The 144,179-nt window shown below is 43.5% G+C and overlaps 3 protein-coding genes across 3 annotated transcripts in view; all 3 read right to left on the bottom strand.

Moving 5' to 3' along the window:
- Positions 1-23,802, bottom strand: part of arid1b (AT-rich interactive domain 1B) — a 118,808-nt gene extending 95,006 nt beyond the window's left edge. Inside the window, exons 1-2 of the mRNA XM_061242354.1 lie at positions 22,195-23,802; positions 4,818-5,012 (exon numbers count right to left, since the gene is read on the bottom strand). Of these exons, the coding sequence (XP_061098338.1) occupies positions 4,818-5,012; positions 22,195-23,508 (1,509 nt within the window). The 5' untranslated portion in view covers positions 23,509-23,802. The remainder of the gene's footprint in view (positions 1-4,817; positions 5,013-22,194) is intronic.
- Positions 23,803-73,952: 50,150 nt separating this feature from the next.
- On the bottom strand, positions 73,953-74,759 carry LOC133128307 (claudin-20). Its single transcript, XM_061241697.1, has 2 exons — positions 74,170-74,759; positions 73,953-74,097 (listed from the first exon to the last, which is right to left on the bottom strand). The coding sequence occupies exons 1-2, from the start codon at positions 74,757-74,759 to the stop codon at positions 73,953-73,955; spliced, it is 735 nt and encodes a 244-aa protein (XP_061097681.1).
- An 8,354-nt stretch (positions 74,760-83,113) lies between these two features.
- Positions 83,114-142,874, bottom strand: LOC133129565 (rho guanine nucleotide exchange factor TIAM2). Its single transcript, XM_061243738.1, has 27 exons — positions 142,587-142,874; positions 121,421-121,490; positions 119,677-120,903; positions 118,114-118,561; positions 115,732-115,904; positions 113,541-113,765; positions 110,819-111,004; positions 109,548-109,694; positions 105,662-105,718; positions 102,823-102,990; positions 101,421-101,525; positions 101,231-101,309; positions 100,923-101,012; positions 100,014-100,256; positions 96,343-96,446; positions 93,211-93,378; positions 92,191-92,259; positions 91,405-91,530; positions 90,816-90,924; positions 89,619-89,798; positions 88,803-88,921; positions 88,262-88,370; positions 87,414-87,472; positions 87,141-87,243; positions 86,701-86,788; positions 84,993-85,135; positions 83,114-84,393 (listed from the first exon to the last, which is right to left on the bottom strand). Exons 3-27 carry the CDS (start codon positions 120,895-120,897, stop codon positions 83,948-83,950), a joined length of 4,965 nt encoding a protein of 1,654 aa, XP_061099722.1. The 5' UTR covers positions 120,898-120,903; positions 121,421-121,490; positions 142,587-142,874; the 3' UTR covers positions 83,114-83,947.
- Between the last annotated feature and the right edge of the window lie 1,305 nt (positions 142,875-144,179).

The following is a 144,179-nucleotide window of genomic DNA, read 5'->3' as shown; positions in this document are numbered from 1 at the left end:
CTTTTTGATTATTAAACTAGTACTTTTTTAGTACTGAAAAGTTGAATCAAATTTAGTGGTTCAATGTTCTTTCTACAAGAAATGCACCGAACAACACACACACACACTCCAGCTGGATGCGACTGCATGTGAGGAAAGAGGGAGATGGAGAGAGACAATTTGCTGGAATATAAGTTCATTAATAACGTTATTTTCAACATTTGTTACTGGACAATGTTGCTCAAGTCAAATTATTAGCAGTTCATTAGCAAGTAAAACGCACAAGCCAGATGGGCTGTAGAAAATATTACCACAACTCCAACAGCAACCTGACAGCTAGCTTAAATTGCTTTTTCTGTTATAAAAAATATATACTGGGTTTGAACATAAACATATTTTTTGCTTCATGAAAATCTATTTTGAAAATTTGGATAAAAACTAATTAAAAGGGATACGTGATAATCGCATTGTCAATATGCATAACTGCAATAAACCCTTCCCACCAAGCTAACAATATCAGTTCTCAATGGCCACTAGAGTCTGAATACTTTACCAGGATTGTATTTACAAAGAGTCTGCTCAATTGAAAAGACAATAAACAAATTCTTATGATTAAACTAAGATGAAGATTCTCTCACATACTATAAATGTCATTACCCACACTTTTTCCGGACGAAAATCTAATTTCAACATTTAATATTAGCCCTGAAAGAACACGAGAATTTTCTATATTTTTTGGTTCATTTGTTGACGTATACATGCCATGTTGAGTGTACTGTCACTTCAATCTCATTTCTTCCCCATTCTGACAAAATTAACAGGCAACACAGTCACACAGGATATGAACGAGGAATAAGAAATCAGTTATATTAAGACTTGCTTATCTGTGGACAAGGTTTGTGAGTTTTGGACATTGACGTCCTTCCATCATAAAAATCAGTTACTATCCATATGCCAGGCTAATCCCATATTAACAGTCACACAGGCTAAGAATGAGGAATAAGAAATCAGTTGAATTAAAACTGACGCAGTATTGACCGGGTATTCAGTAGACAAGCAGAAATAAGTTGATGACAACACATGGCAACACATATCTATTGAAATGGATTGACATTTTTTGTTTGTTTGTTTGTTTTTTAAGGAGATCTTAAAAAGGTATGCCCTCCTTTTATATCTCGAGTTTTAGTGAGACGGGTAGAAAGCAGAGAGGGTAACAGAGGCAGAAGGCATTACACCTCAGAGGGCACCGCCGTGGGCTTTGAGCCCCGCCTGCACAGGGCTATTTTCTGTTAGAGTGCAGGCAGTTTTTATTTGAAGCACATAATGAAAGTGCTGTAAGCAGCACTTGTTGGCCCTGTTAGGCAAGCTGAATCTCTAAACTGGACGTCTTGGGAGAAAGATAGTCAAAAAAAATACTGCTTTTCACTGCACTGTATCACTGTCAAAGAGGAAAAACCCTATTTTGAAGAAGAAAAAAAAAGAGGAAGTAAATCTGCTCCCACTCAAGCCGCATGGAACAGTTTTAATAATTGCACCTCTACATGCCTTAGGATACATTACTCTCCAAGCAGAAAACATTTTAAAAAAGAAAGGTTCTGTGTATAAAAAAAATGAGACGCGTAGCTATAAGCAGCACTTTTTTTGACGTGATTTTCTTCCTACAGTGGAAGGCTTGCCAAAAATGAACAAGAGTAGTAATTAAAGTAACAAATGAGATGGGGCCACAGGAACCATCAATGCTTGTTCCGTTTCTTACTAAATAATCGATTCTGGAACTTCATCTATTCTGCAACAGGAAGAGACTTAATTAATCAGCCACCATATCAAGGCTGTGTCCATTTTTTTCTCTTTCGTCTTTGTCTTTCGAAATCCTAACGTCTGCCGTTTCAATTGTCATTCGGAAAAGGCTTGAAGCTTTTTTTTGGGAAAGCGTGGAACATGCAAGAACCGCGCCTATTATTTATCAGCAGGACCTAGAGATTTTAGGAAGTCACTTATATTTGGGGAATAAATATCTTTTTTAAATATCACGAAATATACAAGATGGCTCAATCTTATTTTTAATCTTATTACCCAGAAATAGCTGCAGAGACATTAGTTCTTTTTTAGTATAAATTACAATCATCGTGTACAGTATGTGTCTGCTTAAAACAGTGGCTCTGTTGCAGAGATTTTCAAAGTAATTTGTGAGGTTCCTATCACCTTCTCGCTTAAAATATGAAGTTCAAGAAGAAAATTCCAGATCTTTGAAGGTCCTCCAAGATTAGATCACAGTCCTCCCTGCTATGAAGTCAACGGCAGCCAGCACATCATGCATCCCACGACTCAAAATCACATTCAAAAACTGCACCTCTTACGACAATATGCTAATTAACATGAAATATTTCACTGGTTGTTTTGACCTGTATGTTAATGTACTGTGAATAATACGACAACAAAAGGCTTACACTGATTGATGCTATATTGATTACCTACCGATGTGCGGAAGAAATGCTACCGCCAAAATGTCAACTTGGGACAACCGGGTTTTGGTTCCGATCTGATGGCGCACACTTACAGACGTTGGAAAAGAGGAAAACCGGGGGAACATGCTGTACATGTAGCACCCCTCCTAAATTCTGCCTGTTTCGTTGCTATTCAGGCGAATGAGCGATTCACCGACGAAGCAACTATGACCCTTATAGGTGTGAAAATATGACAAATGGGTTTTAAGGACACTATGCAAAATATGCCACCAATTGCAAAAAAAGGGAGCTCCTATTATAAAAAGATAAAACTATATTTAAGCAATAACTCACAACAGGCAGTGGTATATTGTAATTATCACAGCGAAGGGGTGTGGTTCGGCCCGAGTGTCAAACCTTTAAGTGGATAGGCTATAGCAGCAGAAGACTTAAGTTTAAAAAATAAGTCTAATAAAGTGCTCATATTCTTGATATTATAGACACAATCCAATTAAAAGCATTTTTATTAACAATGTCATTCCCTACTGTTGGTAGGCAGTGCCAACTGGTTCCTTTGCAACATTAGTAAACTCTAACATTGTTCTGCCAAACTCGCTAGCTAGTTAGCAAGCTACCATGAATGAACAAACAAGAGTTTGCCTTATTGATATTTATTTGTATGTTCCCAATGTGCAAACACTGAACAGTTGCCCAACATCATCATATGCATAGATCTACTCATTTTATTATTTGGAGAAGGCGCATTGCTCAGTGTGGCAACTGCTGTTCTCTTCCTCTGGTCCACAAGTTTTGGTCACCAAAGAGCTCTCAATTCTGCCCGCTAACGGACATAAATCTCTCTCACCTCAAGACCCACATCTGATAGCTTCTGAATCATGCGGAAGCTGAGGCAGTGTTGGTGTAACCCTGAGTCTCCACTTGCTTGCAAATCCTGGGCAACATTGTCACAAAATGATTGATGTCCATCGTGCATAACGTTTGAACGACTGCTTAGGGATAATTGAAATAGAACTGTAAACAAGCATTAGAAGTCATAGCAGTGGTAGATCTCTATTTTATCACTGCTATGAACCAATCAGGTTGCAAAATTTGTCCTTCTAGTTTTATAACTTGATTTATTAACAGACCCTGGCCCTCAGGTAATGCTTGGGACATTTTTTATTTTTTTATTTTTTTAAACTGTGCATATTCCACTGTATTGCTTGCTTGTACCCTGGCCATATAAAGAAAACATTTCAGAGTTTTGCTGGAATATATGTGGGCCTGTGAGGAGACTGGCCCGGTGAAATATGTCTTCCACAGCCATGGCCGTTTCTGGGGCTCCTTCAGGAATCAGCCCCGGCTTCGGAATCGCTGCGGCGTGGAGCGCCTCGCTCCGCAGACGGGATTTATGAGCGAGCGAGGCTACGTCAGCGGCCCTGCCTCGTGAATGCCAGCAACTCTCTAGAGATGCATTAGACTGAAGCCAACAGCCCCGGCTAAATATAGCAATGTGGCATGGAGGCAGTCTACACCCAGAATAGCTTGCCCTGCCGGCAATGTGCAGAGATTTACAGCGCATTCGACTGACCGTGTCAGAGTCTTAGCTTTCAGACGGCAATGTTGATCTGAGGAAAAGAAAAAAAAAAAAAAAAAAAAAAAGAAAGAAAGAAAAAAAAAAAAAAAAGGATGCCATTGGGAGATGGGGCTGTCAAGCCATCATTTTAAAAATCGCTGAACAATTAAGACTCAGTACTGCAACTCTCATAGTGCTCCGCTCTCTGTAGGTAATTGAGTTCCTTTCACCAGCGATTGCAAATGCATATATTAAAAAACGGAACGGAATATATTAAAAAACGTCTCATTCCCGCGTGAACCTACAGGGAGGGTATTGACAAATGCAACTGACACATCCAGATGCCAGAGACGGAAACGTGAATCATTCTCCTTGGCACTCAGGCAAAGCCTGAAATTAAAAACACAACTTGCAGGAAAATATCCCTCTTCTAAATGTCATTCATTTGCGACTGTTCTCAAAAACGTTAAGAGTGCTAAGACACTCGTTAACTTGCAGCAATGAGGGACACATAGAGCCATGTAGTTTTTTTTTTTTTTTTTTTTTTTTTTACTTCAGGACACATGTAGAGAAAAATACCTAACTTTCTCTCCAGCAGGGAACCGTTTTTCTCAAAGCCCTTAGGAAATAGCTCTTATATAACAGAACAGCAGACTTCTCATTTCTGTATATTGGAAAACTCTGTTGCATGCCAGCTGTCTGCGTTGTGCTGAATAGAAAAATGGTTTTGTAATTTTCCTGGGCTTTGTCAACACTGCAATGTCATTTAAATGTAGAACGAGTTAAGAGATTTATCAAAAGATAAAGAAACAACATACCTGCTGTTGGGGGTACTGCATTGCACCCATTCCGACCTGACCCCTCCCCTGCATGCCCATTGGATAACGATGTGTGGCGGGTGATCCGTATGGTTGGCCAGGGTAAGCCCCGCCCTGTTGCTGCTGGGAGTAGGGGCTGTTACTCATCCCGTACATCTGAGAGCGCTTCATCGCCATGGCGTCCATGGAGGCAATCTGAGAAACAGGGAGATGGTCAGGGCTAGCATACTTCAGGAAGCACTGCCGGAAAGAAGCACTACAACTAATGTTGTCGGCCATGTTTCAAATCAGGTACATTCAAAGACTTTTCCATTAATAAGTCATCACAACAAGAGATGATGCTCATAGATGGCAAACGGCAAGGAAATCAAAAAGAGCTGAATATATACCACATGGATAAAGACATGGTAAAAGACATTGCATGGGATTCGCACATACAAAAAATGTCCATAATTGATTATCATGGAGTTTTTATGCTTCTTTAGGCATGTATCAAAACAAGTCGAATGCATCATGCAGCAAAGTCAAGCGTGTGTTCATAAACCGCACAAGAGCAGGTACATCCACTATGAGCAGCCACACACCTCAAGCACAGCCAGCCCAATCGCTACAAAGCCTGCACTTTAGCCCCACCCACATCTCCCAACCTGCTCTTCAACCCCACCCACATCTCCCCAGCCTGCTCTTAAACCCCACCCACATCTCTCCCTGCCTCGCTCTTCAACCCCACCCACATCTTCCCCTACCTTGCTCTTCAACCCCACCCACATCTTCCCCTGCCTTGCTCTTCAACCCCACCCACATCTCCCACCCTGCTCTTCAACCCCACCCACATCTCCCCAGCCTGCTCTTAAACCCCACCCACATCTCCCCAGCCTGCTCTTAAACCCCACCCACATCTCTCCCTGCCTTGCTCTTCAACCCCACCCACATCTCCCCCTGCCTTGCTCTTCAACCCCACCCACATCTCCCCCTGCCTTGCTCTTCAACCCCACCCACATCTCTCCCTGCCTTGCTCTTCAACCCCACCCACATCTCCCCCTGCCTTGCTCTTCAACCCCACCCACATCTTCCCCTGCCTTGCTCTTCAACCCCACCCACATCTCCCCCTGCCTTGCTCTTCAACCCCACCCACATCTCTCAGCCTATGGGGCTCAGGTGGGCCGGGCTGGACTCAGGTGCAGCTGGCAGGCTCTCTCCACAGGGGCCGGAGAGAAAGACAAAACTCTTTCACTGGAAAATCATAGCGGACGGCGGACAGAAGGAGAGTGGACCGATGCTCTGATTCCAGCTACCCTCCCCCCCCCCCAGATTAAACATGATTTACAGTAAATAACTCCCCCATTGAGCGAGAAAAAGCCCCATCATCTCTCCACTTTGCCTTAATTGGACAAATCTCCAGCGCCGTGTAGGGGGAGCCCCGAAGGCCTGCCGAATCCTGCGCCCCACAGGCCCCATTACTCTGCCGTCCCGGGCCGTTCCCCCACAGCCGGCCATTACAGAGAGCCGCGGGGAAGGGCCCGGAAACCGCTCCAGCAGGGGCTTCCATTACGGCTCAGACCATCGCTCCGGCACACTCCGACACGTTTATTACAAAGTCCCGAGCTCTCGCTAGCGTGCCAGGCCAGACGCGCAGAGGACCGACGGCAAAACCTTGTCTTCTCGTACGGTGTCGTGCAAGTTTCTCAGAATTAGGCCGCATGGTTAGCAGGAGCGTGGTTAGCAGGAGCGCTCTCATAGGAGCGCTCTCATAATACCTGCATTAAGACGGCCGCGGACTGCAGATGTCAAATCTCACGAGGCCTATCACATCGCAGCCTGGAGGCAAGTGGGGAAATCCACCTCTAGTTCTGAGACAATGTCTCTTTGATTTCTTTTTAATCACCCTTTCCGAATATTCCCCCGGCGAGAGCTTCGCTCACCAAAGGGAGCCTTTCGCTTCTTGTTAAGTTAAATAAATAAAAAACCCAAACAAAAACAAATCCGGAGCCTGAAATTAATTACGGCCTTGCTCAACGGTTCTACACCTGTGACATCTCCTGTAACCCGCTTCCACTCATTTTTAATAACCGCCGCAACTGGCAAACTAGTTTTTTTTTTTTCCAGCAGAGGAAATCATTAAGTCAAAAATAGCAACATCGCGACAGTTTCCGCTGCTATTGGACTTCCAAGGAGTCTGCATGTTCTCAGCCAGAACAGGTTCTGAAACGGCACATTGACCATTTCATTCTGTGATGACATCAGCCTTCCTTTTTGGATCTGTTATTCAGAAATACATGCAGGGCTCGGTACGACGTTTTTTGCTTTTTTTGTTTGTTTAATGGAACTGAAGCTGCAGACTTGAGGTATGGCATTCAGTGTAACCACATGCTAATAGTCACACAAATTACAGATATTTTAGCTGGAAGAGATGCCCAATTTGTGGCACTGTTCAATCCTCACAATCTCCCCAATCTAACCCAAGTAGCTTAGTAGCCTATGATGTGCTCCCCCCAAAACAACAACCTCTCATTTGAATCTGGCCTTGCATTCATGAAGTGTCTGAGAGTAGGCCAGCTGAACCAGAACCAGGCCTCCCATTCCATAACTTTAGTTAATCCATTGAGCAAAAAGGCCAAACTGATCCTAGATCAGTTATTCTACTTTGATATGTTTCATGAAAACAAGCCATTACATGATTTTCTTTTGGATAAGTGTCGACCAAATCACACATTCTAGGCAGCGAGATTTTCATATGCACACACCCGCAACTCACAATTAATGCAGCGAAATGTTCTAGTGGAGGAAAACAAATAAAACATGCCCATGAATACACATTTCTAAATGTTTTGCCTTGCCATACCTTGAGATAACAAAAAACAAATTTGACAAAAATAATTTCCTAGTAAATAAAGCATAATAGAGACATTAGGTTTAAGCACAAAATAAATTGGTATTTGCGGATATTAAATTGTTAATATTGCAGCATTACGGACTCCTGGGGGATTTCCGCACACACTTAACAAAAGCTTTATTCCTAATGCAAGTATTTACTTGAGCAAATGCAACCAACCAAACAAACAATTAAAGGCATAATACAGTTAATGTTGTAGAAAAACATTGCCTTTTTCTACCACGCTTGTTATTTTCCATCAAACCCATATAACTAGCTTAAGTAACAGTGAAAATATCCCCCGGGGAGACTCCTTGGTCTGGGGACAGCTGGACAGCCTGACTGTAAATCAGCCAGTTCAAAGAGCTCTGTATCCACAGAGGCGATGAAACGGCACAACAGTTAGTTAAATTGTTATTCTCAGTTGTGAGAATAAGCGCAGGTTTGCGTACCTATCGAACACAACAGGCTGACTCATTAGGTCTGAGTAAGCGGAGCCTCAATCTTACGCTAACATGGGTTTACGTTTTGCCAAGTCGAAGTCAAGCTCAATTTAATGTTATTTGGTGGTTGTCAAGTCAGAGTGTAATGTCACTGGGGAAAAACATGTGGGGGGGATATTTTTTTTCTACCTGGAGTGACAATTTTTCACGGAGAAAATAGAAGTCTAGAATGTCAAGAAAAACAGGCAGGATATGCCAGGAAGAATGATCTCTCGCCACCTTACTCTGTTGTGGAGGACACAGGATTTAAGACTACCGCTAGCACCGCTTTTTTTTGAGTGCAAAATCCCATCCTGCCATTTCTCCTTTGACAAGAGTGTATGTACAGAGAACAAGGCCATAATGACGTGCCAAATGGAATCCCTTGACAAATTGACCACATTAGCAATTAAATGTAACATATGGGTCTATGCGCATATACCGGATTACATTTGTCCAACTTCGTAATGGATTGATAAAGATTACAACCGCAGAAGCGTCATTTCACCGAGAGGGGCTTTTGACGGCAGGTGCACAGCAATACACATTGCATAACAGAGAATAATGGAAAATATCCAGGTGAAAGTCAGAGAAATTTTAGCAACAAAAAAAAAAAAAACATGATTGGGCCAAATTGCGTGTACATTCCTATCTAGAAACTTAAGTGTTTGTAGGCAAGGTATACAGGAGTGAGCATAAATACCTCAGTCACAGGACTGCATTAATGAGAGCAGCATGTTAACCCCCGAGGGCTCCAGCCAGAGTAGGAGATGCAGGGCACTATGTCACCCTGTAGCGTGAGACACCGTTCGGGTGACTCGTTCTACTTATTCTTCTCAACCGAGAGCTCTCTGCCAAGAACGAGGAGAGGAGCCTTGCGCGTGCCCTTCGCGCCCAACGCAGACCAGTTTTAGGCCTTTCCGGAAACACGCAGAATCGGGGGGGGCTCGGGACGTCGAGAAGAGACGAGTGCCTCTGCCAGCAGACTTGGGCACGGGTTCAACCTTTAACTGGGAGCTTAATAATTCACGCTCATGGCAGGCGCACACACACACACACACGGCTCCATTTGAAGGGATAAATATAGCCTCAGAAAAGTGAACAAAGGCCATTATTAGGTTTCACATAGATTAACTGACAGAAATAACATTAACCTGCACCGCGGCCAGTGACAAATAATTACCCTTCATCCAGAAGCAAAATTAGCGGGGGTGCTGCGGGTGCACTCATAAGAGCAGCCATGGGGGGTGCCCTGAGTAGGCTAAACATAGACACCAACATAGACCGAATTCATCAAAAAACATTGTTTAATGGTTGGTTGACAAGTAACAGAGTGTATAGATTCTGGGGGGTGAGGAGGGGGGCATCTCTCTACCCATATGATGGATCCACCCCTGCCTTTATTGTATTTAGGCCACCTAGCAATCAAACTTAGACCTATAATTTACATAGGCATTAATCACAATATTATGTTGTTCAGCAAACTAGTTCATATAACATGAAATGCCAGCTTTAGATATTGGTGCAGCAAATTTCCTTTTTACGACCACAGTCTACTTAGGCACACAAAGGGTTCAATAACTGTTGTGAGTTTACACCTATTCCTGTTGTAATTCAATGCGTACATGCTGAAGTCCTACATTGGCTTACAGCCATTGATCGTGTACTGTGTCAGGTGTTCAAGAGTGATGGTAATTGCTCTCATGAAGCTAAGCCAAGTTACATCAGCAGTGAAAACAAAACCATTTTAGCGTATAGGCAATTGCGTGTGAAAACCGTATTGCAAATCAGACCGGATGGATTGTACAAGCATCCAGCAAGGTAGAAGACATTGGACACTGAGGCAGGGGATACATAGTAGTCACAGCCTCCGGATTCATAAGCAATCTTCAAGCCACTGCTGGGTGGAGCTGCCCTACGAGGTTATAAAAACCGGACGTCACTCCTAGACAGCAAAATCGGTGACCGTTTCAATCAGGCCGCCTGGGCAGCTTTTGACATGTTCTGTGTTTGCGGTTCAATTGAATAAACAGGTCAATAAATTCTTCATCTTCGGCCCAGCATTTAGGTCTTCTGAATTATGCCGCTTCGTCTTGCTGGCACTATGTGCACCTGACCGTGCCTCTGCAGGAAACGGCTTACGGAAAACAGCTGCTTCTTGCTGGCACATTACGCTCTCGAGCGCTTTATTTTTCTCTGCTTTTGTCTCTCCTGGCATGACCCTCGGCAGAAATGCGCAGCACGCTAGAAATTTCACTTGCAGGTCACAGACACTCGCAAGAGCAATTAACATGGCTACACATGGCCCATTTTCAGAAGAGTTTCGCAAAACCTGCTTAACCCTCCTACGGACCTAGACAGAGTGAATTCTGTGGTGATTTTGCTGTGCCCACACAGAATTGAAAAAAGAATGGTAGTTAACTCAGAAAGGCTATTAAAATCTTTCAAAATTAGTGTGTGTACTGGGCTGAAGGTCAAAGGAAATTTCCTGTTAGCAACACAAAAAACTTTTCACTCGCATATCAGTTGTAGCCAAATAAGTTGGTAATGAGGATACTACTTGCTCACCACAGAGAGACAGAGAGACCTTGATGTGCCACTATAACTCTCTCTCCATATAGTTATTTATATTCCACCATGATAGCCTGACATGTTCATTAAATCCGCTCCTACAACGAAGGGTTAACATCACAGTAATCTTTAAACAATTTCAATGCGTTTCACTACATAGTCAGGCAATACATAGTAGTTAGGCAATGTACATTCTGATTATAGTGTTGATTTATAGTTTTTATATATTAGAATATTTTATGTTTTAAATACTATCAATCCATTAGTCAAGTGAAAGAATATGCAGTTGAGAACTGACAAAATATAGACAAGGATCAGTTTACAAAACTTTCACTCTTCCAAAGAGAAAATGGCAAGCGGAACATGTGGTACAATTTCAGGTAATCTTTATGGTTACAACTGCACCATAATTCCACCAATCACAGCCACGCACCTTCTCTTCTGACCTTGGTTACAAATCTTAGCCATGTGGTAAATTGTTCAACCCTGCTTTTATAAGGTCATTTTATAGTACTTCACCAGGTCCAGTAGAACCAAAAACACACTGCCAAACGGGTACTATGGGGAGGTAGATTAGCACTCTGTTCTTAGAGCAGTCTTGGTAAGAGAAGAATGTGTTCCCATTGTACATTAGTACCAAGATCCTGAACAGTGCTGTATGCTAATTTTTAAAAGTGACCAAACTGAATAAATGTTAATGCCTTGAGGGTAAGTGGGAAGAGATGTTAATCTGAGAAAATGCGTTTTCTATTGTTTGTTCGGCGAAAGACCAACACAAATAATCGGAAAATCCATTTGATTTCCCCTTTCCAGGGAAATTACCCTAGCTAATGGAATGATCTCACTTTGTACTTCACAGCGGCTATAACTATAAATGAAACCATATTACCAAGAGTGTTTATACATTTAAGAAATACCCATTTACTGTAATAAATTCAGATAAAATAAGAAAATACCTATGTACTAATCATAGCGAGAAAGCTTTAAAGCCATAATACTCCTCCAGGGAAAGATTGGTCGTTCTATCATTCTTCATCCTTTCCTATAATCCAATACAAGACGTTCAGCCTTTTCGCCAAAGCTTTTGCTCAATTCCCTGTCTGGCTGTGAAAGAGAATGGGGAGGAAGAAACAGAGGGAAGAGAGAGACAGATAGGAAGAAATATTCAGAAGGACAATGACCAAAAAAAAACAAAAAAACACACATATGGTCTGTACAGAAACGGCCAGCTGTGGATATAACAAGACCATTCACCCAGGATAAGTAAGCCAGCCTGTTGGCCCTGGAAGGAGTGTCCCAAGGATGTACTTGGAAGAACATTGGTCACTGATCACAGAACGCTGGAGTGTCCATCAAATACAGCAAATGTCAGGTTCCAGGATGCTGTGGCTTTGTAGACCACTTAAGCACCCTTGTGAGGTAAACATTACAGCGGACACAAGACAGAGGCAACCATTTCAGAATTCATTATTCATGTTAAATGGAAAGGAAATGCACTCCAATTTCAGCCTTTGGGTTAAAAACAGAGGAGCTCAGATCAAAAGAAAGCAGTAACTACATTCCTAAAAAAACAATTCCACACTCAACATTTTATCATTAAAGAAAAGGTTGCATAAGGTTGTTACCGGTGTATAGCACCATTTCACTGATTAAGGCAGAAGCATTTGAATCTTTAGCCTCTTCTTTAATGGAAAAAGTGAGTGGTGATATTTCATGAATGTGTTTTTTAAATTTTTTTTTTATTCATCATTCAAAAAATTAAAAGAAGCAAGGCTGAATAAAAAAAGAATCCATCAAAGTAATGGTAAAGTTGTGAGGCTTGTGTACAGATGCTCAAATGAGAAGTGCGTAGGCCTCGAAGCAAAATTCTAAAAGATGTCTGCTGTACCACCTTATCCTCATCAATGGCCATTGCTATGACTGGTCGTTTGTCATGGAAGTTGAGGGTCTCTCAACTCAACAAGTTTGCCGTGAATGCTCCGCAACTTCAGCCAATATTTTCCATGACAAACACCCAGCCTTACCCACTGCAAATGTTGCTGGCAAAGGTGTATTACTATAATAGCCCTGGGGAGGGCCCGAGGTTTGGCCAACAGAGGCCAAATGATAGCTTGTCAATGATCTTTTTCCCTCCCTAACCTTTTAACAAAAGTTCTGTGTGTTCTCCCTCCACTAATCTTCTGCCGGGCGCTTTTCAGGAACATCGATCGACCGTTCCCTCACCGTTTTACGACACTGACTTTATTCCTTCCTTGTGTTTGGTCTCCTTTGTACTCCCATCTGGAAAGCAGGGGTCTGCTTAGAAAAGGCACACTGCGCCTACCGTTGCACGCCACCACAGACAAAGGGCAGCAGACCCACGGCGAGCCACGAAGCAGACGCCAGAGCTGGGGCGTGCGTTTTACTGGGGGGGGGGCTCTTCTTCGGTTCTGGCTGCAGAGCTCTGAGGAACCGGAGCCGCCCGTGGCCGCTGCTGCCGTTGCTGCGGGTGGCCATTTTCCAGTGTTCCTTCCACTCCCGTTGTTCTAGTCTCGCCAAGATTCACACTTTCCCCCGCTAGAATGCCAGCGAGCCAATCGCAAAACAGGACGTGTCCTCTTTTCCGGGCCTAAATTAGGATTCAATTACCATGCTCCCGTAAATCCGTCAAGTTGGAAAATTAATCATTTCGAGATTATCCTGACGGTGACAGGCATCCCACCAGCATCCTACCGAGGAGAGCGGAATGAGCAGCGTGCTCTTGAGGATGTTCTAATAAATCTGTTCACCCCCCCCCCCCCACACTCCCACCCCTTTTTAGCTTCCACGTTTTTGTGTCTCATTTAGCATTAAAAAGTCTGAACACCTGTTTGTTTGATGGCGTATTTGCATAGCTTAGCATTTTACAAGCAGCCTCTGTAATCTTGTGTGACAATGCGTTTAGGTAAGGGTTAAGGTGAAAACACAAGTGGCAAGTCATACCAAATAAGGATGGAGCTGTACGTTATGTTCATGTAATAAACATACTGTATAATTTAAATGGTACTGGGACCTCCTGGTGAGAAACAAGGCCGGGAGCAGTTATCGCTCTCAGGTTTGATCGAGACTATGTTCATGAGACACCTGGGTTCACGGTTCCAAGATTAGGAGACTCGCTGACTTTTCGGTGCTGGCGGAGATGTGAGCTCAGCTGGAGACAGGCAAAGTCAGATTTTTCACCTCTGGAATCGTGCTTTAGTTCCAACGTACTCAGGTTCTTTCAAAAGGCAAGAGAAACAATGGTCTTTAATATCCTCCCGAGACCTGACAGAATCTAATATTTTTTATTTATAAAATATATTTTTTTTTAAAAATTAGAATTTCATAATATCTTGGATGACAAAATCGCAGTACTGAAGCTTCTAAGACTGACCACATTTGAGAAAGTTTCCATTTCTTATCATTCAACAGCCCCCACCTGTACCAACTAACAAAATGGAAAAAATGGGCAGTATATACTAAAGCTACTTAATTTCATTTTTTTGTACAATTTAATCAAACTGTTTGAATTTAGTGAGTGAATGTTAAAGACTGTTCTAGGACAGTATAGTCCAGAATCCCAACTATGCTCCAAAATGTGCTGATCAGATAAGAACATAGAACATAACATCAGTCTGATATTTTTCAGTTTCATTTAGAAATGATTTTGTCCAATGACCATTTTGGAAACCTATTGACAGCACTGTATTGACTGCAAATATCTGCAATCATTTCATACACGTTTCTAAGCCAAAGATATCCACATTTTTGATATTGGGAGGTAGAACCCAACAGCTTCCAAGTCATGAATTGCAAGACTGCCAACACACCAGGGCTGTCCAACCCTGTTCCTGGAGATCTACCATCCTGCAGGTTTTCATTTCTACTCTAATTTGGCACACCTTTCCCTTTGCTTCAACTAATTAGCAGCTAATTGACATCTCTAGCTGTTGAATGGGGTGTGCTTTGTTAGGGTTGGAGTGAAACCCAACAGGACTATAGGAACAGGGTTGGGCAGCCCTGCTCTATACCATCTTTACATCAAAGATGTAGTAAATCCAGTCAATTATAAATCTGGCACAGTGGGAACAGGAACTAGGTAGGTCAGCTCCTTGACTACACTGTGTGAACCTGTGGGCGGGGGATGGTGGTGGTGGGGGCTTCTAGTATGTTGATCACAGAGACGATGGCAGGACAGCATGGAACAGTTACAGAGGCACCTCAGCTCCATTTCACCACCTCTGACCATAGGCAAGAATATAAAGTGAAACCCTAGGATAAGTGCTTCATCAGACAAAGACATGTCCAAAATGTATGCAACTGTAAGAATCTTCCTAGCTGCAGAACCACGTTTGTTGCACGGCACTTTACAGGGCAAGGCGGTAACACACATGGAAGCCATCGCAAAAAACAGTTTGAGTTTTCATGGAGCGCCCACCAATATGACTGTAAATAATACTGTATAAATAGGCCACTGAGGTCACATGCTCAAAGCACAGGGTCAAAGGCCGTATTAGTTTGCCTGACGAGTGGAAAATAGACTGCATGTGTGCACCGAGCATTTTCCTCTTTAGCCACCTTTAACCTGCCTGCAACCACTGTGACTCAATTCGGTCAAGGGGCAAAGTTAGGCTCTTAATTTTAAGAATAGAGCAAATAACACAGATGCGTGTGAACGGGTGGAAATGCAGTGTAGCTGGACGGTAAAGCAGGAAGGCAAACGCGCGTATGAATCATCACGAGGCCTCGAACGGCGTAGAGCCCAGATGTTTGGGGAGCGCGCCACAGACGGCCATTTGCACTTCCCCGCCCGGACCGGAGATTAACTGGCGTCCGTCCCTTTCCTCCGCCTCCCGCGCGATCCCTTCTCAACCGTTTCAGGTTATGGCAGAGGGCGGGGGGTGAGTTCACAAATTCCCAGGCAGCGGAGTGGAGCCGGGCAGCGTCGGCGCGAGCCCATTCAGCCAGCACGTGGCTAATCTACATGTGTGAAGGTCACGGATCCACTGTCACCGAGGTGAGGCAGCCGCTGGCTCACTGCCACGCTGCGTGAGCGCCGAGGAAACAAGATATCCCTGGGCGTGCGAGCAAGGGAGGGAGAGGGAGAGAGAGAGCGATTGTCGTTGCGCGATTCCTAAAGCCTTTTTTTTCTGGAAAGAGGAAGCATAGTGAGAAGGTAGGGGGGGGGGGGGGGGGGGTTACAAATATTTCATGGCATTCCAGGGTTGAAAAGTCCACATTACATGTTCCATTGCCTCCCGTGTTGGTACACACAACGGTTTCAAAGCCGGCGTTCTTTCCGAGCTCTTTGAAATTTCACCACCCAGCAGTCTCAACGACAGGAAAAATAAGGAATTTTGTTGCCGATGGGTACAGCGAACTTTCACGCCGCTAAAGTGTTTCGGAATTTAAATGCTAAAGAGGAAGCGTTTATTGAAACAAACACCTCAGCAGAACAGAGGTAGAAACCAAATAAGGCTGCAGCTAGCTCAGCACGCCACGAAGCTTGCAGGGATGAAGGGTTTGAGCATTTATAGGTACTTCAGTACACAAAAACAAATGTTTTTTCACCCGCAAATGTCTACTGCAACTAGATGCAATTACTTTCTGGACATATAATAATATACTAAATCTAACACACAATTTACCAGTGAAGGTCAAAACCTTAAACAGAAAAGTGCCTTCCCTCAGAAATCACCATTGAGTGGCATCATAACGGTTCAAAGCAATGCTCATGGGTCAGTTCTCATAAGAATCTGCTAGGTAAAAACATGTAGTGAAAGTGGTAAAACAATGGATGGCAACAAGCGGGGGCCAACCACACCAAAAAGACAAAGTGACGAAATGATAAACCGAGATGGCCCACTTACTGAAAACAATTGCCACACTTCATTAAATGCATATGTTGCCACTTGTGAGCCAATGATGTAAATAATAAGCTTGAATTGTTTCTTTAAGTTAGAAAACACAGCTTTAATTCTTTTTATTTCTTTATTTTAATCCAAATTTGCAATGTGAAACAATTCCTATCCCGTTTCAGCAAAATCTCTCAGATATTAAAGAGAGAGATTCTGCACAGATGTATAGGAACTTGAGGCAAGGGAAACAAAAATGGCTGCATTCACTGCATTCTTTGAAGATAGTTCAAAGTTCTTTGTAAATAAGTTTAAAAGATTTGTAGACAATATTGACAAGCCAACAAGAAGTCACTGAAGGGTGAATCACATTGGACATCTACAGTATTAACTAGGAAGTAGTTCATCCTGACTAAGGAATCTGGACCAATTTCATTTCAAGGAGCACCGTCTTATAAAGCAGGATGACACAGCTGCTAGCTTCATTACCGGCCCAAAGTAAGCACCCCCCCCCCCCCCCATTCTTGGATAAATATTTTGTAACCCCATCTAGAAAACACCTGGATTAATTCATACTAGTTCGATCCATTAAATGTCTGATTTAGGAGTGCTATTCCTTCCTTGGTCCTTTAATGAAGAAAGTTCCTTTAGAATTAAATTTAAGCTATGGCAGAGAATGGACAGGAAAGGACTGGTTTAGTTATTAAACTATGTTAACATCTCTAAGCTCATAAATTACTGACAAGAAACAAAATATATTTGCTATTATGAATACAAATAATATTAATAAGGGAAACTTGAAAATACAGCCATGAGCTTATGTGCAAATTAATCACGCAATCAAATCAGAATTTATGCATTATTGCTAGCAAGAATGCTAGTATGTTAATAAAGCAAACTGATATTCTGATGTTGGCATACATGCCAATAAGCAAAGTACGTCAACATTAATATCTGCCATTTCATCACAAGTATGCTAATATGTTAATAATGCTCCAATTACTCAGCTGAAATAAGCAAACATGCAAACATATAACACATAATTATACCAACATATTTATCACGGACCGCTTGCATTTGAATATGCACAGTAATTTAGAAAACAAACAGCGACTGTTCTATACACTAGACAAATATTTAACAGAAAAACAAAATTCACTTTACAATATTATGTGAACTACTTAAATGTAGTTCATGAGAGTTTTTCAATGAAACATATTTCCACCAGTGTAAATAAATAAAATACTGTTTATTCAAGCGGGTACTGTAGTACTGTTCTCATTATTAAAAACATAATAAGCTACTGCTTCATGGTCAAGTACATCTATGCAGAATTCAATAAGACACATGGCAACTCAACAGTCCATATTATGGATTTAGTGCAAAGACCAACATTGGTCTGGATCATGACACCTATATTTTTAGCACAAGAATAAAAATATCAAAATTTTATTTCAACTGCCCAAGCAATATCAAATAGTGAATTGACTAGTGGCTTGGAATGTCACTCGAAAAAAAATTATATCAATTTATATCGGCCTAATCACAGTTTTGTATTGATTTTTGTGTCGAGTCATTTTCATAACCACATAATATCTGTTTTCAGTGCTCCACACCCGCAAACTGATGTGTAGTAATGGGAAAATGCCAAGTAAAATGCACAATTTCACAACACATCTGAATGGACAGGCATTTTGGAAGTGGAAGAAAAAAAACTATTTCCAAAACATTCTGAATAAGAAGCACCCCGTGTTTTGGACCCCATTTACCCGATAAGAGCACAATGCTGCATTTGATCAGTCAACGTCATCGTTTTTAGAAGAACGAGCCAGATAGCATGATTAAAACACATGACGCACTGATTGGACTGATAAAACAGTCTTCCCATGCTCTTCTCTGTGGCACCCCGGGCAATCGATATGCAGCCCTATAGTCCGACCGCTGCAGTCTGAGTGCAGTGCAGTCTGCCCACACGTGAAAGACAATGGGGCTTTGGGCTTAGGACGTGGTCATGTTGTCGAAGTGGATCAGCCCTGTAAAACGTTTGGATGTGAAGAACTAGCATACAGTAGATGGGTTTCACTCACCCACCTCACTTCTCAGAATTACCCTAAACTGCATTTACACCACATGAAGGCAGCGGAGATAACGTCGCTCACATTCTTACCGCAAAATTAACTCCAAACAGCAACTCTTTTTGTTTTCCTAAATGCTTAACATGCACGGTTTATTTTCTATTACAAAGGAGATGGCTTGAAGCATCTCATTTCAGTGAATGAATGCACTCCTGTGACTTAATGCCCACGCTACCAAACCATCTACCATGCAAGCTTGTAAAAAATGCATGAGGTTAAGAGGCACTTCCTTTTGATAAACTTTATTGTCGCATTACACTGGTTTATAATAGTAAATGTTTGTCTAAATGGGCAGATATAACAATTTATTTTCTGTTCTGGTCCATTTAATCAGCATCTCTCAAGCAGCATTTCAATGGTTGATCACTTGCCTCTTTTTTCTGCTATCATATTTAAGTACACCTGCATACCTGTATTCTTCTGCACACCAGAATTTTTCAAGATTACCTGTGTATCACTCAGCGTTTCCCCAGTCCAGGTGACTGCAGTAATAAAAATCTTGGCAACTAGACAGACAAGAGCAAACGAACGCAAGCAGGAGACCATCACTTCCTTGTGCCTTTCCACCAGCATTACAGAAGAGGAGGAAAGATTTTAACTGCTGACATTTCTTTGCCCCTGGTCTCTGGTAACTAACCAGGAAGGAGAGGATAGGATTCGTAATTGAAGAGCAACACACACCACTTGATTTTGCAGAGCGAGAGGCTGAAAACAGAAGGACACTGAATTCCAGTAACAGATGAAACGCTAGTTTGGTAAAGCAAAGGTTAATGCACAGGCACAAAATTCGGCATTTAAACCAAAGTAAATTATTGACTTTTTTTTCCCCCTTTACACCCAACTTCCTTTTACAATGGTTTATACATTACATAATGTATGCATTTTGCTGATACCCTTGTAGTGCTCAACTCTTAACCATGTCTGAGAGGATAAGAGCTTGGGATTCAGACACACAACCCTCTGGGAGCAAGGCAAGTGCTTAATGAGGATGTACATCAGTAAAGAACCAAGCTGAGTTCTTGTGAATGAAAAAGGAATTCAACTACATTTTTGCCAAATGTATTTACTCCTATATGAGAAGCTGGAACACCAGGCCATAATGCACACAGCTCATACGCAGTGTTTCCACTGCACATCAGAAATCCATATGAAACACGAGCCTCCAAATGCATTCATACTCTTGCTGAATTTTAACAAAAAGATAATTTAACAGAAGCAATGCCATGTACACAAAGCAGTGTAGTTGACATTTTGTGAAAGGAAAATGGTTTAAATTTCTGAATTGTCCTAGAGGTGGACCAATGCAATGGTACTTTTTTTTTGCGATGTGTGACAGCTATGGTATTCAGCATATTTTATTTGTACCAAAGTATAATCATGTAAAACAATCGGTCTACAAAATCTATTTCACTGTAAATCTACCTGGACTTTAATGGATACATCTTCGAGCAGAGTTTGGGAATTAAAGAAACATTAATAACATAATTTGTCTTTTTCAAATACCACCGGTTGGTTATAGATGTTTGACCAACTCTAATCTCAACTACGGTTTAAAAACAATTTGGCAAGGTATGGTCTGGTACAACAATTCTAGCCTATTACAGCCTATCATTTGTTTTTAAAAAAGCTATATTTTTATGTAGGCTTGGTGCATCACCAACAATAATCAGTAGAAAGTAGTTTGGTTGCCAAATATTTCACACCCCAATTTATGTACTACTCCAAGAAAAAGTATTACTCAGAAGACACTCTCCTGCTTTAAAAACCCACCATTCTATTCAGTCAGTTCAAGGCAAGGTACACTACTTGGATTTCAGTGGCAAAGTATGCACCCTAACATCCGATTAATTTACATTTAAGTCACACTAACCATTGGTCATTGCAAAGACTTGAGACCGTCTCAGTGAACTTCAAATGGTCTGAATTTAAAATGCTTTTTCAAAAGGGGATCCAGTACCAAGATCATGCATGCGTCTCAAAAGTATTTTTACATTTTATAACTGTATTACTGTAAATACATATTGAATATGCAAAGAAAATCAAAACATATACAAGCAATAATTAAGACGCATAATTCTGAATTATAAAAAAATATTTTAAGACTAAAAATACTGCATTAATTATTTCAATTCTTTGAAAAAAAAAATTTTTTATGACTTTGAGATGATTACCTCCTGTAGCAAGTGGGCTATTTTGCATTTAGGTGTGTATTCCATATCTTTTTTTTTTTTTTCGGCCATTGTGCTCTTCAGCACTTCTGTTTACATCAGTGGTGCCGAATGCCCAGCAGAGAGGTGGAGAGCCAATCAGATGGCAGATTAGATGTCAACTTGGAAGCAGCTGTCTGGAGAGTTTAATACAGTCAGTTTACCTCCACAATTCAAATTCGAAACCTAGAAAAGGAGATCGAGTCGGTTTCAAATACAGCCTTTTGGCTTCAAGAACAAATCTGCAGCGTAAATTCTACGTTGAAAGCCAGTAACGTGTCGCTACATATATATTAAATAAAGGCATTTAGCCCTAAAATTATCGATTTTTTTTTTCATTAAACTGTTTAGATTGCGAAATGCATGACTATTGGTGTTACAAGCAGACGTGAGTACAATCACGTATCTAAAGCAACGCGTCGAACCTTTATTTTCATATCACAAAGCTAACAACCTTTAGCTAACGTTAGCTAATTGCAGTTTTCGATGTTCTGACGGGTTCTTCTCGCTTGGTTAAGGAACACCCGTTGTCTTTCTTCAAACTATATCGAAAAGGACTGGTTGTCCAATAATTCCAGGCTAATGATTTTGGAAAAAAGATTTAAAATAAAAACAAACAGCTCTACCAATGTAGCTTATGAATATTCATCACGTCACATTTTATTCCTTCATTTGCAGTTTAGCTAGCAAGCTACTGCAGTCTAAATGCGAGAATGTTCCACGGTTTCGCAAACGGGATTTTCATGTTTGCCAGACTAGCGAGCTAGTCAGTTAACGAGGGCTCTCTCACTATTCGTTAACTTCCAAAATAACACTTTAAACGATAGGTAAAAAAATATATACACCGTGTTATGTTGCTATACATAGGACAGTTAGTTTAACGTTAGGCTTTTGTTTTCGGTCTCGCGAGCTAGCGTTGGCTAGCTAAGGTTAGCTACATATCCCATGCACACGAGTCACCTTGGATAGAACTTCCAACTTTACATTCGAATAAAACGGAAATAGTGTCCAGAAAATTAAGCATCTGACTACAAATAACTAAGCCGACATCTTAATATTGACAGCTGAGCAATAACAAGATGGACAAAGTTTTATTTTGTATCAAATAACGTCCATCCTAAAATTATGCTGAGTAGTCAATGCAACGGACCCACAAGTAGAGTACTAAAGTAGCTAACGTTATAGCTAGCAACGTAAAAGATGACGGGTAACTTAAAGGGAACATATAAAATACATTTTAAAACGTGTTGCAATTTACCTGAGGTCTGTTGATACCTTGTCCATTGTTTCCAGGACTCATCGCCGGGTGACTTCTTTGTTGTCCTCCCCAGCCATGAGCCGCAGATCCATATTGGGAGCTCATTTCTTTGACTAGTCCCATGCTTGCTTGTTGTTGTTGTTGAGCTGATGGATTATTGTAATCTTGGTAGCCAGTGCCATAACCTCGCATCATAGGACTCGGAGACGTCAGTAACTGGTTTAAAGTTGGGGTAGCCCCTGAAGGGTGCTGCTGATTTTGCCCAGGAAATCTCTGGAACCCCCCAACATTACCACTACCAGAAGCTGAAGCAGCAGCCATAGCAGCTTTACCATGGCTAGTAGCAGTATTGCTGCTGCCTGGGCCCGTCAACGTGCTATTCCCCTGCCTCGAGGGACTCATCATACCGTATCCCGCGCCACTGTACCCGGGTCGGTAGTTCGGGTAGAGGTTATATTGACTGTTGTGGTACCCTTCATTCGAGTTTTGTACTGGATCCATATTGTTGGGTCCCGAAGAATGCATTATTCCCATTCCTGGGCTTTGTTGTCCGCCATGTTGATCAAAGCAAGGCCCTCCTCTAGCATTACCGTAATAATTATTAAACTCAGAAACAGTGCCGTTTCCCCCTGCGCCAAGGGGCTGGTTGTTGATGTTGTTGTTGTTCGTTGGTCCCACGCTGGCGGGGTCGTACCTGCTACCCATCCGGTCCCCCGATTTGCAAAGGTGGTCCTCCTCCTCTTCACTTTTATTTAGCAATGGCTGATGGCGTTCGAATTGGTTCCCCAAAATATTCTCTTTCCCTCCATGTTGCCGATTCCCAGTCTCTCCTTGTGCTGATTGTTGTGTGTTGTTGATGTTATTTTGAATTTGACGTTGGTGATGCTGTTGAAATTGATTGAATGGTTGCTGTTGCTGCTGTGGCGCCGTGTGATGATGGTGAGACGAAGGAGGGGGATCTCCGCCGCCAGCATTTTTCAGTTTATGATTCGTTATCAAACCCGTCTCCATGCTCGAAGACATACTCGCATTTGAGGAGGATAAAGATGTAGACTTACTTCCCTCTACCTTTTCACGCGTATCCGAATTTGTGCTAGCAGAAGCACGAGCAATGTTAGCCATGTTCATCTGGTGATGGCGATCTACATTATTCATAGCGTTAACGCCAGTCCCATCTCCAGCCCCAAGCATTGCTCCGGATCCATGTACAGTTCCTCCGGATTTCCCAGAGCTTAAATCTTGATTCAGACTGCTTGATAAATTCGAATTTTTGTTCTTAGTTGTTGCTGGAGCTGGTGCCACTTGCGCGGCCATGATCACGTCAACATTTCATGCAAGAATCAGGGCAGGCTAGCTAGCTAGCTAGCTCACTGAAGAAAAAAAAATCTGAAAAGAAAGAAAGGACGAAGGCAACCGAGCTCAGTTTAAATTGGCAAAAAAAAATAAAGAAAACGTTATGTTCTGGTCGGAGTTGGGCAAAGCCCACTAACAACGACAGCCTTAGTGGTCCGATTTCACGTTTACAGATTTTGTCCAGGTTTAAATGAAACTTTTTCTCCCTTCCTCTCTAACCCGGATATGGGTAAATGCATGTCTCCTGGAGCCTCTCTGGCCCAGCATGGCATTAGAGACAGAGCTCCAACAACTATTATCCACTTCGGTCTCGCAAGTCATATGGAAAATACGGACTGGATTTTCAGGTCATCGTATACGTGGTTGATGGTCTACCTTACTATTGTTCTCTGTTAACTTACACTCGCCTGTCCCTTCTATTCGCAACATTTATTTGTAATTCATTTGAAATGCAGTACTATCTCACAGCATTGTTCAGCATCTTATGTACTACGACAACGTAGCATATAGTTGTGATTCTGGCTGTCAGCACGTTCACTAACCTTACTGTCAAATTAACCCAGCCCTCAGTGGCTTGGCCTTTTCGCTATATGGTAATGTTTTTTGTGGTCTGGACTGGCTCAGGCAAATTGGCCACTATACTCCTTAAACCTGCTATATTGGTATGAACAGTATACTATGCTAATCAGGTATGATGATGTCAGGAGCAAGAACATGGTAACAATACCTTCCAGCCTCATTGTTTTTGCAAGGTGGTAATGTCGTCATAGTAAAGAGTAAGCAACTAAATTGTTCAGAAAAATTATATGCACAGTGAGTGTGACACTCAGTTAAAGAGGCAGGGCAGTGTAGCAGTCACACCTGCCAGGCAGGGTGACATCACTGGGAATAACTTGCTTGTACCCAGGTGATGTCACCACAAAGAGCCACATTCATGACTCACCAAAGGGCTTTTAGTGATGTAATAATGTTGCTATAGAGTAAAGTTGGAAACTGCAGAGTGGGGAGAAAGTAGGCTACTGTATTTTAAATCACTAATTGTGAGTCAGTTTCAGCCAGTGTTCTTGAGTCTATATAGAGCTGCTGAATAAACTTGCAGACACTGTGAAATCACATTAGGATTATTCAGTTTCCTATACAAACATATTGGCATTGGAAACAAGATAAAGTGGTCACTGTAGACTTGTCTCATGCTGATCCACTGCTAGATCCAGAGCTCATGTTGATCCGCCATATGTAACAATACCCTTGTTCCATGCATTATGTTTCAGTTCAGCATGAGATGGCAAATGACTGCCTTTGATGAAATGACTGGCTGCTCATGTGGTAACATCCAAATTAAAAAGGATGGGCAAGGTAAAATTCAATTTCTAAAATGCTAATCCTACAGATTTCAGTGAGCATGGAGACGTTTGCCTTTTTAAAGAGATTATTTGGTTGATTCGCGCTGCTGTATGCACATTTGTCCTGTAATCCATATCTGATTTTCTCTTTTACCCTAGCACAGTGCTCAATCCATTTTACTGCAACCCGACCAGTCAGACAGAAAACATTGAAGACGCCTCTGCATTCACATTGTACCTTGCAATAAAAGATCATTCGTAACCATAATGTTGCGTTGCATTTTAGACAGAAATGTATGAGTTAGACATTTTTTAAAGAAAGCGTTTGCGAGTAATCTGGTGTCGTCGATTTATCATGCTAACCAACGTCCTTCATGGCGGTTTCATAAACAACATTGCTTGCTCGCCGTTCGACACACCACTTAAAGGGGCCAACAGAAAAAAAATCAGTTGACATCAGCAGGAAACGCATTAATTATTATTTTTGTAAACTTTAAGAGCAAAAGTTTCTGCATCTTACTCGTTCTGTTTCAGCACAGGCATTCGCAGGCGTTGTTTTTAACTGCACACAGTTGACATTGTAGTCTCGGTGACGTCATTCTCAAGTAGACAACATCTTTTGTTCTCAGATTCCATCCTTTCTATTCCCACACACACTGTAAAATTAATTGTTGTTTTGTGAAATAAAGGAAACGGTTGAATAGTTGATTAATTCAAATAAAGCAACCTCAATGTGCGTTTCTATTAGGTGGAAGGAAAGGTTACATGGATGTATTGGTTAAGATTTGATTCGATTTACAGATGTACCATGTCAAAGGAGTAGATTATCAGAACGATTAGTGGATTATGTCATTTTCAGATTTGCCTTGGTAAATTACTTAGGGGTGTGTATGTATTTATTTTGAAAATGTTACAATTAGGTGTATTTATGGTACTTTAAGATTAAAATTCACATCCACTAATAAGTGTTAGAAAACTTACATTTCCAAGTTTAATCAACCTTTAGAAAACTTACATTTCCAAGTTTAATCAACCTTTATATATGAAGTCAATGTAATATGATGTATGATGTAAAATGAAGTAATTCATACATATATTTATATACAAGTAGTATTTGCAATAATGGATTTGAATAATTCAACCTTTTAAACATGTGCAGTGAGAATAAATGCCTGTAAATTGTGTCTGGAGGTAACCTGAATGTTGACATAATCCAATATTGAAAATGGGAAGCAATTCCAACCTTTTGATCTTAAATATGAAACCACAATTAATTCTTTTATATGGCAGAATCTGTGTTTTTTGTGCAATTGCATTTATACTTTTTCCTTCTCTGTTCAATAGCATAACTGAAAAATATTTTGGGCTAGTTTGGATGGAACCATGGAACCTGGCAAACTGATTCGTTTTTGGAAAAGAAAGAAATTACTTAATTTTATGGAGGCTTTGTGAATGTATAAGGGAAGCAGATGTTAAGTTACTATTTGGCAAGGTGAGCCCCCAAGCTTTCAGGTCGAGCGCCCAGATCCAAATGAAATAGTTGGCCTACATTGGTCATCATTTTTCCAAATCTTTCAAAAAGAGATTACAGGAAGAAAAATTCAAGAACACATTTAATAACATTAATTTTGAAAGGAAGCACAGGATCGAACAGCACTACAGACAGTGAAATGGTTATTGGCAAATGCATATTTTGCAGACATTGTGGGTATGACCCAATATAAAAAATCATTTCACACATGTCTAGACTCAGAAGACAGCAAATGAACTTGAGCCTGATCAAGCAGTGCTGTGAAGGGTTGCAAAAACATGTTTTGCAGCTATCCTGGGTATGTCAAGAGACCAAAGGAATGGTAGGCCTAGATATTGCATCATTTTGCAAGATGGTGTAGTCAGGCTGTTGCATCCTGAACATCTCCAGCCATCTTCATTGCAAGAGGAGTAAAGTTACCAAAATGTATTATACTGTAAATATTGTCTGACTATGTCCTTGCAGGTACAGCACAAAGAAAGAAACTGATGGAGAAAAATCTAAATAAGGAAATAGGGCTTGTATTTTAGCTGGGAAGGCTAGCCTAAATAAAGAACAAAAAACAAGCAGAATAGGATTAAGCTATTTTTGAAACCTTGAACCCATCATAAATATTTTTACACGTCAAAATGCTTAAAATAAACATCAAAAGTACACTGCTCTATTGTTATTATTAAATTAGTCATTGTCAGATTGTTACATATCTGTACTGTGTATTATTGGTCTAAACTATTAACTGTATGTTGAGACAAAATAGAATAACTGTATTGTAGAAGCCTTTTCCTGGGCATTTTACATGCAAGCCCTTATATGCTGGACAGAAACGTGTTTCTCCACTGATGGGTAAGAGAAAGCCATGTCTCTGAACTCCTGCTGATACATACTGAGAGCTAGTGAATGTCACAGTGGTTGTCAGCTTTAATCATCATCATCATCCTCCTCCTCATCATCAGGAGAGATGGTGAACCCCCTGGTGGATTCTGAGTGAAGTACAGAAAAACTGAAGGAGGTGGTTGGTTGTCTCAAAGGAGCCATTTAAAGACCTATTGTAGACTATTTTAGACCTCAAGCATTTTAAAATTTGGAATTTCAATTTTGTACAATAACAAATAGGCTACACATGCTTGAAATAAACATGCTTTTCCTGCTTACAACATTTGTTATATTTTTATTGTGTTGATCTGTATCTCAGAAAGGCAGTCTGAATATTTTAATTGGTACTTGTGGCTGCTAAGGATTGTTTTTTGAAGTTTGAAGTTTGATCTGAGTTTTGAGAATGGTCAACTGTCACAGGGACCCACATGTGAAGATTTGATTTTCCAAGTTGCATCATATAACGATATGGGAGTGTATTTGCAGGACGACATTGTGGCAACCCTGAGCACAGCCTGCACTAAACACTCTCCCTATCCACCTTCCTATCACACAAATGCATTGTACAATATGCGTCTCATCTTCATTGTAGTTTATTCATCGAACCAGTACAAGGGATGCACACACCGAGTTAGCCCCCTTGATCGCTGTCCAATCTGATCCTTATCCACCTGTTTCTCCCTGACAACCTCACCATTACTGGTTGCCTCTTTCCACATGTCCTATCTTCTGAAATCTCCAAGATCATCTCCAACTCTGGGAATGATATTGTTCTCCCTCTCTTGTCTTTCTCCTCTTCAATTTTGCCCTGTTCTTCTTGCCGGAACCTTCTAAATTGAATATGTCGATTGAATTATACTGTATAAGTGTGTGTTATTCCTCAGTCTCAGTATAGTAGGAATCCACACTTAAGAGCCCCTGGTTTTTATTAAGCAATAAAACAAGCTAATTTGAAATTCTTGTGTGGTTGTGTAATAAACTCAACTGCAATCAAAGTCTCAGACAAAGCCCTGAATGCATTTTGCCATCTCTCTCTAGATGGAAGCACCACCCTGGAGGAGGTTTATGGGTATTACATTTATGACACGCGTGCCTCTGTTTTTCCGTATCATTCAATGATTTACAAATGACATCAATGTTCATATTTGGAGAGCTGTCAGGGGATACATAAGACGTTCAAAGCAAATGTGATAATAGTACAAAAAAGACATGAGCTCCTGTTTAGCTGCACCACTTGTTATTTGACATACCTCTTTGGATATGAGGTAGTTGTCGATCGGTTGAAATATAAAAACTAATTGTCTTAATAAAAGCAGTTTTTAAATCCTGAACCCCCCCCCCACTTATTGGAAATATTGTATTCAGGTCCCAGTACTAGCAGCAATTTACAAGAACATACTAAATGACTGCAATACTAGGGAGAGTTCAGATTCATATCATAATTGACATGGGTAGCATAGTAGCACTGATGCTAAATCCAAGCAGGCTCTCTCAGCAGTTAGTAGAGCCCATGGAGTTGTATTGTTGTCTCTAAAACATGAAAGGGCATCCGCTGGCATGCCTGTGTTGCCTGGTAGCCTTCACTCACCCACCTCGCCTAATAATTCACCCTGCTGTTCATAACCCACCATCAAAACACAGGAGCATTGAAACACAAGAACAATGTACCGCCACATTTGCATTTATGTATAATTTATAACTTCAAGGGTGTCCCAATGTGCTGAACATCATCTAAGCAAAAAACAAACAAGCCACAGAACTGGCTGTATTAGAAAGCCAGGGACTTGAATATGCAGCCAACGTCTGCACGCGCGGCTGTGAGATTTAATATTCGTTTGCCTGTTTGCCTGCATTTCTGCTGTTGTGCACACTTGTGTTTGGTTGTACATACATGTGTGCAAACGCGTGAATGTACTGTACCAGAGAGTAACTTGTGCTTGTGTGTGTGTATGCATTCCGCTCTCCCTGTGTGTTGGAGGGCCTCTGCTGGGTTGTGTTTGTGTGTGTGTGTACGCATTCCGCTCTCCCTGTGTGTTGGAGGGCCTCTGCTGGGTTGTGTTTGTGTGTGTGTACGCATTCCGCTCTCCCTGTGTGTTGGAGGGCCTCTGCTGGGTTGTGCTTGTGTGTGTGTACGCATTCCACTCTCCCTGTGTGTTGGAGGGCCTCTGCTGGGTTGTGCTTGTGTGTGTGTACGCATTCCGCTCTCCCTGTGTGTTGGAGGGCCTCTGCTGGGTTGTGTTTGTGTGTGCGTCTGTAGGGAATATCCGCAGCAGCAGTAGCAGCAGCAGCAGCCGCAGTCTGCTGGAGCTGAGCGTGTGCTGTGAAAATGGGTCAGGGTGAGACAGCTCCGACTGCAGCTTCATTCCACACCAGCACATCCACACACACAACAGCCTTCCCCCCCCTCCGGCATGGGACGAGAAAACGGCGCCACCTTTTCACACAAACGGCGTGTGAAAACGCTCTCCTCGATCGCACGTCCGCCTTTCCCTCCACGGCCAGTTAACCAGAGAGCAGGGAAGAAGAGACGGTTTCGCTTCGCTTTCTTCCTTTCTCTCGTTCTCTCGCGGCGTATATGTGCAATGGCGAACCGCTGCCCACAAGCACACCTTTCTGTGGATGTGCGCCGGATTGATCCATAGGCTTTTAATTTCAGGGTTGGATAAATACCAGCATTAACATTGATCAGCAGACAGAAAGGACGGACAGAGGTTCCTTAAACCTGGTGGTCTGACATCAGGGCTACGTGTATCTACAGACAACATGGCTTATCCCCCTAAACATGCACACACACATGCACACATACACATGTCAAGAAAATCTAGACTAGATTTTTAAGTGTATTCTGTTTAATAACATAGAAATAATAAAACTAGAAAAACCGGCATTTCATAGAGCATATACATGCCATTAAGTATTTATTTCCATAGCAAATGAAATGGTGTGAACCTCTTTGTTTTCAGCGTGGGACATTGTGTAGAGAGAAAGTACTATTCACAAGGAGAGCCTTTGCCTTGTTCCCCTGAGTATGGGCACGACTGGATCAATGTCTTGTGTGTTCTTCTTCAATGGGAAATTTGTTTGACAGAGAAGTGTGAAAACGGTGCCTGGGAGATAGAGCTGCACTTATAGGATTCACGGCAAAGGCTGCGGAGTATTCAGGCCAAGCTTCCCTTATTGATGACCATGGCCTAAAATCGTTCACGACTTCCAAATAGCATTATCACCCTGCGCACCTGTTAGCGGTTCTTCATCTCTGGTTCTGAAGGGCTTGGAAGCTTTTAGGTTATCATTCCACCTCAGCCCTAAACTAACTCACTGATTCAGTGAATTGGTTGTTTCATTGCGCAAGCTCAGCATTTTCCCTGGCTCTGACAGTCTATAGATATAAAGAGCCTTAAATGTCTACAACTGTGGTCCTACAGCTTTGTTCACAGGCTCAGCCAAAAGGTGGTATTGACAGGATTTGTATGTCTTTCTCTCATTGCATCCCACTGGAATGCATAACATCGCAGGAGATCGGATCTCTTTTAATCTCTTTGCATAATCTCTTTGCGCCTGTCTTATTACTTCTCGGCACCACATTTCATCTGTGAGGGGGTTGTCGGCACAATAAGTTAAATAAAAAATTCATACTATGCACAATGAAGGCACAAAGCATGAATGCAGTTCTGCAGATGTGTTAGCACAGTCTCAGAACAGCATCTGTGGTCTGTGGACCTACTGGGTGGATCACTTAAGGCACTTCCTGTCCATGGATGGGCCCCACAATCTGATATTGAATCCTGTCCATGCCTCTGCCAACTGTGGCTGGCATCCCCGAAGGATAACACATACTTGGCTCAACAGTCACCCAGGGATGAGAGGATTTCAATCAACCTTACAGCATCCCATTGCACACTATTTCCCCTGCCAGTCTATTGGGTGCCCGCGAGGTTGTCTCTTGACCTGCACATAAAGCGACTCACGTTTGTGTGAGCTGGACTTATAAATGGTGGATTGATAAGAAGTGCAACCAATTGCCCATTTCAGAGGAGAGCACTCCTGAATCAGCAATGGAGGCAGTAATGAGCTTTACAGCGTGAGCATGAGTGGAAATTATAATTTTGGTAGAAAAAGGGGGAAACACTATCTGCTCACGTTTGAAAGTTTCTCTGACTCAGGGAGGGAAATTCACATTAAATAAAATGCACTTAACACTTCCAGGTTCTTGGCTCAAAGCCACTCAGGAATTCAGATTGGTCTGCTCTTAGACTGCATCCAGGCAGACACATTATGGGAATTCTCTATCAGTAGAAAAGTCTCAAAATGCCACGAGAAGTCAATATCTTCCACGAGAGGGATGTGACTGTGGGTCAAAAAGTGTAGTAACAGTCAAGGGAACAGTGTCGTACATAGGGGGCGCCAACATTAAAAATATTTAAACTCTTGTCACATGGCTCTGGATGTGCCTACGCACAGCACTGGTGTCCATTTTGTGTTGTGGTTTTTAATGAAGCAGGCTCCCGCTGCAGTTCACTTCCTCCTGGTATTATATTTAGTTGAGCTGATTGAAATAGAAAGTGACATTAAACATAGCGGCCTTTTTGCATTTAGCAGTGTTTAAGTTTGATTGCCTTCACAGATTAGGCTTGCAGAAGTCATGTGACAAAACAAATTGGACAATAAAACTTGCATATATACACTGTATTATAATAGAGAAGGGGGAAGAAATGTCTACTGCTACAAATATCAAAGGTGAGGCTTCAGATGATCAAAACCTATGGCTTTTTTTGCTTGTTTTTACTAGCACAAGATAATATGTACGCTGCAACCTGTACAGCTTTAAATACCTTTTTTACAGACTTTAATAAATAGTGTCCTTTTTATGATACATTGCATATATTACATGTAATTGTAACATTCATCATTGTTAGGCATTATGTCAATGTTCATAGTCAGATGTGGGGCCAGATATAATGATTTAAAATTTTTAAAGGCTAACCATAAACAATGTGGTGTATGACAGTTTTGGGGCGGTGAGTTTAGCGATCTAATCAATCCTCTTTCACATCAGAAACACGACTTGGTATTGCACTTTTGTCAGCCTTTACACCAAACACTGGTGGCACCAAAACTTCACTAAATTGCTGCCGTGCTGCCATTCACATTCAATAAAATTTGATTGGGGATTGTCTGCATCTCCATTTGACCTTTTGACTATGTGTGGTACCCCCTCACTACTTTGATTAGACTTTGATTATAACACAGTATTTTGACATTTCTCGTGTTTGTGAGCTTTTCATATCATCCTGGAGTTTTTGATTTGTGTTCCATACTCAAGTAAAACAATTTGCAATTTTGGTAGAAGCATACACATTTTAGGGTCTAACTGGTATTTTTCAGAGCGGTTTGTAAAACGATTTCCCACGTGACGTCAGAATGTCCCTGTGGGTACTTCTGGCTGTATCTATCCGACCTTCCTATGACATTTTGCATCTAGTACATTATTATCTAATAAAGCATGACTGGTAATAGCTATTTTCTCTACAGAGATGAGCTATTGGCACTGTGAGGGATGGAAACCTTACCTTGTTCCATTCAACAGGCTGAGGGAAACTCCAAGAGGTGAAGATTGCAGCAGTATCTGCTTCGTAGTTGTGTTTTTTATTTTTTACCAAGAAAATAGGAGGTGTTGGTCTGAGTCTGGCAAAGCTGACCGGAGTTTATGACAGCTGGGTAGGATCCGAGTGCTTTTCATCCCGATGCGCCGATATCCAGGCAGAGCTGGCAATAAGGCGGCTTTTGTAGCAGCATGAAAGTGGTTTCAAATCTGGAAATGCCTCTCTCTAAAAGTCAAGTGTTATTCAGGTAATTTCCCGACAGTGGCCAGGGGGGTCCTGGGTCTTTTCCCTCAGAAATAAATGTGGGACAGATGCTGGTATTACGCCAGCGTAATACGAGTGACATCGAGAGCACTGAGGATCATTTCATGCTGTTATGTTCAAGGGTTTTTTGTGTGATCGAGCCATTGGTTATAGGCCACCCGGAATAAGGCCTTCTTACGAGGCAAACGAATCGGGGAAACAGCCGTGACAAGACAAAACGTAAGTGTAGGTATCAGACTGTTTGTGCGACACTTAAACCAGACAAAATGCAATTTTATGCATGGAATTCACCAGTGAATTAAAATGTGTTTGAAAAAAGTAAAAGATGAAAGCAAAAGCCCAGCTCATGTCTCCATTCCTGACATCCTTTTCTGTAATCCTGGACTGCTAAGCAGTTTGTCTTGGTATAGACACAAGCAAATAGAATATTTAAAGGCAGGTTCAGGCACATTAAAGAGGTAGGGGGCCAGGGAGGGTTTTCTTACGGTCTGTGTGTCATTGTTGTTATCTATTATTCTCCTCACGCTACTCGGTTATGCCTCTAAATCATTCCCAGCCAGCAGGCAACACCGCCAGCAGGTACAAATGAGTCTTTTCTCCCAAAGAGGGTAACCTGACTCATCTTGAGGTCAATGCTCCAGGTGCACATGAAGTATTGTACACTAACATGATGACTGTGCAGCTCAGATGGTGGATCGTAGTGTAAAAAGCAGCAACAGCTGGCAGCACACAATTCGAAAAACATCTGTGTGCTACTTTGGCCGACAGACGTGATAGGACATTCCAAAAAGTGAAGCCTGAATTTCAGCGAATCAAAAAGCACATCCATAAATCTGCAGATTTAGATTAAAAGCTACATTACACAATTAACCCCTTAAGTGTCACTGGCCCAGGGCTGGGCCGATGATGATTTTTTGGCATTCGTTCCTTTTTTCAGCCTGCAATTTTCAATCACTATGGTAACAGGATATAAAACGTTTGAAAGTGTTAACCTATTTTAACATTCATTGTTTTAGCGACAACAGTTCCCTATTTCCTCACAGTTTCTGGATTTTGGAAATCCACATACTACAGGAAATACTGTAATGTCAGTGTCATTTTCACGACAAGTGTACAGTGGACCAAATGCACAAGAGTTTCTCATTCTAAAAATGTGCTAACTTGATAGAATGTCCATTGTTTACTTTTTCATTATCATTGTCCGTTTCGCCTTTGTATACTTCTACAAAAGTACTTGTACATAGAAATGCTATTTTCTGTTTTGTATAGGCTCTCTCGAACATGATGAGCCCAAGTACAACCGTCTCTGAACAGTATTTCCAATTTAGTTGCAGAGAAAATGCGTTACCCCCATCCGTGTGTAAGAAGATTCAGTATAACTTCAGCTAATCAAAGAACCGACTATGGGCATGTTATTGAAGTGACAATTAAAAAGCATTTTAGCTAATGACATTAGGCTTGCATAAAACACAGCATTTTTTTGCCTTTGTAACACGCATTTTCAAAACGCAAGCGGAGTCTCTTGCACTTCGGCAAAAACAGTTCTTGACATAGATTAGAAAAAACTATGCAGAATACTAATTTTTGATGACATTGTCGTCAAATTTGAAAGGGGATTTGTCCAGTGTTTTGACTTGGCTTCATTGTATTTCTAAGTGTACAAGCCACAATTACAATTATCTGTATCCAGTTAAAAACAGAAAATATTTTCAGTGAGAAAAAAACATCCACTTTCACTGTGTTTGAGCTTCTGTAACTTTGTTTCAGTAATACTTGGAGAAATTCTGACTATTGAAACACAAATCACAAAGGTTTACCTTTCAGAAGAGACCAGGATTATGCCTGTAGTCAAAAGGGTTCAAGAATAGTAACTATTTTATTTTGGGTATGCCATTTTTAAGCTTGTCTCAAGAAAAGGGGCGATACTGTGTTGCTTAGCCCCTTTAGTATCAACTACATCAGAACTGACAATGGTCACTGGTATGAAATATCCCACTGGATCCACTGAACAAAGGGATTTGTTATAGGCTGAAATGTAATGCGAGTAAGGACGGAGAAAATCCTCGGAGATCCCGAAAGCAAGAGGCTTGCAGATGGGGACAGGAGGCGAGAAGAGGTGGCAAAGAATTCCAATTTTACTGGACGGACTGAGGTGAGCGAAAAGGTGACAGGCAGCAGACAGCACAGGTGGTGGAGAATAGGAAAGGCCAGAAGTCATTCTTCTCATCTAAAAATGGATGTAGGAGCAGGAGCCCTCCGGGAACATAGATATAGAAGAAACATTGTTCATATACCAAACAGCACATCTGTTCAAATTGACCCTTCACCTTTACATTCTTCCTCAAAGTTTATGTTTTGAATGTAAAACACAAATGCATGAATGTTTGTCAAACTATATTTCCTCCGTTTAAAAAAATCAGTGCAACCATTTTCACATGTAAATGTGATGGTTTGGTAGTATATGTTTTAAAATGATATACTGATATCGCATTATATGGTTTAAAAATAAAAATACATAAATATTGTTGTAGCAACTTTGCCATTCATATACAGTATAGACACACACCAAGCACTTTATTAGGAACATTTTTACTATTACTACTACTTATTCATGCGATTATTCATGCGGTTATCTAATCAGCCAATTGTGTGGCAGAAGTGCAATTAATAAAATCATGTAGATACGAGTCAAGAACTCCAGGTAATCTTCACATCAACCATCAGATTGGGGAAAAAATGTGATCTAAGTGGCCTTGACCGTGGAATGATTGTTGGTGGCAGACGGGGTGGTTTGAGTATCTCAGAAACTTCTGATCTCCTGGGATTGTCATGCACACTAATCTCTAGAGTTTGCAGAGAATGGTGCAAAAAAATTCAAAACAAAATCTAGGGAGCAGCAGTTTTGCAGACAGATACACCTTGTTAATGAGAGATGTCAGAGGAGAATGGTCAGACTGGTCAAAGCTGACAGGAAGGTGACAGTAATGCAAATAAGCACAATTACAACAGTGGTATGCTCTAAACACACAAGGTATCATAATTCTAAGTGAATAGGCTACAGCAGTAGTCTAAAAAATAAGTTTAATATATACCTAATAAAGTGCTCATTGAGCGTATATTTGAATGTACTGTTTTTTATGTTTGAATGTAATGTTTTTTCATTGCCCATCTGGGGTCAATAGAGGAAATAATGTAATTTTCTTATAGGGAACAAAATTAATATCCCTTTATAAATGTAGCAAACAAATGAGATGGATGAGATATTCCAATTATTTGCCTCCTCTGATAAAGTATCTTTGTTCTCAAAACAGGAAATGTACAGTTAGCATGTGCAATACAGTTTCATTTAATTTAATTTTCTCTCTTCCTCTAGGAAGAAAAGAGGAAAATAATTCAAAAATATATAGTATAATTATTCAACACTTAAGGATTTATTAGTCAAAAGAAGTCCATCAAAAGGTATTTACTCCAGTGGATTACTGTCATCAATGAGCTGGACTTATTTTGAGGTATTCTTTCATAACACACAAAGGTCAATCAAATAAAAGACACTTGTCACTCCCATTAAACACACTGGGGATAAGGTTTCATTTGTCATGATTTTAGAAAATCTTGTCCAGAAAAACCCTGGCTTTGAAATTGATGACATTGTGCTTTTGTGAAAAGAAACACAATTATATGGGTCAATAAAATCCTGTGCAACCATTGCTGAAAAATGACATTAATCCTTGTTAAGCCGCTCTTTTTATTTCCGGTAACATGCAACAAGGGCATGTTTATTGTATAATTCTGCTAACAGGATTTATGGCTGCTTTTATCAGTAGTACTTTAATGGTCATTTTTAATGCTTCATTTTTTTAGCTGATGTGAAAGAAAAAAAGGAATAGCAGTAAAAGGCAATCATTTTTCTGTTTTCCGTGACTATTTCTAAAAATCAATTACATTCGTAATCCATTGACATAGACTCAAATTTCACTGAGGGAGAGATTTCATGAGATTTTTGTGAAGCATTAAGACATATTTTTGCACCCTGTAATGTGCCAGACAACTGTAGCGTCTGAACGATTGGCCATAAATATTTGAAAGTAATGACAGAAATGTTTTCCAGCAGTATTCTCATGCGTTCACTTAAAATACAGAGAAAGTGAAATATGGGCACTGCATCCACTTCTCCCTCCTTCCACATCTTTTTTTTTCCTTTGAAATTAAATGCTTTCAGTATTATAAATGTAAATTTGCTTTAATGAGCTCAAATAGCTTCAGCAATGCTCGGAAAATAGTCCATTTCGCAGGCTTAATCCAGAGAATGAAATGTCTAATCTCTTCAAAAATGGAGAGAAGTTTTTCAAAGCCAACCCTAAATTACCTACAGCCATGAATTAGCACATCTCATGCTACAGAAAATTTTAATTAAATACAAAAGAAAGCTTTGTTCAAAACAAAGTACTGGCCAGTAATTAAATTATTATTTATTAGTGAAACCCAGCTTTGTTGAAGTAAAGAGGGAGATAGCATTGTCTTTTGGAACAGTAACATGTTTGTATGTTTAAAAGTAAAGACTGGTCTGGTCATTGGTCTGTGAGCCTGCTTACCAAGACACCAAATACAAACCTTCCCTTTAGCCGTTCAGCCTATGATACCATTTTATTACACACCATGCCATGGTATGCTTCATTTTAAAATACATTTGTATATATCAACCCTGCCTGGCACCAATACAGTCAAATTCACATTTCTTCCCCCATTCTGATATTTGTTCTGAAAAACAGCTGAACCTCTTGACCATGTCTGCATGCTGTTATGCATTTAATTGCTGCCACACAGTTGGCTGATTCAATATTTGTGTTAACAAGCTGGTGTACCGGCCTACGTAATAAAGTGCTTACATTAGTATAGGGATGTCTGTAAACAAAAGCAATTGATTGACATACAGTATAGCCTCTTATCTCAATTATCCACTTCTCCCACAATCCCCTTTGCACATAGTCCATTATACTACTTACATTACCGACACTGTCACATGGTGTCATTCTTTTCCCATTAAGGGGCACAGTTTATGTGTTTTTCAGAACATCATATGTCCTAAAGCTGCAAAACAACCCACAACTTCTATTTCATATCCCTGCTGATTACAGCATTACAACATTTTCTGTGCTTTTCTAACAGTGCATGTGTGGAGCAGGCACGCTCAGCTCAATAACACAATCTGGAAAAAATATCCTCTTTGCGAAATATCAGTGACGTGAAAATGGAGAGTCGATTGTGGTATAACAGTGTAGGACACACAGAGGAGAATGTCAATAATGATCTGCTAAAACATATTCAATTCATTTGCAGCCGCATCACCAGAGAGCACTATACGAGCCGGAGGTGGGGTAAAATTGCAGGTCTGACAGAAAAATCATGCGCTCTCCCCCCCCCCCCCCCCCCCCGTGTCCAACGTAGCAGTCGAACAGGGGGTTATGGGAGGCTGGGAGAGTGGAGGGGGCACACTCAGCAAAGTCCATTACCTCTGAGTGTTACAGCACCTCTTAGTGTTATCTCTGAGAGGAGCTGGCTTGATAGAAATGGAGCACACTTCGCCCACTGCGGTCTGCCTTTCGCTGTTGACACCCAGGCTTGATACACACTTTCCCATCTCTAAATCCACCAAATTCACCTATGGGGGAAACTCAACCAGTCCCGTTAAGGGACCGTGAGCTTTTATAAGATCTATATTTGTCTGGTTTTCAGAGAGTGTTGTGTTGGATTACAGCTTCTTTGATAGACTGCGGTATGTATGTGTCTGGCCATAGAACTTTTAGGGGAAAAGTGCTACTATGATGAAATTACCATTTTGTTAAATTACCATTAGCAATTGATAACATGGCCTACAAGTCTATTACTAATGTGAGGTCTGTCAGTCTCTCAGCTGCTCTTCACTGCTATTTTGCTAGTAAGCTACATACAGTGCAGTCTGTAAGTATTTGGACAGTGGTACAATTTATTTTGGTTCTGTACTCCAGCACACTGGATTTGAAATGTAACAATGAATATGAGGTTAAATTGCTGTCACCTTTAATTTGAGGTTATTTAAATCCATATTGAGTGATCCCTGTTGGAATTGCATCCCTTTTTATACATGGTCCAAAAGTAGCAAAGGCTGAGAAGCCAACTTTCCAATTACATTTGGTGCCCAAAAATATGATTCAAAAGAGATGGAGCACTTGGATATGGATGCCCTCAAAGGTCAAATCCAAAGGATTTCAAATCCAATGAGCTGGAGTATAGAGCCAGAAGAACAGAAATTGTACCGCTGTCCAAATACTTATGGATTACACTGTATAAGGGGTTGGTAAGCTAAGCAGTAGCTACGCAGGAAACGTAATGGAGGCTCTAGCATAAAAATGAACATCTCAACAAAGCATTTCTGCAAATAAACCACAGGTGCTTTGCAATGTCTACAGCGCTGAGATGAAGAAGCAACTACACAAATATGGTACTATAGGAACCAGTTTCATAATATGGCCATTTTCCACCATAGTGAACATAAGCATTTGTTTACCGGCATTACATTCACTTATATGCAAAACGTACAACATACATACACATCAGTACTTTTGCCAGAGGGGCAAACAATACACAAACCACAAGCTTGTCTTTGATAACGGTAGTTTGATTTTGGTAGTTGTAAAAGTGTCGCTACCACTGAGCATCTATCAAAGGCACCGTGGTCACTGATGAGACCCAAAGCCACATAAGAACAGCAGACCACAGCCGAGGGACGCAAGCTGGGGAGCTGCCTCTGGTATACTCACCAGACCTTTGCACATGACAGGCAACCCAGTGCCTACATGACCATCCTTACAATACACCCTTAGTTTGTTGCCAAGTTAAACCAAATGGTGCAAATTCCTTACTTTAGAAAAAGGGAACTAAAATGTAAATGAAATGTGTGATTCTGTGCATGTGTTTTCTTGAACTTGCCAGACCCTGAGAGAGCATGACGGTGACTCAAACAATGAGCGTGTATTTGCAGATGGTGTCACCGTGTTCACATGCTAGTGGGTTAGCTATGAAACGTGTTGTGCTGGGACTGTGTGGTGATCAATATGGGGGTTGCAGGACTGGGTCTGGCTGTCTGGGAGGACTGCTGTTTTTACAGGCCCCCTAACCCCCCCACTGAGCGCTGCCAGTGATGGTGGATAATGAGGCAGAAACTGCCTGAGTGCAGAAGGGACTTTTCTCCCACAGCAAACTCTGGGGCTGCTGGCTGCGCTCCCCTAGCGCTGCTCATCACTTGCAGTCTGTCAAACACACACTGTCGCTCAAACCTACACACACACACACACACACGCAAGCACACACACGCAAGCACACGCAGACACACACACACGCACACACTGCCGCTCAAACCTACACACACACACAGGCACACACACACACACACACACACGCACGCACGCACGCAAGCACACGCAGACACACACACACACACATGCACACACTGTCGCTCAAACCTACACACACACACAGGCACACACACACACACTGTCACTCAAACCTACACACACACACACACACAGGCACACACACATACACACGCAAGCACACGCAGACACACATACGCAAGCACATGCAGACACACACACACATACGCAAGCACACACTGTCGCTCAAACGTACACACACACACACGCGCAAGCACACACACACAGAAGCATACACATACACACACATACAGACACACAGACGCACACACACACACACACACGTACACAGACGCACACTATCACTCAAACCTACACACACACGCACACATGCACACAGACACACACACATGCACACACTGTAGCTCAAACCTACACACACACACAAGCACATATGCACACACAGACGCACACACACGCGCACGTACACACACACACTGTTGCTCAAATTTACACACACGCACACACGCGCGTGCAAGCACACAAACAGATGTGTGCGTGTGCACAAATACACCCACACAAACATACATGCACATGCAAGCAGACACACATACTGTAAATACGCTCACACATAGTATTCACAAGCAGAAACATATGTATATTATGTGTACGCTGTCATGAAACCCAATGTGTACATTTTGAATGTTCAGTCAAACCTCTAAATCTGCCAAATCTTCAGCAGTCAGACGTGTTTCCCAAATCTGAAGCCCTCATTTCTTTACACCCATTCCCATTCACAGCAGGGAAGAGAACCATATTTAAAAGGGAAATTAAAGAAAAATACATTCTTCGTAAAACAAAACAAAGAAAATAAACTACATGAATTTCTACTGTTTAAGAAAAAAGAGTGATTTGAAATGTGTAAAAGTTAAATAATTACAGGGAATTTTCAACATTTTTGAATGAAATTTGAAATAGCTTTCTTTTAGCACGTCCAACATCTGTGGGAAATCAGTCTGACAGCAGCGTTAACTAGCAGAGTAGCTTCTCGACGTTAAAGTCCTTCAGGTCTCCTAGCAAGTTGCTATTAGCAACACTCCCTCCTTCAAGTCCCCCAACTGCCATTCCCACCAGTTTTCTCCCCGTTCTTCCAGGAAGTACATTCCCATGGGCTCCCGAGTGACTCATGTTGCAGTCCCAAGAGTCTGTCTTTGGTGTAGCAATAGAAGGCAGCAAGAATTGCAGGAGAGGCATAGTGAGATAGCTCACAGCACCCAAAGATGGTGAAGTGTACGCAAACATGCAGACTTCCAAATGTAGCTCGTTTCTCAATGGATATTGACCACACAGATTAAATGTTGTTTTTGTGTGGATATCAAAACATATTTTTATAACAACAACGGCTGCAAGAAATAGTTTTATTGATCCTACCTGATGTCTGAGACCATTTGTATTTATTTTCATAACTATCCCTTTTCAGGGATAGCTTTGTTTCCATGGTTGTGGGAACATCTTTTTATACAGCTAATATTACTGCTATGTTAGGCTTTTACAAAAGCAATTAGTAATGTGTAGTCAATGTTGCTTTTGCTACCCTGGTGTATGCACACATAAAGCACAGTACATGTATGCATGTACTGTGCTTTATATGGTACACTGAAGAAGTGGCTGCCAAATGAGTTTAATGTACGTTCATTTTATTAGGAACGCCTGTATACCTACATATTCATGCAATTATTTAATCAGCCAATCGTGTGGCAGCAGTGCAATGCATAAAATCATGCAGATAAGGGTCAGGAGCTTCAGTTAATGTTCACATGAACAATCACAATGGGGAAAAAATGTGATCTCAACTGTGGCATGATTGTTGGTGCCAGATGGGCTGGTTTGAGTATAGAGTTGGAGTTTACTCAGAATGGTACTGAAAACAAAAAACATCCAGTGAGCAGCAGCGGCAGGATGGAAATGGCTTGTTGATGAGAGAGGTCAATGGAGAATGGCCAGACTGGTCAAAGCTGACAGGAAGGTGACAGTATTGCAAATAACCACACATTATGCAGAAGAGCACCTCTGAACACACAATGCATCAAAGTGGATAGGCTACAGCAGGAGAAGACCAATAAGTCTAAAAATTAAGTCTAATAAATACCTAATGAAATGCTCACTGAGTGTATATATATTCTTTTGATAATGCTGTCAAATAGTGTTAAAGGAAGCCTATATCCGAAATTCACCCTAGCCTGGACCTGCTGTGGTAGCAGGCAGTTTGCAATTCTAGGCCTGAAAGCTGGATGTAAGTGGTCACAAATAATATAGATTTTGCTGCGGGTACTTGCTCAGAGCCATCTCAAGAGAAACTAGAAACACTGGAGTTGACAAAAATCTTGACAGAAGAGGGGAGCAGGGCGCCTATTAAACAAACAGGCAATCCATGGCAGAAAAGGCCCCACTTTGCAAAATAGTGAACCTTTATAGATGGCTCTTTTCGGAATGAAGAGAAGCGAAATACTGTCAGGAAAAAAAGATTCAGTTTCTGTTTTCTGCTGAAAAAAAAAAAAAAGGCTGAATAGCTGGGATGTCATGCCTGGGCCTGAGCCAACTGCAGGTATATTCCAACTATTCCCTGGATTGACATGCTCTGGGAAAACTGGAGCGCGTACACGCTCAACTTCCCCCAGCGCTCTCATTTTCCCCTCCTTGGGGCGGATGCGGTATTCTCAGTGAGCATGCTGTCAGCATGTTTGAGTGTGCGGGGTCGATACGGCACGGTTCTGCTGGAGCTGCTGTTCGTTTGCCGGCTGTTGTTTTCAGAACCACTCTGAGCATTTATAGAACTCCGGCCAGAAGATCCGTGTGAGTCAATAGGTGATAATAACGGTAATGATGATGGGAAAAACAGCGGTGATGATGACGATAATGGTGATAGCGAATGGGAGGAAGAGGGCGTAATGTGTCCCGTAGGCCGTGGTTTTCATTAAGAGGCCCGACCCAGATTGACTCAGACTCTGTGGAGGCATAGCGAACCTAAATCAATACCAAACAAATCCCCTGCTTTGATATTTTGGTCAGCACCTTGCAAGACCTTCCAAGCAAAGAGGAAACACAAGAACGATGCAGATTGGTAAAGGCGAGCAAAAGGAGATCCATTTTCTTCTTAATTCCCCTGTTTTCTTTTCTCTCTTTTCTAGGAATAAGGTGATTGTTGGTATATCCAAATGTCATTCAGCATTGTTGTAAATTAATCAGAGATGTTGGATGTGATAGAAAGCAGGAATAAGCAAGGTGTGACAGGCCAATAGCTAAAAAGAAAATTACAGTCCAATTGCATTGGTCTTATTCTTAACAAACAAGGCCTTTCCTCTGGCAGACAGCTCCTAGATTGGATTGGACTCCATTCGAAGAGATGCATTAGCCCACCAATCTTCACATTATAAACCTGTCCACAGCGTGGCCTTGGATAATAAGGGGCCCTTATTTAGGACTCAGAGGACAATTGAGGTTTTCCACATGGTACAATGGGTCTGCTCATCTCCCTCTGCCGGAGACACATTTTGCAAGAGGTGAAGAACTGGCAAGACATTCTCCTATTCGAGCCCAAGCAGCAAAACCTCTAATTAATTTAGCATTCTATACATTAATACAAGTATGGCATATCCATATGAACACATTGCTCTAGTACGCCTTTGTGGTGTGCACTGGGTAGGCAGCCGACCAATTATTTTCCCTGATTCCGTGTTGAAGGACCATGCAACTGTCACTGCTGGTTGAGGAAAACTTCAGGTGCTTGACCTTTCAGGGAAGATGCTGGTTAACTATTAGGTGTTGGTTGCCTTTTGAACAATGTAATGAGCAATAATTATGGGGAGCGACAGCTACAGTTGCTATTTGCATGATCCAGATTGAACCTTGGCCACAGATCTGACGATGAGAATAATAATTTGTGACCGTTTCAATTAAGAATAAAGGAAACAAGTATTGGAAGAGGTTCTCACTGTATACATGAATACAACTGGATGTCTGTTGAATGACTGTGGCAATGCTGTTCTCAAGCTCAATTTTCCAACCCGGATCAGGCTACGACCAGCCTCAACCGACCTTGTGTTCCTATACGTTGTAGCCCTTGCTCTTCAACCTTGACTCTAGAAGAAAACTTAAAGCCTAAAGGCCCATCCACACCAATAACTATAATTATAATGATAACTATAACGATAACAATGTGAGCATCTGATGAATGATAACGTTCTGTAAATATCCTCTTGGCTATGACATCTGCCATTTTGCACGTAGCGCCCTGTAAATTCGGATGGATTTTGATTGGCTGTCGGAGTTTTATCGTCCTTGCAACAGGAAAAAAATCGATCAGAAAGCGATCCCAACGATATCGTTCGTCACTGTCGTTGTTGTTATAGTCACGGTGTGGACTCCACTTGAGTTTGAACGATTTTACGATATAACATGTTTATAGCTATCGTTCCAGTTATCGTTCTTGGTGTGGATTCACTTCCTCCAACAGTGACCGTAAAAAGGTAAAGGCTTTTAACGGAAACATTAATTCAGGCACACATGTACCTGCATCTGGCTCAGGCCCAGGCCGGAGCCTGGGAAGGAGGTGGTGGTGATTGTGTTTCTCCTAATTAAACCCCGCCTGACCTTGGTGTAGCGACATCATTAGTTTCCAGTTGTAATCACCACATGGCGGCAATTACCTTTTATTGGGCTCCATTTGCATTTCGAATTTTCTCAGCCTGAGCAAAAAAAATAAATAAAAGGGGAAAAAAAAGTCTGAATTTTGGAACGCAATCTCTTATTCAATCAGGAGATGCACTGGGGGGAGGGGGGTGGATGTGTGTGAATCACGTACCTATTTGTGGTGAGCAATAGTAAACCTCTCTGTGCCCAAGAGCGGTATTTCAACTGGATGACTATTTCCCTGGAGAGACACAAACGCTCCAACTGTTCAACATCAAGCTAATGCCTGTGAGGACAAAATGTTTCGAAAGTCAGAGTGGAATACAATCATGGGACAATGTGCAGGTAAAAGACAACAGCAGAATGTAGCTATTTAAAAAGTAAACACGATATTGATGATCGCTGATAAATAATAGACATTTAGAATGACACATAGGTACTTTCACAACTGTTTCAGTTTTCAGTTTTGCAGCTTTGCATTTACTTCCAAAAGAGGTAGCTATATGATAAGTATTTCTTCTTTATGAAAATTATTCACATTACACAGATTGTGTCAGCATTGATTAGGAAACGGCGTTGTGTTAAATGATAATATGCTTTTTGAATTTGTTCAGGCTCTGGAGAACAGCTGTTATCTGTGAGAATATGTAGGGAACTCATGCAGGTAGTCTGAGACTAATGGTAATACTAATTGATAAAATGATTTTTGAATATGCCATCTGAAGGAAATTTGAAATTGACATTTTGATTACCATTGAACTCTAGCAAGCATATTAGAACAAATACCCTGTATTTCTGAAGGCAGTCCATCGAAATGAAACTGAACGTGGCCTGAAATGTGCTTGCAGCCAGAGCAGTGCCTCTCAGTATTCAGAAGGCATGGCACCTGAACCCATCCGTAGCTTTTTCCACTGTGTCCCTGTTTCGCTTCTATCTCTGAGGGAGCACATCCATTTAGAACAAATTAAAGTGACTTATATTGCTCAGTTTCCAAGCCCTATTCACCCTACATACAAACACTGCTTTATACCCTGCCGAGAAAAAAAAAAGCGAAGTTTTGAAATGCCTGGTAGCTGTTGACCAGTTTAGGCCATCTTCCAGCTTGACATGGTTTGACCAGCTCAAGCTATGTTGTGAAATAGCTGGTAATTGACTGACTAGCTACCAGCTCAGAGAAGCTACCAGCACTAGCTGGTTGACCAGCTCATACTCAACAAGACCAGTTTATTGCCAGCTTCACCATCTCAAATTTGAATCCATCCCTGGATTTTACAGCAGTGTAGCCACCATCCTCCAACACCAAGAACCACCACTGTAAAAAATCAGCTGCTCCCCTGAAGTCAGGTCATCACAACATGATGTAGACATGTCCCTGCTCTCCAATCACTTCAGTCAGAAGACTCAGCTGTTCACCGTGGGATCCACATCATTATATTCTTATCCGTTGTTATCCTGGATGTAGTGTGTCTATTTCCTGTGCTTGCCAAGGGCCCAGTGTCTCCTGGAAAGACACTGCAGTACTTTGCAGTTATTATCATACTAGTTTTTCTGCACAGTAATGTATGCTGCACAATTGTCCCCTTGCTTTCTTTCAAAAAATATTTTGCTAAATTGATAAACCCACCTAAAATACATTCTTATACACTTGATTTACTGGAAAATATTTTTGCGACAAAATGTGGCCAAAAAATACAATTTTGTTGTCAAACCATTTGACCAATAGGTACCTAAGGGAAAGGGGAAATTATAGTTGCTTAGCATTGAGTGCACAACCTCTAATTACTAGTAAAGCAAAAGTTCTGCTGCTTTGGACCAAAGTGCTGAAGTAAAAGTAAAAGTATTAATCTTGAGAGCTCTTTGAGTTAAATGACACAGCATAATAAGTGCACTCATTCACTCACAGACATTTGCTGCTAAATGTTCAAGAATATCATGCAATATATAGAAGTGAAATCATTAGATTTTCTCTCTCCGGCAATGAAACAAAGATACAATCCTTTATAGTTTGGTTCTGCCTGAAAAAAGATTAGGATTCTAATGTCTCATTGTTTTATTTTTATTTCAGCTCCTCGCTGACTTCGACATGGATATTCCCAGACAACTGCTATGCATTTAAGCTGGCATATTTGTAGAAGCATACCAAAATAAAAATGATGAGTAATAGGCTTGTTGTAAACTTTTGGAGCCACCGCAGTTCAGGAAGTAAGCGAGTGCAGACATAGGACCCTCAGGCAGAGCATCAGCTGCAGCACAGAAGAGAGCAGTCCTGACCAAGTGCCAAAACAATGGTCTCTTTCCAATCGCTTATTTTTCCACCCCATCCTGTTTTCCTTGCTCCTTTTCCTACTCCTAGCTTGACCCATTGGCAGAGGCTAGAAAAGGAAGTGAAGAAAATGCTCCTTCTCTGCTCCTTCAAACGTCAGTTCGAAGCCATGTCAGCTACATACTTCTGCAAAGGATGCATTCTTGTTTTTTGGCTCAAAGGAAAGTTTTTGAGCCTCCTAACTCCTACTTCTAGCTCCTAGAAGGAACATTTAACAGGTTGGAATATCCTTAAAGATGGCGGACCTCAATCAATTTCTAGGTCAGGCTCAGGAAAACGTCATAGAAGGGGAAAAAGAAGCGATTGGAAAGAGCCCAGTATGTGACTATTTATTTTTCTTTTTAATTTCAGAAAGCCTGGAAGCAGCCAAGCAGCTGGAGAGAGGCTGGGGCCAGGCAGAAGGCTCTTAGATACAGCCCGTGAGATAAAAGACAGACAGGGGAGGAGGAAGGGTGAGCAAATGCCTGATGCAAACACAGGCAGTTAATACAAGTTTTCTTTCGCTGGTTAGGATTGCTTGGGGAGAGCTGATGTGAATACGGGAATTCCTTGTTCTCCCGAACTTCGGTTTTTCGAATTCAATGTTTTGTCTCCTTTCCCTCAATTTTTTCCCTTTCTACCCCATCTTCTCTCTCTCTCTCCTGACCCTGTCACCGCAAGAGCTCCCTGCATAAATATTCTGCTTTGCGCCCCGCTGTTCTTCATCCCCCTCCATGTTGTGTTGCTCTGCTCCGCTCCACAACACTGTTCACTGTTCACACAAGACTAGTATTCCTGACATCCCCCAGGTGATCGAACTGATATCACAAACTTGGTAACCTCCTGCTGGTGGGTGAAGTTTTTTCCCCTACTGTGAGTGTTCCTCTGACAGGAGTTTCAGCATGCCAATGTCTTCACGTGATACTTTAACCTCCTGAGAACTTATGAATTTGTTTGACATAATAACAAGCGTCTTCAATGACAAAAAACACATTGCAGTGAAAACATTTTCAAAAATATAATCTATTATATTGTCTGTTTTAGCATAGTAGAATGTACTGTTTTTGAGATTAAGACCCCTGCAAGGGGCAAAAATGTATCGTTAGGTCTTAGAAGGTTAACCCCTTAACTATCGCCCCTTTTCTTGTCATAAGCTTAAAAATGACATACCCAAAATAAAATGGTTCCTATTCTTGAAGCTTTTTGATTTAGCATAGTTTTTTTCTAATCTATGTCTAGGCAGTTTTCCAAAAAGGACACTTGGAGACTCCAAAAGGACACATAGAAATGAAATGATATTGTGGGTCTTATGAGGTGTAAAACACTGCATTTTGCTTACTAAACTATACAACATCTTTTATCCTGAAAAAGTGTTTGCACTTCCCCCTGCCTGTCACATAATTCACTTCCCCCCTACCTCTTTCCCAAACTCCCTCTCCTTGCAGCTATCAACACATTCCATAATTTCACATGATATTTATTATTCAAAATCAGGCGGACTCCTTATTTATAAGCATACTGAATAAAAATAAAATATTTCGAGAATGTATTTAGATGTTCACTGATATAAAATAGGGTCACATCACTGAAAATGCCCTCTATTGTGTTGTCAACGGTGTTACCACTGTCTTCCCACTGTATTTACTCAGACGAGAGATTCCTTTGAACTCCTCCAGAGGAAGTCCTCTATTTAGATGTAGGCATATGAGGGTGAAACATGTTTGTTGACTAGTTTCTGCACTGCCATTATATCAGCCTTTATCTTTTCTTCTTAACCTAGTTTACTCTAGCCTCTTCAGCTGCAGAAATAGATATTTGTATATATACTCCCAATACGTAAATGGGATAATGTTTGTACTTTATTGTCTGACATCTGACATTATAGTAATGTGGTACGGCTGTAGAAGCCAACAAAATGAATGCAACACAACTTTTAAAACATACTGAAGGTGAAAGTGTGCCTTAATTAAATCCCACAGAAATTCTTTAAACAAAAAAAGAAAAATTCTTACTTCCTGCCACTGAAATCACAGGTACATAGAAACTATGGTTAAGAAATACACACTATAATCACTGAATGGCATTCGTGAATAGCAGTTATGTGCTGTCGAATAGCATTTTCTTTTAATGAATGGTTCCCTGGCAATATCTGTTACATACTGAGTGACATCATGCATGGTATAATCCAGATTCTCATTATAATAATTAAATGTGACATCATTTTCATTTTACCATAAGGCCAATTAACTGTGTCAAAAGTGCATGAAATACAACAAAAAACAATGTTGACAACCAAGAGGACTCAGGAATTCATAGATGGTGCAGAAGTATGAGCTACTGAGCATATGTGTGCACACCTTTGCACATGCCCCTCATGTACAAAGGTGGAAAGTCCAGGATTCAGAAAGTAAAAGCCCTGCCACATGTTTCTTCCACCCAAAACTCAACCAGCTGAGCTCACTAATTAGTTCTACCTACCTGGCTGAAGAATTGTGCTAATGAGTAAATCCAGGTGACAGGAACAAAATACTGTGGAGGACTTTCACTTTCTGAACCTGGATTTTCCACCTCTGTTCGTGAGTAATTTGTCCTACACTGAGGATTATCAGTTAATCACCAGTCATTACTTGCAACATTGAAGTGTACCTGTTCATAATGTTTTAGTTTTTGATGTGCACTTGAATGCCTCCTGCTACTCCTGATTTAGGATCCATTCCATAATTTTCAACTATCCTTCACTTGACCATATATATATGCCACCAGTTACGATTTACAGTTGTGCATGTGGAAGCTATCAGTAGCTTGCACGCTACAGAAACCTAGAAAATATGTAAATATCAATAAATTAAAATAAATAACTGAAATGACTAAGTTGCTTTTCTGCATCATTCTGCGCAAACCTTTGACAGACTTTTATTTTTATTGATTACTGCTGCTACACTTGAGCTGTACTTAATTCTAGTTAAGTTAGCAGCAATTACATTACAAGTATATAGCACTTCAGTGTTGGCAGACAGTAGATAGTCTGTTATGGGTATAAATCTTCTCATTTGAGGAAATCATGGTTTTATAATGTTGACTGATTGCTTATCTACATCAATATCTCCGAAGAGGTCAATGGCATTTTTAGCGATGATACATAAAACAAAAAAACATTTCATGCCATGCCATGCGGAGGTATATTTGATTCAATGTTCTCATTTTACACCCACAGAACAAGCACATTTTCTAGCATTCTGCTTGCGTGTGGCGTCACGGAAAACATAACAAAAACCCCAACCCGCATTGAGGTTTAACCAAACCCTAACACACGCTAAATGGTCTTACTACTTTATAGCCTAATTTGACAAGATTAATTATGCAATTAAATTTAAAAAGAGACTGTCTTCTTACTGACCATTAACCTCTTGGTAGAATTATATACTTGACATACAGTAATTCAGCTGAAGGGAATCCACTGTATAAGTGATTTCCTTTCAAGCCTGCTTTAAGGACTCCACTTTCAGTCTCATTACCTTTTATCATGAAAAATAAACAAGCGTCTGCTCACGAGACCGACAATCAATAAACAAGCCAACAAAACCAACAAGCAGTCGGTGATTGAATGAGTGCATTTTTTGTTCATTCTGCATCTTCCTGTTTCCCTCCCATTTTCACTCTACGGTCTCCATTTTGAGAGTAATCAGTAATAATTTCGTGTCTTTCGTTATAACACTAAGGGACCTACTGTATGATAGTTGCCCTCATGTCCTGCCTTGTGTTCTATCCTGGTGGAAGATCCAGCTAAGAAACACTTTAAATTGCCAGCTACCACCTGTTTCAAAACCCAGCTTGAGCTGTTTCTTCAGCAGGGTATGCTTTTTGGGGTTGAACTCTGATGTGTTTAAAAAAACCTCAATGTTCTTAAGAAGACTTACGTCATAGTGACTGACAGGGTGCAGTAAACTACATTCATACACAAACTCTAACACTGAATAGACAGAAATTTCCTGATCCATATTAAACCAGGGTGGAATGCAACTATGAATGAAAGTACGTCCGGAGAGCCGGCACAATTCATCATGGAATCACAAGTTATTGAATTATTTGTTACAAGCGTTGTAAGCATTTCAAATTTTTCCCCAAGCATGACGTTTTAAGTCTTCTTTTAGTTGTAATGTTTGGAATTGTGTTTTAATTGATTCCTTGGGCGTCACGCCTGGCATGGGTAATAACAGCCACCGTGTCTCTTTGAAGCAGGAGCTCCTTGTCCTTGGGAGGGGAACTCCAGGTCTGACTGTCGCAGCAAGGCCTGGTGTATTACCTTCCCCCCCCCAACCCGCCCGCTTAACCCCCTCATCAGCCCAATCTCTGTAGACAGCAACTCTCAACCTATGTTTTTTAATCCATTAGGGATCAACATTAATCATTTAACCACCGCAAAGGCTGGTTGAGACGGAGTTAAATTGCCCTGATACGCAGTGAAAATGGGCTTTCTCTTCGTCCGCCTGAGATGAATTATTTATGAAGCTACATGTTGTTGATATGCCAGACAACTCAACTCCCGGTACACAGATATAAATATGACTAAACGTTTTGGGGGGGTTGGGGGGTAAGGTAACAGAGCGATGGATTTCATGCATCTACTGTAGGACATACTGTGGTGTGCAGGTTCCTCAAGCACCTATTTTGCCTGGGTGAGGGATACATCCCAGTTATTTTACACATTAACCCTTGAACAAATGGAAACCCTGCTGTAAAATCCAGCTATGCCAGCTTGACAACTGAGCTGGAGCAGCATGGCCAAGCTGGTCATAAAGCTGGTCAAGCTGGGTATGAACTGGTCAACCAGCTAGTGCCGTTTCAAAAAATAGCCTGAGCTGGTCAAACCATGTCAAGCTGGGAGGTGGTCTGAACTGGTCCACTACCTGCCAGCTTTTAAAACCTTGAGCTGTTTTATCTCACCCCTGATTTGAAGTGTAAGAACTCTGGTCCTAAGAAGTGTTTTCTAAGTGGGTCATACTTTTCATCGCCAGACACCTGAAACTACTGACCATTCTTTGTTTTTCCCTTGTATTCCCATGACTGCCAGAGTTAAGTGCAAATTTATAGGTCATATAATTTGTACTCCACTTGGAAAACTAATAACAAAGTCTTAGGGTTCCAGGGTATATTGAGACATTTACAATTCCACTGGGGCAACAAAATTGGCTAATATGATTTAGCACAACCTATCATCTAAACACTCTACAATAGAACTGTGTGTTTCTCTGGCGTCTCCCTTCAAGCAACACTGAAGAATCCCGGTGTTAAATCCAGGTATGCCAGCTTGACCAGCTTGAAAATTTAACTGGTCCTGAGCTGGTCTAGCTGGGTATGAGCGGGTCAACCAAATAGTGCTGGTAGCTTGTTTGAGCTGGTAGCTGCTCAACCAGTTACAGTACCAGCTGTTTCAAAGCATAGCTTGAGCTGGTCAAACCATGTCATGCTAGGAACTGGTCTTAAATAGTCAACCAGCTAGACCATGTTGAGCAGGGTCCCGGTCTCAACAGCTACTTGCTGTTTCAAAACCCAGCTTGAACTGTTTTTATCAGCAGGGAACACTTTCGCAATGCTACCCTCCGGGTGCTACACCACCTTCAGCTGTCTTATGCACGAAAGAAAGCGCCTCTATTTACCCTGTCGGTTTGGTCAAAGCGTTTCCTTTTGTCTTTGGGCTGTCGGGCGCTCCGTGACAGGTTGCGCGTCTCGCAGCGGGGCCGGTGAACCGTGCAGCCGGTCGCGGGAGCAGTCCTCCGTGGCACGGCCGCGGTGTGATTCCCCCGGGCCTCCTCCTCTGGCCTCATTCTGCGCGCGGCGTCGGAGAGGTGACCCGCGGAGCGCGGCCGGGCCACAGCTGCCTCTCAAATTGAGCTCTCCCTGACACCGGCTCCGCCAGGAAGAGAGGTGCCACGCCCTGGAGGACACGCCGGGTCTCTCTTCAAGAGACCGGAGCTCATCGGACCATGTTTTATTCATGGCTTTCAGCGCAGATCGGCTCCAGATACCCTTGTTAAATATAATCCTTGGAAATGGATGCTTTTGAATGTCATTCTTAAGCTGTTTTCTTGATTCTGGTTTAATATTCAGCATTATTATTTCAAAATACTACTTCTACTAATAATAATATTGTCAAATGTATTATTATTAGCAGCAGTAGTAGTAGTAGCAGCAGTATCAGTAGTAGTAGTATTAGTAATAGTAGTGGCAGCAGTGGTAGTAATGTGTTTAACAGCCAGTTGCAGAGCATAATGTACCATACTAATTTATTTATTTATTTATTTTAATTTTACTTTATGTCAGTCACATAGGTCCATATCAATAAAAACAAAACACAATAACATACAAAACAAGGACAAACAATGCAGAGATATGTACGAGATCATGGCAGCTCATACTGTATTTATAAAGCAAATCTGGAAGTCTCTTTGCTGAAAAAAGCAGCTTGAGTGTTTTGCTCATTGTTACTTAAACAGCAGGGCTTCATCTAGGTTTGCAGCCCCTGGTGCACAGTGCACAGCTCTCCAGATTTTTATTTGAAAAGAAAAGAGACCAAAAGATAGCAATTTTAATGGGGCACCATTTTACCAAAGCTGTATAATCAAATACTCTCAGAAAGTACTTTAAGCTCTTTAATGTGCCTTGCCAAACATTTATTCTCTCCTTTGTCACAACATAGGCTGAGAAATAATAACTCCCAGAAGTAATAAATTATTTAAATTATTTGACTGCATAATGATTATTTTACCCATTTATATAGTTAAAAATGCCTACTGACACCACTGAGCAAAACGGCATGTACTCGACCAGAGATATGAAACCAGTCATTTCCCTGTTCACTGTAGACCACACACTGACCCCTGTGGACCCAGTGTGTGCAGAAGACCTCTCTCTGACCTCCCCAAAGCACTCTGTATCAGTCTCATCATCCATATCAACCCTTCACCAACCGACAAATGAGAAATGGAAGGGAAATTCAGAAAATATAAACGAGTGCTTTAAAGCGTCAGCTGATAACAAATAATCAGCAGTTGCGCTTGCATTGCAAATTCTGGCGATATTTAATTGAACTGGAAAATAAAACTAAACTACGATGACAGTGAATGTTATTGAAATGTTATCGCAAGACTCGTTGAGGGGCAAAATGACTAGAAAGAAAATATCTGTAGTTCTAAAATTAATGAATTCAAGACACCAAAGGCTTATGAGATGCCCTTGAGTGCGAGAGCTTTGAGGAAAAATACAAGCTCAAAACACAAACTTCGTACCTGGTCTGTGCAGACATGCACCAATACAGCATTCCTGCTTGTAATACATCATGGACCTAATTTGTCACAACTGTCAGTTTTACAAACAACCATTAGCTTGAACTTTGCTGGATTTCATTGTTGGTCTTGGTGAGGACTCCAGGCTGCAGTAAGCTACACCGTCATAGACCTGGACAGAGTGGCTATGCTAACTGCAGGAGGTCGCCTCTCGTACGCTGACCATCTGCTTTGCATTGGTCACCAGACACGGCTCTGACAGTCCAAAACATTTCTAAGAGGGGTCATGCCAGGAAAACTGTTATGCACTATAAAGCCTATATCTGGACGTTGACAAGATCGCTGTGTCAATTTCACAAAAAGAATACACTTTCGACAAACATATTCAGCATACACAGTAGTGTATCAGCATAATTTACTGCTGAATCTAGTCCCACCCCCCAATTCCCATAGAGATCTATTCAAATGCAGAGAGTTTTAGTATCGTTTGTAGGACAACCTGAAAATAAGATATCCCGACTGGTGATGTTGCTAGGTCACAAACATCAGGAAGTCATTTTATGCAACCAAATACAAAATATGACTATTTTATTTGACATTATGTGTTAATTTGTCTAAAACACTGAAATGGGGGGGGGGGGTATGAATAAAATGTGCTGTAATTACTACACAATGAAACATTCAGTACATACGGTATATTCCACAATACCTCACTTTCAGCATGACTATTACAAGACGACGTGTCATTTCATAGCTTGGTTCTAATATACTGTATATCATTTAATCAATGAACCTTAATTTCACCAAAGCATCAATCCTGCGAGTGTGCATTTAGTTTTGGCCCATAATTGCTATTTCAAATCAATTATGATATAGCATGGAAAACAATTATTTTGTTACTAGTTTTTTGTTATAATAACACATGTACTGTATAGTACTTTTTTTTGTGTACTACATGAATAGCCTTTCCCCTTTAATTCTGGTTAACTGTGTTTTTGCACATTAACATGTCAAAGGCATTATGGCTATTTTACCATTAAAATGGAAATATTTATGAATCAATGTACTCATTTGCATGACAGTTCTAGTTCTCTAGTTCTCTTGTCATTCTTACTATTCAAAACACAGGACAGCTTTACATTAGAAAGGCCCCAGGGTCTTTGTCATGACATCAAATATTAATGTAATCAAATATGGGACCAATAATCAGAATATGTTTCAATGATAAATGTTTCAGAAGAAAGCTCTTATGTTTGTATTTAGAAATGTACTTCAGTACAATACACACAGTAGCACTTCTGAAATAAGACCCACAAGGTTATTAAAAACTGAAGTGTTTATGAATGTGAAGGTGAGGTCAAATTACACCAATTTTATAATGAGTCTTTCATTGATTGGAATCACTACATTACTGTCACCTTATATTACAAAATAAGCGAGAACCCCATGTCAATTAATTGATCATCAAACCAGTTATATTCAGCAGAACATTATGTTTCTACATCAGTTTTCTGGTTGATAACTTAAAAGAGCATACCCTTTACAATACAGTAAGAGATCTACTGTCTTTGGCTTCTTTGAAAGATCTATTTCATCTTGTTCTGGCCCTTCTTATCAGACATTTATTTGCAACAGTGCTAAGACATTCACCATCTCAGTTTCTATAGTACTTCCAGTTGTGAACTGTGCTTCATAATACAAGCTCATTATTACCATGGCGACATGGATGTGTACTACCTCAAAGTTCTATCAGTCTATAACTCTATCAGTCTATAACTTCGCACCTCTGAAGTTATACTGCATTTAATGACATGCCACGCTGTCAGATACACACAGATCCTTGTTCCCTCTTTATGAAGCAGCAGTGCAAAAAAAAGGGCGAGGATATTATTATGGAAACAAAAAAGGAAAGAGAAGGGCAACAAGACTGGTTCTGGTTATCAAGATTAAAAGGACCTGAGGAAAGCCCTAAAGTATTTATCCCTGCAGGTTTAGAAAAGGAGACCACAGTGGATACGATTTTTATTTTCTTTGTGGATTAATGAGGTGGATTAGAGAAGCTATCTGAGGTTGAGCTCTGGTCATAGAGAGAGCAGTATGGGTGGAAATTAAAATCAGCATCAGATTGCGCTGCAGCCTACTAGGAATTATTTTTTTCACAGGGTTATTAATGCATGAAATAATTTACTGGGACATATAGCAGAAGTGGGACCCCTGAGGTATTGAAGAACAGGCATGATGTATTCCTGGACAACGTCCAATGGGCCGAAATGGGCTTGTCCTCTTCCTCAGACTTTCTCATGTTTGCCTGGCTCCTCTTTTGTTTAAAGGTCCCATATTGTACAGTTTTCCAGTGTTTGTTTTAGGTCCTGATATCGATAAGACACCATTTGTGTGGGTTTTAAGTACCAAAAACAAACTCTATCCAGTTTGTTACATGTTATTCTCTAGTACCTCTCATGAGATTTACCATGACGAGGCTGTTTTAGTAACTGTATCTTTAAAGCTCATTGAAATCAATGAACCTCTGTTCTGATTGGCTGGCTTGCTCAAATGAACTGAATGCCGTCTGTGCCGAGCACTTGGATTTGGAAGCAAACGAGCATATCGTTATATGGGTCAGAACTTCACAGAAGTCCAAACTTTAACTTTAAAACTTTAAAGACGACCATAATATATTATCTATGCCTTAGCTACAGAATCAGATAACACAGCCTCCAAATCAGTGTGTGCATCTCAACAGTATTCACTGGAAAAAAATATATTATTCACCAAAAAAGTTAAAGAAATAATATTTTAAGTCTATAATATAAGATTAAAATACTTGTTAAGATCCACTTATCTTTTGTCAGACACTGTACAGAAACAAGATGTTGAGTGGCCCTAGCACAGCCTGAAGTGCATGGAGACACAAGGCTTTACTGGTGAAAGTAGTCAGGTAAGAGGCAAGAAGAAAGCAAGGGCACCATTGCTAATGTTTGCTTTATTCCATGAGTCTGTCTGTGCCCAATTGCTTGTTGGCTCCAACCTTCAGGAAGATGAATTGATTAATTCCCCTCTCTGGACGGAATTAATTTGCAATTTATCTATAAAGCAGGCAGTCAGAGTGCTCTGCCATATAATCGCTGGTTCCTGGCACAATATTTTCTGCTTTTCAAGGGCACCCCAGATTACTCCCAGGAAACTTTAACCCAGCAAACCTTTGGCCAGATGTACAATCCCAGTACAATACAGCATTATATAATAATATCTTGAAAATACAATTGCAATATACGCTCCATAAAAAAAAACTGAATGTGGTTTGGAAAAAAGAAAAAACTGTTTAAAAACCTGTCTAGCTGCTTGTTAACATTATCATCCTATTATTATCTTGAATCCTCAAAGAATATCATGTCAAAATACATTGCTTATCACATCAGGGTAAACCACATATCTAAATTCAGCAACACTGTCAAATAAGGTAATTATTCTCAAATTCACTGGAATGTTTTCTCAGATTATAAAGGATTAAATAGCCATGCAATTCCATAAAAGATCCAATCCAATAAGAACCATAGACCCAATCTAATTCCACTGAAATGGCTGCTTTCTGAGTTTGATGCTCCCCAATGTCAGTTCCCATTTTCAAAAGCAGAGGACAAAACATTTCTTGCTACACCCAGTAAACATGTGTTAATCATTTTATCCATTTCATCTGTTCAAATATCAAAACATTGCATTCATTATAAATGGCTGGGGATTCCAATCTGTAAAAATCTGTTATTTCGTTATTAAGTATAATTTCTAATAGATGAAACTGATCGAGCTTGAATGCAGAACACTGCGCCTACATGAATAACGATACAAATATTTTTCTGCAATTTCCACAACTTCAGCATGCGGCAGGCTATTTCCAGTGTGTTCCTCTTTCCTTAAAATTAAAGGAGAGAGAGAAAAAAGTGGTGGCGGAGCTTCAGGGGAAAAGATGATGAGCTTTCATTTGACCTTCTTTTGCATGCAAATCATATTGGAATTTCTCATTAGCACAAATGCATGAGCACCTCTAAATGCTTTTAATTTCCAATCTCTGCCAAAGGAGGAGTAATTTGTCACTGTCTGAAAGTCTGAAAGGAGGAGGAAGACGGGGCAGGGAGGACTCCGCGCTAAATGCGAATCACAGGAATCGTTTCTGATTTGCTAATGGACTGTTTCTGTTCAGCCGGGGCCGTCTTGGAGTAAACGCTTTAATGTACCATTTAGGAATGGAAATGCAGGGGCACGAATGAGCATAGCATGCAGTAACAGACATTTATAAATTTGGCTTCTTCCCGAACCGCGGCAAAATATTTATTTATTTTCCCTTTCCCCCCGTTGCAGCTGTGCAATTTCTCTTTTGGTACGGCACCACAACAAATACAGCATTAATTATATCTCAATTTGATTTGATTACAGTTATGGCCTTCGCCCAACGGTCTTGGGAAGAAACCAGGTTTTCGGCAATATGGCCGCCCCGACCGAAACGGGCTGTGGGTGAAAATAAACAGCGTTTCGAGAATGTTATCTGCGGCGTGTTTGTGTTTTCAGTTTTATGCAAAGCAGACTTTCCTCAAAGGGTTAGATTATGATGCAAGGCATAAGTTAGGAAGACATTTTGTAAGTTTCTGCCAGTATTCCTCCTGTGGTTCTCTCTGCCTCTAATTACGGGAAACCTTTCAGAAGGTGGTTTGTAAGGAGAAACATGCCCCCCCCCACCTTTCATGGCAGCATGACGAGCACCATTCCTCTGGGTGACAAAGCCATCCACTGCCCCAAGCAGGAGTGTCCTCCCCACCACTTCTGGACTGAGGCCTGGGTATCTGCCTGGACAGGACCACCAAGGTTCTGCCCATGTGTCCCTAAAGATTAAAAGACAATGGTCCAATTGGCAACAAAGAGGGACAAAAATGACAGGCTGTCAATGCTCAGAGAGGGCCTGGATGCATCATGAATGTGGTTATGCTCTCTAGCTACGGTCAATGGCAGCGAACCTCACTCCTGGTTCTGGAGAGCCATAGGGTGTGCTTTGGCCTTAATATCAGCAACCAACGCAGACCCAAGAAACCAGGTGAGGTGAGTCAACTGTATACTTAACTGCTTTATTTGATTAAAAACAAAACCCAGCACACCCTACACCTCTCCAGAACCAGGAGTAAGGACCACTGGTCTATGATCTAATAAATAAATCTCATGGAAACCTGGCAGCCTGTTATGCATATAAACCATGTATATGTTCTCTTTACAAATTCAGTTAATGGAAGAAAAATGATGCCAACCTGAATACATCTTTAACATTCAAAAGTAACTTGTCACAGCCCTTTACAATTGTGCTTCATTGCAGACATAGTGTTTAGCAGTTGGTCCATTGCAGTCTATCGATCCCCTTACTGCTTTTAGGCATGTAATTATAAATGTGTAATTGTGTTGTGGCTGATTTTCCGACATTTATGGAGTGGAAGTGGTGCAATAATGGATGACCACAAAATATTTCAGAAGGCAACTGATTTTAAGGTATTTGATGGTTGGTTAATACTGCCCTCTAATGGGTGCAATATGTAATGACAACACTCATAGTGAAAATCTATCCAAATTGATTTTCATCATTGAATTCATTTGAATGCCTAGTTACCAAAATACAGTCATCGAAACATAGCATTGATGTTTTTGTGGTTAACGAGAAGAAATTATAAAAAACAAGGTTGTATGTTTCAGAGGCCACACATTTCAGGCAGCCTGTAGCCTAGTGGGTATGGTACATGACTGGGAACCCAAAGGTTGGTGGTTCAAGCCCTGGTGTAGAAGATCTGCACAGCTGTTGCGCCCTTGAGCAAGGGCCTTAACCCCGCATTGCTCCAGGGGGATAGACTAACCTTGCTTAGTCTAATCAACTGTAAGTCGCCTTGGATAAAAGTGTCAGAAAAGTAACAAAATATTATAAATTATATATTTATTATCATAAGCCTGAGTTTGAGGCTGGGCAGTTTGCCCCCCTCACGCCAGAATATATTGTCAAAAAGACACTGCATTGTTTACTCTCTTATTAGTGGACTAGCTACTAAGTATGGCTGACTTTGAAAGAGGTGACGAGCATGATGTTGCAGAAGTTGAATGCCTTTTCACCATCTGAGGGTGTCACTGACTAGTCTAAAGATGTTTGATTCTTTGGGATGTTGATGGCAGGAATAAGATCGAAACGATACAACCGGATAGGTATTTAATGAATTTGATTTATTCTGACACCTCTATAATCAACTCCACTGTCAATTCTGATATCAGAAGATCACAAATTTAAATGTCACACACACTCTATGCCGTTATTTGTACAAAATGTGCCATTGGAAACGTGAACCGCATCTTAACAATGTAGGTGGTTGAAGATAAAACATCTAAATTGTATAGTTAGTTAGCTTGCTGTAGGGATATTCTTGAGTTAACTTAACTTAAAACTAAAATTGTATGGCCAACATCAGCTGCTTAAATTTGAATGCAAAATTAAAATGTAGATTTGGTCATTTTAATTGTATCGTTTTAATAAGGGCAACTGAAATGGGTTTGAGGCTAGAAGTAGTTCACGCCTGTAGAGTAGCATAGTCCAGTGGTTCCCAAACCTCTCCTTGGGTACCCACAGGTACAGTATTTGGCAGAGGTGGGCAGTAACCAAATTTTACTTTTGGGTACCCTCAGGTACAGTATTTGGCAGAGGTGGGCAGTAGCCAAATTTTACTCAAGTAAAAGTATTGTTACATTAAAATAATAATGACTGAAGTAAAAATAAAAGTACTACTTTTAACTACTTCAGAAAGAGTAAGAAAGTATAGACTGAAAAACTACTCAAGTAGGTTACTTCCTAGGATCTGATTTAATATTCATAACGATTCATAATAACATTTCTAATAATATTGAATAATATACAACCCGTAACTGCAGAATCACAGCCTGACATAGCCTACATACAGCAAGATCCACATAAATATGACATTTAAAAACGCACTTCAAAAAATACTAATAAACTAAATATAAAGTAGCCATGTGCAAAATAAAACAGGGCCTATATCCAAAACCATTATTATAAAACGATACACAATAATACAACAGATCTTTATCAAACCACATTAGGCCATTTCAGCCACAAGATCATGGCTAAACCTTATTTTTAACATTAACGTTATACCTGGTATTCTTTGCTTACTAGCAAACACTGTAGACGATAGTCAGAAACATTTGTAATGAGTCATGGCTAAAGCTAACATAGTTTTTAACATTAACGTTAGGCATGACATTATTTGCCTGATGTGATAGCAAATTATGGCTAACAACCCGTAACTGCAGAATCTGTTATCACGCGCGCCACAACAAAAACTTACCACCACGTTTTCTCAAGTTGGATGTTCTTGTAGGCTGAAATGTCTACATTTTAGCCAGGCAAACGCATCACATGTTGTTTGTGGTAGACTGTAAGGGAAACATAGCTAGAATGATTTCCGGAGGGCTTTGTGCTATAGCTGCACCTGCTTACAAGTGATTCCTAATTTTGTGCGCGTCTTTATGCGTCTCTATCATAGACTGTAGAAAATATCCTGCAGAACTTTCCGAATTTTACCCAGACACCAGGCAAACTCAAGAGAACAAATTTAACAGAACTTGCATTGCATAAAAAGATGAATAAAAAAATGTAGCGAGATATATTAAATACAATATATTAAAAAACGTATATAAATGTTACGGAGTTAATCTAGCGCCTTACTGGTTACTACCAGCATCTGGAAATCTGTGGTAGGCCTCCTCTCAAGCAATGGTAGGCAGCCAGTTTTCTCATTTAAAACAAAATAATTCAAGCAGGCCGACTGGAAGGCAGAATACTGTTTCTGTAAAGAAGTGGCTACCACAGGAAATGATGAGCGATTTCTAAGCAAAAACAGAAAACGCAGTTGTGTGTATGGCATATCGTTAGCAGAAGCACAATAAATATTGTATTTGTCTGTGAAATAAGAACAGCAATTGCACTGGGGTGTGTGATCGTCTTTTCAATAAATTCTATTGAAATATATGACCACAGAGCTACACAGATAGCCTACAGTTGGTTATAATCAATGCAAAAATAAATGAAGACCCCCAAACATTTTAGTGGTTATGGTTCTTTTGGGGTTAGTCTCACTCGTCCCCATCATTTGACTGCGATTCCGTCTTGATATTGATTTATGGCTGCCAGCCTGCAAAAATTCGAAATGATTTCCCTCGTTGGCCTACTTCGATACCTTCATACACCACTGGATGGCGCCTGAGGTCAGTTTTAAAAGCCAGCACACTGCAGCGACGCTGTAGGCAATGTGCACTGCAGTCACTTAGATCAAAATCAAGTGCTTTGTAACCCTCCTCTGGGAGTGCTTGATATTTCTCGTTCTGTTGCAGGGAATTTATAGGAATTAGAAAATTTAAATGAAAAAACAGACCACTGAAAATGTCCCCACAGTAATCAGCAAAATATAATAATTTTGTGTGTGTTTTATATTACAGTTGTGAGCTGGGCCTGGACTGTTCTCGAGTTATCATAGGAGCCCACTCATTGTCCTAACACACATTCTCTCTTTAAAAACGAACTCTTTCTTGGATATAATTTCAAACACACTGAAACACACATAATCAAAAACACATTTTGAACGGAAAAAGTTGTGTACTGAACTTGAACATCGAAACCATTGCAATGAAAATTATTGTGAGATCAGTAACTCTGAACAGGGAAGACTTGTTGGCTCTGATCAGTAAATATTGAATCCAGGAAGAGGGCCAGAGATCATTTTAGAGGCTTGATTCAGAGAAGTGTGGAAGTATGGGTCTCTCATTCATAAATATTTCATCAGAAGAGCCAAAAGAGAGCTAGGCTGATTTTCTAATTCCCTCTATAATAGCTTATTTCACTGTTCACATAAAAGCTCCCTACATTGAGGGCTTGTCATTGGTGTTTGTGATGTGTGTGTATGTGTGTGTGTGTGTGTGTGTGTGTGTGTGTGTGTATGTGTTTGTGTGTATGTCTTTATACGAACATACCTGCACCCATACACAAGATACACATGAAAGGTCCCATTCAAAACTACAACAGCCATAACAAGATAATGGTGTTTTGACTTAGACTGATTATTTTCTTTCACATGCTTGGGGACTGCTGATATTTGGAGTGAACACAAACAAACCTATACCTGGTTATTAATGCCCTCATTATTGCTTGCATTTTGTCAGGGCAAAGGCTTTTTCCCAGGAATGGTATGGTTAGTACATTTTTGTGTCATTTGTAGACATTAATGAGTGCATTCAAGCCATATGTTGGGAGTTGGGACCCTTTTTGCTCTGGATTTCCATCAGATGGTCAGTTATAGCATAATTTCCTGAATACAATGGTGTCACGGAACATCAAAGTCTATTGTATCTGACGAATGGTATTCAATTTTAATGTGTGATTAAATAAAATGTTATTGACTTACTGCAACCAGAATCTAATAATCATGTATCCCAGTTTGTTCAATTGCTAGATAAGCATTAATTATGACATTTGTTTAAAAAGATAACTCAATTTATTTTGCAATATTGACCTGGGGAGTCAATGTGAGTAGGAATTCTAAGTGAGTGAGCAAGTGACCTTGTAGGTGATTACTTGAAATGCAGAAAGTACACGCACATCCTAAAAATCAGTTGAAAAATGAACAAAGTAAAAAGGAAGAGTCTTTACACTGTCGGCTCCAGTATAACATTAATTTTTTAACACCCCAAAATAAAAGCTTTGAGCATAATGACACTGTATCAGACTTCAATTTTCTTGATAAGCCTTGATTAGCTGGCCAGATAGCCAGTTTTGGAGGAATCTGACCACCGGAATTAAACCCCTGCTTTTTTGGAAAGCCTTTACTCAGTGAGTCAGGACCTTGGTTTACTGTCTCATCCAAAGGACAGGAACAAAAAACTATTTGTCTTCAAAAATAAATGTCTGATATTGTGTGCAACTTCGTTGTTGTTCAATGACCTTTGCTAGCGCGTTGCTTCAGTTGAGCAAAGAAAGGAGAATGCTAATTTCTGTTAGCTGCTCTCAGAGCCAATGCAGGCTGACCACACACATAGAACGAAGTAATTCTGAAATTATTACTATTTTAGCAGTGCCGCACCAGTAATTGTTGTTTATTGTTTTTATAAAATAGAAGAAAGTGTCCTGACAAATGGACATTCTTTGTCGTTAGTCTTCTGCTTGTTCTCCTTGAAGCCTCAGTACAGTAATTATGGTGTATTGCAGTAAATCTTTTGAACATGAAAATACAAGTAAAGGTTTTCATGATAATTCACAGCTGTCTCAAGCTCTCAGGAAAAATGAGTGAAACACAGTATGGCAGTGTACACTTTAATACAGGGTATTCTTGTTCATATCATATCATATCATATCATATCATTGTTTAGCTCTCACGCTCTCACACACATCACCCCCGTGAGATTTCTGTGAGATGATAGCATAATAAGTGTTTGCTAAACACATACAGTTATGAGTAGTTTATAGCTGGAATCACTCTATAGTTAGCAAAATGGGAGGTCTCGGAAGTATTGTTTTGGGTACATCATATGAATAGATTTGCTGGCAATATAATTGTACTTCACAGGAGCTGCTGACAGATCAGGCAGGAATCACACTTTGTAATTTGCCAAAGCACTTCTGCCTCAACCTCAAGTGAACACGATTTGGTCAAAATCAACAGTAAGACAAGGGCAAATCTAAAAAAAGAATGCTTCTCTTTTAATATCAAACCCATACAATGTTTTGAGTCTCTGTTGTCATAGACACAGTAAACCCCAAAGCGGAAAAAAAAGGAATAAAGAAAAGAAACCCATGAATTGAGGCCGTTCTGAAGTTCATGTCATTTGTCAGTGGTTTTATTGTGAGAGTGCTTCTGGTCCTCGGCGGTGACAGTGATTGGCTCCGAAGGGCTCTGTCCTCAGCGATTATTCACACTGCCTATTGTGTCACCCTGAAGACATCTTCCCAAATAACCAGAATAAAGACCTGCCAGTTTACACTTTCAACCTGCACATTTAATGCATAAGAGGGGAAATCACATTTAAAACACATACAAAACTGCCTGTGGGAAAATAAATGTATTGACATGCAACAATTTGCAATGAGGCATTTCTAGTTTCTGGTCTCTTTGTGCTGCATATTGTTGCATGGTGTCTGTTTTGAATAATATTGAGATTTTACCCAATAGCAAATTATTATGAGCCTTTATTTATACAGGGTAAGTTGGCTGAGCACACATGCTCTTTTGCAGCAATGCCCTGTTAATGTCCCCTCAAGTTGCCTAACAAATATATCACAACATTTGTCTTTAAATGTGTTTTTAGAGAAGTCACTGGATTTGCTGCTTAATTCCTTCAAGAAGACTGGATCGGACCCTGGGATCTATAATTAGGAAAATGCAGTCTCCTTTTGATTCGATTTTGGACTCTGAAGTCAAAAGGGCTTCGTAATTGGATCCAAGAGGATGATTTGTACTGTAGGGGTTAAATACTCGGCATATAATCAGGGGCCATCCCAATCTTGGGTTTCAGAAAATTACTGTTTACTCTGTGAAGGTTATGAACAGTATGGCAGTTCTGAATACCCCAAATGGCACCTTGTTTCGGTGTATGGGTGAAAGTTAAAGTTAAAGCCAGATCTGTCCTCTTTTTTGAGTGTTTATCTCTCAATCATCTGCACATATTCAGTAGGTGCACACTTTTCAACTGTTTATGGGTGATTTACCTCATCTTGGTGGATGTTAGTATATATCAGGGGCACAGAAATGACTTCACCCATATCTAAATATGCCAGCAGCACCATTGTATGTTACAGTCTCACGAGGAAAAAGCATTGAGATATTAATGAAAACATGAACAAATAATAACTTCATCCTGACAATAGGAATGTGACAGAAAACCCTCCAGTATCCAGTATACTGCTTTAAATGACTGGCCTTTTGGTGAAGGCCAACCCAAAGGTTCCCACAAAATTAATGTACTGCAACACCACAGTGACTCTGACAGCTCGCCACTGTGCTTATCTGCTGGTCTGTCTCCTCTCCTCAAAGTGCACATTGAGGGGGAAATTATTTAACAAATGAAAGTTGAAGTCCGTTGAAAATTTTGTCTTAAATAAGAAGGAACAAAATTAAACCAGGCTTCGACTCTTCTAGTGAGGCAGTCTATATATTTCTAATGTCATCTAAAGCAGTGGTAACCAACCCTGTTCCTGGAGATCTACTATCCTGGAGGTTTTCACTCTAACCCTAATAAAGCACACCTCATTCAACAGCTAGCGATCTTGTCAAGCTACTAATTAGTACAATTGAATGCGCCAAATTAGGGTTGAAATGAAAAGCTACAGATGGATGGTAGATCTCCAGGAACGGGGTTGGTTACCACTGATCTAAAGGAATGCTTTACTCGTTGTTTCTGTATTGACTTCCCACCTTGCCCCTCTGTGTATTTTACAGCTTGTTGGCTCAGTGCCTGAGAGTTTCTTGCGTATGCAGGCCAGCAGAACCTGGCACAATAACCACCAACCGCCACACAGCTCCAACCCCAAATTATTACACTGAGACTGGTTAAGACAGGGGTCACCAACCCTGATCCTGGAGATCTACTGTCCTGTTGGCTTTCACTCCAACCTCAGCAAAGCACAAGCTAAAGATCCTGTTGAGCTGCTAATTAGTAGAATCAGGTGTGCCAAATTTGGGTTGCAATGAAAACCTACAGGACAGTAGATCTCCAGGAATGGGGTTTGGTGACCACTGTGTTAAGAGGACCTTCAAGGGGAATGGCACGGAGTTGAGAAACAGACACAGCGGTAAAGCAATTAAATATCGCATAGAATTACCTTCAGCGAGATTTGGCCTGGGAACGTGGTGGGATTTTTTAACACGACCCCAGGTATGGGGAAGCCATGACAACGTTGCTTTTTTTTGTGTGGCCTGAAGCCACGTACGTGACATTCAAGGAAAAGCCTGGTGTCGTGCCAGGCAGGAAGGAACTGCCAGACCCTTCCTGCGCATTCTTGGTACAAATGCATCTGTAAGGGCCTCATTAATCCAAAACGCATGGTTAATCACGTCTAATGACTCGCCTGCATTTGCTTCCATTAGCGTCTACCATTAGTTCTGCACAATAGTCAGTCTTTATGGCAGGGAGCTGCCAGTGTTTTATGAATCCTGCTGACAGTCTCTGTGTATTTGCTGATGGTGTAACAAGATGCTGTATGCTTGCTGTGTAGTGGAAAAATCATACCGCAACAATGCAGGTTTGATGGTGACGTGTGTAGTACTGATGTTGTAGGCCGGTATAGGTTTGAATGAAAACCTGCATATTCCATAGCAGCGGTCAGCAACCTTGCTCCTGGAGACCTGTAGGTTTTCACTCCGACCATAACACAGTGCACCTCATTGAACAGCTAGAGAACTCATCAAGCTGCTAATTAGTAGAATCAGGTGGGCCAAATTCAGGTTGGAGTGAAACCTACAGGATGGTAGATCTCCAGCTACAGGGTTGGTGAGCCCTGCTCTATAGTGATAGGTTGAAATATCCCTATATAGTGATCACCTATAGTGATAGGTTGGAATGAACTCTTGGCCCTCCGTGGCATATGATTGACCACCCCTAGTTTAGACGTTACAGTAATCGCATCTCAGGGTAAGGCAAATTGCAATGTAATGAAATTGATTTTCTATAGCAATGAATCGGCTGCAGTTTATTGAATTGAATCATATGTGTGTATTGATAGTGGAGTGCACTGGCTTGCATTAAATCATGCAAACTGAGTTTGCAGTGTGAGTTCATTGATTGGAAGTGAAAGTAAGAGTGAACAAAGAGGAGACCCAGTGAGAGATGATTCATAATTTATAATGAGTGTACAGAATGTATAATGAGTAGCTTACATGCTACCCTTGTTACAGTATTTTCTCATGACTTTATTGCGATATACTGAGTATCCCATATGCGTACATATGATATAAGTCCCATATGCATATCTTTTTATTGTATTTGGGCCTGTCTTACTGGCATTATTACAAGACAAATAATTTTCCATTCTATGTGCTCAAGAGCTTAATTATATAGTTATATTTTATAGTTTATAGTTATATATATGCTCTTTCTCGTGATCTTTTGCTTTACTACAGGATAAATGCTTGAAAGTAGGCTAGTTTAATTTGCAATACAAAACACACATGTGTATACAGAATAATGTGTTGAAATAGAATAAAGAAAAGTTTGAATTCTCGAAACTGCTATCTGTCTTGCAAATACAAGCGGTTAGGAATAAATACAAATACAAATATTGTTTATTTGTTAAAAAAAATCATTTTCATGATCCTATGAGAATGGATGTAATTCTTTTGAAAGGGAAGAAAATAAAATAGCAGTTGCTCTGTTAGCTTGAACTGATTTATCTTGCCGAATGACGTATGCTACGATTGCCCAGGTAGTAGCCAACAGCGCAATCAAATCATTTAAAGCAGTGTAAGTTGAGTGACACTCGCGTTTGTGTGATTCTGTCACCTTCGTATGTCCGAGCTTTCCTGTGAGAGCACCTGGCTAATCTGAGGCATCTACAGGACGCAGGTTCCCAAAACTAACCTCCTGACCGGCTGCTGCTGTCGCACTGACGCCTATTATAGCTGTGCATTACCAGTCTGATCTTAGATACTGAGAAGGAAGCACGAAAACCGAATGTGTTATCGTGCATGTCGCTGTATTATTTATGTCGCGTTCTGTGCAGAACGGAGAACAACAGTTACAGAATGTTTATTGGACTGCTCGTTCAATGACGGGGATTAAATAAAAAATTCGACTCCGATGTTTCCCCATTTCATTATTGAATAATTTATATTTTCTTATTCCTCACTGGTGTATCTTGGTTTCATCATGTTTCATACAGATTGTAGTATAATATATTGTAAACAGTAGCTATTACAGGCTCTTGTAGCGCTTCTGTCTGCAAATACCCATCTCTGTAACAGGAGACAATATTGACACAAAAACCTGAGGCGTGTTTCAATACCTGCTGCATAGAGGCTCATTTCCACAAAATATTTTTATTGATAGTAAAAATATAACAACTTGCAACAAGCATACTGAAATGACAGGAACACGTGTAACTGCTCATAAATTCTCTGCAAATGAAATAAACCAAAATCAATCAGATGCAAAAGCCATACTGTGCGTAAGCCACTTCACAAAGGTAACAATTCCTACCGTTCATTGTGCTCTGCCCACTTGTTTGTATTAAATTCCACAGGTTTACCTCATTCACTGTAATGTAATGGGGAGATATACAGTATATCCACATGCAGCACCGGTATTCCAGTACTGTGTACGATGTAGATAACAGATTAAGGCTGTTCACACAATTTAGCCAGGAGCCTTCTATGGTTCTCATATCCTTGAGACAAACTGTTCTTGAGCAAATGTTACACTACTTAAAAGTGTAAATGACTTGTCTTCTTATAAAGAAGAGTTGCATGTTGAGTATGTATATTGAAATGAGACTCGGAATGCATTGTCCCTCCACAAAACCTAAAGGAGAATGGAACTGGCACAAAATAATGAAGATGCACTTTGGTAGAACGGCTTTGAATGGAAAAAAGACCAAAGCATAATTTATACATTCCAGAAATCCTCAGAAGGCACACTCACTTCACTTGGATGTTCCCAGAATCCCGCTGAAGCTAAATTGTTTATGTGCCTTGTGCAGCAGTTGGCTTTGAAGAGATGAAAGTAGGGAGATTGTCGCAAAAATGAACATCTCTGAAGTTGGCGGGATGAGGGGAAAAAAACGATACAATTGTGTTATTCAAGTTGAGTCTGCTTTTGGTCCGTATTCAATATTATTTGATATTTAGATGCTGTTTTGTTCGGAGGCCACCGTCGCCCTGTCATGTGACCACCCGGGGTTTTCCCATGGTTCCCGGCCCCTTGTCTTGTCTCGTTGGGCAGCCTGGGCCCTGGCAGTGCTCTCTCGCTGGGCGGGGCCGGGGCTGGCTGGGGCCGGGGCTGGCTGGTACCATCTGGCCGTGCGTGGGAAGAATCCGCACAGGGGGCAAAGGGCAGCCTGTGTGACAGGCCGCCACCTAGCCGTGCCAAGGCTGGCTCTGTTCTCACACTCCTGAGCCCAGAGTCAGTGCACACCACAATGCCACAGGAGAGAATGCTTGCGTGTGTGTGTGAGTGTGAGTGTGTATCTGTGTGTGTAACTGTGCCTGTATACGGGCCAGAACAGGGTCAAATATATAATTGTTAGATTCAAATACTTTTCTGTGCTTGATTGATCTTGCCTGGTGCAATTGAGCCAACCAAGAGGATCAGAAGATGAGGTGTGCACTTTCTGAGAGTATTTCATAGGTTCCCCTGCTGAAAAAAACAGCTGAAACTTGGTTTTGAAACAGATGGTAGCTGGTTGACCAGATCAGACCAGCTCCATACTCAACATGGTTTGACCAGCCCAAGCTATATTTTGAAATTTTGAAATTTCAAGCTGGTCATAGATTTTGCACCAGGGCCAATACACCAATAAAGAAAGTACTTGAATCCAAAATTTTGTATTTGACCAAGCTCTGGACCATGTGTGTGTGAGAGTGTGAAAGAGACAGTGTACATACATGCAAGTGCATATTATTTCAAGTACAACATCCAAGCTAATATTGCATTGTGAAGGATTTTCCACATTTTCTTTTGCATTATTATCAACATTTCCCATGCTATTATGATTCATCATAGACATGAGAATGGAGACTGAAATGGATAGGAAGGCATCTAGGATGAATAGGTTTTGAAAATTAAACTGACATTAAAGGGCTCCCAATAGATGTACATTATTTAATAATTTTTTTGAGACCAGCAAGAGGTGCAATCTTAGTTCTGTTGTCTCCGGCAGTGAGAAAAAGCAGCACATATGCTGACAAACGGGATATTACCTGTGACATATGTGACCCGTTCTATCATAATCAATCGTTAAATCGCGACGGCCAATTTCACATAAATCGATGCTTATGTAAAAAAAAAGAAAAGATTTTTTGCTGTTTTAGGCTTTCATCTTCATTTTGCAGAACAATATCTTGACTTTAATAATTTAATCTGCACGTCTTAATGCCAAATTCAGAGCACGAATATAATTATTAAGCTTTTAAACGCAAGATGTCAAAGTGAAAGTATACTGTAAGCGTGAGTTAGAGACGACCACATCCGCTGTTGGCACATTGGCAACATGTTAATGTATTTGCTTTCATGGTTTGTATGTCTTAATGTCAAGAGCAAATGTTCACAGTAAAAATATAGTTTTAAAAGTGTTTATACATAAGATAATTTATTGCCCGGCAGTTTCGTTAGTCCAGTGTATGTAATCTCCCAGCCTCACGTAACTCTCGCGACGAAACGTTGAAGCCGTGGATATCTGGAGTAGCCAGATAACTTTGGCATCGTTAGAAAGCTTACATTCTCCTCATGTTATTATTTTATAAAACTCAAAATACGTTTTGGGGTCAATACGACTCATTTTGATAGAGCAGGTCACATATGAGCAGGCAGTGATGTCACATAACACCATATACATCTTTGGCAAGTATTACTATTGAAATAAGTGCAAAGCTACGGCCAAGTCCAACTCATGTTTAACAATCATCCAAAAATAAATAATTTGCCTTACATTTAAAAATCCTCTGTGGCTTCTTACAGCTAGCTGTTAATATGATAATGGTTGCTTCCGTGATAGAGTGGTAAGGATAGGTTTTTGGTAGTGAAGCCCACACTGGTTCACAGTTATGGATGGGGTGTTTGGTAGAACAGTAAGAGAACTACGCTCTGCTCATGTGAAGCTAGCGAGGGGCCTGTGATGCCTTATTTGGGCAATGTGGATTGCAGCAGTTCGCCCGACTCTCAGAGTTGATCTGGACGGGCAACTGCAGTACCACCACACAAAAAAAAGATGTTTGGGTTCGGGATTCCGTTACCATGGTGCTGAGGATGGCAAGAGTGTGAAGGCAAAGGACATTCTACTGTGTGTATGTGTGTGTGAGAGAGAGAGTGTACGAGTGCGTGTAAAATGAGAGGAGAGCTGTGTGCGGCCAGCCAAATGGAACTAAATGGATAGGAAATAAACATCATTATTTCAGACTATCTCCCTGTTGTGTTCTATGCTGCATGACACTAAAATAAATTATATTTACAGAATTTTCTGTACTTATGCACATGTCCCCAGATTAGCATCCATTATAACATTTAATTTTCTAACTGTTTTGGTGGCATAACACAGCTTTAGGTACAGAACTAGACTAAGTCTCAGTATCTACCAGGCATTCCTCAGCATTATTCACATGCTCCAGACAGCATGCGGTCACAGCACATTCATTATTCTATTACTACCAAAATAAGATTAAAAATTATTATTTAAAACTACATAATAAGCAGACAGTTCAAACCTATAAGTTTTCTAAGCACAGTTTCCTTATATGCATCTGTTTGACCTATTGCCCGCTTACCGTGGGAATCCATGGGAATGAAAGGTCATTCCAGGTTTGCTAGCCGCTAAACAACTGCGTTTTCTGTCCAGTCCCTCGGACATGTGAAAATGAATAATTATTTCTTGCTGTTGGTGGAATGTATTTCCCAAGGAACTTTTTTCACGATGATGGAGGTGTGCTGATGAGCTGCCTGCCCTGGCAAAGGAGATAATGTTCAGAATCTCCCTGTTCCATGTTTTTGGGAATACTTACAATACACCAGCCTGTGCCTGTTGTAAAGAACGAAGAGATATAGCGAGCAAAGGAGAAGCCATCCCTGGTGTAAAATCCAGCTATGACCAGCTTCAAATGACCAGCTACCAGCTGTTTCAAAACATAGCTTTAGCTGGTCAAACCATGTTGAGTATGGAGCTTGTCTGAACTGGTCAACCAGCTGCCGGCTGTTTCAAAACCTAGCTTGAGCTGTTTCTTTCCCCAGGGAACTCTAGTCCTCCTCCTCTTCTTCCTTTTTTATGTCCATTCACCATCAATGTTCTCGAGTTCACCCTACACTGTTTCCACAGTGGAGAAGACGGCTACACATAGTCCTGCAGACTGTACCCAGCCCTGCCCTCCTGTGGAGGAGGCTGTAGCACACCGCTGCTGTACGGCTGCTCCTGGTGTAGCTGCTCCTGCTGCCGCTGCTCCTGCTGGAGCTGGTCCTGGGGAGGAGGCTCCTGCCTCGGCTGCTCTTGGAGAAGAGGCGGGCGGTGCGGGGGGAGCTGCTGCTGAAGGAGCTTGTTGGGTGGGCACAGGAGCAGTTCCTGGGGCCCCTCTCTCTTCCCTGGGCAGGACGTGCAGAAGATGGAGCCCCCAGCGAACAGGAACCCGGCGGACACGAAGGCCACGTACACGGCCCCGCCCGGCTCGAACTTGCTGCTCTCCGGCACGCTGGAGTCCAGGAAGCTGGCGATGACCTCGTTGGTGAACCAGGACGCGGGCACCAGGCAGAGGAGGCCGGAGAGGAGGAAGCAGGCCCCGCTGGCTACCGCCGTGCGCCCCTTGGCCTGCCTCCCACCCCCCCAGCGGGTGCACTTGAGCCCCAGGGAGGCCAGGCAGAGCCCCAGGCAGGCCAGCACACAGGAGAGGACCATGGTGGTGCGGGCCGTCTGCAGGTAGGCCGGGAGGGACAGCACCGAGTACTTCAGGGTGCAGCTGAACATGCCGGTGCTGTACCAGGTGCAGTCCATCCACAGGCCCTGCATCTGCGAGATGGCGGTGATGATGTTGGTGCCCACGTCGGCGCTCACTTTCCAGTTGGGCAGCAGGGTGGCCACCGTCGCCCCGAAGACGCCCAGCAGGGCCAGAACGAAGGCGAGGATCTGCATGCCGGCAGACGCCATTCCCGTTCCTACGCCAGCCCCCCGCCGCCCCTTGCCCTGTCCGCCCCCCTCCTCCTCCTCTTTGACCTTCGGCTCACCTCCCACCGGCTAGCCTTTTTTCCGTGTCCCCCGGGCGCTCCAGCGAGCTACCTGACGGCCGATAACTCCTGCGGGGGACAAGGAGAACAGCATGAACGGCCGAGTGTGACGGTCAGGCAGACGACAGGCGAAACGGGGATGGCCCCCAGGAAAAGGTCTCTTTTTTCCTTGTTGTTTTTTAACCCAACATTTTCGGTCCAGCTTCGTTCTGACCGTACACCCTGGCTTCACTGTCGGACTGCTGTAGAAGAGGAATGAGTTTTGGGGTTTTGTGAGGCTTAGCGTATGTGTTTAAGCCGCAGAGCTCTCTGGCGGAAGGGGGGCGGGGGGAAGGGGGTGGCTAGGCAGTCTGTTCTGTCACACTTCGCTTCACATTAACATCTGCAGGTAACTGCCTCTGCGGAAGTGCTCCATCACCCACCATTTAGACACATACAAGCTTTTCCTAATCTCATTGCCACCCCCCCAACCACCTCCGTTATCAAGGAAACATATGATATTCACCCTGCCAATACAGTCGCGTTCCCTAATGCACAAACGAGGGACAAGCCAATAGTTAAAGTAACACAAAAGCTTTCAGGTACAGTGAAGCCTTACCTTCGGGTGGTGTACGGAGGGCAATGCCGTCAGTCAGGTTGCATTGATTTCTAAACGCGAACGCACACAAATACACAAAGGGAAACAGAGAGTGTCAGGATTCAGGATGTAGCACACACAGATCCATCCATACCATCCATTTCCTTAGCAACAGTGCATTAGACTGGAAGTCACGGCGGCTGAGGCTTACACCCGCCAGCTCGGGGATGGAGAGAGAGAGAGGGGTTTATCTCCTCGGCACTGAAGGCGAAAGGCACCACACGTCCCTATCCCACCTGCAGCTGCTGCTTCTGTAGCTCACAAGCTCGCTAATATTGCATTTGTTCCGCCAATAAAACTTTCCTCACAAATGGATGAATATTACCTAATTAACTCGGCTTTTATTCCCAGATAATTTGCTGAGGGTAAACAGAGAGCCGGCCCCCCTGCTGTTCTCGTGAGCTGCACCGCAGAACGTAGTGTGCCAACCTCCAAGAACTCCTTCTCCTCCAGCTTCGCACATTGCGGACAGGTTAAAAGGTAGCGTTGGTGACGACATGGCCTATAACAGGAAATGATACCGATAGGGCTGGGAAACTATTGCCGGGGAATTTATTTTGAAGTCAGTGACAAGCAATATAACAACATAGCTTAGCTTCCGAACCTTTAGGTGATTCACGTCTTATCATGCACTCCATGAGCTAGACCTGAGGTAGCCGCCACGCCGCTGTTCGATAGCAGTCTTTCTGACCAGGAGGGTGGTTGGAATCTCGTCGACAAGCTAAAAGCGTGACCGCCACCTCCTTCAGCCTTCACAGTCTCCCTGGAACCCCGCTCCAACCACCTCAGCACCCCCTCTGCATTGAGAGAGGAGAGAGGAGGAGCGAGGCCATGGCCCTGACTCATGAATGACAATAGGAAGCGAATCGGGGAAGGAAAAGCTGACGTGAGGAAAATGTCCCATCAGACCCAGAGCGAGCCCAATCCACTGCCTGGCAACTGCAGACCCATTACTGGCTCAGTGATGGAAGCACCTACCCCCTCACCCCCAATGGATTTTGAATGCCCTATAAATGTACCAACCCATAGATATAAATACCGCCATCATGATTAGCAAGGATCTAGCCTCTCATTAGGGGATAGATCTCGGCCCTAATTAAATCCCTGCCCTTGAGGCAAATCGCTTCCACTATCTTGTTTGACCAGAAAAATACTGCACAATGCCATGTTTTATAGGTGAAAGCAACCTGACAGGCGATATGCAGTACAATAGATTAATAGGTTGCTGGCCTTCAGAGTGACACGTAACAGATCTTTGCTGCAGCTTTTTTTGCGTTGTGCGTGCGTGTGTTCCTGTGGGTATTGACACGCTTGTACATGCGCGCCTTTGCACGTGTGTGTGATTCTGCAATAATGGGATGATGATGAAGTGGATTAATAATGCAGTTAACGTGTACTGAGAGAGTGACAATGTGTGAGGCTGTGATGTGAAAGGAGGTGACAGGATATTTTACGAGCACTCTTTACTCTCTCACCCATGAACGGACACAAAGCCTTTCCAGCTCCCAAAGGAAGCATTTTTATGTGCACTTTCTGTGATTTTTTTGCACTTTACGTGAATGCACTTTTGCATGTATTTTTAGGGCAGATGTTTATGTCGGCTGGCTGGCTTGGAGAAAAGTGCCAACTGTCATTCGCCTGTAAAGGTTTTCCTGTGTAAAAGGGAAATGCTAGCTTTCAAATATGATTCATACACTGTGAGGTGTGGATGGTGAGAGTTAACATTTAGCATTTACCCATGGTCTTATATCACACCTGTAAATATTAAAATTATGTCGCGAGATTGTGACAGCACAATAAATTGCACATTTTATCCTTTGTGTTGATCCATCGGCTCCATCAAAATGAACTGAATGCTACAAATATCCTTTTGACACCATGAATCTATTAATCCGTTGACCATTTACCAAACATTGTCCAAATGCGTCATTGACGCTTTGATTGTTAGAGAGGCACTATTAAAACATGGCCAGTCACAGAAAAGAGTAGGCAAATACCAATACTAATCAGCTCTCAGCTTATTGTACTCAAATATAAAATGGAGTCAGAATGGAATTTCACTGGTTATCTTTCTCATCCACTTGTCTGTGTGGTGAAGACAGTCAACAATTCTTCAGTCAGAAGAAAAAATCTTCCCTGGTCCAAACCAACCTACACCCCTCCCCACCCCCCCACCCACTCCCATTTCAGCACAGCCCTGTGTCATGAGATTAGACGAGTGAATTGGGGGCACATTTTGCCCGGGGCGTATTTTCGGGAGCGTGGGAAGGGAGATGCTACTTTAGTACAAGCACTCCTGGAGTGGCTCCGGCTACTTCTTCTCAGTGCCTGTTCTGCACAGCTGGGATCATGTAGGCCACCATTGTAGGTGTTGTCGTGAATCCATTCATACCCCTCGAGAGACTCTCGGCAGTGCTTTACATAATATTTATTATGCGGTTTAACTGTATCTTGTGTTCACTGCCCATTACGATGAAGCTACTGTATGATGCACAAAGGTATCGTCCATGTATGATTTACAATCTTGGCTAATTGCTGCTCAACGTGTGCGTGTGTGTGTTTGTATGTGTGTCATTTGATCTACAATATGAAAAGGTGGACAACAAAGATTATGGTGAACTTGCTCTCATTGACATTTAAAGCCCCGATTACTCATATAGATAGGTACTGTAGTTTCCCTTCACTGTAAATGAGGTCTTCACAGAGGTGATCCTTATTAGCTCTAGAAGAAGACGGACAGGTCGCTACCAAGGGAATTAATGGGCACAATTAATATGCAAGTCTGAAAGTCTGGAGTTTTCAGAAGATGTTTGAAGTCTTTCTTACTTCTCAAAATAGGATTAAAATAAACCAGATATCTGAAGAATTTTTATTAGTTGGAATAAAAATGCTTATATAACCAGGCAATTTAGAGCCTGTTTCATCTGGAACTCATTAGCGGTAATGTTGTGCTTGTTGTTCTCTCTTTAAAGGTATGTTCACACAAGACTTAATTTCATGCCTACCACCAGTTATAGTGTAAGACTTATAGAGAAACTGAGACTTAGGAATAATTGCGTCAGGAGCAATTTCATCAAGTCTCAATAAGATACATACACAGAATGTACAATTTATATTTGACAGATCCTGGATGAAACACCAGTCCTCAATTTTTAAAATCATTATTCAATGTCTCTGGAATAATCTCAATGGAACTGAAAAGAAAGGAGAAATTTGCCATACTTTTTATTGTGTATTAATTTCTGTTATGTTCATTTTATTTATAAGATGTATTTATGTATTCTAAAATGTTTTATTTTCTTTATGCATAATAGTTGAAAATGTCATACTAACATGTATACGCATGCACTAATGGACGAGAAAATAATGCTGCAAGCAAGCAGAACTACATCATATTCGTTAGTAAATAACTGCTTTGAAGTTCTTGTTGTCTGCCTGGGGTGAATGCAGCCTTTTTAAAAGCAAAGAAAGAAAATTGCATATTTTAAGATGGTGAAAAAATGAATGTGTTAAAGGTGAATGATTCAACGTTATATAGGCTAGGTTTGGGGAGCTGGATAAATGGCATATCTGAAGTGAGTTACAGCAACGTATCACGTGAAACACTGTTCCAGCCAGTAATGAATCAGAACGTTACGCGCTTCATACAACCCCTCGGCTAGAACAGCGCCTGGACTGAGAGGCTGGACGCTTCAGCTAAGCTCTTAAATCATCAAATGCGTGAGAATATAAATGACCTTATTACTCCCGGTGGATAGGAATGAAAAGCATTCTTTACTGTTGCCTGTCAATAGTAGAGGGTACTCGGCTCTTTTAGTAGTATATTTGAAAAGAGTGCTTGCTTCGACAATAGAAATGGAAAAAGAAATAAAAAGAAGAGGAACCGTCCACGCGCAGGTTTCGAAGAGCGATTGATGGCAAAATGGATTTTTAACGCAAGCGTGTTCCGATGCGATTGATGTGATTGCATTCTGTCTTATAGGTCCTGTCACGGTTATTCTTTTATGCCCATTTTTTACGGTAATATCCATTGCGCCGAAAGGCTATCCAGTGTTCCGATAACAGGTTCCCTTTAGCCGACGGATTCCAGTCATCCATGCGTGGTCAGGGAAGCGCGTGCCCTGACACTACAGTAGCGCTACAGCCTCTTACTGGCATCATAAATCCTACACCGCAGCAACACCAGTAAAGCAGTGAAAGTACAGATCAACACAAAAGGCAAGTGCTCTGGACATTAGATTTACCTGCATATAGAATGTATTCTAGTGATGTTTCACTGATATTCATTGCACTGCTAGATTAGGGCTGGAATGAGCAACCGTAAACGTACCACACAAGTCATGACCCATGAACCTCTAGTTCAGTATTGAGTGCTCCTGTTGGCTAATTACACCACATACCACTGCTGTCCCAAATCCCAACATGACAAATTAAAACAGCGCAATTCAGCATTTCACAAACACATACGCACACATAAATATTACTTGCTGTAGGGCTTGCTCTACCCCATGGCACCTACCTGAGTACTGTCTGGCCCACGTCCCTCTATCCCACTGTGTGTTGCTGGGAGATGCTGCAGCCGGGACAGAAACTCTCTCCTCCTCCTCCTCCTTCTTCCCTCTGTGTGTGTGTATGAGAGAGAGAGTGTGAGAGTGGGAGAGAGAGAGAGAGCCCATGTGTAATGTGTGTACTTGTGTGTGCATAAGTGTGCGTCTGTGTGGAGAGCCAGTGCCGGTCTGTCTTCCATGAGCAGGCAGGGCTAAGAATGCAGGCGTGATACCTACCAGGTGACCGCAGGTCGAACACGGCCAGCTCCCCGGGCATGAGACCCGGTGGATGAGTGTTTCTCTGAGCTGCGTGGCGGCCAGTCTCCGCTGTAGGTCTGCGCTCCGGAGATCCTGGCAGCCGAGCGCAGATGGAGAGACAGCTGTGGAGCTCCTGTTTTGTGTTGTGCGGACCCTTTTGTTGCGTGCAAATCCCTTTATTACCCAAAGTGAAAAGGAGGGAGAGGTGGAGGAGGAGGAGGAGGAGGAGGCGAAGGCTGTGAGGGGAGTCTCAGTGGCAGGCGGTGAGGGGGTCTGTGAGTGGAGTGGAGTGGAGTGGAGGGGGGGGGGGGAACTAGGCTCAGCTGGGTTTGGCACAATTATTACTTCAACAGTTTGTCAGATTAGCCTAGCACTGAAGGTGGAGGGAGGGTGGGTGGCAGAATGGAAACAGGAGCCAGTGTTCATGCAGAGGAAGGAAACCAGGCCTGGCTATCTGCGCCCAGCCCAAGGCATTGTACTCCAGAAGCCCCACAGCGTTTGGGGTCCTCCATGCACTCAGATGCTGTATTATTGAAGAGCTGCAATATAGTGCTGTTCACTGTTTCACTGTATTGTTGTAGTGCTGTTCGACTGTTTCTCTGCACTGCTGGAATGCTGTTTGGCTGTTTCTCTGTACTGTAGTGTTGTTTGGCTGTTTCTCTGTTCATCTGTCTGTAGTTTTGTAATGCTGTCATGCTGTTCCCCTGTAGGGCCGTGTTTATTCTTGTGTTGCTGTACTGTAGGGTAACCTCCAGAGGGGCACTACAGAGGGGTAATATCTGTTGTGTGAGTGCGTGGTCTTGCTCACACTTCGCCCGTGGCAGCCAGATAAGAACACAAGGCTTGTTTGCCGGTGCTTCTGTACGAGGGGGGCTGCCTTTATGGTCCTTGCAGACTGGTTACTGTGGCAACCAGAACTGGCTTGCCATCACATGTTGCGTCACAGTTTTTTTTCCTGAAAATCCACTTAGCCCCGTCCCACATACTGCCTTAACCACCTGCTGACGTTTTCCTGCGCTGTGCGTCGGTCTTTGTCAGTCTGTGAGAATTTAGATGTGTGTTTTGTACCCTTTGTTCAAGGGTGTACGTGTTCTTTTTTTTGGGGGTGGATGGGGCTGTACAATATGTGATTTTCAGTTGTGTGGGTACACACGTTTGTCTCTGGGCACTTCTTTATTTTGGCGTACATGCGTGTTTGTATTCATGTATGGGTCTAAGTGTTCAGGCTTTTCCCGACTGGGCTCAGTCCAGCAGGCCTCCATGTCATACACGTACAATGAGTATTATGACTAGCACATGCTCACTGGTTCTGTAGAAAGGGCTGCAGACTATTGATTCATTGGCACTTGTCCTCCACACACATCATTATTTTCTTTGTGTTTCAAGTAGTAACCTTCAGTATGGCCCCACAGCCCTCAATGACACACACACACACACACACACACACACACACACATGCGCATAAATAACATGATTTCCCAGATGACAATAAGGACTCGGGGGAAAAACAGCAATTATGACTCATACTAGAGAGAAGTACCAGAGAGAAAGAAACAACTTGTGCCACTGCAGTGCAGCTACATTACCACTGTGAGAATCACTGCAGTGGCTACATTACCACTGTGCGAATAACTGCAGTGGCTACATTACCACTGTGAGAATCACTCCAGTGCAGCGACATTACCACTGTGAGAATCACTGCAGTGCAGCTACATTACCACTGTGAGAATCCAGAGGAAATCTCCAGAACAAGAGGCATAAAGCCTCACACACTGCAAACACCAGAAAGTAGCAATTATATTAATCTACTTTAGCCCATTTGGTTCATATTGAGACTTAAAATCATATTTCTTTCATATTTTGCTAAACAAGATGAAAATATTGCCAATAAGAAAAGACAGTTTCACTTTCATTTCATTTGAAGAAGAAAATTTCATGTGTCAAGCATACGTACATCTCAAGGTTTGCCAACGGAATAAGAAAATGTAAATTGTTAAGTAAACATGAACTAATATTTTCTACTTTTCTAAATATTGTCTCACTACAAGACTTCTTATTAAGGCAAGGTTTTTTTGCAGTGCACAGCATGAAATCGCAGCCTGGGCAATGTTAACCTGCTGCCCGCTGTGCTCAGGGTCTCGGGTGTTCAGGTGTGTATCCTGTCGTTTTCTCTGCACTCAGACACAGTAGCGCGTTCATGCACAATTCCACTACGTGGCATCAGTGTCAGTGATCAGGCCATATACTCAAAAATTACATTCAGAAATGGGACTGTGCATCAATACTGTATTTATCATATTATAGTGGAGTGACCTTCATATCGCCATCTTCATACAGCCAAATATGAAATATTCATGGATCAATTCTCAATGGATAAACCACATATCAAAACTTATAACAGTACATTTGAAGTCCAGAGAGCCAATGTATGCATTTTCTATGAAGACAATAGACTGAAGCTGAAATTAAGATCGGATTAAGACAAAAATGATTGCACTATCACCATTCTGGAACATTGAGGTGCGTTTTATGGTGCCACCCGGGGAAGAAACGCTAAATACGTAAGCACGCGCTTAATTCCTAAAGCTCTTCCGTTTGGCCCAAGGCACTAAACCACTGGAGAGCATGATGAGAAATCTGATGAGACAGCCATAAAAACAAGCAATAACATACTCTGCAAGCAACTCCAGGGCTCCAATACAACCAAATCACAGCACTGCTTATCTGAACTATTTTCAGTGCATTTTCTATTGAAGAAAATGTCCATTCTGAAATTGATATACTGCAAAATAATATATCAACATATTTCAACAATTCACAAAATATGAGCAAATATACAAAATGACTGCCTTAAAACAGCAATTTATTTAAAAAAAAAGTATCATTATATTCTTATCCTCAACATACAATTGCTTACAGACAACAAATGTATTCATAGTAATATTCAATAAAAAAGACATTTAAAATAAATAAAAAATGACATTCACATTCATTGGTATGCTAGCTTTAAAGGCAGATTTACAGTGATGTTTAATGGAGAAAGCACAAAGCAGTAAAAGAGAGGGAAAAATCATCTGTACATTAAGTGTCTAAATAATATAAAATGCTAGTATTAAGTTACAGTACAGCCATTCTGAAAAAATATACAGTTTTTCCTTCATTTTCATAGAAAGATGCATAAGTCCATCACCCTAAAGGAGGTTGTATTCCTTAGCCAAGCTGAACAGCAATTTAAATCACGTTGCTTTGAACAAGCAATGTCTCTGAATATTGAGAACGTGTGAAAACACAAAATACTAAACAGCAAATCTGTTTTGATCAAATTCTTCAATTTTTTCCTTAATTGTCTCCTCAGACAAACTGAGCGTAACAGTAAATAAAAAATATACCTATCAATAAATAAAAAAGAGCTTTTAAAAAAATCGGAGTAAAAACAGAGTACATGTGTTATAAAATGCAGGCAGATAATGTACAAGGTGCAACAAGGCAGAGCCCGGGGAAGAGTGACCTGCTCCCTTCAGGTCGAAAGCGGAGGAGGTTCCAGCCCTGGCCCATTGGTGGATACACTGAGGTGTGCCCATATTGTCCAGCACAGGTGCCTCATGGGATAGGTGACCAGTTGAAACTCTGCTCTCTGAGCAGTGACAGCCCCCCTCCCATGGTTCAGCCCTATAGGGTGGGGACAGTGGTCCTCTCCATGCTCTCGGCCGTGCTGAAGAAGCAGTCCTCGTTAATCACCGACGCCAGGCTCTGAACGCTGAAGTCCCTCTCCAGAAGCGCGTTGAGGTCCCCATAGGGGGAGTCTTCCTGCCCCCCGCTCGGGCTGCTGCCCCTCCTGTCCGGTTCGGGCTGCGTTTCGGCCTGCGTCTGGGCGGGCGGGGGCTCTTTCTCCGCGATGTGCAGTCTCTGGAGGAGAGCCTCGATGGCGTCCGCCTCCTCGCGGTCCGCCTCCTTCAGGCTGGGGCTGTGCCGGGGGCCGCCGGGGTCGTCTCCCGGGTGACCGCCGCTGCCCAGGCTGCCCTCGTCGGAGTCCCGCCGCCCGCCCTTGGCCGTGTCCGTGTGGGCGGGGGTGGGGGGAGAAGACCGCTTGGACAGCCAGGAGGACCGGGAGGAACCTGGAATGTACCACACCATTGCTGTACCACACTGACCAGTGTAACTCGGCTACTCAAATAAGGCAATGTGACCACGCAGTTGCAGGTTTAATATACTTTTGGCGCGACTTGTGTACTTTTGGCGGGCATATCAATCAACCAATCACATTCAATGTATACACTGTGAAAACCAAAAAATAAGTCAATCTCATATTAAGACAAAATCTTATTTCTATGACTTTTTTGCTGAATCAGAGAAACATATTGACGGTTTTACTTGTCAACCAACCTAAAACTAAAGCAAGCCAACATTTCCTACTTGAGCGAGAAAAAATACGATATTAAGTCTCATTATAGTAAGACTAAAACATTTAAGACTCTGCGGTGTAAAGGCCATTCTCCAAAGAAATTGTCACACATGCTTCACAATACACCCCGTTTATATCCAGGGGTATCATATGGAAACTAACTGGAATGCCTTAGAAAATGGAAATAACATTCTGTTGCCTGAATCTTGCCTGCCACATGCTCCAGCAGCATGGCGGGTAGCTAACCGCAGGGGAAAGTGAAAGTCTGGAGGGATAGGTCGAGCCCTCCGAGCGAGGCAGTGAGGAGCTCACCTATCCTGGCAGACGTTGGCACAGCGCCCCGCGGTGGTGCGAAGCGCTCCCTGCACGCCTTGTCTGCCGTCATGTTCTTCCTGGCGCTGTCGCGGAGGAGGCCGCGGATGACCCTCACGATGTTGGCCTTGGACTCCGGGGCGCTGCGTGGAGGACACACGAGATGGCGATAACGCAGTGTTATTCTGGGGAAGGTATGGAGGCTACTCATGCCCTACAGTCACACTGAAGCACACTCATTGACTGCGTTCTTCTGTAAAAGGAGGTTTTGGAAGAACAAATAATATCCAGGCTCATATACAAAGTTAACCCACTGGGTCACACTTTACAATAAACGTACATGAATTGGGATTACCGAATGCATACCATAATGTATAATGTATTCATTTACATACAAATACAGTAAGCATAAACGTAACTTTTCAATTAGTTAATGCATTTGTTAACAACTACTGTATTACTTGAATATGTATGAATTAGGACACCATAGGATAAACTTAGAATTAGTTCACCATTAAAGAATACATTCATTCTAATATGAACTTGCATCAACATGAACGTATAATGTAGAAATACACAAAACAAGCTGTACAGATTAATTTCTCAGTCGTCAGTTAACGACTACATTAGTTAATGCCAATTCATCTAACTTTAACGTGTTACCTAACACTCTTTTTAAACCACGTCCTCACTCTAACCACAACTGCCATTCCTGAAAAGTCAGAAGCTGTTAATTGTTCTAAATGAGACACTTCTGAAGTCTAATTAGGGCTGATTTACCCTCTTAAATCCACGCTAGGACAGAAATAGAGTAACATTTGTGTTGCATATTCACTGAAGGACCTTCAATCAGTCAGATGAGTTCTGGTTCAAATGAGTCCTCAGATAGATAACTATTTCTGAAATGTGCCAGGCGGCACACCCCTTTAGTTACGGTTATGGTTTAAACTGACAGAATTAATAGACTGGCAGGTTAAATTTCCTGCTTCCATAAGCCCAGAATGGATGGACACATGATTACAGAAACCAAGAAATGTGTCAAAGACGATGCAAACGGCAGTCTAAACTGAGCTAGGCTCAGGTTGAGGACTAAACTGTGGAACAACTTCAAACATCCATTTTCAATGCTCCTGTCCCATCAGCTGAAATGAAACCTAGTCAAGTCAATTGTAATATGTAATGCCTTTGTCATAGTACGTTGTTTCGGGGAGTGTTATGGGAGTCTCTTGCTGTGTTGTTCTGTGTACTGAGAGGTAAACACATATGAGTGATGGCTGACTGGTGTTCTGGTACAAATCAGACCTGGGTTCCAATAGTATTTGTTTTGGATTCAAGTAGTTGTTCTGCACTTGACTAAGCTTGCCTGGTGTAATGGAACAAATTAAATGATCCCAAAAATCTAAAGCCCGCCCATCTGCTCCTCCTTGCAGGCTAAAATGCACCAGGCAAGATCAATAGAGCACAGAAAATGATTTGAATTCAAAACAAATGATATTTGAACCCAGGTCTGGTAGGCATTAATTAAATACTGGCATCAACATCAGATGAAATAGCTGAGGCAGAAATGTGGTAAAGTTCCAAGAATCAGCTGTGTGCGAGCAACCCGCTGGAAAAGATCCAAGGGGAAACCCCGGAAGGCTCCGGAAGGCCCCGGAATCCTTCACACCGCTCACAGGGAGCCCGGGGGGTCGAACAGCCCCTCCCTCACCTGCTCATCAGCTGGAACACGGTTTCCGGCCTGCCCTCCAGCTCTGACTTGGTGTGGATCAGCTCCCACATGCAGTTACCCTCCGTCCCTGCAGCCATGGGCAAAAGCACAGCATTCAACACGGAGGTACGCCAGGGCAAGAAATACCCAGCAGTCTGCAATCAGCTTTGAGGCAGCTTTAACACTTTCAGTGCCAAGAGACGTATATGGTGCTCAAGCGTATCTAGCGTAAAATTGACCATATACCTTTTCCACCAATCAAAATGGCTGCTATACTATTGACTCTATTAAATCCATACAAAATGTTCTCAAATTTCTCAATTTTCTCAATCAAAGCCAAAACCCATTTGGGTGGAGCCACTTCATAGCAGGCTTGGGACTGAAAGGGTTGATACTGCCTGTGGACCCTCCCAGGGCTAATTGTTCACGGGCGCACTGACCTGTGGCGTTCCCCAGCCGCACCTGCAGCGCAGACTGGGGTATGAGCCAGCGGAACTTGAAGGGATCGAGGTCGCCGTTGGAGAAGGCAGATCGTGTGGTGGCCTACACACATACAGAACCGTAAGGAGAGCAGATGTCAGTATTGGACTGAAACCTACGCATATACACACACACACACACACACACACACACACACACACACACACACACACACATACTTGATTCACCTGATTCTGATTCTGAGAAGAATGAGTGAAAGAGGGAAGGCTCACCATCTTTTTCTTCAGCTTGTTGCTCTCTCGGTAGACCAGTATCACGGCTTTCTTGAACACTGAGGGGAGAGAGACGCCAAGGTGAGCTCTTTCACTCACTGCAAACTATGACAAGGTCTGTTGCAGGCTGTAAGCAGTGGTGGACAAAGTACAAAATCCTGCACTCACTCAGAAATACCCTGATTTAAATATTACTTGAGTAAAAGTTGAGTAAACTTTTAATAAAAGTACTTTTATTAAATCAAAGGACTTTTAATTTTGAGACTTAATAAGTACATTTAAAAGCATTTTGTCCACCACTGGCTATAAGGAATTAGTCTAGCAGGAAGTCACTAGAACATTCCGGAATATTTCATAGAAAGTCAGCCCTTTTACTGGAGTGATTCTGGTTTCAATGCAGTCAACCACTTAACGACAAAACTGAATAAATTATTCAAATAAAATAAATCATGAGAGAGCAAGAAAATCTGCTGGTTTAGCACTCCAGCAGCTACCAATACGCCATTACCATTTTATAACACCAGTATCGCCACTACTAACTGAGCAACAACTACTCCTGTTTTCACTATTGGAAAACAGCATTCATCAACAAGCCACAGACTAGTTATGCAAGAGACGCACCGGCACACAGAAATTAGTTAATGCTGGGATCCCTTGAGCAACCGTGCAATCTGGTCTCAGATCTTCTGCGAGTGCCGTTTGACACGGATCCAGATTACCGCCACTAAATGAAGCCTTGGAGGCCGATCTTTACGCCGAGCGGCAGTGTAATAGTGGGCACTGTGCCCTGCTGGCAGCCGCCGTGGCAACGGTCCATCTCCCATGATGCCACCAGGGCCCGTACTCACCGAACACCGTGAGTTCCGGATCTTTCCTCATGCGACCCAGCGAGGGGAAGGGGTTCAGCCAGACGACGGAGGCATGCAGGAGGAACTCTCCCATGGAGATCTCCGTGACCTGGAGGTAGTAGAGGCAGACCAGGAGCAGAGTGAGACCACCATCAGCCATGACTGGCATACTCTCCCAACAGCTGATCCACAGTGGACCAGACCTGGGTTAAATACATATTTGTTGAGGACTCAAATGCTTTTCTACACTTTACTCAGCTTGTATGGTGTATTGGAACCTATGGAATACTCTCAAAAAGTGCAAACTCCTGGTCCTCTTAGTTGGCTCAATTGCACCAGACAATATCAATCAAACACACTATTTGAATCCAAAACAATTATGTATTTGAACCGGTCTGGAGTTGATGCTCTCAGAGCAACAGACTGGGTAGTTGGGCATGCTATTACTCTTTCTGAATTTCTGCATCTGTTAGTTCTTCTCTTTTTGGGGTTTGTAGGAGACGTGTCTTTGATTTAAGAGGATTAGGGCCGAGCTCCGTACCTCCTTCTCTGGTCCACTCTGCTCCGCCACCAGCTGGTCGAACACCGTGCCGTAATCCTCGTAAATTTTCTGCATCTCGTTGATGTGGCTGGCTACCTTCTCCATGGCCTTCAGGGCTTCTGTGGATGAGAAGGGTGTTTCAGTGTGATGTGTGTGCATAGGCATGGGCACATACCTTTCTGTGTGTGGTTGTGTGTATGTTTCTGTGTGTGGTTTGTTTGTGCCTATGTTTCTGTGAGTGGTGTGTGTGTTTGCGTGTGGGTGTGTATGTTTCTGTGTGAGGGTGTATGTACGTTTGGGTGAGGTGTGTTTGCGTGTGGGTGTGTGTGTTTCTGTGTGAGGGTCTATGTACGTTTGTGTGAGGTGTGTTTGCGTGTGGGTGTGTGTGTTTCTGTGTGAGGGTGTATGTACGTTTGGGTGAGGTGTGTTTGCGTGTGGGTGTGTGTGTTTCTGTGTGAGGGTCTATGTACGTTTGTGTGAGGTGTGTTTGCGTGTGGGTGTGTGTGTTTCTGTGTGAGGGTGTGTGTACGTTTGTGTGAGGTGTGTTTGTGTATGGGTGTGTATGTTTGTGTGTGAAGGTGTGTGTGCTTGAGGGTGTGTGTACGTATGTTTGTGTGTGGGTGTGTGTGTTTCTGTGTGAGGGTGTGTGTATGTGAGGGTGTGTGTATGTTTGTGTGTAGTTGTGTATCTTTCTGTGTGAGGGTGTGTGTATGTTTGTGAGTGGGTGTGTGTGTTTCTGTGTGAGGGTGTGTGTATGTGAGGGTGTGTGTATGTTTGTGTGTAGGTGTGTATCTTTCTGTGTGAGGGTGTGTGTACCTGTGAGGTGGTAGTGCTCCTCGCTGTCGCTGTCGGTCAGAGACACCAGCTCTCTCAGCAGCAGCGGGTACTTCAGCACTCTCTGGACCGGTTTGATCAGGTACGACTCCAGAGTGGAAGAGTGCTGCTTTGTGGGGTTCTTCGCCTCCAGGAACTCCTTGAAGGCCCGGTCCGTCTTGGCTAAAGACACGAAAAGATGAATAAGTAATGCATCTTGGCCATTTTTTAGCAACTACTACTTGGCTCTTACATCAAATCTGCAGTCTCAGAGCAGCAAAATACAATATCCCCTGAAGCCATTGAGACGGCCCTCATACAGTGAGAGGGGCTGTGTGTGTCCACTAGGGGCGGCCATTACAGCCCTTGAAGTTTTCAAGGCCGAAGAAGCGCTCAGCAGACTTAATGCCGTTCATTAAAACCTTGGCTGTGTGCCAAAGCTCTCCCTCGCTCCCTCAATCTATAACACTAGAGACATGCTGAGCACTGATTAGACATTATTAGCAAGAGTAGCAGGGAGTAGGGTTCACAGGGCCAGTCTCTGTATTATGTTACTTCAGTGCCAGTTTCCATGACCATTGCACAGACATGGACATAAATATTGAATGCTGCTGGGAGATTCCCACTACAGGGAAATTCAGTGCGGATGAAATGGAGTCTCTGAAAACGGGAAGCGAGACCACCAAGAGGCGGACTGCATGAAGGTCAATGTTTACAGCCAGTAATATTCTCATAGTTTAAGTTTAAGTGCCTCGCCCTTTATAAGCTGACAACTCTATTAGAGCTGTTGGACAAGCAGGTACTTTATGGTAAATGCTGGAAGCAGTTTACACAGAGATACCGACAAACCTGTAGGCTACAGCATCTGAACATCTCAACCACAATGTTTTCTTTGGCTGTAAGAGTCAGCATATCTGACGAAAGACATTAGGAAACTGCAAATCTGAAGTTATTGCAGGTTCCCTATTTTAAACTCAGAATTGGCCACGTTCCACCAATTTCCAATTCTTTCCAAATTCTGTTTTCAGAGCTATAGGTTAAGATGCACTACGAAGCATAATACTTAAACCAAGGGTTGGAGGAGGAAAGGCAAATGGTGACTCTAAATTCGCCAACACAACAGAACCCAGGCTAGAAAGACCTAAGAGGAGATGTATTAAAAACCCGTTTTTGCCACTTCAGCTGCAGCACTGTTCATACCTCTCTCCAGAACTTTCTGGACCTTGATGTGGTTGGCACAAAACCCGCTGTAGAGTTTGAAATGATCAGCGTAGTAGAGAAAGGAGCCACCTAATGAGAAAAGAAGTTTCTGGAGAAAGAGAGAAAGACAGACACAGAGGGAGTGAGACAGAATATCGAATCATGTTTAGATCACCCCTACATGTTGGAAGGACCTTCAGAGAAGGACTGTTTGTTTAAATGGGGCAGCATGTTGCCCAGTGGCTAAGCTACAAGATTGGGACCCGGAAGGTTGGCGGTTAAAGCCCCAGGGTAGCTACAATAAGACCCACAAAGTAGTCACATATGGTACTCACTGACTTAACATAAAATTAACTTAGTCAACATATTTACCTAATAATTACTCAAGAAGCTATGTATATACACAGCAGGTACTAGGTAATTAACGAGCTGTAAAACAACATTACCAAAAACGTCAGTAGTTCTGTTATACATATACGGACACATATTTTGATGTAGCTTTTTGAATGTAATATCCACGTGTATCCTACAGACTGCAGTGTTAGCCTCTTAGGGGTCGAAGGCAGATTCTCCAGGCCTGTGCTGGTACCTTGAACTGCCCAGGGGTCTCCAGGGTGCTGAAGTCTGGGGACGAGGCTATGCGCTCCTCCAGCGTCTGCAGGAAGACCCTCTGGAAGTCCAGCATCTCGGGCAGGCTGCCAAACAGAGACTCCATCTGGGAAGGGCGAGATCACAGCCGCCTCACAACCAGCACAGAACCATAAGGTGGAAATGTGTCAGCAATCCCACAGTCCTCTGACTGGTGTATCTGAATGTACCACAGAGTGCTTTCACTGCTACTGTATTTAATTTCCTCAATGCTCAACCTAGGAGTTCAGGTCGTATTTTATATGTACTTCTGTTCGGCACCTCAATGAGGAAGATCTTATCTGTACATTTAATTTTAATGCAATATTACGTGCTGTGTTAGGGAATGCACACTACAGCCAGCCTACGATCTACGCACAAGTGTTGTGTTTGGGTTCATATCGTTATGGCTGTCCATGGATCCCTGCTGTTCACTTCCCCCACTAGGGAATTTCTGTCTTTCTGGCAGATATACTGTCCTTAGAGAATACAATTTATTTTAGCTGCAAGGCATCATTTATGTAACTTCACTCCAACGGCTCATATTTGCTAAATCTGCTATAATTCACAAAATAGTGCAACCAAAAGTGTTCAAAGTGTTAGAGATGAAAACGAATGTTTGAGCCAACCCTGGTACAATGTGCTGCAAGCACTTACACTCCTGCTGAAAACAGTATTGGTCCCTGTCAAATGAATACATAAAAATGAGTCAAAGAAAAGCGAAAAAGTGAAAAGTAGAAAGGCACACCTCATCCAGGCTGAGAAAGGGCTCTTCTTGCAGGGGTTTCAGGTAAACCTCAAACAGACAGCTCAGGTCCTGAGAAAGAAACCAGTGAGAAGACAGGGATTCACTACTCTCAGTCAGATAATGCAGCCAGGAGACTATTTCACCATTTCATTCCACACACACTCTGAGGGCTGAACCAAACTCTGCACCACGGTGAGGCCGTTATCTCTGTTTAAACAAAACCGCACACCTCATGAGGAGAGATAGCCAGCTCTGCCAGAAAGCCGTTTCAATTAAACCGCAGTACATCTCCCAGGTTTCAATAGAGTGTTATTTCTCACCGCAATAGGCCAGGCTTCCACCGGCAGCAAGCCGTTTAAAGACGCCAGCCGGTTGCCACTGATAGCCCTCGTTTACGCTCCAATTTTCTCATTAGGCTGATTAGCGCCGTTCACGAAGCTAGACCCGACACAGCGGTGGCTGGAACTGTCAGCAGGTACGTGTCCTGAGGAGAGCTATCCTCCCCCTCACGGACACAGATGGTTCGGCCGCATTGCATAGACATCAGCCGAAGAGTGCTTTCAGGAGAAATTGGCCTCTTCTTCTAAGGCTACTTAGCATGACTTGCGATGAGAAAACGTTTGGTTTTACAATGTTTTCAAAGTTTGTCTGAGAGAGTGCAGTGTAACGGAAATAGACACAAAAAAGGAAGGAAAGACTCTCGCAATTGCTTGATGCTCCAAAAACCAAATAATGGTATTTATAGCACCATGTGGACAGTTAACATCTCAAGCATCTTCATCAGATGTGGTCGACACATTAACCGCCTACATGGAACCATAAATACCACAATTTTAGAGCATCAAGTAACTGAACTGTAATTAAAATACACCACTGCTCCACACACACCTCTGACCACAGGCAGGCTGGACCATGTGTGTGTGTGGCAGCACAGTGGGATGGGGGCAGGGAACAGGGTTTCGGAAAGAGGACACAAGGTTTGGGACAGCTGGGTGGTATTAGCCAAGGCTGACGGCGCACCTTGACGTAGGACTTCTCCGTGTCCACCAGCTCCTGGATGACCTTGCGCAGCCTCTCGGTGACGGACATGTGGCGGGGGCAGGGCCGCGGGGGGTCAGGGGGGTCCCTCTGTACCTCGGCTGGGCTCTCCTGGAATGTCTGGTACAGGGTACAGCCCGTCTCTACAGTCTGTGGGCACAGGACAGCACAACAGACACGGCTAGGGTTACTGAACTGCAAAAAGCGTTTTGGTCTTTGAAGTAGAAAAGATTAGCCTGTTTTAAATTGTGACCAATGAAATTTTCTTACTCTTGAAATGGGTCACTGTCTTACCTCATTATTTTTGTCTTATTTAGAAAAATAGAACTAGAACTATATATATATATATATTTTTTTTTTTAAGTCTTGATAAGACTAAATACTTGTTGAGATTTACTTATTTTTTGGTTTTTGCAATGTGCAGGCCATTTTCCGGAATATTCTAAGTTACACCCTGATGCTGCGTGTGATTTAAATTATAGCAGCTCACATTTAAGATCAACAACACAGCACAATGTGCTGTTCATGCTGCTTTTCAATGATTTTCTGGTTCTCAAAACCTACACAGTATAACACACACACAAGTTAAATATTAATATTTAGAGGGCTTGAACTACAATTGATCTGCGGCAATTTAATGTCTAGCTGAGAAAAGACAGTGGAGCAGTGGAGTGGAGCTACAGAGGTGAGACAAAACCTGGCACCTTAAAACCCGCTAATCAGTATAATCACTCTGGCTGTCGCACACTTCAATCCCTGTTTATGCACGCTGTGGCTAACCGGCAGCGTACAAAACAAACAAGACCACAGCAATCACATTCGGTTAAACGGCAACTGAAAGCACTAGCTGAGTCCAGGCAGGAAACAACGCAACATGTTTTCAGAGCGAGTGAGCAAAGGCGACAGGGAAACTCACACCTTCTTGCTGAAGCCCAATGTGGGGCTAATTAGCTCACATTTCAGCAGCCAGCTAATTAAGAATGACAAGACTGCCTATCAGAGTGGAAAAGAACATGCAGTTACACTGTTTGAACTGCCTAGCAAAAAAGAGACTGCCCCAGCATCCAGCCAATACACAGGGACATGAACTAACATACGAGTCCATAATACATGGACAAAGTATGTGATTCATATTGAGCTATTGCTCAGAAAGGAAAAATGATTAATAGTGATCTGGAGCAAGATATGTATCTGACACAGACAAGTAATGAAAACACGCAGCAAGACAAATGGTACCGAGATGGTATAGCTGAGTGTACAATTCTTATGCTGTGCTACTGCTCTGTTTTCAGTGTTCAAACGAATAAAGTCAACATAAAGACCAGAAAGCTATTTTTCCAGTCGTATTAATCTCTGAAAATAATGAGTATTCCTCTCCGTCTCAGAGGAGCACTGCAGTAGGTGTCTCTTCCAAAAATACAGCCGTCTGGTTTAGCATCCTCTCAAGCCGGAATGCTAATGCAGCATTACACCGCTAACAACAGCAACAACAAGACAGCGTCGGCAAAATGCAGGCTGGTCTTATCCGTGAGACGGCTCAAAATGGCGGCGGCTCTCCCGGGCAGTGCGTTACCAGGAGAACGGTGCCCTCCGACGCGGTCTGCTCCGCCACGCAGGCGGAAACGTCGTCCAGCAGACACGCCAGCTTGTCCTTCAGCCGCCCGAGGGAGAGGAAGGCAAAGCCCAAGAGGTCGTCCAGGCCTTCCTCTCCCTCCTCCTCCTCCACTTCCTCGCACCAGAACCAGCACATGGCTGGGGAGAAGGGGGGGTTGGGGCCCCTCGGCAGAGGGACTCTTTGGGAGTGCGGGTGATTGAGCAAGGGTGGTCTTTCGGTCCTTCCTGCTCCTAATCCAGTCCAGGAACAATCTCCCACACTGGCGGCTCCTACACTGTCTCTGTCTCCACACCACCCTCCTCCACCCCTGGCCAAGATGTGCGCCCGTAAGCTTGGATTACCGGGTGCTAAACACCATATGTTTGATCCAGCGACTTAGTCCACCTGACCTCAATGCTTGAGCCTTACTGGGTGGGGCTGAAAGGGTGTCAGGATCTTCTTTTGGGAGCCGGCTGCCAATAGTAATGGAGGAGAGATCTCAATGCGGGAGGGTAGAGGCATTCCACGAAAGGCAGGGCACTTTATTCAAATCTGCCAACAATGCCAGAACTGGCACATAATGAGCTTGAAGCTCAGATACGGTGGCTACAAAATGGCCGACTTCTTTGTCAAGTGATTTCTTATTATTCGTACGAGCCTACAAACAGTTATCAATGGCTGGGACTTCACGTGACTCAACAAAAATGAGTTGAGGCCATGAATTAGAGAGGATGCTGTTCAGACAAAGAAGGGGGTGAGTTTGTTTGTCAGCAGGCAGAAACTGACAACACAGTCTCCCACAAAGAGAGAATATGTCCACTTCGACCGGTTATTTCAGAAGCCCTCTTCCCGAGACATCCTCGTTCAGTTCACCATGGAAGACAGGGAAACAGACCCAAGCTTATTCCCAGAACAGGGCCTGTACAGCGGGAGGGGCATTGCAGAACCTTCCCCCGATGCCTCTGCTTCAGCCATCAGCTCCGTTCGGACCTGTCACGCCCAGCCGAGGAGCCAAACAGGAAGTGACGGATGAGCTCTGCTCCATGTCAAAGCTCCTGTACCCCACACACACTACAGCAGGCCGTTTCTTCCATAGAGCTGAGGTGTGTAGCTATTCCCAAGGGTGAAAAACTGCCCCTGACTCAAAAAGGACCTCTGCTTTTAGGTGCGTATGGTATGGTTAGGACTGAGTATGGGCAACTGCCTTGTTGTTGCTATGTTGCTGTTCAGTCATACTCCAGTGTTTAATAACTAAAAGAAAGATAACAAAAACTAAAAAACTTTGTTTAGTTCGAATGACGGCAGATATGCACACGTAGGCACACACAGACAGACACACAACACATACAGACACAGAAACACAAACACACAAGCTGATACTCACACACACATTTAAAATCACACTCAAACTCACACTCACTGAAAGAGCACCCCTTTTGCTCTGAGGAAGCAATTTTTCACAATTATTTTAGATCTTCACGGACAGAGCAGTACTGAGTTTGGACTGATGTGGTTCTTACCTTCTTGTTGTGGTCTTTCCCGACACTGGCTTGAGAATTCACCAAACCATCCACAGAGCAGGGCCCAACAGATCCGCTGGAGACATCTGTGACCCGAGACATATCTGGAGAGAGAATCCAAAGAGAACATTTATTCACCATACTTCTATCTGTTATCTGAGAAGACCAAAAAAAAAGCCTACAGGCAACAGCATCAGTTACGCAAACCATCTCCATTTCCAAATGAAATATAGGCATCTTGTTCGCACTACATGGCTACCTTGCTACCAGAGAACCTACTGGAAAGTCAAGCTAAAATGGCAGGCCATAAAACAGTTTGCTTTATTCCAAATTTGGTTGCAGATGAGCCACCAAAGGCCAGTTTATAGTTCAGTGAGATCCAATAACTTTTGTGAAAGTTCTATGGTCGCCTGATGTAGACTGTGGTCGTTGACCTTAGCAAAATATATAAACGTGCTCTAGTTGCCCGGAGTATAAACTAAATGTCGCCGGGGCCGGACTATAAACTGGCCTTAACGCTTACAGACCGCCCTTAGGGAAAACACACATTACAATGTGTACAATGGAGATTAATCAAGTGCAGATGTAATTACAGTGACTACCCTGAAAGTTGTTCATCTGCCTTCTCCTCTCACCTAAGGGCCTGAGAGAGAGAGAAGGAAGCCTCACACCAACATCCTAAGAAGCCACAAACCACCACTTCCCTTTTCACTGCATACTAACGGCATGCTGAGAAGTCTTTAACACCCAAAACAACAAGCAATTAGCACTTCCAGGTCAAAAGCCAGAAATGCGAAGTGCTGCACAGTATGAGACCGTAGCTGAATGCTTGCTAAAATCGTAGACTGTATAAAAATAGGATAAAATCCAGTTTTGGAGCACGGTATGATTCATTTGGAAATGCTTAGTTCTCGTTGTTTGTTTTATACAACAAGGCAACGCAATGATTTCACCTTAAACTCGTAAGCTTCCATTGCTTTTGCTCAACAGAGCATTGCCCCCTGAAGAGGAAAGATCACAGTTCTAATCTGACGGCAGGCAAGTGCAAACGTAATACCCGCGTGTGCAATTTGCATGAATATGAGTTCTGATTAGTTTATCATATTAATCCAATACTCTACACAGAAAAATCCCAGGGCAATACTTCGTTTCCAAACAGAAGCGTTTAGCTTTCCATCCCAAGGTCCTATGAATAGCCACATCTCCTCTGAAGGCCGTTTAGGCAATATGACCCTGCGGTGTATTGCGAGAGAAGCGTGTCGTCCGTCATTTCCTCCTCATAATTAAAACAGCGGGAGCAATTACATTCCGCTCATCCAACCCTAGCCAATCACCCGCAGTTCATTCTGTTGTTACAGCCCAATGAATCTCTGGCTGTTACAGTAGATGGTTCAGGTGTGTGCTGCAGCAGTAAAGTGCCCTCTAGTGGCCAAATAGATTACATTACATTACATTACATTACATTACATAGATGCACTACAGGTTTCCGTACCACATATTGTGCACACATAACAACAGATAACACATTTGAAGCATAGAAGTGGTGAAACAAAGGCAACGTGTTCCACTATATTGGAATTCCAGGAGTATTACAGGCAGACAGAATTGGAATCTGGTTTCTCTGTCTCTGAATGCGAGTGTGGCATAAGAAAACACAGAAGCCGGTCAAGCTAAGGGAGAACAAATTGTTCGGTGCAGCTTGAGAGTGAGTAAACCTGTCCCTCATATCTCACTTCCCCAGTAATAACAAACAAATGTATTAACAATATTTGTCTTTTCACACTGACATTGTGTGTACATATTTTACTGTTATAAGCCCAGGCACATCAAATTAAATTGAACTGGGTAGCTAATTCAGCCAAGTAGCTGCCCACTGTCCCTGTTAAACAAATAAATAAAGTAATAAAATACTTATTTACTATGCTGCTTATCAGAGCCCTTATACGGTAAGGTTTCACGTAGATAGCTTTCCTGAATTTCATATAATCTCTCTTTTCCCCCCACACTCCTATCTCACCCTCCCTCTCTCCTTCTGGTATTTTTAGGTTGAGTACTTTGTCCAAACTTAAACAATAGAACACCAACTAAGAATCAAATCAACCATCTTTAGCTGAGACGGTAGCTACAGCCAGTTATTTTACTACTGTGTACATCAAGACTAGAACTACCATGACATGCACAATTCACTTCATGAAGTGTTTAGAATCATGTCTCTAAAATGATAAAACTGTCATAACTTATGACTGTGAATTTAAAAAAATAAATGCTTTTCATCTATTGCAATAAATAGATATTTTAAGCATACAAAAATCTGACACATGTCCCTTTTTTAGAGTTAATTGAAAAGATGAAGGCAAGCATATGTTTCAAATAAATTTTTTGTGGCATTTTAAGTTTTCATATCCCATCATTTTAACATCACACCAACCCCGGCACTGATTAATGAAAGATTGGTCTTACCTTCACTATTAAGCAAATCGATCCTCTTCAATCATGTATTTAAAAATAAAACCTATATTGTTTTAGCTGTTTTAGCTGCAAGAAGCCGACATCACATTGCTGACATCTAAAACGAAAGAGTTGCCAGTTGCTGGACGCTTGGTCCCTAACTATGCAGGACTAACCTTTCACACCTCAGAATGCGCTAGGCTATCCTGTCAGAGACCAGTGCAATGCCACTCACCCTCCAAACAAAGAAAGCCTCACATTATTATGAATCCTTACTGAATCAACCTAGCAGCTCGCATTCCCACGCAAACTCCGGTCTGCGTCGATATGACATCGTCAGAAGAGATGTTTTCACTTTTAGGTGTGTGCGTGACAGGAAGGAAGTGGGTGGCAACAGATCTGTGTCCAGTGAAAATGTGAGAGAATGAAGATGTCAACCCGGGGCGCATACTCTCTCCCTGTCCAAGGTCAGTATTACCATGGTTACAATGCGCAAATTCACATGATATTAATACTAAAGGTTACTTTAAAGTAACTTTTTAACAAATAAATGTTTAATTAGCGTATTTGATCTAATGGCAGAAAAAGAGGAAGTATAGATAAAGAGTACTATGGTGAATGGTCTGGAAACATCAAACAACAGAGAGAATAATCAGAATGTCCAGCATAGCAAGTTTACCACAAAAGCTTCTGCTATCACATTGTCCTGCTGTGGAGCCACTTCCTCTCAAAACGGCGCCACGTTAGTAAGGCCGAGGCTTTGAGTTACAGATATGCGGACCTTTTCTACCAGTTTACACGAACAGGAACATAGTTCTGCGAGCTCACAGTAATTATTGCGACAATACACTGCACGCAATGAATGTATAGCTGCAAAAAGGGGAAAATCCTGCACTGTGTTTTTATAGTCCGTAACTGCAGGACTGCGTTGCAAACAGCGCATGACAGCGCATTGTGAACAGTGCGTAACGACAGCAAGGCTGTTATGACTGGCGTCAGAGCGTCTAGCGCAGGTGTTCCGTAAAAGAATTGTGATGCGGCCCCAAGTAAAAGTTTGCAAATGTATGCCACCCAAGCACAGACAACTCAAGCGTAACCATGCCGTTCAGCCGTGACTTTATTGGCAATACATCATGGCCTCTCGCACCTTATTGCTTTATAATAGTTGAGTGGTTGTGCAAGGGTGGGGCCCTGCTGGCTTAGTGGGTCTGTCGCTGACGTACCTGCGGGTGTGTGCTTGCTGCCGTGCTGGTCCAGGAACTCCTCCAAGAGCTGGGATTGGCTGGGGGGCGGGGCTGGAGGGCAGGGGTCGCCGGGGTCGGATCCCTGGTCGCCGGGGGCCGTGTCTTCTCGACGGAGGGTCAGGTTTAGCATCTGCTCGCTGAAAAGCCCCTGCATCAGGCCCAGGTCCAGTGTGGACACGCCCTTCCCGTTCAGAACCAGGATCTCATCCCCAGCTCGTAGTCCTGTCAGGAAGACAAGCCCGATACAATTCAAATAAAGTACCATCACTCCATTCTGAGTGCGACAGTACACTGCAAAAAGTCCTGTCTTAACAAGTGTTTTCATCTTGCAATGAGAATTATTCTCTTATTAATAAGTGTCATTCTGCCTTATCTTATTTTAGAAGTAGAAAATATTAGCTTGTTTTAAGTTAAGGTTTGCAAGTGAAAATTTCTTACCCCATTGGCAAATGACTATAACTAACTCTATTCACAATATTTTGTCTTTTTTAGCAAATAAGTCATTGAAAAAAGATTTTAAGCGTAAATATAAAAGACAAACACTTGTTCAGGCCGACTTATTTTTTGGTTTTTGCAGTGCCTCTTTACAGCATCAATACACTCTTGTGCTGAGGATGTTGTGTAACAGTTGGTCTGTAGCTTACCATTTAAACCACTAGAAAATATATTTTATATTACACAATAATCTGGAATAAAATAGAAAATAATGATTCCATTCATTGACTGAACAGTGAACATACATTCCATTTATTGGCTGAACGTACATTACATACATGCAAGGTCACAGATCTCAAATTTTTCAAATCGCAGACCACCGTCAAATCTCTCTATACACATAAAATCGGCATTTCAATGTGGAATCTGAAGTGGAATCTGAATGTGAAGTACCCTCGGCGAAGGCCAGTCCCTCCGGGAGCACCTCGCTGACAAAGACGCGGCTGTTTCCAAATCCGTCCACGTGGCCCGTGACAGCGAAGCCTGCCACACAAAGCAAGCCAGGTCAAAGGTCAAAGGTCAAAAACCAAATGACATCACTTCATGAATTACACAATTTATTTGCTAAGCAGAAATCAACTGTGTTGGATTAAAACATTGGCAGTCAAATATATATATATATGAATGGACTAACAGGTACACACTGGAAACAGGCCTAAATACACTAGGTACACGTGCGTAGTCAGTCTATCTTAACTCACCGAAGTCTGTGGTGCCGTCCTGTCGTGACATGCATAAGGTGTACACGTTCAGGGGCAGGACCTCCAGCTCATCGTATGACTACAAACAGGAAGGAATCGAATTAGCGAGAGGGTTCACGGGTGAGAGCACTCGCTAGCGAGGCGATTTTGCCAGGAAACACTTTGCATTTGTACGGCGATGACTCCTCACCAGCTCTTGCACAAGGTCCTTGGGTGCAGGCGTGCTGACCTCTGTGTTCGGCCCCGCCCGTCTGCGCAGACGCACGCAGTGCTGGCTGGGGTCCAGCTGCTTCAGCTGCAGAGGGATGGCAGCACCTGGGTTAGCCAGAGCTTGTGAAACAATTACAGAGAGGCCTTACTGGGTTCAGCTATAGGAAGCGATACCTACCCCCAGGGAATGCTAAAATTATATTATAGAGCTTTATGATATACACAGACTGTTCTCTGTGGTCTTGTGAAGCCACAGGAAATGACTATAGAGGACATGGTGGCTTTAGTGAGACTGTGACTGCAGAATACAAGATTAATGATATGAACACATAAAAGAGTCCTATCTGTTATTTTCTGTCCTGTGCATGTGTGTGTCTGTGTGTGCATGCGATTGTGCATGTGGTTTTGCATGTGTCTGTGCATCAGTTCATGTGTGTGTGCACGTGTCTGAGCGCGTGTGGTCTTATGTATGTGTGCGCGTGGGTGTTTGTGTGTCCATGTGTGTGTCTGTACCTGTGTGTGCATGTTTGTGTGCATGTATTTGTATGTATGTGTGTGTGTTTGTGTGTGTATGTATGTGTGTGTGTGCGAGCATGCACGTCTCTGTGTGTCTCTGCTTGTGAGTGTGCGTGTGTGTGTGTGTACAGCTGTGTGCATGTGTCTGTGCATGTGCTTGTATGTATGTGTGCTTGTGTGTGTGTTTGTGTGCGTGTCTGTGTATATGCACACGTGTACATGCACGTGTTTCTGAATTATAGTTGGAACAAAGCTGCACTTTTTCCATTTCACCCGGCACAGACAGGTGATGAGGGACAGCCTGTTGCAGGGCGAATTGTGCTCATTGTGCCTGAAGGCACCTGAGCTGTCAATCAACCACATGGCTGCTGGGTGATGACAGGTGTGGGGGGAGCTGGACTTCTGTCATTCTGTCCAACCAATCACCTCAACCGCACAAAGAGGACCGACACAATGACACAGTGTTCTCTTTCTCCCACAATGTCTAATGGGCCAACAGTGTCAAAATGGACATGCTGCACGAACCAACAAAAAATAACGAATCAAAGAAATTAACCAAATTAAAATAGGAGCAGTATTTTATGGGAATTGATCAATAATGATGGGGCCAAAACAACAACCAGATAAACAATACTAATTTGTCACAGTGGGAACAGTAATGTAGCACATATGTGAGCTTGATTCAAAGCCTCATGACTAACAGTCTAATTACATCCATTTAAGTAATAAGTAATGTGTTGTCATTGTAATTGGCTTAATGTAAAGCAATTTCAGCTACATTTAATGTATGAAAGGTGCTATATACATAAATCTTATTATTATTCATTATTATTATTATTCATAAGTCTCCAGTCCTCTGGTCTTACCTTGCAGGCTAAGGACAGAACATCCTCGATGCAGTGCTCCTGTTTCACAGCCACAGAGAGGACCTGTTGGTCTGGCATTAACACGCAGGTCTGGGTCTCCAAGCTGATGTCCCAGTGACTGCCTTCAGGTGGTGCTGTTGGGCACTGATTGACCAAGCCGTCCAATCTCTACATCCAAGGGAGAACGAGACCGCAAGAACCTCATCAGTGAACACACAAATCCATCAATGAACTGCATGTCTCACATGGGATACATAACATGACTAATTACACAATCGTTTTATTTGCTTGATAGTGCGAATGAAGTCATTGTCTTTGTAATCATTTACTTATTTTTGTCAGTCTTTCTACTGCACATTAGAAAGGTTGATGACAATGTCCATTGACCACACATTCAGCAACTTAATTTATGAGCATCTCCCTCTGGGAATTTGAAAGGTATCCATTTTCAGGTACAGTATACGTTCCCAAAACAAAGCCCTTGCTGTCTAGGCTGGACTACAACAATGGTGACCATGTGAACCACAATGTAATCTGGGGACATTGGTAATTTCAGACTGTTTCTATAAATATCTGGCACTTGGTTTGTTTGCGGGCTAATGCCTCAGATACTAAGGGAACACAAAAGTGCGCTATGGAATAAACATTCACAAAATATAGTTCTGAACCAAACAACAGAAAATAATACAACTTTGATATTAACAAGTATCAATTGGGCACAACTATCCTAACTTAATTGGGGTGCTCCCCCCTGTGAGAGAAGGCCTTTGGACTGGTCCGATGGTTTTCAGGAACCGTCCTGACTCATTAATTGGCACGAAAACAAAGCCATAAAACTAAGGATCTGGACAACCTCCATAAAACAGACGTTCAGCACTTATGACATCTGTGCCAACGAAGTAAAAATAACTCTGCGTACACTGCTCCGTGAACGGCCTTATTGTTCGGCCGAGAGCTTAAATAACCACTCCAAATACAGACAGAAAGCAGTTTATTCTGCATGCTAATTTCCATTCGGCTGCGTTTCTGAGGCAATGGGCTTTTCGCAGCTCTGCTTCAAGGGTTCCCTGGCAGGGGTTAGGTAATGGCAGCACGCGCCGCCTCGTCCTGGCTCCACCGCCCCTCCCTTCCGTCACGCCTGGCCTGGAGCGACTGGAACATTCCGCCGCTACCGTCGACCTGTCAGCCCCAACCGTCTCCAGTGGCAACTGTGCGCTCATTCATTCACTTTCCACCAGCCCCCGCCAACGCCAACGCGTCACATCCTGCCGAAACCAGCGGCGGACCCGATTGGACGGTTCGAAACCCACAACCTTTACCTCAGCCTCTCTCCCTCTCGCACCACACGTTTACTTCGGTTTTCCCTTAAGGAGGGAAAGAAAACATTTCGGGATGATTTAACCGCCACCCTCTCGGGATGCTGGGTAGCGCCTGTTCTTTGCGAGCTGGGGTGGGGTGGTGTGGGGGTGGGGGGGTATTTGGACAGAGAAACAGGAATTCCAGTGACATAACAGGCCCCCCCAAACCCCTGTAACCCCCAATCCCTAGGCTATACACGTGGCAACCTTGTGCCTTCCCTCTACACACTGTCAACAAATCACCGGCCTGTTGGGACAGCTGTGTGGAGACTTATCCACAGCATACCTAGGCCCCAATAAGTCCCCCCCTCCACATCAGAAAACACGGCAGCCGAAGATAATTCAGTTAACTATAATCTTCCTGGCACCCGGACTCTGGAAAACACAGCAGAAAAACATGCCCTTGGAGCGAGAAAGAGTTCTCTAACAAGAGAGGACAGAGGAAAGTCAGGCCCGCCCTTTAAAAATGGCTGCAGTTATCGATTCCGACCGCCACCTTTTCATCTGGTGGGAAAGCACTTGCTGGGCCGGCTGTTAAGATCTAATGGGACAATCACAGGCTTTTCATTACGTCTGAAGGAGACCTCATCCCAGGAGACTGAAAAATCACCTCCAGGAAAAACAGGGGCCTGCCTCGATGCTGCAGGCAGTTTGAAAGGCCTAACCGCATTACAGCTCATTTGTATGAAAGGGAAGCCTTATGCTCTCAGTAACGTCTGTTCATACTCAGCATGCATCAGTCTTACTCATCGGACACCTTTCCCGTGCAGGCTACATGCTACGGCAGCCCAATATGGTGATGCCCTGGGCCCTGACCACTACTACAACCTGAGTAACCACTATCAACATACACATCTATCATGCCAGAGAAGTGAACGAACAGCCAGCGACGGTTACGTAAGCTCGATGTTTTATGAGGGAACAAACTGTGCGTCATGCAGTGCACTGAAAGAACACCTAGGGTCAAGAGTTCAAATTTCTACTACACATACCGTATCACCCATGAGTGGAGGTATGCTCCCCAGACACCGGTCGCTCAGAGCTTAAGGACAACAGCAGCTAATTACCCTGGTTCACGCCGGTCAAGAGTTTTAACTGGTTCACGCCGGTCCACAGTTAACTGGTTCACGCCCGTCCAGAGTTTTAACTGGTTCACGCCGGTCCAGAGTTTTAACTGGTTCACGCCGGTTCACAGTTAACTGGTTCACGCCGGTCCAGAGTTTTAACTGGTTCACGCCAGTCCACAATTAACTGGTTCACGCCGGTCCAGAGTTTTAACTGGTTCATGCCAGTCCACAGTTAACTGGTTCACGCCGGTCCAGAGTTTTAATTGGTTCACGCCGGTCCAGAGTTTTAATTGGTTCACGCCGGTCCAGAGTTTTAAGCAACAGTGACTGAGGCCCCTATGATTCTACATTTTGGATGGATACAGCGGACTGGAGGGGAAAAGTCCCGTAGTTTCTGCAGGAAGTGTGACTCACCTCTGAGCTGTTCGGAGGAAGATGGCTGAGCTGCCCTCCGCCGCTGCCCTCGAAAATCTGCAACACAGGAGGAGAAAAAACACACTCAAGACACAGAAAAACCATCACAGCTAAATCCAGAGAACCCAGGGTAACACCATAAATAGATGCTCGTATCTATTTTGCGCTTAATTAAAAACCGTCTATCTCAGCCACCGGCTTTGATACTATTTTCATCCGGACTGAAGTAAAAATACTGTCCGAGGTTTACTGGATGTAATAAGCAGCGTAGCGATGGTGAAATTACAGCTTCTCGAGGCGGGCGGATGAAATGGCCTGGGTTACGATAGCGGGGTTGGTGACTGGGGCCTTCCTCTGCACACGACCGCTGTCGGCCATGTTGTGTCATGTGTGCTCAGCCTGTTAGCCGGCAGCAAGGGTGACCGAGCTAGTCAAGCTTTCTTTGAAGGACAGAACAAGGGAGCAACCCCCCAGGGCTACAACAGCCCACCTATAGCCTGGGGGTTGGGGGTTACAGGGGTTTGGGGGGGGGGGCTGTTATGTCACTGGAATTCCAGCTTCTCTGTACAAGAGAGCTCATGAAGAACAGGCGCTCCTCACGGAACCGTTACCCAGCATCCCAAGAGGCCGGCGGTTAAATCATCCCGAAATGTAAGGGAAAACCAAAGTAAAGGTGTGGAGAGAGCCTCTCGTCCGATGAGAGGGGGAGAGACTGAGGTAAAGGTTGCAACCCCCCCCCAGGGCTACGCCAGCTCAAGAGCTGCAATGTACGGGAAAGTATACAGTGGTAAAGCAAATTAGAGCGGAAACGCGTGCACGAAAGTAGCAAAACACTTCATGTTTGAACAGTGAAAACGGACCCATCCCAAATTCCTGCGAGAGAAACTGAGAACATTTCCTTCACTGTGAATAAAAGACCCTTTTTAAAGCAGGGAATCTTCCCCACATAGAACTTGTTGACGTGTCAAATTCAGCGCAGCCGAGAGTCGACTATGCGTTCGGGCGGAAAGAGGGGAGGAGCCGGGGGTGCGGAGGCGCGGGTGCGAGACGGTCTGTTTCCGAGCGCACGCGTGTGTGCGTAGCGGTACATGTGCTTTAAGGCATTCCGTGAGTGAGCGCTAAGCCCTCAGGCTTTCCTAGGATTGTGGTAAAACTTTCCCTGAGGGCAAAATCAGCCCGGTGCTCAAGGTCGAGTTTCAGGAGCGCGCGCGGTTCCGAGCGGACACCCGGTTGGGCTTTATGTGAGGTGAGGAGAGGCATGATGGGAAGGGCCGGTTTTGTTTGTGATTCTTCGTTATCGGGTCTCTTCCAGAGTGCAGAAGGATAACGCGGTCCCAGTCACTGACTCATGGAAAAACTAACGCATCAGGATTTTTTATTTAAAAATGTTCCTATCACAGTTACACCAATGCAAAAAAAATGTTCCCCAACTGGAAAGCCGAAACAGGTTCACTACAAAAACTGTCTGTCTTAACAAGTGCTTTAATCTTGCAATTTCTTTCTCTCAAATTGAAAATATTAGCTTGTTTTAAGTTCCTTTTTGCGTGACAAGTGACAGTGTCTTACCCTATTGGCACATCTTTAAATGAGTAAAACTGCCTCACCTCATTGTCTTATTTAGCAAAACAGTCTTAGGAATAAGACTAAGTTTAAATATAAGACTAAAACACTTGTTAAGACTGACATATTTGTTGGTTTTTGCAGTGTTCCTACAAACGAGGCTCCGTCTGATTGGGCAAACAGGCAGCACGGTCATCGCAGACCGTTGGCTTGCTCCTGAGCTCGAGACAGTGGCGGAGAGTGCGCTTTGTTTATCCCGCTGTGTTCGCACACCTCGGTCCCGAGCCGTCTGCACGTGCCGTGGAGCCCCCCTCACTCAAAGTCAGACAGAGCAAAATGGCGTAAGACTCCCAGACCGGCTTGTTCTGAAGCCAAACGTTCCTCCAAACACTCTTCCATCCCTGGGAGGCCCCCAGATGTACAGAGACCTCCTTGTACAGGCTTCACCTCCCCTCACATCCTCCCTGAGGGTAATTAAAAGGTATTTTCATTTAGTTCTGCTGTATTAGAAACCTCTGGGATATGAAAAAGCGGAGCAGGCCAGGTTCCACAAACGAGGGACTGTTTCGTAATTAGTGGACAACGCGGTTTACACGAACCATCTGCCGGTCCCCACGGGGACTGATACAGCTTGCTGCAATTCGCCACATATGGCTTTTAATAATTCATCTTCAATTTCTGTTTGCTTTTCCATCACCGGCTCCTCACGTGCCGTGAAATTATGCGCCGGCTAACTGGGTCTCATTACCAGGGTCAGGACTACTGAGGGATCTCTAATCATTCGGCATATGCCAGGAAGCAACGCCGTGCGCATTTCTAAAGGGGGAGGAGAAGGACATTTTGTGCATTTCTGGAAGTTGGCCAGTCCCTCTTGGCCGGTGGAGACGGGACCGGTTTGTTTTGTTTCTGTGTTCTTTCTTTTTTTACATTTCTTTTTCAAAATCCGGAGCAGATTTCAGGAATTTAGTTTGGGGGGGGGGGGGGGGGGGGAATGGGTGACACGCTGTAATCGAATGACCGCGTGTGCCAACGTTTCGTTTCTGAGGCTTTGAAAGACAGAAGCGGAAAGGCAAGGCCGGCTACTTCACGTCTTCTCCGGAACTAGAGAGAGATGTTCACCTCTAGGAAGCGGACTCTTACGATGACAGCACACCATTTATCTCTGGGACTGTAACACGGAAACATCAACAGGCATACCATATGCTCCCCAGATCCAAAAATAGACATCCCAGTCTGCGAGCAAAACGGTGTAGGAACAGGAGGAGGAGGAGGAGGAGGAGTACGAGGGTGGCTGGAAAACACATCAATAACCGATGAGAGCCCTCACAAACCTAACTGGAAAAACAAGTCTCTCGCCCTGTGCTCCTTGGAACCTCCACCGCTTTACATGAATGATGGCTTTACAACTACCCCCTGCTTCCACCAATCAAAAGACACAGACCGGGCAACTGCTGGGCTTTGGCTCTCGTGAGCGATTCGACACATCACGGGGAGTAGTTAAAATAAAGTTTATCAAATGGCTTCTGTCCACAACGCAAGACCTTAAACATACAACTGCCTTCAGGTAGAATGGCCTAATGTGTAACACAGACGTTCTAAACCCGGCATGGGCCTACCCCTCAGGGTATGAAGGATATCCCACAGAGGCACTCAAAATATACTTTGTAGTGGCATTTTAGGACAAACGGCTGATGTCCTCCAACTTAATCCATCTAAAAACATGGTATATTTTTATTTTATATAGCAAAACAAACTGAGACTCGGTTTGAACTGAAATTGAAACTGCATTCATGGTTGTTGGCAGTTTCGTCTCGTACGAGCGTGGAGAAGCTATCGCATTCATCAGCAGCTACAGCAGTGGTAAAAAAAACACACTGGTGACAAACACACATTTTTCTGTCAAACCGGCATGGGCTTACCGCTCAGGGTGTGTAGGATAACCCTCCAAGGTACTTAAAATATACCTCGTAGTGGCATTTCAGGACAAGTTGTTCTGTTCCGATGTTCTCCAACTTCAAAAATATGGTTTATTGTATTGTGTAAAACAAAACAAACTGAGGCCAGATTTCAATGAAAACACTGTTAGCATTCATGGCTCGTACTATTGCGGATAAGCTATCGCATTCAGCAGCGGTAAAAACAAACAAACAAAAAAACTGGTGACTAAAACAAATTTTCTCTATCAACCAACACAGTCTCTCTGCATACTGATGAAATGTGAACATGCTTCAAGCACATTCATTCGCATATGCTTCACCTAGCGTCCACACTGACTGTAATATGATAAGTATTATTATTGTATCATGACAGATAGTATTCTCAGTACCTGTGAGGCGGGCTGCCTCTTCTCTCGGCCCCGCCTGGTCAGGCTGTCCAGCCCCTTCAGGGAGGAGAAGAGCCGCCTTTTGCTCCGGACCCCCTGGGAGACGGACCGGGAGCGCCTCCGCAGCGTGGCCTCATCCCGGGAGCAGATCTGAGAGCACACACGTCGCATGAGCACACACAGACACACACATATGCACAGACAAACACACACACAGACACACACATATGCACAGACAAACACACACACAGACACACACATATGCACAGACAAACACACACACAGACACACACATATGCACAGACAAACAGACACACATATGCACAGACAAACACACACACAGACACACACAAATGCACAGACAAACACACACACACAGACACACACAAATGCACAGACAAACACACACAGACACACACATACGCACACACACACACACACACAGACACACACATACGCACAGACACACACACACACATATGCACAGACAAACACACACACAGACACACACATATGCACAGACAAAGACACACACAGACACACACAAATGCACAGACAAACACACACAGACACACACATACGCACAGACACACACACACAGACACACACATACGCACAGACACACACACACACAGATGCACAGACACACACACACACACACAGACACACACATACGCACAGACACACACATACGCACAGACACACACATACGCACAGACAAACACACACATGCACAGACACACACACACAAAGACACACACATATGCACAGACAAACACACACACAGACACACACATAAGCACAGACAAACACACACATAAGCACAGACACACACATATGCACAGACAAACACACACATAAGCACAGACACACACATATGCACAGACACACACACCAAATGCATGTACACACAGATACACACATACGCACAGACAAACACACACACACCAAATGCGCACACACACACACACCACAGACACACACATATGCACAGACAAACACACACACCCCAAATGCAAGCACACATAGATGCACACATATGCACAGACAAACACACACACACCTCAAATGCACGCACACGCAGACACACACACAAGGACACGATTCACCAGTGTGCCAGGGTAACACTTTTGTTTGAAGGACATCTACATCTACAAAGGAACACTATGAACAACAACATACACTAACAAAATAATCTAGGCATCCAATGTCACAGCCACACAAACACAAAGCTGTTTTGTATTTAGTATTTGGTATATGGTATTTTGACTCACCAGGGCATGGAAGGAAGACACAGAGAAGATACCCAGACGCCCCAGGGCCATTTTGGAGGGCCGGCTTGCGGCGGCCAGCAGGCTCTTGGGGTTGGGAAGCTCACCGCCCTGCAGGCTGGACAGGTAACAGCGCAGGCGGAACAGATCCACGTTGAACTTCTCCAGGTTCTGCTCCCACTGCTGGATCTGTGGGCACGAGGAGGGCGAGGGAGGGGCTGTAATCGCTTTCAGATGTGCCCTGAAATGGTGGTGGGGGGGTTCTGAATCCCGATTGACATGTCTACGGGGGGAGGAAGACGAGGAACAGAACAGCCGAGAAACCCAGTAAAAACCTGGGAAGTTGGGAAGCCTTTCACACAACGTAAATTAACCGGAGGGGGCTTACAGTCTTGGCCAGACTCTGTTTTATGAGAGAACTCCGGTGATAAACTGTGCATTTTTCCCCAAGCAGCATTGCCATTGTTCTTCATTATCTACTTATTCAGAGCGTCTGAACCTCCCCTGCCTTTTCTACATAAACTACATTAGATACAAGCTCAAGGCCTGTCCTCGTTCAGAATGCAGAACAGCAGTTTGGCTGGGAACGTCTGATGAACTACAACACAACACAGATGGTGCGATTCCAGCATATTAGGTGAGCTCCGTCATCGGTCACGTTTCATGATAAAGGTGTCTCATTACTAGACATAGCAGACTTTATTTAAGAACTGACCTCTTTCTGGCTTCTTGCCGCTAATTTTCCCACTGTACTGCAAAGCACCAAGCAACAATTAAAATCTGGTAACCTAAACTGAACTAAAAATGGAAAGATAACAATGACAACGTCATCACTTCCAGTGTCGTAAAAGGCCCACACTCAACAAGGGCTTGTGTTTTAAGCCTGTATTTTTACTGCTAGTAAACTGAGAATATCACCCAGGTTTCGGGCGCCCCCGGGGGTGATGGTGATCACGCCAGAGCAGCGAGACGTGATGGATTATGAACCATAACCGGTTCCCGTAACTGGACCGTTCCCGCTTTTTGGGGCACTTAATGACTCATGGTTCTTCACCAGCCATTTACAGCTCATAAAACAGCCACTGTACCTCTCTCTCTCTCCCTCTCTCTCTCCCTCTCTCTCTCTCTGCCCTTCTCTCTGTCTCCCTCTCTCTCATTCCCTCCCCCCATTCCTACCCCCCTCCCTCTCCTCTCTCTTATCCCCCATCCCTCCCTCCCCATCGCTCTCTGGCCTGGCCACTGTACTCTCTCTCTCTCTCTCTCTCTCTCTCTCTCTCTCTCATTCTCTGCCCGTCTCGTGCTCTCTCCCTCACTCATTCCTCCCTCTCCCCGCTCTTCTCTCTTCCCCCCCCCATCTCCCTCCCCCCCTCTCTTCCCACTGTACCACTGTCTCTCTCCGTCTCTCTGTCTCTCCCATTAGCTCCCAATTCTACCTCTTAAGCCCTTTCTCCCCCCTCCCCCCCACAGAGGATAAATTGTTTCAAATGCAAAACGATGAAAATTTAATTTGCCAGACGGGGCAGAGGTTCACTTCAAGCAGACCCCCAGTGCAGAGGGGGCTTAAAAGCATGGGAGGGGGGTGGGGGCGAGTCCTCCTTTAACCCCCCGGTTTTAAAAAAGGAGCAGACGTCTCTGAATGGGGGGGTGCCGATTAGGCTGCGATATGGCAGCGTTTCTGGAAGGCGGCCAGGTTGGATGGAACTCTCCCTTCTCAGGTTTTGATCTCGCCCTTTGCCCTGGAAGCGAACATTACAGAGTTCCAGGCCTTTAATCTGGAAGAAAGGGACCGACCAACCTCCCGCCATGTCCCTTCCTCCGAACCTTGCCGCTGTGTGGGTTGTTTTAGAAGGGACTGTTCATAAGCTGGCTTTCCAAGCTCTCTGGCACAGACACACACAGAGAAAAAAAGCCCCTCTCTCTGTGCAGATCCATGACTTCATCTGGTTCTCTCGTCAGGCTGGAACAGTATGAAAGTGGATAATGTGCAGCAAGAGCCCATTACCACAAACATCTGGAATACAAACTCTGTGCAACGTGTAGTGGCTGTGTGCCTGAGTGTGTCTGTGTGTGTGTATATGCGTGCGTGAGCCCCTGTATGTGTGTGTACTTGTGTGTGTGTGTGGGCCTGCGTGTGCACGCGTGTGCGCTGTTTGCATGACTACACGTGTGTGCATTCGTGTTCGCATGTGTGCGAGAGTAACGTCTACCCAACCTTTCTCCCCAGTCCTCATAACAAACCGCCATTGTATTTCTTTTTTTACATAGAAATCGAAGTTTAATCCAAAAGGCCTCATAAAAGCATGCAGTGCAGGATGGTCCTGTAAGCAATGAAAAAGAGAGGGAGCACGGCACCACATATAAACCAAACCGGAACGTCCCTTCCCACACAAAAACACTGGGCCTTGTTGTGGGACCTTGGGGCTGCCTGTAGCCTAGTGGCTAAGGTACATGACTGAGACCCGGAAGGTTGGTGGCTCAAGCCCCGCTGTAGACATGATAAAATCCGCACAGCTGTTGGGCCCTTGAGCAAAGCCCTTAACCCCACATTGCTCCAGGGAGGATTGTCCTCTGCCTAGTCTAATGAACTGTAAGCCACTTTGGATGAAGACGTCAACTCAATAACACATTGATAACAATACAAATCAATTAGGGTAAGGACCTCAAAGGAACGGGCAAGGTGGGGGGAGTGCGTTTGGGGCGATAGCCCTGGGCCCTCGGCCCTCACCTGGCTCTCGATGGCCTTCCTGTTCTTGTGGTCGCTGACGACGCAGAGCTGCAGCTCGGCCATCTTCTTCATCTTGCCGTCCATGTCGATCTTCTGCAGCAGGCCCTGCGTCTGGCTCCTCAGCAGCCGCACCGTGTCCTCCTTCCCGTGCCGCTTGGCGAAGAGTGAGGCGCTGGCCGAGTGCAGCGCCGTCACCCAGTTCTCCAGGTCCGGCTGGCTGCTGGCCTGAGGGGGGGACCAGGAGACATCGCGTTAGAACGAGGGCCGTGCTCGATATATCAGAAATCCACATATCGATACGGTGGTGGCCGGCCATATATAGGCATATTTTATGTAAAATGCCAGCATTTCTGTTTTGTCTGAGCCTGTTCATAGCTATGCTGTTGAAAATATATTTTAGAAAGTCAGTGTGGTTAAGCAGTGCTTATGCTAAAATTATATTTTATCTCAAAAAGTCAAAGTATCTTGAGTTATCTGCCAATACCCAGCCCTAGTTAGAACCGAGCAGCCACAAACCGGGCGTTTGTGAAGCTTGTTTCCTGGTTTCGTTGAGAGACGCCACTCAGTGACGTGGACACTTAGTCTACGGTTTCTACAGTCTACGGTTAGAACAAAGGAGAAGGAACGGGGCGTGTTTCAGCTGAGGGTTGGTTGAGCTCTGAGGGTTTGGGTGAGACTGTGGCCAAGTCTGTATGGCAGCAGGCTCTTCTGACCTATACACAAATCCTGTGTGTGGTAGGTGGTTCAATTCCCTACTGTGATACCTTCTGCACTGCAATGCCATCTCTATGGGCAACCCTCTCTGATTTTCCCTGTCTGAGAAAGTGTGTGTGTGTGTGTCTAAGAAAACACAAAAGGAGGATGGGCTACACACTCTTCTTTGAGGGTCTAAAAATGGTTTATTGTCTTCTGTCCTTTGGCACACGTGATATATTACATTTTGAACGATCATCAAGCACATGGTTCTTCATGAGTCAATAGCTTTACGCTTGCAGAAATATAGGGCATGGTTCAAATCTCCTTTGAAGGCCTTGAATGGGTGACTAGTTACTGTAGCAAGGTAAACCAATTCAAATAAACCAGACAAGCGCTACTTAACAATTTCATGTCTTGCGTGCAGCTAAGCTAAACAGACAGTGTGGATAATGCTGAACAGATTTTCGTGCTTTCTTTAAATATCGAGAGTAGAAATGAGATCAGCGACCAAAGAGCCAAGAAACAGATAAACATCCCAAAACAAAACAGAATGTTTATTCCTTTACTCTCTCTTCTCTAAGAAGCAGACCTCTCCTCCCTAACAATGCAGCCACACAGCTGGAAATGAAGAAAACCTTTATTAACTCCACAACAGTCTTTATCGACCTATAGTTACCAACTCATAAAAACTAGAAGACAGCCCTAAAAGAGTCTGCATAATGATTCCTGTGAGAGAAAAGTGTCTATACTCCTTTGGCGTTTCGCGTTTACCCTGTATGATCTCACCGCAGGAACTGTGCGTATAGGACCCCAGGTACTGTGGCTGGTAAATGGCTATAAAAGATTTGTTTTTAAAATTCCACTTTCAAACCCGAATGGGACTCCCGCTAAACCTGGTTCTCATTTCTACACTGGATTGCAGTCAGGCCATCTGAATTTGCGCAACCTGACACCAAAAAGATCGAGTCAACAGCACAATCTGCATACTGAAACCACACAGGCAGCAGTGAAGGCCAAAGATAAATATCAGTGTGCTAAAGTGGATGTCCGAAGGGGCTATGACTGAGGCCTCAACCCTTTGTGAAGACCTGGAATAAACAACAAGGTTGTGTCCCTGAGGTACTGTAGAGTGTGTGCACGTACAGTGTGTGTGTGTGTGTGTGTGTGTGTGTGTGCGTGTATATGCATGTATAAGTGTGTGTATTTATGTATAGATGAGTAAGAGTGTGTGTGTGTGTGTGTATATTGGTGTGTGTATATGTTTAAGTGCGTGTGTTTAGGTTTGTGTATTTATGTATAGCTATGTGTGTGTGTGTGTGTGTGTGTGGGTGTAGGTGTGTGTATTTATGTATAGCTCTGTGTGTGTGCGTGTGTAGGCGTGTGTATTTATGTACAGCTGTGTCTGTGTGTGTGTGTGGGTGTCTGTGGGAGTAGGTGTGTGTATTTATGTATAGATGTGTGAGTGTGTGTGTGTGTGCGTGTGTAAAATACACACCTGGAACAGGTACACATCCCCGTAGGCGTTGCTCAGGCAGAAGACATTCTCCTTTTTGGGATGCTCAGGGACAGCCTGCACGACGCTGTCCTCGGCGAAGAGGGCGTAGCACGGAGAGAGCTCCTGTTCCGGAGAGTTCTTCCCGTACGTCTCATAAAACAGAAGTGTACAGCCTGCAGGGTAGAGAGAGAGTCTGAGATATACAGCCCACATAAAGACTCAATTATACTAATTAACTACTTCATTTAAACATTCACAAACGTGACATAGAATCTTGTAACAACGCCAATGTACGAGGGAGGTTCTCAATGAATACTTTCGAATATTTATGTTTGTAAAGCATTAGGAGGATTTGATGTGAATGCAGGATTACGCACACACAACCTAAATGGCCTCTGTAACACTTCACTTGTTTACAAAAAACATTTTGGTCTCTGCGCTTCATTTATTTTACAAAAACCATTACGGTGGGATTTCACACTTTGGGACATAATCAACATTTATGAGACCATTTCCTAAATGTGAGATACAGGACTGGATTCAGTTCAACAACTGACGTCACCTTGACTCCTGAGTAAATGCTAGTGAACAAAAGCATTTAGCATTCATTTGTCAGAGTTAAGGACAAATGGTCTTGTGCTGTAAGATGAAGAGACCCCCTCAAAGTGAAACTCGAGAGCTGTTTGTCTGCTGTGCTCAGCCTAGGACGTGCTGCCTGATTTTATGGGGCTATTGTGTCTGGGCCAGTTGTGGTGGCTGTGTGCTGCCTCATGGCCAAGTGCTGGTGACTAACATTTCCATAGCAGCATCCAGGAACAGTGCTGTAGGTAGGAAGGCCTCTTTGGCGGCAGTAGCGCTGTCTCAGTCTCCAGCAAGCAGACACCCCTGTGGGCGACACACTTAACTCCAGGGAAGACGAGCCAGCCACCCCCTGTCTCACTGACAGCTCACAAGATTCACGTTTTCGCCCAAAGGGAGGAATGAAATGCAAACCGTCGTATTGTTCGGCTCAAACCCCGGAGGGCTGCAACAAACGCTTCCCAGGAACCACGTGCATCACGTTACCGAGTTCAGACCCGGATACACGTCCAGAGTGATGGGATATCCGGAGTATTGGGAACAAAAAGACAACTGACATTCTTTTATGACCACGCCTATCGTTTTTAATTAACTCCGCAGAATGTTTCAGAGACAGTGAATTTTCAAAGGGGAAGAATGATGGCTTCGGGCATTAAAGGTAATCCCGCTAACGTAATAGGTGTAGGGTCACAGCCTGGAGATTCACAACGTAACCGTAAATACAAGCGCGGAATTCTCCAAGGGGCTTTTAGGATATGAGATCACGGTAAGCTGAAAGTGTAATGTAGCAGACAGGCCTGACCTTGGACAGAGTTTATCACTGCAGTTTCCCCCTGGCTTTATAGGACAGGCTACTATCAGCTCTCTCAGGGAGAGAGCCCTTCCCCCATTACTCTGCCACATAGACTCTCACCATCCTCAGTTATTTCTCAGAGAAAGCTCAAAAGCAGCTTAAAGATGTTGCAAACGCCACAACCATGAGCAATACGTGACTCAACGTCTCCGACAAGTCACTGGAACCGAGGCGCCGAGACAAAACTTTGAAGAGAGCGATCTGAATTAGCTTAAACGAAAACACTGTCTGTTTATTATCTCGCAGCGCTAGCAACATAATGTGCATTTCTCAGATTGTTTGGAGGGAACGTAGCATTACATACACGTGGCCAACACACAATTGTCCGACGGCCATGACACGTCATGTAACGCGCATACTATGTGGCGAATTTGCGCTTTTAAAACTAATAGTCTCCACATGCAACAATGTACTAAACACTAGCATGTAAATTCCCAGACCCTGTGTATAAAATGGTACTTTGTAGAAAAAGTACTTACTGCTACACTACTAGGGCTATCATATGCTAAATAAGATAAGCTATCCATGGGCTGTAAAATACAACCTGGGAATAAACAACCAAATTACTTTCATACCTAGTTCCCAACCCTGTTCCTGGTTCCTACTGACTTGTAGGTTTTCACTCCAACCTTAAACAAAGCACACCTCATTCAACAGCTGGGGATCTCACTTAGCTGCTAATGACCAGAATCAGGTGTGCCAAGTTAGGGTTGAAATGCAAAGCTACAGGCATACTTGCCAACCCTGGGACCTCAGAAACAGAGAGATGTTCTAGAGACTTTGTTTCCAGCATTCTGGTGACTTATACAGTACGGAAATAGATAAGTAATCACAGTGCAGCAGCATTTTATAATGCATATATTTTTTTCAGGGTGGATTTGCAGGATTTTAGAGTCGTGGGGTTTATAGCCGACATGCGGTACAGACGGATTAACAAAAAGCTCGCCCACCTTTGAGCGTGATCCAGTACTGCTTCCACTTGCGGCGGGTGACGAGCTCCAGCTTCCGGTCCTTGCTCAGGGTGAGGAGGGGTTTGAAGGAGAGCCAGCCAGCCCGTCGCACCACGCCCTGCTCCTTCTCCAGCAGCAGGTCCAGCTGCTCCAGGGAGCCGCGTGACTCGGCGCTGGACTCCGCCGTGCCCTCCGAGGGCTCGGGCCGCTCCTCGGCCCCCCGGCCCGTCTCCAGCTCCCGCATGAAGCTCTCGTAGATGTTCTGCCGCAGGGCGTCGCCGTTGCCGTAGCTGCCGAGTGGGCCGTTGGACGACCTGCGGCGGGCGGGCGGGGCCGGGGCGGGGCCGGCGGGGTGCCACAGCAGGCTGGACACCTGGGAGACGGTGTCCGCCGTCAGCCCGTCCACTCCGCTGTCTAAACAGTCGCCGGCCTCGCTGCCCCTGGGCTCCTGGGGGGGGAAGTAGGAGAGGCGAAGGGAGATAGTTAGGACGATTCCAGCAGCCATCTCAGGTGAACATTTCTCATGACCACCATGCCTTTGACTGAAGTCCGTACAACGGCCAAGGTCTTCACAATGCCACAAAATAATTTGCCAGACGTAATTATAGGGTGAAAATGTACAATAAGCACCATAAGCACGAATATTGTTATTGTCAAGATTCAAAATAAGCCGTTTGGGATGTTTACTCAGGGCACTGTGGAATTCTTAACACAGTGCAGGCCTGTAATTAATCAGCTCTATACAAACAATTCGCTGAACTATTGCTGACCCTGGGCCTGTTCCTAATCCAAGGCAAGGAACATGCTTTTCAAGTTTTTGAGTTTAACATGCTCAATTGAGGGTTGAAAAGAACTTTTCTAATGAAATTCTGCTGGCTTTCACAAGTCTGAACAGTAAATGTCTGTGCTAAAAGCAAAGTTCAGCCATTAGTTCGTTCTTTCAGGTTAGTAGAGCTTTGCTAGCGACCACACAAAAGATCCCTGGACACATTTTACTGATCTGACTTCTGATCTCCTTAGTATGTGAACCAAGCTGGCTGAAGAGACAACAGTGCACATTCCAGGTACATTTAGAAGCACGGTGTGATGGTTGGTAGTATGACTACAACAGGTACATACAGTGAGCTCCATAATGTTAGGGTCAAATAATTTTTTCCTTGTTTTCTTCTGCACGGCACAATTCTAGATTTGTAATCAAACAGATCGCAAGTGGTTAGAGTGCCAATTCTTGGCTTTTATTAAAGTTTCATTTTATAATACAGTGTGGTCTCACCATGTAGGAATTACAGCACTTTTTATACAGAAAATATGTATTTGTCCCAAACATTATGGAGCTCACTCGGTGCTGAAAGGGCAGAGGATCTTATGGGGCCTCGTCAGAATCACTATTGATTCCCAGATCACAGTGTGTAGGAGAGTGTCCACACCAGAGAGCTTCTCAAAAACAGTTTTTCACTTGGTTGGAGCCCTGCAGGCCTCTGCTAAGCAGCCTTAGCAGAGGCATGGAGGAGCTCCTTATTCTCACTGTGCTGCATTTGGCTGCAGACAGTTGGCAGGACTTACCTGCAGCTTCCTCCTCTTCCTGCTGAGACTTCCTGTCCAGTCGCTGATGCGCCTGATACGGCTCTTGAGCGCGTCCTTTCGGCTGTTGCTCTCGACGACGGGCCTGGCTTTGCGGCAGGGCAGGGTGTAGGAGGAGTACCGCCGGGCGCCGTGGCAGTCCTCCTCGAGGGGCTCGTCCGGGATGGACGCGACAGAGGTGCGCTGTAGGCCGTACATCACGCCCAGGGTGTGAGACGACTTGGAGGCGGGGAACGTGGAGCCTTTCCTCGAGTCCCTGTGGAGGTCCGAGCTGGACACCGGCATGGTCAAGCACTTGTGAAACCCGCTCAATTCCTCCTGCAGAACCACAGAGTTCCCCGTGTTGGGTTCCTCAGAACAGGCACAGGAGCGGGTATTAGCTACATTGCTGTGGTCCTCGGGTTGGCCAGGGCAGCGAGCGTCGACCGTGCCACTGTGGTCCGTAGTCTGGCCAGAGGAGCAGGTGTTGTCGGCATCGCTGAGCTCCGCTCCGTTCCCCCAGGGCGAGTCGTACCAGGAGCAGTCTGAGCTCAGGGAGCTGCCCTGGCTAGTTCTGAGGGTGGAGTCGGTCGGGGCCTCGGGACGGCCGGGGGCAGTCGTGATCTCTAAAGTAGGGGAGTATTTGAGCAGTTGCACTGGCCCGCCTGACTCCTCTGACCCTTCTGACCCGCCCCAGCCACATAAGCTGTCCAGTGCTGGCTTGGAGCTAGTGTTGGTGAACTCCACCCTCAAACTGCCGTCTTCACTCAGAAGCACCTTCGGGCTGCTCTTGTCCTCCATGGGTTCCCACACGGAGCCCTGCGTCCTCTCGAGCGGCCCGTACCCATTCACGGCGTGGCCGTTACCCGCTGCCTTGTAGCAACTTCCTTGCGTGAGCTGGTTGTAGCCGTAGTGGTACCCATTTTCTTGGGTACAGCTTGTCCACTGTCTGCTATTAGCTGTGGCCTTGCCCCCATTGCTTACATAGTCATAGTGGTGGGAGGCATAGGGCTGGCAGGGCTTGTTTTGGGATAGACAGCCCCTCCCCGCAGCCCTGGACTTGTAACCTGCGCCCACTTCCCTGCTCCTCCACCAGCTGTGGGGGGACAGGGCCTCCTCTTTGGCTGAGCGGAACCTTAGGGAGCAAGACTTCTGCTTCCTGGGAAATATTAAACCGTTACCCTTAGGCCCTGGAATGCTGTATAGGCTGTCAGAGTTTCCCATCTTGATCTGTAACAGAAAATGGAAACTTCTGAAGCACAATATGATTTTAATAAACTGTAGAAGGAAAAGCATTAAATGCAGAAGTATTGTGGGTTAAGCTTTTACATGACTAAAAGGATGAATGAACAGAGAGAGACTGAAATCTTTAAATATTCACAGGTGTTATGGCTACAGCATAAAATGACTTCCAGAGAAAGGAAGAAAACTGTCTGTCAATAATTATCTGCTTTAAACTGAACTTCAAAGAATATGTTCAACTGAACATTGGAATAGGAGGTTCAAAAGGCTGGTAAGACAGCACATTTTGTTGTCAACAACTGATTTGCTCTCATCTAAGTATAAGAACTTAAATAAGTTTTTGTGGCTCTGATGTAACTCCAGGCTTGTAATGAGCCAAACAAAAACAAACACAAGAAGCCGGATGTGGATGCTGACTGCTACTCCTACTCTATGTGGCAGTTCTACTCCTGGCTATGGCAGTTAGCCAGGTGTGGTGTGGTGTGGTGCAGTGCCAATACTTTACCAGTTTCCACGGTTTTCCTCAGAGCAAACAGCAGTCGTATGCATGGTCTTCCCCTCCTACCACAGCTCACCTGCAGGTACACAGGAGGGCGAAGGCTAGCGTCAGACACTCAGCCAATATGGCGTCGGTGCACCGGAGTTCCGACTCTGTGTCCGTACCCTGCCCTATTGCTGGTGTACAAGTCTAAACATTAACAACGGTTTTCCCTGCTCTGCCACACTTGACAGTCTTTCACTGGTCTGTTGTTTATTTTTGAACTCTAGAATTCCATTACAAGTTTCCTTTTTTAGCTTTTTTCCCAGGGCTGCTGAGTTTGTCCAACAGTCAGGACGAAAGAAAGTGTTTCCCAGAAATAGACATCCCTTTTTCCACAGGCCTCTCTCAACTTCAGTGCAAGTTCGAACTCTCCCGATACGTGTGTGAGTGGGTCTCTGAGAAAGAACTGAACACCTGAACACCCCTACAGCCATAGCTGGACCCTCGTCACCCACAGAACTGAGGTTATTGTAGTCTCCTCAAGACAGGCGACCCCACATCTGCTCTTACAAAAATACCCCAAAAAAAAGTCTCAGCTCCCAGACATTTCTCTCTTGACCTTGAGACTTTCAGATTACAATTGGTCGCTCGTAGAACTGCGGCAGTCCTGAAACACAAAGCAGGCAGGGCGGTCGATTCACATGCACGTCACACTCTCCAGGTTTCGGGAGAATTTTTGAGAGGCAATACAAATGGGCCTGTCATATGCTCCCGCGACCGGCTTACAAAAGACCGCAGAATGGCCATGTCATTACCGCAAGTGGCCCTTTCTGAAGGGCGGGGGCGGGGTTCGAGGACACAGCCGAGCGGCCGCCGTCTCTCGAGCTCCAGACAGCAGGCTCCTGCCGGGGGCGGAGCTGGCGCTTTGTCACATGTTTGTCGCCTCGCGCTCAGACAAGCTGTAGTGAAAGGCAGAGGTGCGACGTGACCCCCCCGTGCCCCAGAACCTTCACGCATGCATGCACACACTTACACACACACACACATCTGCAGTGGACTTTTGTGTGTCCCTCCTATAGGCCATCTGCTCCCTCTGAGGGGGGCCCCGGCCTAGCTTTCTTCAGTCATACACAGTGCCCACATTGACTCCCACAATGCAGCAGGGCAGGAGGGAGGTCACACTTCTGGGACCGGAGTGGATTGTTTAGCGGGGAGGGTGGGGGGGTTGTTGGTTCTCCTCAAGAACGACGTGTCTCGGGTGTATTTGCACATACAATTAGAACACTGTGGCGGATACATGTGCGTGTCACCATATATCTAAACACTTGTTGAACTTGCCATTACAGAGAAGCAGACACTAGTCCTTAAACTTCAACTTGAGAAACGTCTTTAAAAAAATAAATGATGAGGCGACAGGCGAGAATAAGATTTGCCCCTTTTCTCTCTGTCCGGGAGGACACTTGCCTGTTACTTTGCACAACTGAAAGTTTCAACAGAATATATAAATATGCATTCAATGCATTCAACTTGACAAAAAACACACTTCAGTCAAGAGTCCAAGAGATGGACCTCAACTGCACCATAAGACCGATCCCACTATCACTCCCATCGTTCCAAGGCAGCTCTCCTCAATCTCCACCTGTTTACAGCAGCATTACCACCACTGCCATCTTGATTAACAACCTTTACGAGGAGCTTTTATGAGTCAGAGCCAACATTCTTCCTAATCAGGAGAAGTACAGTAATGCCGTAAATCATCACATTTTCCCGCGGCATTAGAAGTACCCAGCGGACTGTAATTGTGACCATATGCAGAGCAAGTAAAGGACCTAATCAAAAGGAGCTTAGTCTGTGAAATTATAAACCACATCAACTTTATGACAACATGAACTATAAAAACGAGGTTGAGGAACAGTGGACTTAATTATTGTAAAACTGATGCACTTGTTCATTATATGTGACATGGTTTCCATTTAAACAGCTTGACAGTCAAAGAAGGAAAATCTATGTAAGCACATTAGTCAAGGGTGCAGTGAAACAGCCTTCTCTCACCTGGGATTCAAACCTGCTGCCACCTGGTGTGTCTGTGTAGTGAAAAATCAACCTTCAAATGGAACGTTATGGGTGTAGCTAATATACTAATAACCTGACTTTCCATCAGTCAGCCTTCACAAGAAATTGCTATGCATGCTGACTGGAAGATTGTGTTGTGTGTCTGGGCAAAAACTAGCACGTTTCTACCAATACAAACTCTGCTTTTTGCTTTTTTCCACTAAGCATGAAAATAGCGTGTTCCACGATGGCGACATTACTACACAATCATCTGACGTCAACGTCCCCGGTTATGATTTCCTTCTACAACCCCCCTCTCTACAACCCCCTTTCCTACCGGCTTTCCTGTTTCGCCTGGCTGGAGCGTTTCTTAAAGGAGTCGGCACCGAGAGAGCAACGCCGTGCTTTTCCAACCGCACAAAGACCGAGATGAGAGGTTGTGCGCGGCAACAACCCAGACAGACCAACACTGCTGTTAACACAGACAGAGGCCCTTGTTTGGGTTAACTCCTGTCTCGAGCTTTTCATTTCAGAAACTGTGGCCAACCAGTCAAAAAATATTTTTTAAATGGGACTTCAGCAGTAGATGCATAGATAGATACATGCCAAGCATCAGTCTAAAACTCCACTTTAGAATGATGTCCCTCATAAAATGATGTAGAAGTCTCCTGGGCATAAAGACTTCAGTCCTAATCTCTGAACTCTGAGCACAATAAATAAATAAATGCTAATGCTAATAAATAAATTAGCAGGGCGTGTATCAAATCTGTCTTTCCACATCCCATCCTCAGGGATACTATGGAAGTGTCAGACTGTTAGATCTAAAGCAGAATAAAAATATTGAAACAAATCCACACCCATCCCATGACACACTGTGAACTGGCAGTAACTAATACCCTTATGACACATTCAAATAAATAACCATGAAATTACTTTAGTCTGGACTGATTCATTGAGAAGATTTTTTGAGCTGCACAATAAATTCCATAGACATTTATGAAGCTGGCCTGAAAGAGGATATTAAAGTGTGATCATTCACAAAATGGCTGCCATTTGCTAAGAGGAAATGCATATTGGAAATTGAAATATGCAAACAAAGACATCTTGATAGTTCAAATAGTCTGAAAGTAGCATAAAGGTATCAGTTCCCTACCTGTAGTCCTGAACAAAACAATCAGTATTGTACCCTAATTCCTGGTACAGAGTCAGACAAAGAGAGAGACAGAGAGAGGGAGAGAGAGAGAGATCCTTTAGAGCTTTCATCTGCCATGTGTGAGATGAGATGCATGGAGAGAGCACTGCCCTCTAATCTCATACTGTCACACTGCACTCTGAGAGCTGGCGTGGAGCTTGGACACACACTGACACACAGACAAACACACACTGTCACGCACACACAGACCTGTAAATCCAGATGCACACGCATACAGACTGTCACATGCAGGCACACGCATGTGACTGCAGCTAAGAGACGGACGGTGTGGGAAGAGACGGCCCGAAAGGGCAAAGCTTCACTCCTTTTTTTTGTGTCTGCGGGCTACACCCTTAGAACAAACTGCTTGAGACTAAGCAATTCCACACTTCCTGCATGACTACTTTGTCATGATGTCACGAGTGAAAATACACTCGACTGCGTCTGTGTGTTTTGTTTGTGACCTACACCTCCTCCATTTGTTTTTTGTAACCCACACCCTCAGAATTCAGTGTTGGTAACCTTTCTATTTCCTTCTATTGGTTAACGCAGAACTGCGAGGGCCTAAGCCAGCACGGTTACCCACAGGGGGAAAAATGATGAAACGATTAGGCCAGACAGGGAGCCATAATGGCGGCAGGCCACCGGGGAGGTGCGCTCTGACTGGAGCTCTTGTTTGACACTGCGTGCCACTATCGCCATGACAGAGCCCAAGGGCAGGACCGCCGCTCCAGACACCACACAGAGTGCTCACGGGGGGCGCAGACTGCGGAGACACTCGAGGGAGGGAAGGAATGCAGAGGAAAAGGAAGGAGAGAGAGGGAAGGAGAGGGAGAGAGATACTATTGTCAGCCACAGCGGCACTGCGGTGTTCAGTCCTTGGCCAAGGAAGCTAATTACGGAGGAGAGGGAGGTAGAGGACATTCTGCGGTGCTGACGTCCCTCACGCGGTGACCGAATGTTATGCTTTCCATGCCTCTGCCCACACACCCACACACACACAAACACACACACACACACTCTCACACACACACACACACACGTTATACACACACACACACACGTTATACACACACTCTCACACACACATACACACACGTTATACACACACTCTCTCACACACACACACACACACACACACATGCGCACACCTACACACACACTCTCACACACACACGTTATACACACACACACACACACACACACACACACACACGCACACCTACACACACACACACACACACTCTCACACACACGTTATACACACACACACACACGCACACACACACACGCACACGCGCGCGCGCACACCTACACACACACTCTCATACACACACACTCTCACACACACACGCACCCACACACACACACACACACACCCACACACGCGCACACCTACACACACACACACACCCACACACACACACGTTACTGCCATGCACATATTTGAGGTCGGAGAAGGAGCCGTGTTCCGCGGCCTGCCTCTCCGACGCCATGGAGCAGGGCGCGCCGCCGCACGCGATCGGAGAGCGCCAGACGGCGAGGAAACTCTTTCCCCCTCGCCCCCGCCACCGCAGATTTATTTGTTCTAAATCCTCCGCGGCCATGAGGTGGAGGCCCGGGGTCTACGGTTGCCAGGGGAGAGGCCAAATCGTCCTAGGAGGGGAGACAGAGGTACAACAGGGCAGGTGTCTGCCTGTTTTCCACCAAACCCTGAGCCAGAGACAGCCTCAATTAATGGTGTCAGTGGGGGCCTGGAACAATCTTCTTTTCACACAATCTTATGCCTGACTTATGAGTTTGTTCTGGTTTTATATTACCTATCATTGCCTCCTGGTGTTTCTGAACTACCGCTGGCTGCTTCTTCATTAAACCAGGATGCTATTTGTTAGCATCTAGCTGGAAATGCAGACAGAGATTAAGTATCAGGGAAGAGGGAGTGGGCAGCCCACATATTATGCTGTCCCTCCCTAATTACCCCCCGCCACACCCTGGTAATGACCCCCCATGTCTTCTGCCTCTTTCATCTCTGACATACAGGGCTGTATGCCAGCCTTGACACTCTCTCTAGCTCCTTTCCACCTGCTCTTGGATCAGAAGGCCTGACACAAACCTGTCTTCTTTCCCTCATGTTATCTCCGTAACAGCGAGCGCGGACACTTTAAATGGATAGGCTGTGAGCTGTACTGACACTGCTGTGTGGGAAGACCAAGGCTGTCACAACGAGGGAGTTTATGAACTAAGCCAAGCCTGGTTTAAGAGACAGACCAACAGTCGCCTTTACTGGAAGCACGTTCCTACCACGGGTCATTACTGGATGTGTCACACTGCAAAAACCCCAAAATAAGTTCTTATTTTGACTTTTTGGTCTTATTTCAATTATTTGTTTCAAAAGCCAGAAATGAGAGGAGATAGTTTGACTCATTTGACTTTGGGGTAAGACAATTTCACTTGTCAAACAAACAGTACTTGTTCATTTATCTAACTAACATTTTCAACTTGAGAAAAAAGTAAGTCTCATTGAAAGAAGGAAACATTTGTTAAGACAGAGGTTTTTTTGCAGCGCAGTGATGTCATTGTTCCAGTGTATTCTGCGCTGATCGATGAGACCCCACTCAGAATCTTACACGGCATGCAAACCCAGACCACAGAGCCCAAGGAGGCTTACACAGCCCTGGTTTGAACGCGTTCCCACACATTGTGGAACATAACCAGACAGAAAGAGCCCTTTTCCACTCGGAGGGCGGCTGGGGTTGTCAGAGGTCGTTAGGGAAAGAGGTGGGGGAGAGGCCGCTTCTCATGGGAAAACTGCGGGGAGGCAGAGATTACAGAACGCAGGAGAAACACTAGCTAGAGAAAAAACAGCTGGGCATCTGGGAGCGGAGCAGAGCTTGCTGCTTGAGGAAGCGGGTCCACACCTAGCAGTGCCGCGACCGGGAACAGGAAGCCAGACCCGCTTCCTCCCTGGGAGAGATGAGGGCCTTGTGCTCGCTTGGGGAGTGGCCCAAAAAACGACTTCTTCCTCCAGAGACCCCTCCAGTGACATTCCAGGGAGACAAGCCGTTCTTTTCATCGATGCAGAGGCGCTCGCTTGCTCTGGTCTGGTTCTCTCCTCTCTCGTCCACTTTAGCACAACAAATGAATTCAGTCGAGTTTGTTTAAAAATCAGAACCAGCAGTAGCTCTGTCTGCGGTCGCCTGCTCTGGCCCCGGTCATTTATAATGGCTGACAGGAAGGTTACAGACAGGAGCACAAATGCGTTATCTGTGCTTTAATTGAATAAGGTTGACTTTCCTTCTGCCGCCGTTGCCACCGGTGAAAGTGTAATGATTAATAAAATTAGCGTTTGGCTCACTTGTTACCATATGGCGGGTTGCGGGGAAGAATAATTAGAGCGCCCTCTTCGCAATCCATCAGTGAAATTGACCAGTTAGTATGTAGAGGAGCAGAGAGGGGAGGAGGATGAAACAAAAGGTGGGTTTAATATATTCTACTCGGACCTCCAGCCTTTGGCTGCATATGCACTGTAAAGGGGATCCAGAAGTAAAGCCATGGCTTAGGTATCCATGTGGGTTTTTGTTCTTCGCAAGAGTTTGGATGTTGTAAACGTTTCGGAGATTGTTGGTAAATTAGCTACACGCCAACTCAGTGTAGCAGTGATAATCCAATTGAGAAAAGTGAAGAGCAAGAGAGAATGAGTGTGTGCGCGTGTATGCGCTTGTGTGTGTGTGTGTGTATGTACGTGTTTGTGTGTGTGTGTGTGTGTGTGTATGTACGTGTATGTGTGTGTGTGGTATGAGAGTGTGATATTGTATTGGGGGGGGGGGGGGGGGGTCTTTTCATTCACGCTCAGTCGCCTTCATTAACCATCTCACTAGGAGACCTCTTGCCAGGAGACATACATCCCCTGCCCCCATTTTCTGGCTGAGCGGGGCGCACAAAACATCAAATTATGCGCCATTGTCCCGGGGGACACAAAGGCAGTGCGAGCGCCGAGGGTCCACCATTATCCTCAACCTCCAGATGCTGCCGCAGCCCCCCCCCACCCCCCTCCCCTTGGGCCTGGGCCCATCCATCAGATCCCATAAGACCTATTACACACAGAATTCCATCAGGAGCCTGGCACTCATACACTCAGAGACACCCCAGACACGAACCCGTAATAACAGAGAGACGTGTCAGGGTGTGTGTGTGTGCACTGCTGATGTGTGGTCACATAAGCACAGATGACATTAATGAGGTTCAAGTCATTCCTCTGCTTCTTTCTGACTGAAGAAACCATATGGTGAAAATACTTTGAGTGTCTCTGTAATGCTTACATCTGACAAGCACATTGAGAATTCAACTTGATAAAACACTTAAACACACAGTACAGAGTATGGCAGCTGATTAAAGTTGGTTAATGAATTCTGCTATAGGCTGCACTGCATATGATACAACACGGTAGTGAACTAACAAGCTGTTACATGGAGAGTTACACCCATTATGCCTATATGAGTGGATTTCTACTGGTTTACAGAACTGTAAATTCCGGTCTTCCAGCGGTCACTCATTCCTAACACACTGGGCTGAGTGCACGGTCACAGGCATTTCGCGGTCATATTCGCTGCAGTGGTTCAACAGTACATTCTTTGACCATCAGAGAACGGTCTGTTGCCTTGCTCCGCCGACCACAAATTCGGTTCCAGCACGCTTTTGTAAACAATCCCGGGGCACAACCGCCATATTCACGACCGTCCTTTAAACCCCCACTTTGCCTTTAAAGGGGCGAAGTCCTGCCTTTTTGGGGCACCCCTGGTTAATGTGCAAGTGCACAAACATTACATACAGCTACTATGCACACTAATGGGCAGGATGTGGTGGTCGCAGCTAAGCCTGTGTAAACAGGGCCGGAATCTCCATGTAAACCTGGAGAGCTGACATCAATCCATCCCTTCTTCTCCAAGTCCCACATTTAGAGATTCAACGGTTCTTTCAAACTGGGTAAACTATGCTGCTTTTACACACCAGCTTGTTTTTAAACAAAACAGGTGTTTTCACTCAAGGTCTTTCACCGTTTTATCAAGGCTGAAAACCGAGGGAAAAGGAGCATTTAGAGAAAGTTATTTGTATAATTGAAGTATAAATGCACTGCATTACCACTGCTAAATAAAATGGCATATTAGTCTTGTAAGCCTTTTTGCCTATAACCCCTGGAAAAGGTTTTGCTCTTATCGCTAACTCCATAGCGGTGGAATGAGCTAGCTATTATTCTAACATAAGCTGACTCAATGGGATTTTACTCATTTATGGCTTATATCGGCTCTCATGAACTGGATAAATCCATCAATCAATCCAGATGCTAATGGCACCATTTTCTGCCAATTGAGGAAACAAAGTTTCAACTGCCACATTTTGTTGGTCTTTGTTAAACCGTGTTAATGTTACTTCCTGCGTGCCTTTTGCAATTCCTTTCTCAAAATTAGCTATTGTGTTACTTATCTATAGTTACTTACCAACGGTTAAATTTTGTCAGTTTTATTATGCATTTAGCACTAGGTGGCTGAAACAAAGTAAACTTGCTCAACTCTGCCAAGCATGGAATGACGTAAAGTGCATTTGGCAGTGCGGTCCCAACATTACCATGTCCCCCACAATCAGACCACGTCCACCACTTGTTGGGTTTCTGTTTTATTATCAGCAGACCTGACGTTTGGTCAGGTCAGTGGCATTTTAACCACCGCTAGGACCTTTTCTCCCTGCTCAACCAGCTACGATTAAACATTTATAACAGGTCCCGCGGAGCTGAGGATTTCGGATGGCTCAGAGCCAGAAGTCAAGCCAGAAGGAATTCTGCTGACAAGTTCCTTCTTTGAAAGCAAGAGGCTGTCCCGACAAAGCCTTCCACACACGTGTGCACACCACACACATGCAGGGAACACAGCCTCTCTGTGTGTGCAGCAGGGCGGGACCGCTGAAAAATGGCGAAGTCTTGCTCTCGCCAGCCGCTTCCCGTCAGCTGACCGTCACCAGGTTGAAAGGTTTGCTTCTTACGGGGTGTGGGACCAAAAGTACTGGACGTGATATATTTCTTTTTAAAAGTGGAGTTCCGTAGGGGAAACTCGGTAACACAATGAGGTCACACATGCCTGCTATGCCTTGAGAGCCACCGTGCTGCAGTGGGAACATTAAAAAGACTTAACTGGGACAAGGAGAGGGGGTCAGGAAACAGGCCCCACTTCCTCTGGGGGACAGAGAGGGGGCCCTTGTCTTTTCCCTGCTGTAGGGGAGGGGAGGGCGGGGCGGGGCTGGCTCTGTGCATGGTGTGGCCCCAGACCGCTACCTACTCCGGACCCCAAGCCCCTACTCGAGCCTGTTTCCTGGCTAGAGAAACACAACAGACCCCACTGAATATAGATGAGAATCTGGTCTCTACCCACAGCTTCACACCAGGTGACAAAGCATGTGACCACTGGCTTGAAACGGTGTTTCAAAAATACCACTGAAAGAGAAGAAACCCTGAAGCAGAGTCTGAAGCAGTCAGCTTCCTGTTTTGTCCCTACTGCAGGAGTCCTACAACATTACCTTCAGACACCGTCCATGTCACTGCAACTAAAGATTTTCCACCTAAATTCTTAATTTCTTAGAGCTAAAGAAACTGTGACAAATGCAATCGCTATGGCAACCTGCTGGCAGTTTCAGTTTCAAGTCAACAAAAGCTGGAGGTGAAGTAGTAGCACTTGACCGACATGCTCCTAGGCAACAAAGACAACAACAATAACCTGGTTTGGGTGTAGAATGTAGAAACGCATTTCTGCTGCTCTAAATGTTACGAAAGGCAGACAAACAACCAAAACAACTGCCATTTTAACTCACTGTAAGCCAGATGCTAAAGCTAAAGCTATGAAACATTTCGCATGAAATCTAAAAGGGAAAACAGCTGTTGCGTACTATCCGTGACAGAGAGAGTAAAATAAATCCCAAACAAGCCCCTCTGCTTACATAATATTATATAAGAAGTAAGGGAGTCTGAGGCCACTGAGTGTATTTCACTGGGGACCACAAGAATGCCAGAGAAAAACACACCAGCCTTGCGTTACACAACACACTGGGCAAGACTGAAAGATGGCAAGAGAAAAAACGTTTGGATCACGCGAGTGATTCAGACAAACCGCCTCCAACTAGAGAGGTGGGCTGACAGCTGTTTGACATATTCATATTCATATTCATAACAGTATTTCAGGGAAATGATTCAATAAAAGCAGGTTCAGAGCTGTTACAGGTTCTGGAAGCATGCAGTGAGACAGACCACCGTCCAGGAAAGGAAAGGAATTTGAGGGCAAATCCACATAACTGGTTATGTAACAGGGAACAGCAAAGCGATGTCGTAGAAGAATCGGGAAGAGAGAGCATAAAATGGAAACAAAAATTTGGGGGAAATGTTGTAACCGAAGGCTTCGGAAATCGGATCTCCGCCGAGGGAGTCCGTGAAGCCACAAAAGCAGCTCTTATGCAAGCCGAGTGAGAGAGCGAGAAAGGAGGGGTGGATGGGGGGAGAAGGGAGAATCAGGAGAGAAAAGAGGGAAGAGAAAAAGAGTTTGGGGGTGGGGAGAGGAAAAGAAAGATGAAGGGAGCAGGGAGAAGGAGGAACGGGATAGGAACCTTAATCCCAAAAGAGCAAGGCTTTGTTTTTAATTACAAAGGCTTGAGTAGCATGCCAGACTAAAGTGCTACAGGAGAGGGCATACAGGACACACACACACACAACACACACACACACACAACACACACACACCCGCGCGTGCAAACACACACTACCTCAGCCTCCTCGTAACAACACGGTCTGCAAAAACCTGGAATCCCACCAGAAATAACAAACAAATCCAAATAAAAACAAAACTCTGGGGTCAGAATAGGTCGCACTGGTCCAACACGGGATAGTAAAGTCTATTTTTCTGTGTGTATGTTCCTTAATCTGAGGGATTTTTGGGACTGGGGCTCTGCCACTTTTACCCCTGCAGGCTTGAAAGACAGAAACAAAGCCGAGCTCTGTCTCCAGTGACTACAGAGGGTGTGGGGCAGAGGCCAGGCTGTCCTCTCCCAAAACAGGGAAACACAACCGGCCCCGAGCCGCCACCTGCTCCTCATTTCTACTGTTCCCGCTCTCAAAGTTGGAAGCGACCTTCTGAAAAACAAAGAGTACAAAAAAAGGAGAAGAGCCATTTAGCCACGGTGAAACGCTGCCATAAGTCTCCCCCAGCGCTTCCTCTCAGCCAGCCTGTGAGTGAGTGTGAGTCAGTGTGTATCTTTGAACGCACGCAAGTCTGTTACCTTGCCGGTCCACGTGCGAGTCTGTCTGTGTGTACGTGGACGTACACGTGCTTGTGCTGATGCATGTCCGCCCTCCCACTGAGTATGTTAGAATGTCTTCTGTGTATGTGTGGCTGTGTGTTTGTATGTGTATACGTGTGGATGTGTACATGTGAGTGTCCTCCAGAGCCATCGGGCCTGCATAGTTGACTCGTCGTAAGTGCAACTGCTAACAACAGTGCGAATATCCGTGTGTGCTTGTGAGAGAGAGAGAATGCCTGTGTGTGTACATGTGTGAAAGGGTGTGGAAGTATGTGTATGGGTACACAAGTGTGTGTGTGTGTGTGTGTGTGTGTATGTATGTATGTATGTATGTTTTTGTGGGGTGTTAAGGGGCTGATCATTTAAAAAAAGGCAGGAAGGGGGCATACTGTGTGTGTGGGAGGGTGTAGAATATAAGACTCTGTAATTAAAGGAAACTCTGGCACAGCATGGTAAGATGACAGTCCCCACTATGGTAGGGAAACGGGGGATGGGCTTCTAGCAGGGCCTCAGCTAATCAAGGGATGCCTGTGAAAAAGCAGCGGGTCTGACGGGATTACAGCTCAGGGAGGGGGCCCGCGGTTTACACACAACTGTGCACTTAAACCGCTCCGGAACTCCTCAGCATTGTTTCCCTCCAGATCCATCGGGCCTGCATAGTTGACTTGTCGTAAGTGCAACTGCTAACAACAGCTAACAACCGCGTTAAAACTGCAGTTCATTTCCCACAAATTAGCGAGTGAGGGAGACAGACTGTATTTAGGAAACGGTTGTCAATGTCTCGGGGGTGGAGAAGATGGGCCTCCCTCACGTTTTTTGAGTTATCTTCAGAAATAGTCATGGAGTGATTCAGGCTAACTGGCATCATAAACGCACAGGTGACGACAGGAACACCGACCCCACAAAGTGCACACTTAGTTATTATTATCATCATATTTGCAGTTATTAAGCTATAAAAACTCATTTGTACGGTGATTCAGATTTCTGAACAGGACTCCAGCAGGTTAGCAGGAAATGGCGATGGCTAAGACTTAATTCCGTAATAATGAAATTCAAAAGGAAAGACACACTGGCGCATGGGTTTTGCACAGGGTGGTCATTATCCTCAACGGGACCACCGATACCATCAAATTTACTGCAGAATATAATTATTAGAACACTCGCTAGAGCCTGGGGCCTAGGCTGTGGTCTGACTCTGCCGCTCGGCTGGGCAGACCGTAGGGCGCCGAAACTAGCCCTCGCGCTCCGTCAGCTCCACGGCGAAAGCCGCTCGGCCCACATGTGAAGACCGACGGCTTCGTAAAATTACACTCGCGGGCAAATAATAATCGCCATTGGTATTATCGAAAGCTGCGCGGTAAACATTTATTCTCTATGGAAATAAAATAATGTAGGGAGAGCACATTTTGCGCTGAGAGCATGGAGCAGTGCTATAGAGCCATGTGGGCAGGCATGGATGACGAATGCCGAGCCCATCAAGTCCTGCCCGCCTTATTCCAGTTTTTGAAGTTGAATTTGAACCAGTTATTTTTCCTGTTTCTTGTTTACTTTCAAAATTCTGGAGGTTCCCTGAAATGAGCGAGAGAGAAGCATTGTGGCACAATGACCACACATGCTGTGGAATTGCACAGTGTAATTTGGTGGACTGGACATCATCAGCTTTGATTGGCAATGAAAAAAATACAAAATGTCTGTCAGGCTAAATGTGGCTAACATAGCACTGTTGCGCAAAATAAACTGGAAAGATGTTACGGTTGGTGAGGTTATAATTATGAGTCATTGCTGGAAACTTCATTCTCTGTCATTAACATGTCCACTTCTTGCCAAGTACAAAACATGACAACGGTGTCATGCTATTGGACACCAACAGAACATTCTGTGTTAAACAGCCTCTAAACTGTCTTTCATTTTTCAATGAAGTAGCTGACCGCATCCCAGTCAGACAGTTTTTGAGCACAAAACACTGTAGCTAGTAGAATGTGCCCATGAGGCATTGCACAAATAACACGTGTTGTAGCTACTTAATATGGACATAATGGGCCTTTGGTAACTGAAAAATGAGGGCTGAATGAATGGGAGAAATGTGGTCTATAAGATATTCTGTGTCTTTCCGCTCTTAATCTGTGACTCACTGGAGGTCATCGTTACACACTGTCCCCAATGCAACAAAGATGCCCATTGGAAATGCTATGTTCCACTAGTGTGCAAAGGCTGACTGCCTTGTGACAGCGGGTTAAACTGTGTGTCTACATTTGACCCTACCACACACTGGCGTGGGATCTTCATGGAAGGGAGGGAAGAGGGAAGTGGACAGTTACGTAAGAACAGAGTATATCCATCCACATTTCTCAGTTGTGGGAATTTCTCGAAGATCCATCTCGGTCCGTAACACAGACACTCATTGAATGAGCTTGAAAGTGGACACTTTCAGTCCACATCCATATTTACTTTGAGGACGATTCAGCGACAGGCTAATTCTGTGCAGGAAAATGTGGGTGTTATCAGCAAAACTGCACCGGGGAAGTTCTGAACAGAGCAGCCTGTCGTATCAGAGGCTGCTTTCAGCAGAAATAAACCACAGAGATTATATCAACACATCGCTGCGTTTCTCGGAGACATTAGCCAGTCAATGACTCTAATCGAGCGTATTTCAGCTGTTGGGACTACACGCTTTCTTTGACCCAAAAACAATCGGCTCCCCCCTCGCCCTACGTCAGGCGTGAGCCGCGCTGGCTGAGAACTACAAAAGCCACGACGGCCAAGCCTATCGCATTCCTACATCAAAAAAACGGGGGGTGGAAAAGCCTGCTTGCACGAGAAAATGAAGGTTAATTAGGTGGAAAATCTCACAGACATTCCGCACTGTGGCGACTGCACCAAACAGAGGGGCCTTCTTCTCTGCGGGTCCACAAAGACTCCAGGGCTTTTTTCATTTGGGCGAGTCCTACAGCTGGCCTACAGACCTGTGGTCACTTCCACTGGACTGGAGGAACAAAGCGAGCTTAACCCTTTTAATTCCGCAAATTGCTCCAGTCCTTTCCACCCTCGGCAAGAAAAATGAAGGGTGTGTTGACCCGCTGGAAAGAATGACCAGCTAATAGCAACTTGGCTAATCGAATGAGTGGATACAGGTAGAGAAGCGCCCGTACCTTTAAAACAACCACGCGTCATTCATGCCGTTACCTCCCAGATGAAACACAGGTTCATCACAACATTACCAGAATGTTTGTGCAATGTTGCGACAATGCTCCCGCATGACGAAAACACCCCAGCAACGTAGCGGGAACGTAGTAAGAACACTGGCGGCGGGTTCCACGGCAGCTGCTGCTTCCTCCGCAGCTGTGTTTGCTTTTGTAACGGGTGCCGGACTGGTGGAGACGGATTAACTACTGACGCCTGGAGGCAGGAGACCATGGTGTGGACACCCTAGCCCAGTTCTTGACAGGACTGAATCAGTGAATCAATCACTCTGGCATGGCCGCTAGCGAGATGCTAACTCATTCAGCAAACACCAGCAAAAGACACCAGTACACTGCCCTGACCATGACCTGACCGCCTTCCTCTTCCTCTTCCTCTTCCTCTTACCCATCCCCAGCTGAAGTTACATCCACATATGCACGCACTCACACACGCACACTCACTCGCATGTATGTAGCATTTTCAGAAATTTTCCTACATTTCCACAGCTTTGGCTGAGTGACAAATTTAGCACATCACGCAACAAGCGGCAACATATCTTGAACTAACAGTCTGAGCGATTCTAAATGCGGCTGCATTACCTGCCACAGGGAACCTACACAACTGGGGGCTATTATCACAGATAAGACCAGACACCGGTAAGCGGAAGCAGGCTGAAAGCAGGGCTAATTTTACATTGCCTTGATAAAAATGCACCTGTAATCCCCCAGCTACTCCAATGAAGCGCATTAGAACTGCGGGGGCCAGACATCTCTGCCCAACACGCAGGTAATGGGGCGGGGGAGAAAATTGGCCTCATTCCAGAAAAATAACCATCCCGAAATTTATCCACCAATACCAGAAACATGCATCATGCATAGCTTAGCAACAGGATAGAACCACTCCGCTCTTTAAGCCCCTAAATATAGAGTTTTAAGTATGCTTTGCACATCACCAATGTCATGTGTGCCAGCTTGAAAAGTTTAGTGATAGCATTAAATATATTACTACAGATACAGTTGATACTGATGAAGATATAGCAAGGTATACAGACCTTGAATCTTGCTCCCGCCTACTTCTGACTGGGTCCTGAACAATGTGGAGGCTGGGTTGCCTTCAGCGAGGTGTTCAAAACGCGGTAAACAAACAGTAGGCGAGAGCACCTCGCCAAAATTAGCCTGAACCGTATCCATGGCAACGACCAGCCGCTGTGAGGTCAACGGTCGCTAGAACGTGAAATGAGACAGAGACCCTCTGCTCACACGGTCACTCCCAAACTCATACAAATCAGATATATATCACCCGGATTCATAATCTAATAACTGCCTCATTTGCATCCGTCAGCTGCATTGTCTTCCCACCCCCCGCTTTTAATCAGCACTTTCTCAGAGAAACCACATCAGCTGTCCGCTGGTTGTGACACAAGGAACTAAAAAATGATTTAAAACCATCTTATTATTCTCTTTAAAGACATCCATATGTTGTTCAATAGGTCCACCAGAACTGGACCTAAAGTGAACCTCTACTTCCATCTGCTCACTCAAAAAACATCCTCCAGATGAACACAGAGGCTCTATCTGTGACCAATTCTCAGATCCACAGGTGTTCAGACAATCCTTTCCAAATCTAAAATAAAACCCCATTAAAAAGCGTTTGGACCCAGCAGGCACAGAGAACGATATAGACTATTGGCCATTTTCTAAAGAAAAGTCTCTCAACATCACAGGCTACAGTTGCATATTGCAACAATCCAGCACTCAGCAGCTAGACGGACACAGGAAGACATGATAAAGCAATACAAGCAAAAATGAAACTAGCAGTTTAGTGGAAGCTAATGATGTATCATTATCTAAATAGGTAAGTCACATTTGAACTGTATTTTGATGAATATAGGTCAGTAATGGCCCATTTGAATTCTTAATAAACAGCTTCCATTTGACTAAATCCAGTGTGAGTACTTGTACAAGGCCATACGTCTCTGTGGGAATAATGAGTCTTATGCCAATTAAGTGACACAAGAGATCCATTGATTTGCCTTCACGCAGAGGCTGAGATGGCCACCACACACCTGGCCGTCCCCTCCCTCTCTGCCTTCATGCTTGGGTAAAAAGAGCATGCCTCCTCGCTGACAACATGGAGCGGGAGCATTGTCCAGAGCCGAAGGCATATCGAGGATTTCTGCTCCCCTATTCCCGTTTTATTCCGGCTCTCCGAACACAAAGAGCAGCTGGCACATGCAGGAGGCCTCGTTACCGCGATCGTTACCGTCACCGAGCAACAGAGGGAGAAATTACCCGCTCCTTTTTCGTACGCCGCACGTGGCCGCAAGACTAAACTTTCTCTGCTTTAGGACCTTACAGCGAACCTACGATGAAAGCAGGAACAGCGTTTTTAGATGAAAGCGAGAGAAGGCTGCGTGTATGTGTCTGTTCTCCGTGGTTGTGGGGCTATTGAACGTACGCAGGGAGGCCACTGAAGGAGACGGGGGAGAAGGTCTTAATCCGCTGCTGGCTGGGGGTCATGTAAGGAGACTTGAGAGCATTATTGTATAGGCTAGTTTCCATGGAGAACCAAAAAAAGGAGAGAGAAGGCCCAATATTGACTTTGACTCTCTGAGAAATTTTTACTCGTAAAAACAGAGAAGCATACTCCTCCATGTAGACAAGTATTTTACAGCTGCCCTCAGAAACCAGTGCAGCTGTATTGTATTTTACCAGTTTGGTTTACGATGCATTTTGGTTTCACACAAAAATAACCAAGTTCCATACGCCCCTATGTAAAATATATTCAGATGCAAGAAAAGGACTGAGTCTCTTCGTAACTTCGAAATTTGAAAGAACTCAGCCGTGTAACGTAAACAGTTTGAGAACGGTCCTGGACAACAGTCAAACACTGAAATGCGAACCTCGCTCCTGTGCTACAGCCCAGCAATGCTTGCCTGCAATCTAACAACAACAACAGTCACAATCAAGCAAGCTGATGTCAGCGACCGAAAGTGAGATTTCTGCTCCAATGAGCTACGTTTCCGTGATTGCCAGATTTCAAGCGCCAGCAAAGTTCACGCTCAATCTGAGTCAAACAATAGTCAGATTGGGGCGCACTCAAGAGATAGCATCAAGCACCTCGCAAGAAACGTTTCCTGTGCTGAAAATAATGGAGAAGCTGGAATGCTCCACTGCTTACTCATTCCAAGAAAATAGTACATTAGAGTTGTACCTTCCAGAACATACGTTTATAAGTCAGTGAAATTAATCTTTGTAGACCACAACCCTGGGGTTGCTGCAGGAGTCCAGCATGAAGATCGGGACTGAAGGAGAGCGTCAGAGGGGCTTATACCACGGTTTCCATGGCAGAGGGTGCTCAGTGCCCAATGGCATGCCCAGGCCCTCCCGCTGCACGGCACTGTTTGCTCTGGCCACTTCCACCCTCCAGGGCTCCAGAAGTCCTTTTGTGTACACTTTATGCCTCTGGCACCCCCACACTCAGCCCGACGGCTGCACCGTTTCCACAACAACAAAGAAAGGAGGGACGTTGGGGCTGTTAAATCACTTAAAAACAAGGCGGCCACAAAGATGGGTGCTTATTGGGAGAATTAGAAGGATTTCTTGCCCCATAAATTAGTAGAAAGAAACAAAAAACTGTAATAAAAGTCTTGGAAAACCAATATTGTCAAGAGGATACACACTTCTTAATGCCCTCCGGACTGAATACTTCTCTGTTGAACGCACTCACGCCGAGCGGCTGTGTAATTGTATACATCGAACAGGGAGTAGCCCTGTCATGATGAATTTATAAAAAGTATTGAACAGTCCTCCGGGGTGTTCACCATTGTTGAGAGCCCTTTGACAGAAACAAATGGCCTCATACATTATGACTGTATGAAAAGTCCTCAGCCAAACTTGTAGCTTCGTCAGAATGAAATTAAACTGTAATGTGCATCAGAGACAAAGCCCTTCATTGCTGTATACTGGCATTTACATTTAGGCTAAGTCAACAGCAATAGGCAATAGCCATTGGCAGTGTTAACATGAAAATTAATTTGACTTCCATTCCTGTTTTTCCTCTTTGGGTAAGTACATATGTAAATGTTTTTTTTAATAACCTCTGCTCATGAGAACACAAATATATGTAGAAGCAAAGCATACCTTAATGCATAGCTTTGTGCCAAGCATACAAGCTTAAACTCAAGCTTAAACGGAACTTAAATGGTTCAAAAAGTTAAATTGTGTTTGATCAGTAGATGGTGAACTGGTGTGCGTTCAGAAAATCTCACCATCTCTTGACATAGCTGCTCCCTGAGAAAATTATATTACCTTAGTCACTCATTGGGGTAAAGATGGAAAATGGTTGGTAATATTTGTAATACACACACCCTTCTCTGAATATAACGCAATACCATAGCAACAGAATGACACTTTAGGAAAATAATGACTTTTTTGGGGTTGATATTCTTACATTCGCAAATAATTTCTGTTGCACCCTGTAGTGACTCATAGCTTCCGTGAAAATACTACACTAAAATACCAAGAGACAAAATAGCCGTAAGAATTGATGGAGAGAACCATTAGCCAAGCTCTACTTTGAACAATTCGCGAAACAGACCGGAAAAGAGAGCAGTGGCATTTTTGGAGAAGAACAAGACCAGGGGTTTCCTGTGTCAGTTGCCTGCCAGGTAAGAAGTTGCATTCCATAGTCAGACAACAAATCCATACAACCTTTTAATAGGAGGGCCATCAGAAGTTTTAGTTGGCAAGTGTTACCAAACAGAACTGGATAACCACCTCAGGATTTTAAATCCACATCACCCATGACAATGAATAAAACTACTAAAACTTAGGCTATAGGTTTTAAATGAGAAAAATTTAGATTATTTTCTAAACTGAAAATCCAATTACCAAACAAAACATTCTTCCTCCGTTTTTATTTTAAGAAAACACTGGTGACGTGTTTTGGCCTCAGGGCTCATAGCCACAGCTATGGTCCAGTAAGTATAAATACAGGTGATGGTCAAATCGCTTTGCCTATTCAAAGGGCTATGGGTAAAAGAAGGGCTCTCAGTCAAGCAGCTATGCAACATCGCAAAACAAAAGGTCAATTGCACAATTAATGATTATGACTGATAAATGGTGTCTTCATTCACCCTCCACTGGTGTGGCAACAATTAACCAACTGAAAGAGTTTCAGCCAAGAGCAGCTGCGTGTGTAATTAATGAGGATGTTTTACAAGCCTTGAGAAAGAGCGAAAAGAAACCCTATTCCTACAGGTTTCACCTTCCGTCTTGTGTTTTGCTGAGCTCTTTGAAACCATTATGAAACTGAACGTAATCCATCGCAAAGACTACATCCACCAAAATTCTATTCTATTTGCAAGATGTGTGAATCTTAAACAAGCGTCAACGCATTGCTTATGGGTCAATTATCAACGTTACTAAGAGTCTAAATAGAGAACAAAAGCATGCGATAATTCCTAGACAAAATACAGGCTTATTTTTTTATTGAGTCTGGGGACAGTCTCCTTCCACAAAAGGCCGTTTCACATACCCATAAGTCTTCTCCAAAACGTTTTGCTGTATAGCCTAATTACAACCCCTGGACTGAATAATACCGTGGAGCCAAGTCGAGTCAAAACAAACACACTTCGCATATGTTTGGCAGAGTTGAACGATACATCGGACCGTAGGCTATACTCAGTAGACTACCAGTTACAACAATCGTAAACCTTGTAAACAACTGTCATTAAAACACACCCGTAGCTTTTCTTTTCTTTCTGTTTTAGGACGTAAGCCCCTATATGGAAAATGAGTGTAATTTTAGCAGTAGTAACTCGGACATGAAAACTCGTCCAGTAAATAGGCTATTGCTATTTGATACGGAAATGTAAGTTTAATTTCTCAGAACATAAAGTCACAAAGTTGCAATTCATATTCTGCACACAGGTGGCTTTTCGATCTCGCAAGTGCGCCGCCCATTCATCATCAGTTTTGACAACAGAAGTCAAACGAACAGCTTTTCCTACAAGTTTTAAATATGTACTTTAATATCATGAAAAGTTATGCTTTTCAAGTAATACAGACTTTAGCAAAATAACTAAAAATGTCTCAACCAAGAAGAGAGATTGGCTTATTAGCTATTGATATGCAAATGTTATTGTCTGGGAAGAGACGCAACAGCTGTGATCCTGAGATGCAAAATCCGGCAGATTTGCAATAGTAAATATACGAAAACATTTCTGGCATCGTAATCCCGCATAGGCTACATCACATCGCAACGAGTAAAGTACGATTCACGGACAAACGTGCCAGATAAGCATGAGTGGAAAACTTAACTAGTTCTAAGATCAATTATTTTGCTGCTATAGCCTACTTTTTCAGTGCTAAATTAGTTAAATTACTTGCATATCCTTACACCAGCAAGACATATATAGTTCTCCAAACTTACCAGTGGTTTTAGACAATTATCCTGATGAATTCCCTAAAAGGCGATCGGTGACATAGCCTACACTTGTGTAATTCCATTCACTTCTAAAACGTATTTCACTTCAAGTCGCGTTCTTGTTCCGGCAGAAGTATTGTCTTCTTTTGCTGCAGATCACTCTCTAATCTCATGCGTTGCGTTGCGTTCCGGACGGCGATGCTCAACAATTTCTTAACTAAGCAAGCGCTACTACCATCTCAACTCCTCTCAAACAATGCTGCGCTGCTGGTAGCCACACCTCTACGTGACAGACGTCTCTATCCATCTATCACAAGAGCGTAAGCATGATCTCCTTTGAATATGTATTTAAACCACTGATCGCAGTTTTTGGGCGATTCTTGGGGAGGAGTGTTGCTGTGCTACCTCTAGGTCCCGTGCTAGGTCTGGGGTGAATTGAAACTAAAGCACTTTAGTAAAAGGACAAGGAAATGCTTTACATATTTCTTTAGAAAAACAAAGATATTTTCAGGTTTTCTTTGGAGTGAGTTGGTTAGTCACAACCAAACTAAGAGTAGGAATGCAATGCAAGTCGCCATAAGTTCCAAAAACTGACATGATTTTAATAACGTTTTACTTGTTGAAAACAAAGTTAAAGGTACAATAGGTAAGATTTTTGTGTTAAAAATGCCTTCCTATCATTTAAAAAGGCTCACTGACATGTTGACTCGCCTGTGTTTATAGTCCTTTATTCGGGTTTCAAAATATACAGTTGACGACCCTACACTCTGTACCAAAACATTGTATAACTGTACAATAATTCAAGCACATTGGCTGGAAATTGGTTCTAATTGCTATAGCCAATGGCGCTTCATTGTCAGCGTGTTTACAGAGAAGGGGGAGGGATAAACAATGTTGTGGTTTGAAGGTGTTTGTTGCTGCTATTCCTCTCTTGACCGTTAGAAGTCCGGAATTACCTATTGTACATTTAAGGAAACAAAGCAGGAGATTTTCTGTTATTATTTTATTATTTTAATCCAATTGACATGGGGAAATATGGGAAATGCAGTCTTTTACCATCACATACATGCCCCTGAGGGGCTAATTAAATGCCCTGTTAATTCCATTAACAGTAATATTTCTCCAGGGGTTTATGACTTGGTAAAAAGTGCTATAAAGCATTTTAAACATGCAAATATCCTGACATTACTGCAATGACAGAGGGATTAAGCTTACAAATCGTTGGCACATTTGTTGACAAATTTGTATGTTTTAACTTACAACCTACAACTTCATTGATTAATGCTGTTCTTGTGTTTTAACTGTTAAATCACACGCATAACTGTTTTAATGTACTTTATATTTTAGCTTGCCAGTTAAACATAAGTGCAACTTTTGAAAATGTGAAAATATGTGTTGAGTAGTTCTGAGCGATTGGGCTTCAAAGATTCCAAAGTGAATGGGCTCCAAGCAGATATGCCCTTTTGCATTTTGCATTTTATTATACTTTTAAACCGTATTTTTGTATAAAACTTCACAAATATACTCAGTGCCCCATAAAGAAGATATGAAACTAACACTTTGTAAAAAATGTCAGTTAGAACCTGCTAATTTTCAGCT

This window comes from Conger conger, chromosome 5, assembly GCF_963514075.1.
Source record: "Conger conger chromosome 5, fConCon1.1, whole genome shotgun sequence".
In the NCBI taxonomy this organism is placed as follows: Eukaryota; Metazoa; Chordata; class Actinopteri; order Anguilliformes; family Congridae; genus Conger; species Conger conger.
Note: the sequence above shows the minus strand (reverse complement) of the source record. Positions and strands in the feature narration are given on the sequence as shown.

Bases quoted from the DNA above. Each gene is read 5' to 3' on its own strand.
- LOC133128307 (XM_061241697.1), bottom strand. From the start codon at position 74,759: ATGGCGTCTGCCGGCATGCAGATCCTCGCCTTCGTTCTGGCCCTGCTG. The intron at 74,098-74,169 runs GTGCCCACCCAA...AGAGCAGCCGAG, and splicing joins GGGCCCCAGGAACTGCTCCT to GCAGGAGCCTCCTCCCCAGG.
- LOC133129565 (XM_061243738.1), bottom strand. From the start codon at position 120,897: ATGGGAAACTCTGACAGCCTATACAGCATTCCAGGGCCTAAGGGTAAC. The intron at 118,562-119,676 runs GTAAGTCCTGCC...TTCCCCCCCCAG, and splicing joins GGAAGAGGAGGAAGCTGCAG to GAGCCCAGGGGCAGCGAGGC. The intron at 92,260-93,210 runs GTGCGCCGTCAG...TTTCTTTCTCAG, and splicing joins CGGAGAAGTCCTACGTCAAG to GACCTGAGCTGTCTGTTTGA.